Source organism: Chenopodium album, chromosome 19, assembly GCF_948465745.1.
Source record: "Chenopodium album chromosome 19, dcCheAlbu1.1, whole genome shotgun sequence".
In the NCBI taxonomy this organism is placed as follows: Eukaryota; Viridiplantae; Streptophyta; class Magnoliopsida; order Caryophyllales; family Amaranthaceae; genus Chenopodium; species Chenopodium album.
This window is the reverse complement of record NC_137852.1, coordinates 40,768,301-40,895,836: the sequence shown is the minus strand read 5'-3', so window position 1 is coordinate 40,895,836 and position 127,536 is coordinate 40,768,301. Positions and strand designations below refer to the sequence as shown.

General features: G+C 34.5%; 9 protein-coding genes across 13 annotated transcripts; 3 read left to right on the top strand and 6 right to left on the bottom strand.

Annotated features, from left to right (window-relative positions):
* The first annotated feature begins 13,516 nt into the window (after window positions 1–13,516).
* Window positions 13,517–19,289, top strand: LOC145593693 (uncharacterized). Its single transcript, XM_081650012.1, has 9 exons — window positions 13,517–13,801; window positions 14,188–14,272; window positions 15,137–15,322; window positions 15,425–15,536; window positions 15,635–15,666; window positions 15,773–15,925; window positions 16,025–18,573; window positions 18,748–18,819; window positions 18,902–19,289. The coding sequence occupies exons 2-9, from the start codon at window positions 14,235–14,237 to the stop codon at window positions 18,946–18,948; spliced, it is 3,189 nt and encodes a 1,062-aa protein (XP_081506138.1). The 5' UTR covers window positions 13,517–13,801; window positions 14,188–14,234; the 3' UTR covers window positions 18,949–19,289.
* A 792-nt stretch (window positions 19,290–20,081) lies between these two features.
* Window positions 20,082–31,940, bottom strand: LOC145595611 (histone-lysine N-methyltransferase ASHR1-like). 2 transcript variants are annotated; one of them, XM_081652025.1, is made up of 15 exons: window positions 31,785–31,940; window positions 31,521–31,655; window positions 30,185–30,271; window positions 28,987–29,058; window positions 27,062–27,266; window positions 25,909–26,027; window positions 25,171–25,542; window positions 24,935–25,069; window positions 24,287–24,424; window positions 23,401–23,556; window positions 22,953–23,192; window positions 22,130–22,296; window positions 21,917–22,031; window positions 21,495–21,575; window positions 20,082–20,859 (listed from the first exon to the last, which is right to left on the bottom strand). In XM_081652025.1, the coding sequence occupies exons 1-15, from the start codon at window positions 31,911–31,913 to the stop codon at window positions 20,653–20,655; spliced, it is 2,358 nt and encodes a 785-aa protein (XP_081508151.1). In that variant the 5' UTR covers window positions 31,914–31,940; the 3' UTR covers window positions 20,082–20,652. The 2 variants fall into 2 exon arrangements, with proteins under 2 accessions (XP_081508151.1, XP_081508152.1); XM_081652026.1 differs by lacking the exons at window positions 31,521–31,655; window positions 31,785–31,940 and adding an exon at window positions 29,195–29,294.
* Window positions 31,941–34,176: 2,236 nt separating this feature from the next.
* LOC145595608 (uncharacterized) lies at window positions 34,177–39,408 on the bottom strand. 3 transcript variants are annotated; one of them, XM_081652022.1, is made up of 10 exons: window positions 39,202–39,408; window positions 37,762–37,816; window positions 37,146–37,181; window positions 37,016–37,060; window positions 36,568–36,651; window positions 36,258–36,323; window positions 36,130–36,168; window positions 35,893–35,992; window positions 35,464–35,624; window positions 34,179–35,132 (listed from the first exon to the last, which is right to left on the bottom strand). In XM_081652022.1, exons 1-10 carry the CDS (start codon window positions 39,378–39,380, stop codon window positions 35,121–35,123), a joined length of 777 nt encoding a protein of 258 aa, XP_081508148.1. In that variant the 5' UTR covers window positions 39,381–39,408; the 3' UTR covers window positions 34,179–35,120. The 3 variants fall into 3 exon arrangements, with proteins under 3 accessions (XP_081508149.1, XP_081508148.1, XP_081508150.1); XM_081652024.1 differs by lacking the exon at window positions 39,202–39,408 and adding an exon at window positions 37,909–37,986; XM_081652023.1 differs by lacking the exon at window positions 37,146–37,181 and having other exon boundaries at window positions 34,177–35,132.
* A 738-nt stretch (window positions 39,409–40,146) lies between these two features.
* Window positions 40,147–55,518, bottom strand: LOC145593691 (mediator of RNA polymerase II transcription subunit 15a-like). Of its 2 annotated transcripts, none has more exons than XM_081650010.1 (11): window positions 55,096–55,518; window positions 50,481–50,592; window positions 50,255–50,375; window positions 46,721–48,109; window positions 45,867–45,937; window positions 44,744–44,818; window positions 43,011–44,348; window positions 42,334–42,678; window positions 41,393–41,593; window positions 41,193–41,281; window positions 40,147–40,807 (listed from the first exon to the last, which is right to left on the bottom strand). In XM_081650010.1, exons 1-11 carry the CDS (start codon window positions 55,206–55,208, stop codon window positions 40,600–40,602), a joined length of 4,062 nt encoding a protein of 1,353 aa, XP_081506136.1. In that variant the 5' UTR covers window positions 55,209–55,518; the 3' UTR covers window positions 40,147–40,599. The 2 variants fall into 2 exon arrangements, with proteins under 2 accessions (XP_081506136.1, XP_081506137.1); XM_081650011.1 differs by having other exon boundaries at window positions 50,282–50,375.
* Window positions 55,519–62,295: 6,777 nt separating this feature from the next.
* On the bottom strand, window positions 62,296–65,121 carry LOC145595607 (mediator of RNA polymerase II transcription subunit 15a-like). Its single transcript, XM_081652021.1, has 5 exons — window positions 64,820–65,121; window positions 64,246–64,336; window positions 63,206–63,226; window positions 62,946–63,063; window positions 62,296–62,602 (listed from the first exon to the last, which is right to left on the bottom strand). The coding sequence occupies exons 1-5, from the start codon at window positions 64,930–64,932 to the stop codon at window positions 62,523–62,525; spliced, it is 423 nt and encodes a 140-aa protein (XP_081508147.1). The 5' UTR covers window positions 64,933–65,121; the 3' UTR covers window positions 62,296–62,522.
* Window positions 65,122–68,200: 3,079 nt separating this feature from the next.
* Window positions 68,201–85,177, top strand: LOC145593690 (uncharacterized). The gene is made up of 25 exons (XM_081650009.1): window positions 68,201–68,426; window positions 68,505–68,655; window positions 68,799–68,908; window positions 70,855–71,020; window positions 72,059–72,159; window positions 72,254–72,326; window positions 72,422–72,557; window positions 73,080–73,240; window positions 74,511–74,635; window positions 74,727–74,823; window positions 75,770–75,866; window positions 77,980–78,031; window positions 78,619–78,720; window positions 78,812–78,958; window positions 79,072–79,234; window positions 79,308–79,556; window positions 79,637–79,797; window positions 79,918–80,046; window positions 80,139–80,256; window positions 80,602–80,797; window positions 80,936–81,047; window positions 81,139–81,293; window positions 81,863–83,294; window positions 83,674–83,868; window positions 84,271–85,177. Exons 2-25 carry the CDS (start codon window positions 68,523–68,525, stop codon window positions 84,739–84,741), a joined length of 4,881 nt encoding a protein of 1,626 aa, XP_081506135.1. The 5' UTR covers window positions 68,201–68,426; window positions 68,505–68,522; the 3' UTR covers window positions 84,742–85,177.
* Window positions 85,178–102,354: 17,177 nt separating this feature from the next.
* On the top strand, window positions 102,355–108,640 carry LOC145595606 (uncharacterized). Its single transcript, XM_081652020.1, has 6 exons — window positions 102,355–102,653; window positions 104,361–104,433; window positions 104,510–104,603; window positions 106,550–106,666; window positions 106,780–106,837; window positions 107,886–108,640. Exons 1-6 carry the CDS (start codon window positions 102,621–102,623, stop codon window positions 108,363–108,365), a joined length of 855 nt encoding a protein of 284 aa, XP_081508146.1. The 5' UTR covers window positions 102,355–102,620; the 3' UTR covers window positions 108,366–108,640.
* A 958-nt stretch (window positions 108,641–109,598) lies between these two features.
* Window positions 109,599–113,141, bottom strand: LOC145595605 (cysteine proteinase inhibitor 6-like). The gene is made up of 5 exons (XM_081652019.1): window positions 112,821–113,141; window positions 111,763–111,985; window positions 110,454–110,599; window positions 109,863–110,031; window positions 109,599–109,782 (listed from the first exon to the last, which is right to left on the bottom strand). Exons 1-4 carry the CDS (start codon window positions 113,049–113,051, stop codon window positions 109,876–109,878), a joined length of 756 nt encoding a protein of 251 aa, XP_081508145.1. The 5' UTR covers window positions 113,052–113,141; the 3' UTR covers window positions 109,599–109,782; window positions 109,863–109,875.
* A 7,204-nt stretch (window positions 113,142–120,345) lies between these two features.
* Window positions 120,346–125,718, bottom strand: LOC145595604 (putative protein arginine N-methyltransferase 3). Its single transcript, XM_081652018.1, has 7 exons — window positions 125,359–125,718; window positions 124,325–124,885; window positions 124,079–124,176; window positions 122,470–122,548; window positions 122,093–122,353; window positions 121,393–121,560; window positions 120,346–120,945 (listed from the first exon to the last, which is right to left on the bottom strand). Exons 1-7 carry the CDS (start codon window positions 125,656–125,658, stop codon window positions 120,490–120,492), a joined length of 1,923 nt encoding a protein of 640 aa, XP_081508144.1. The 5' UTR covers window positions 125,659–125,718; the 3' UTR covers window positions 120,346–120,489.
* Window positions 125,719–127,536: the final 1,818 nt, after the last annotated feature.

Here is a 127,536-nt window from a genome sequence, read left to right as displayed (position 1 = left end):
AGAGCTCAACAAAATACCTTGTCCGGGAGTCCCTTTCAAGTATCGTACCACCCTCATTGCAGCATCCCAATGTTCACTACGAGGTTGCTGCATAAATTGAGACAAAATATGAACCGAATACGCCAAGTCAGGTCGTGTGACAGTAAGATAAATCAAACGACCCACAAGCCTTCTATAAGACTCCGGATCAGAAAGAAAATCGCCAGTAGCCAATCCCAACTTGTGATTTTGCTCCATGGGAAAACCACTAGGCTTTGCGCCTAGTAAACCTGTCTCAGAAATAATATCCAGAGTATATTTTCGTTGGCATAAGAATAAACCTGCAGAGCTACGAGCCACCTCAATCCCCAAAAAATATTTCAAAGGACCTAGATCCTTCATCTTAAAACAGTCACTCAAATATGCCTTAAAAACATTCAATGCAGCGGAATCGTTCCCAGAAATAATTAAATCATCAACATACACCAAAACTGTAATCTGAGTATCACGAGTAGTGAGAGTGAATAAAGAATAATCAGAGTAAGATTGTTTGAAACCATACTGTTTTAAGGCAGTGGTGAGTTTAGCAAACCAACATCGAGGTGCTTGCTTCAAACCATAGAGTGACTTCTTCAATCTGCAAACCAAAGAGGGATCCGAACACTGAAAACCAGGTGGCAATTTCATGTAGACTTCTTCATCCAGGTCACCATGAAGAAAGGCATTGTGAACATCCATTTGATGAATTTCCCAATTTTTGGCGGCCGCAATAGCAAGAACCGTGCGAACCGTTGTCATCTTAACAACCGGAGCAAATGTCTCATCATAATCGACGCCTTCTTTCTGATGATTCCCATATACCACCAAACGAGATTTCAGGCGCTCAATTTCACCATTAGCAAGAAACTTGGTCTTATAGACCCATTGACTTCCTAGAGCCTTTTTACCTGGGGGAAGAGGCTCCAAAGTCCAAGTACCGTTGTTCTCTAAAGCTCGTATTTCTTCATTCATGGATTTACGCCAACCTTCATATTGCATAGCTTCTTTGAAAGATGTCGGATCTTTAGTTTGAACAACAGCTGAAATAAACTTCCGATAATTTACAGAAAATTTGTCACATTGTATATAGTGTGCTAAAGGATAAGGTGTACCTGAAGACTGATTGGAAGACGGAGATGGACTATTGGCAAAGACCGAGTGAGTAACAAAATCACGAAGCAAAACGGACCGGTATTTTTCTCGAAATCCACGTCCCAAATCAGATTGTTGGGCTCCGTGAGGTGTAGCATCTGTGTGTGTCTGTGTAACTGTGCTGCTGCCACGCTGCTCTGCCTCGCCACACTCCTCGGCCAAGGCAACATCGAGACCAGCAGGGGCCAGCTGCTGCTGCTGTGGTGTGGCAGCATCATGGTCAGCAGTGGCTTGCTGCTGTTGTCGTGGTGTGGCAGCATCATGGGCAGCAGTGGCTTGCTGCTGCTGTCGTGGTGTGGCAGCATCATGGACAGCAGTGGCGTGCTGCTGCTGCTGCTGTGATGCAGCGTGGGCAGGGGACTCCACACCCTCCCTGCGGCCAGCAGCATCATGCCGCAAGGGGGTTGTGGGGTGGGCTGCCTCCGCTTCGTCATACCCTTGATCATCCACAATAAAATCCGCAAAATCACTATGAACATTATCCGACATATCATGCATACTCACATCAATATTTGTGTCATCCGAACACCCAAAAGGGAACACATCTTCCATAAATTTCACATCACGAGACACAAAAAATTCTCTAGTTTCAAGATCATACAACCTCCAACCCTTCTTCCCAAACGGATACCCCAAAAAAACACATTTGCGACTTCTACTAGCAAATTTATCCCCCTTAGTCTTTTGATTATGAGCAAAACACAAGCACCCAAAAGTTCGAATAGCATCAAAAGAGGGAGGTTTATTGAAAAGAATTTCGAATGGGGTTTTGTTTTGAAGAAGAGGAGTAGGGGTTCGATTTATTAAATGAGCGGCAGCTAACACACATTCACCCCAAAAGGCAATAGGCAATTTGGCTTGAAATCTCAAAGCTCTCCCGACATTAAGAATATGTTTGTGTTTCCGTTCAACTCTACCATTTTGTTGAGGGGTTCCTACACATGAAGTTTGGAAAAGAATGCCAGTAGCAATAAAGAAATCAATCAAGCAATTAAATTCGGTTCCATTATCACTTTGAACAATTTTAATTGTTTGATTAAATTGCCTCTCAACCATAGCAACAAAAGCCATAAACATCTGAAAAACCTCCGTTTTATCAATTAACAAATAAATCCACACAGCTCTTGAATAATCATCAACAATGGTTAAAAAATAACGAGCTCCACGAGCTCCACACGACGAGACATGTCGATATGGACCCCACAAATCACAATGTACTTTCTCAAAAATTCTAGAAGTTTTATTTTCACTCAAGAGAAACATGTCTCTAGGTTGTTTAGCACGGAAACACACTTCACAACCTTTATTCAAACTACTCTTATTATTGCTAATATGCGGAAGTAACTTAACTACTTTCTCAGAAGGATGCCCCATTCTTCTATGCCAAAGCTCCAAATCTGACGATGCTTCAACCACAGACACACGTTGCACCACATCCGGTTTGCCAAAGAAATAATATAGTCCATCTCGCCTAATTCCCGTTCCAATCAGCTGCTTCAGACGGTCCTGTATAGCACACATATATGAGTTAAATTGGACAACAACATTTAATTGATCACTGAGTTGTGTAACAGAAAGTAAATTGCAATTAATATGTGGTACAAAGAGAACTCCAGTGATAGTAATTGTATCGGACAATTTGACAGATCCTTCCAAAGTAGCAAGCACACTTTCACCATTCGGCAATCCAACGGGACATTCAATATAACGAGTGTCAAATAACCATGATTTATTACCGGTAACGTGATGAGTCGCTCCGGTGTCAATAATCCAACAAGAATCATCAAACTTACCATGTAAGCGATTTTCGGGAATAGTTGTATTACCAATAAAACCCGAAAGAGCCTTCCATTGTTCGGCCGTAAACACTTGATTTGAGGAAGGTGCGGCATTGGTGGAGGAGTCACCTGCTGCTGCTATATTTGCGCGGGCCCCCCTTTCCCCGAACCTTCTCTTGGCCCCGGTGTCCACCCTGCGGGATATCCAACCACCTCGAAGCAACGAGTTGGATCATGCCCCTTTTTCTTGCAGTGAGGGCACGGGGCTTTAAACCAACAAGAATTAAAATCGTGTCCTGGCTTCTTGCAATGAGAACAAACAGAGCCTCTGCCACCACCTGAATTAGCCCGGAGAGCAAATCCTACGGCCTCTGTCGGCTTTACCTCAGCCTCCTTCCTAGCGTTGCGGACACGTTCATCCTGAACCACAAGCTGATATGCCCTGTCGAGGCTTGGTAAGGGATCCTGAGATAAGATATTCGATCGGAGAGATGCATAAAAATCCGAATAGAGACCCATCAAAAAATCATGGAGCCTTGATTGATCTCTACGGTGTTCGTGGAGTTTCCCTGCCGTACAAGAAGAACAACATGTGCAAGAGATTAAAGGTTCGTGGTGATCCAATTCAAGCCATAAAGCATGTAATTTTCCATAATAAACAGAGACGGGCATGGTTTTGCTCTGTTCACACCGTGCAATGGAGGCACGAAGCTGCTGTATACGGGGGCCGTTGGTTTGAGCAAAACGCTTTTGGAGATGGTCCCAAAACGGCTTTACGTCTCTGAATTTAGATAGGGAAGATTTAATCTCTGGAGAAATCGTATTGGAGAGCCAAGAAATCAACATTGCGTTGATGGCAGTCCAATCCGACTTGGTACACGGAGATTCTGGCTTTGTAATCGTGCCATCAAGGAATTCAAACTTGCGACGTGCCTCAAGAGCAGTCTGGATATCAGCAGCCCACTCATCGTAGTTGTCGCCGGTAAGTCGAGTAGGAGTAATGTAGTCTCCAGGTCTGTCTTGCGGACCTAGAAAATATGGAGAATTGGGTTCAATTTTAACTGGTGGCGGCGGCGGTGGTGGAGTACCAACGTCAGCCATGATTATATTTTAGAGAGAAAAAATTATCCTGCTCTGATACCATGAAGAATTAGAGAGATAATTGCCTTGCTTCTCATTAAACGAATTGGGAATATATAACCAATACAACTCCTAGTCCTCGTATCACAAGATAACGTAGGATCTTAGTTAATTAACTAAAATAGAATATAGATAAACATATGGAAATAAATCTAAATATTCTAAATATATGATATTATCTCAATAATAATACATCTCACCATGCATACCAAATTGTTGCATAAATTCCACATTTCGACCTACATATCAACGGCTGTTGCATACTTGCAATACACCTCACCTTCTTGGTCCCCAAAGCCCAAATAACGTCTTTGTTACCAATTAAATGCAGAAAGCAAATTCAGCTTAAGTAATCATACCTCATAAGTAATTCATACATACCACTACGGCATTACTGTTTTTTTTTTTTTTTTTGTTAGAGAGCCACAAGGACAGGTGATAAAAATCGATCCCAGGATCACCTAGGATTGGGAGGGGAGCTTTAACCACTTGAGCTATCCCTCATCCTTACGGCATCACATATATTCTAATTCCATTTTTTAATAATCGCAACATGTTAACATTTACATTAATTATCCATTGTCTTTGACCTTTTTTTTTTTTTAACAAATATTTTTACTATTCCTTTTATATTTTTTCTTAGGCTATGTTTGATTTATCTTATATTGTCTTAAATCACATGATATAAATTTTTTTTTTTCTAATTATCTTAACTTGTATCTAAAAATTTTTGTATAAAACTTATTTTATCCGATTTTATTTTTACAAGACTTTTTTCGTCTGAAATTATCTAGTTTTATCTTATTTATGAAATTACTTTATCTGAAATTTAAACAAAATAAGTTTAAATAAAATGAAACGGATATATGCCCTCTTAATTATCCCACATTTAAGATTGTTTATTGATTTATTTGACAAATGTAAATTCAAAATATTGTGATTAATCTGAAATGGATGAAGTAAGGTCTGTTCTGATTTATCGAACTGAACTAATTGGAGCTGAACTGAATATAGTTGAAATGAATTGTTTATGAGAGAAGAAAATTAAAAACTGAACTGAACTGATTGGAGCTGAAGTGAAGTGAACTAAACTGAAATTAAGCTGAAGAGAACGGACCCGTATACACAAGATAGATGAAATAATTTCTAATTCAATGGACCACTTTGAATAATTATGTGAAGACTTTAGTTTGATTTGGATAGGTTATGTTAGCCAGTAACATGTGGGTGGTCTGCCAAAACCAGAAGAAAAGTGAGTGAAAAAAAAGGAGGGTTGCTAAAAAGGATGATAGATATGCTTACTTACTTGGGTGTGTAACTTGCATTATTATTACTTTTGAGAATGTTTGTGTGTAACTTAAGCTTGGAATTCACCAAAAGCTCTAAATTCACATGGTTGGCGGTGGTGAAAATAAAGTGGAAAACAACCATCTTTCCACCTTATATTATTCTTCCTCTTTCAAATATTTTTGAGAATAATAATAATATGGAGTTACCAAAATAATGTATGGTTTATGATTTGCCAATTTGCTTTCTTATTTGAGGGTTTTACTTCAAATATAATCATCCAAAGTGGTCCGACTACAAAAAGATACCACGTTATTAGGGGTGGGTCCTCTATAACTATAAGCCATAAGGGTTGGTTTCTCTTGGTTTTGGGATTGTTACATCTTACATGGTTTATTTTGACAAGGAATTTTGATGATGTGTTGAAGGATTATTCCTTACATGTGGATGCGAATATGTTATATTGCGTAATTAGATTTTAGAACTTGTTCTCTTCACATAAATTAGTGTGTTTGGGTTGATTTCATTAAAGAATTGTAGAACATGTTGGTATAAATAAATTTCTTTTGTATTATGCATATTAACGTATAAGAAAAATATAATTAAATGAGACTTTGTTAGATATGGGCCATATAACTCCGTGTGTTTCTTTCAACTACATAATTATTCTATGTTTGTAATGAATCTAATGATGCAATTAAAAATATTTCGTACTCTATAATAAGCAAATGGGAATTTATAATTTTAGTATGTATGATCTAAATTGAATTATCTTTTGTATAGATTTGATTGATATGATTTTGATGACAAAGTAAGTATGACTGCGTACGTGATATTCTTCTTACCTTCTAGGATAAATTGTTCTTTGTTGATAAAGTTATTACTGAAGATTATAATGAAGTTTTAAGATCAAAATTTCACTATATCAGGAAAAAAAAAATACAAGCCATTTTAGTTTTTTTTTTTTTTTTTTTTTTTTTGTCTAAATTTACAGTGCTTATTTATTTATTTTATTATTATTATTATTATTATTATTATTATTATTATTATTATTATTGTGAAAAGTCTATACAAATATCAACATTAATTAGGTGCATTTCAATTCATAATCTAGGTTAAATAGCTTTTAAACAGGTGCTCCAACTTATATATTGATTTTTATTTTTATTTTTATTTTTATTTTATTTATTTATTATTTATTTATTTATTTAATTTTTTTTTTTTTTTTTTGAGGAACCAACTTATATATTGAATCAAGAAAGCATAGTACGATTTGGATAAGTTATTTAAGAGATAGGAAAAAAAAAATGATTTAATTAAAAATTGAAAAGCCACTATAAAATATAAATCCACCTAAGAAAATTATGACATGCTTTATAGAGCTTTTATCTATTTTCTGTTGTTGTGGGAATCAAAAAACCAAACACTAAACTTAGAAAATGATGAAAATTTAATGGTTCTTATGATGGTCGCTTGACTTGTGCGCAAATCTAAGCAAATAATACATCCATGCCTATTGGTACAAGTAAATTATACTGCAATTTTTGAACTTGTCTCATGAACAATGGTCAACCTTGTCTTCTTAATTTTTTTAAGGAGAAATTTTCATTTTTATATTTGTTATGCTAGCTAGTTCTTAGCTTGAAGGATTGATTTGTTGAATGCCTAAGTTTACTTCTTAGTTTGCATGATTGCATCCACTTTCTTGTAGTAGTATGTACCTCCCATTCATTACTTATTTTTCTACTTACTAAGTTCATGCCAATAAAAATCGAGAAAATAATCAAGTAGATGTGGCAATTATGTTCATCGGTTTACCTTTTGGATTAAAAGGTCGATAAAGCTGTTTAGAGATAATGTAATAACATTATTATATACTCCGATAATCAAAAAGTAATTATTATTCATAAATATTGATATGGTGAGAGTAAGGAATAGTAAAAAAAAATTAAAAAAAAAAAAAAAAAAACAAAAGGCATAGGAAGAGAGAGAGAGAGAGACCGCATTGCATTATTGCACTTACATAGATAGCACAACGTTTGTTGATTATCTAACTATCAATATTTTAATATTTCTCCGGAAATAATAACTAGAAATCCATTGCCACAAAAGACATGTTGAGCTTTTTGTTCATTATTTGATGGTATATGAGAAAAAATAACTAAAGATGTTGAATTAAAAGTCGATTAGGGATGTTAATTATTAGCTCGAGTACATTGTACTCTACTGAATGTACACGTGCACGTATAGTTCAATTTAGTGCACGTGTCTTGTGTGCAAGTGTCAAGATGTGTATGTTGTGCTAAGCTGCTAACCTTGAGAAATGAAAGTTAAAAACACGCTTTATTTAGAAAAATTTTGAGCTCAATATGTTTTTTCAAATGCTAAAATAAAGCGTATTTTTATAGTGTTTTTGCGTGATTTTTGGTGAATTAAAAATAAAGTTATGTATAAAAAATCCAACTTCTTTTATTTAGAATTAAGAAATTATAAAATTAGGGACAGTTTTGCAATGGCTACAAAATTGTAGCCATTGTAACTTATATATATATATATATATATATATATATACATATATATATATATACATATATATATATATACATATATATATATATATATATATATATATATATATATATATATATATTTGTAGTTTTCTAGCTTTGTTATTTCCTTTTGGGGTTTTTACCCCTCTCGTGCACCAAAAAAAAAAAAAAGGATTCAAACTTGTTTATATAGAATCTTAGTTTTAAAGGGGAACTAGCATAATGCCCGTGCAATAATGCACGGTTTATAAATTAAATATTTATTAATCCCGTAGGGAAAAAAAAAACTAAGATAATTCAATTAGTAATGAAAGGCTCATTTACTAATGGTTGATACAAAAATAAAGGAATGTAATTTGAATATTACTTTAAGTTGTTAGTATTTCTTTTATAATTTTATTTTATTAATTGAAAAATAAATTAATATTGGTCCACATAATTATATAAGAAAAGTAGATTCATTCATTTTCTATCTCCTGTAGATAAAAAAATGTAAAATTTTCGTCTCATACATTCTGCTTCAGTAGCTACAATCTAATACGAAATATATATTTTATCCGTCGTATTCACCAAAATCATTAACTATTATTATTATTATTATATTATTATTATTATTATTATTATTATTATTATTATTATTATTATTATTATTATTACTGAACTGAAATTATTTTTGCTGAACTAAAATTATTTTTACTAAACTGAAATTATTTTTGCTGAACTGAATTTACCTATCCTCTATTATATTTCTTCTTTAGAGTTATTGATTTTTACTGAACTAAAATTATTTTTATTGAACTAATTAATTTTACTAAACTGAAATTATTTTTGCTGAACTGAACTTTTTTTTACTAAACTGAAATTATTTTTACTGAATATTAGTTTTTTAAGGTGAACTAAATAGGGCATTAAAAAAAAGTATGATGAAAAAAACTTATATAAATATAAACTTATAAAGATATAGTTGTGAAAATTTTGACATTCTCTCTTTCATTTATAGCTTAATGTGAAACATTATACGAGATATCAAACATAAACTTCATTCGATTAAAATTAGTTTTTCCATTATCAAGCTTTTAAAGGAGGTAAACAATGAAAACACCTGCTAGAATAATGTTCAATTTTAAATTTCTTTAATTTTTCACAAAGTTAGAGGAAGAATTCCACATAATATATCTTCAATTTAGCATATCCATCAATTATCTCTTGAATAAATAAACAAATTAAATAAATATATAGTAAAAAAAATACATATTATTCTTGTAATTTGTGGCATGTTTATTAGGTGAACTGTTTCAATCATGTAACAATCGTGTGGGTTGTCTAATAAGTAAAATTTCAATTCTATAGTGCCATGCATTTGTGGCACAATTTCGATTTGATTTTTGAAATCTTAATAGATGAAAGTGGGCAAAAAGAAAAGGCAAAAGTGGGGAAAGAAAAACAAAAGGAACTAATATGGACAAATAAAAAATCCACATTAATTATTAATCATAATTGACTTATGTTGATGTGAATGCAAATTGCGTTAAAAAAATATTGTGAATGCAAATTTGTATGAATTACAACTTCAAGCTTATTATTAATCATAATTGACTCACTTATACTTGTGTCTTGCTTAGAGGCTATAAAATGGGCAAGGGCGAAAGGTAAGCAAGGGATTCTCATCCTCTCGAACTCCATTGTGCTTATTAACAACCTTCAAGACGGATTAGGTAAGGATGTTTTGATCACTTGGATGCATGGTAAAGGAAATTAGGGAAGTGGATGCCTCTTGTCAGAGGGGCACAATTCTAAAAGTGCAAAGGGACCAAGTGCGAAGGGCAGACGATATTGCTAGGAATTGTCGTACTACCCTTTCGAATTATACTAATCATAAAAAGTGTGAATAAGATTTATATATTTTTTAAAACAAGGTGTAGATAATATGAAGTATACACATAGAATTAGTAATTTTTATGGACGTTTTAACATGTTTTATTTATTTATTTATTTTATATTTTTATACAAGGTTTTGATATGAAAATAACAAACACTTTACACTTATAATTTAGAATTCCAAAACGCAAAAAAATAAAATTGTTTCTTTCATTCAATGGAAAAAAGCGAGCTTTTCTATTTGTATTTTTTGAAAAAAAGTGATTAATATTAATCAATTTGTAGATAATTATGTTCATAATAGTTACTCGTAGATGCTTGTCATGACTTTCTAGCATCTATAATGATTTTGACAAATGAAAACCTTTGTTCAACAAACAAATAACAACGATCATGACCACGACCATGCATGATGCATATGCATGCATGAAATTATTAAACAAAATTTCAATAACTAAAGGCTCGTTTGACATTGCTGTGGATTTCTGTTTTTTGGTTTTTTGTTTATTATAAGTATATGATATATGTCATATAATGAATAATAAAAACTTATTAAAATCATAATAATTTTGAAAACTGACAACAAAAAAGTGGAAACACCTTTTTCTTGTTTCTAGTTTTTGGTTTTTAGTTTTCTAAAAAACAGAAAACTGAAAACCCAAAACAATGCCAAACAAGCCCTAAATTAATTAACAAATAAGGTAAAAACAACGAGAGGGACGTCTTACTCAATCACTCATTTGCGACGTCAGTGGGACCCAAATAGAGGTAGGGTTTTGTCAATAGTTGTATTAATTAATTAATTTAATTTAATTAAATTAAATAAGACTACAATTTTAAGAATTATTCATGCGATCTAGTGATCTAAAGCTAGTTGTAGGATGATCGTATGCATTTTTAAGCCCGACTATAATTAATTGTCGGTTCAATTATTCATTCTTTAATTAATAATTAATTGGACCACAAATATTTTTGTTTCTTTTGGGAGTGACTAATGTCATTTTCTAACTTATATTATGTATTTATGGGGGCTTTTTAAAGAGCAAGCTTGAAAAGATTATAAATAATTAGGGGAAAGTAAATTAACAAGGGTTGTTAATGGATTGAAGATTTTATAAGTATTTTTATTTGATATGCATTTATACTTTTTCGATTTAGGAGTGTCAGACTTTCGTTTTCCAATTTTTTGGGTCGATCTCCTTAATGTTATTCTATGATGTTGTATAAGGGTAAAACGAAATTTTAAATAAGAAACGGGCGAAATTGATTTGTGCATCTCCATGACTACATATAGAATACAATCATCCCTTCATATAGTGTTGTTGTATCATGTGTTATTCATAGGTTTTGTTTTACGCTTAAACTTTCCTCTTCAATAAATGAACGAGTTTTTCCGAATAAAATGAATAAAAGATAAAAGGAATCCCTGCGACCCTGCCTCATTTGATCGTTTTTGAGTTGTCGAAAGGTGAACACTCTATGCTTGGCCTATTAGCTTGGATGATTAAACAACCCAATCTAATAGTTGTTGTCAACTTGTTGAGTGAATACTCTCTTGGGCTTGTACTGTTCTCATTTACTAAACTGAACTGATTGGAGCTGAACTGAACTGAACTAAATATTTTATGAGAGAATGAAATTAGAAACTGAATTGAACTGAACTGAACTGAACTGAAAATAAGCTAAAGAGAATAGGCCCTTAATTATACTATATGATGATTTTACTACTTCGTAGTTGAATATTAATTATGATTATTATTTAAACTTTAAATAAATTTCATATTCACCATTTAGTGTACTCCATATCATTACTCCCTCTGTCCTTTTATTAGAGACCCGTTTCTCCTTTATTATTTTAGTAATAAATGTTATAAATAGACAACTAATTTATGGACGGAGGGAGTATAAATTATAACTAGCCTTCTGGCTCGTGCAATGCACGAGATGTTTTTAGGTGTACAATATAAATTTTTATTTTATACGTATTAGTTGAAAAATGAATAGTTTATAAAGGAGAAGAAGGGGTGAAAAATTGAAAATTTAATGTAATTGTAGAAGATATTAAGCTGGGGCCGGGAAAAGTGAATCAAACAACATTCATAAATGTATTGAATTAAAACTAGTGTTTTAAATAAATATGAGAAAGAGGATTAATTAATAAAAAGGTGAGGTGACATTGGTGAAAAACAAATTTTACATATAGCATAATGGGGATGCATGATGGTTTGTGTTTTTAAATACTAAGCTCTAATCAGTTCAGCTCTAATCAAAACAAATCAGTCAGTTCAGTTCAATTCAGATCCTAATTTCCTTCTCTCATAAAATATTCATTTCAGCTCAGTTCAGTTCAGTTCAGTTCAGTTCAATTCAGTTTCAATTAGTTCAGTTCAGCTCAGTAAATGTGAACATGCTCTAAATATAGATGTATTTATTATAATGGATGTACGACTGAGTAAAGAAATCAACAAGCAAGAATTCAAATTAATCTTGAGGTAAATACATACTGGTATTACATTGTACTCCATCAATCAATTACATAATACTAAAGACAAAACTTAAAAAGACACGTACTTGTCAGCATATTATTACAAGTTTTCCCTCCAAAATTACTTGCTTAATATAATAAAAATTAAGTGTTACATAAAAAGAAGGTTTCTACAGTTGTACCTAAATAATGACATTTACTTTGTACAAAATCTAAAATAAATTTCCTTAAACATCAAATAACTCATTATAAATAATTACATACAAGTGTTTAATTATATTCTTTTGCATATTTCAATTTTAAAAAAAATTATATTTCATACTTTTTAATATCAGGTGAATCTATTCATAATTTTGGTACATTACCATTATTTTTGGTTAAATTTATTGTGGTTATAAATATTTAGCAACTGTGCACTGCACGGGTTTTTAATCTAATATTTATTAATGTATCTATCAAAGTACTCCATACTTTACGTAGCTTAGTAACGATGAGTTAGCTACATAGCCTACATTCACGGACATATATGCAAGAGGATAGTTTTATTAATCTTGAGGTAAAAAGCATACTCGTATTACATAATATTGGCTACAATAAATTTTATGACACCCAAAGAGGATTATACTACCTCCGTTACATATTATTTGCAACGATTGGACATTTTCCCTCTCTACTTTATGTCAAATCGTTGCAAATAATATGTAACGAAGGTAGTAGTACTAGTATTACAAGTGTATAGACATTACATCATGCGACAAACTGAGGGTCTGTTCTCATTGACTGAACTCAGCTGAACTGAACTGAACTGAACTCAGCTGAAGTGAACTGAAATGAATATTTTATAAGAGAAGGAAATTAGGAGCTGAACTGAACTGAACTGAACTCAGCTGAACTGAACTGAACTGAACTGAATTTCAATGTAAGAGAACAGGCCCTGAGTACAAAATATTAGAGTGCATTAAGAAAACACAAAATACCCGCACCGAGTTGATCCGTGAAGAGTTCGGTCTGGTAAGACCTTCATCTTACTTTAAAAAAGAAAATTAGAAAACACAAAATAAAAATAACTCGTGTTTTAAATACATACGCACTACAATTTTATTTATTTTTTATTTTTAAAGTAATACCTCAACCTTCACGGTTTTTTTATTTGTGTTTTAAATGCCTCCGCTAGACTAGTCACTAGTAATATAATAATAAGAAATGATAATCGTACTAACTTCCACGTAAACCAAACAATTCTCACACTCCAGTCTCTCCAGTCGGTACATTGTTTGCTGGTCTTCGTCATTTTGCACATTCTATACCCAAACCACATTTTCTCTCTCCTCCACTTTCTCTTTAAAAATTTAACTACACTATTCAACTCTTCTTCTTCTCAGTTAAATTCAAAAAACTCCCAAAAAAAAACCCAGAAAACCACATGTACTTTACCTCTCTCACAAGATCTGTCCCTCCTCATATTCTCTCTTCAACTTTTTGTTTTTCTGTCTAATTTCACCGGATTTTCCCAGGTACCCTTTTTTTTCAATTTTATTTCCCATTTTTAGACACTTAATGTACCCTTAAATTGCTGCAAAACAATCCCAACTTTTATGGGTATCTTCCCAATTTGCTTAAGCATTTCAAATTAAATTACCCTTTTTGATTTTGTTTTTTTTGAAGCATTTGGGTCTCTTTACAATGAATTTAGCAAAAATACCCATTTGATGAATTTGAGTGATTTTGAATTTTTAGTAGCATTTCCTTTTTTGGGAGTTGAGTGTTTATTAGATCTGGGATTTTATCTTTAGTTGTTACTTATTTTAGAATTTGATTTTATATTAAATTACCCAAAACAATGAAGAAATTTATTTGAATTTGTTGCACTAACAATGCAATTATTTAATACCCATTTCAGTTTTTTTTGGTGGTGTTGATATCTGAACTTCTTCGAATCGTTGAGAAATGGATTATGTCACATTTCGAATTTTGCCAGAAAACAGGTTAGATTTGTTCATCAATTTTTTGCTTCAAATTTTGATTGTTGTATATTGTAAATTAGTTGAATTAGTAGAAAAGTTAATGCATATGTTTTATCGGGTTTTTTTAATTAGTGTTTTTTTAATTAATGTTTTTTTCATCATTATATTGATAAGATTATAGATTTTGAGTAGTGGGGTCGCTGAATTTATTTGAATAATTAGCTTTATGATCTGGAAAAACTTTGGTTACAATCAAATGTTTGTCTTTGGTTCGAGTTAGTGGGTGTCGAAAAAGCGAATGTTGCATTCAAAATTCAAAAGAAATGAGGAGATTAAAGTGTATGGTTTATGATTAATTGATTATGTGTCGGCAGTTAAAACTACTGTTTTTATGTATGTGACAATCGTGGATTAAGCCGATTGTTTTAATTCGAGTATTTAAGAACTGATCTTCGATTCGAGAAGTGTTGGATGTTGTGAGTTGATGGTATAGAATGTGCATAAAATTGTGAAGTTCATTCATAAAATTAGATCTGTAGTTCTTACTTAATGATGAATAGAAGAGTAGATGGTTGGCGTTTGATTGTTTGGGCCATATGTTAAGTGTGAAACTTTGAAGTAATAGCTGGAGATTATTGACTTTGGTTTATTTTGGGTTATAATTATTGGCGATTTTGATCCGTGATTGATTGATAGATGCATTCAAATTCCAGTGAGATGTTTGACTTAGTCATTTGTTTTTTTGTTATGAATTTTTACTATAGTATTTATTCGACTGTTTTGTAGCATCGAATATTAGTTGCCTGTGCTTAAGGGTGTTTCATGTTGTAGTCCTAAACTCTGAACTTTAGTGCCTGAAAGTCGAAGATATATCTTTCATTTCAGGTATGGTGCATGTATATGTAGTGAAGAGGAAGAGGAAATGGTTGCAGATGGTCCTCTTGATCAACTCTTGGAACATCTACCCAGCATAAAGGATCAAATTGTGAAAGGATCTTGTGATAACTTCATACTAGAGTTACCAACTTCCGTTGTTGACAGGGGGTGGTTCACAAAAGCCACTTTAGCCAGGTCTTGATCTATGAAGCTGCTCGTTTTCCCTTTTTTGCGCTCTTTGCTCTTGCGCTGAGTCCAGTCCAGGGGCTTTGTTTTAAAGATTTTATTTTTGTGCAGGTTTCTTCAAATAATCAATTCACCTGATGCCCTTAAGAAATCAATCACTATCTGTAATGAGTTGTCCCAGTTGGAGGAAACGAGGAAGTTTCATCTTTCATTATATACCCAGGTAATGTATACAACTTACAATTTATTTATTTATTTTAATCTTGTGGCTGCCACTTGATTCTGATATTAACGTGTGTTGCAATGGTTGTTTGCCTACAGGCTGATCGGGTTACATCATCAGATAATTCAAAGTAATTAATCTTGACCTCTAGTTTCTATTCATTGTTTAATTTTTGCAAATTTGAGTATGGATTCGGAATATGATCACTGAAGCATGTATGTGAATGCTACTGCTAGGAATGAATTACTTCGGGCAATGGACTCCAGAATTGCAGCTTTGACAGAAGAATTGGTTTCTACTTTTAACGTAGCAGCTGGAGCTGCATTATCCTATCAAGAGATGAATTGTCTTAACGAATTTTGTCAACACTTTGGTGATGTAGATGTCAGGTATGTCATATCCCTCTTGTAATCATTGCCTCAATTGTAGAACTGCATAAATATATTTAATTCTCATTTTACTTTGTTTCTGAATATATATTTTTTCAGAACTCTGTTGTTAAAATTGTCAGAGAGAAGCCAAAAAGGTCAGACTAATGTCCCTGTGAACAATAAGAAGTCTCCCGTCCCAACGATATCAAAGAGTGACTATGAAAACAAGATTAATGCATTTATCCAAACAGCGGGACAAACAAATTCGTTGAAACCTGTACAGTACAATGCATCACCAGCAAAAGCTGCTGAACTTGAGAGGCAAAGTTCAACAGGGACCGATGACTCGTCTTTCTCAAGTGAGGATGATCGGCCTTCTGCTACTGAAAGAAGTCGAACTCTTGTAAGATCTGCATCCCCGCGAAGATCAGCATCTCCGATGCGAAAGGTCCAAATAGGTAGATCAGGATCTCGTCGGACTCCTGCCCTAACTATTAAGAGCCTTACACACTTTCCTGCCAGAGATAAAACCTCATCTTACAGAGACACATGTGAAGAGTCTGATGAACCAACTAAAAAGACTGAGATCAACGTGACTAGGATGAGTGTTCAAGATGCTATTAGTTTATTTGAAAGAAAACAGAGAGATCAAACAGATGAGAGTCAGAAAAAAACAGCAACTGATAACTCTACAAACCCAAACAAGGCGGTGTTGAGGAGATGGAGTTCTGGGATGAGTGAGTCTCAAAAGTCCATGACTCAGGACACAATGGAGCATACAGCTTCAGAGAATAATGCTGAAGATGAGGAAGTTCAAAGGAGTGCAGACGTGAAGTTGGATGCAGTTCCTGATACTGAGGATCAGGATTTCGAGGAGAATATGGGATTAGAGGGGGGCAAAACTATTGCTCTGAATCCAAGTGAAGATGAAGGCCTAGTGTGTCAGACAGAGGAGACTTTTGAAAAAGTAGATTCAGCTGAATGGAATAGGCAAAAAGAGGAGGAATTGAACAAGATGCTGATGAAATTTGCAGAGTATAACATGAGCAACCATAAAATAACAGAGCCAGATAATAAAAAGAATCGTGTATCTCGCTTGGGGCAAAGCGGTGGAGCTAAAGATGAAAAAATGACTAGGGAGAAGTCTGGAAAGAGAGTAGAGAAGCAGACTGGCATTAGAGCTAAGCAAAGAGTTCCAGAGAAGCCTAAGCCTGAAAAATCCACTGCTAAGGCTAGTGATATAGGAAAGAAACTCCCTGCAAGCAGAACTCTGAATGCTAACAAAAATTCGCCTGTTTCTTCAAATTCCAAAAAGGAGTCTTTAAAACCAGCTGTGCCGAAGAAGGTTGCGTCTAGATCATCTTCCTTGCCTGCCACCAGGAAATCATGGCCATCAACGCCTTCACCAAGAATGACTGAAACATTACCAACTAAAAGTCCGACAATAACACCTTCAGTTACTTCAGTACCTCGTCAAAAATCCCAATCTCTAGCACCTCGTCAGAAACCCCAATCTCCTGGTCCAGTATCACGTCCTAGCCCAAAGTTGGAAAAACCTCAATTGCAACAGAAAGATGTCAAGAAACAACAGATTGATACTAAAAAAAACTTGAAGAAAGTGGATGACAGTAAAAGCCGTATGGTGCCAAAAAGTGGGAGATCAATGATAAAAACGATGGCTCCTGAAGAGGATGCTGCTGCTGTCAATCCAGCTAAAGCAGTCGTGCGTAAGAAGGTGACCAAGAAGAGTAGTGTGGTCCCACTTGAGGTGAAGCCATCTGTTCGCAAAGTTTCGGAAAAAAGCCCTGCAAAAAAATTGGAAAAAAGCCCTGCAAAAAAATTGGAACAAAGCCCTGCAAAAAATTTGGAAAAAAGCCCTGCAAAATTTTTGGAAAAAAGTCCTACAAAAATTTTGGAAAAAAGCCCTGCAAAAAATTCAGCTAGTCAAAAGAGAGAGATTCTCCCTCAAGCAGAAGAAACTTTGAGCAAATCTGAAGATCCTCTTAATATTGCGGATAATGTTGGGACTGTTACTTCAGATACAGTTCATGTGGAGTCTGAAGATTTGCAGACTCAATTTGATCATCTTGAACTTGAAATAGAAACAGAGGCAGAAAAACCTGAAGATGGTGAAAAAGAGATTTCTGTTGAAGCCCCTGCTCAAGAAGATGAAGTTGTTGACAGAATGTTGGAGTCACCAGCTAAGATTCAGATTCCGCCTGCACAAGAATCACTAATATCACCAGCTGCCTGGGAGGAAAGCAACCCGCCAGATGCGGCTGGTCCAAGTACTGATAGCACAGCTTCATCTCTTCCCAATCCTGATACTGTGGATTCGGGAACCAGAGTTCGTCATTCACTCTCACAGATGCTTCTTGAAGAAACCAGTGAACCTGACATAATTGAGTGGGGAAATGCTGAACATCCACCTTCCATGGTTTACCAAAAAGATGCTCCTAAAGGCTTTAAGAGACTTTTGAAGTTTGCTCGAAAGAATAAAGAAGCTAATGGAGGTACTTGGGCAAGTCCATATACATCTGAAGGAGAGGATGATGGAGATGAATATAGGAACCTTGGTAAGAGAAACTCAGACAATTTGCTGAAGGTTGCACTCCACTCAAAGAACTACGCAGAAGGATTTCTGTCTGATTCTGAACCACATTCTGGTAAGTCTGCAGTCAATTATAATTGCCATCAATTAATTTCTCAATTAAACCTCACAAGTTATAGCAATCTCAATATCTCATACTTTTAATGGTTTATGCCGACAACATAGCCTGGTACACTACTGTTTCTGAAACATTACTGTTAGTAATTACAAATTTTTTTCTTGTATGTAGCTCGATCAAACACAAGCAACAGCTCTGCTAGAAGTTCAAATAAGTTTCAAGACGGTCATGCCTCTTCGAGAGGTAAGTCATAATCACACTAAAATATTACTGCTCCTAAGCTGCTTGAACTTTTTGCTAATTATCTTTGCTGTTATTTTAATAGGTTCAAGATCTTTCTTCTCTCTGTCTGCATTCCGTGGAAAAAATTGAGACATTGCCTTGTGGACTTCAGGGAGACGCCTAATTTTGGGACAATCATTCGTTGTGTGGTTTACTCTCCTTTGTATGCTAAATAGTTACCTTGTGCAGTTTATTAATTTGTATCAAGCAATACAGTGTAATGTTTTGATTCAGTGGCATTCTTTGGGGATCTGGATAGGTCCAGGATGTATATGTAAAATGTAGAGCAATTCTCTAGGACATAGAACAGTCTGTGTAGAAATTACATGTTTTCAGTTCAAAGTTACTACCTAAATAGTTTACCCCTTATTCTCATGCAAGGTAATATGTTGCATGTTACAGGCATAATGTTCGTTTCTTTATTTTGACAACTGATGTTTCTTAAACCGAAAAATGTCCTGGCAACGCGTTGCTTAATCTTGAAAATGACAATTCTCAAGAGGTATTATCCTGACACAGTAAGCGCGAATCGTTAGGTGCTTGTCCCAGGAGTCATTTTGAAATTGTTGTGGCCTTGGTGGAGCATGTCTTGAGAACCCATTAACAGGCTCAATCCTCATCCTCTTTAGTCTTTACCCTTCTCTTCATTAGACAACTTTCATACCATGATATTTTTGTACATAAAACGGAATAGCAAAAAAGGAAAAACCGTAACTTTTATGGCCATTCAAAATTTATAGAAACATTTCTACTTGATTCATGGTAGGATTCAAATCTTAGATCTTACAGTACGAGGTAAACTTACCAACTGAACAACACGTTGTTGGTAATGATAACAACAAAATTACTTCTTCCTTTGGTCAATACCCTTTGCAATTTTTATTTTTATTTTTATTTTTTATTTTTATTATTTATTTTTATTTTTTTATGAAGAATACTCCTTACACTATTTTTGTAAGAATGACCCTACTAATATACTTTCTCTATGTTTTTAATAGCATTTTTTTTTAAAGTATTATTTTTTTTAATGGCTACCAATGAGATATTCCTTATTTAATGGCCACCATCATAATTTTTGGTTCTATTGAAGCCCACCCAAAATGGACATTGGCGCCTTGCTCTTATGCGCATCTTTCTCTGCTTGCCACTCTTTCCCTGTACTAGCAAGTAGCAACCCCCTCACCAACATATGTTTATTCTCATTATACTACCTCCCCCTCCAACGTGTTTTTATTCTCATTATATAAAAGTTTCGAAATTTACAATATGCCGTGTTAGTGGGAATATATTCCACTATCAAGTATGTACCTAGATAAACCAAGCCTTGGTGTAGCTCAAGTGAAAACACTTCGTAAACTCAAATTTTGGGAGGTTTGGTTGTCAGATTGTGACAATCTATCACCATCCCATATTCGATATTCCCAAACCATTTCCTCCTCCATCACCATAGCTGCGCGTTGTGTACTATAGAGTTAACAATCATCCTACAGCAATTTCAGTTAGTTTGGCTGGTGCTCTACGGGCCTACGCAATTCATAGTGTGCTTCTATTCACAAATTTACACAAAACTTTAAGAATGCAGACTGCACAGCAATTGGAGAGAAACAATTTGGATTACTCAACCAATATCGCCATATGAACTTGTGTCATATGCACAAATCTTATCCATGTCTCTCCCCATCTCCGCCCCCAGCATGAAAAAAAAAAAAGATAGCAGCAGCATAATACTGAGTTATCCAGGTACTGTCCTATGAGCATGCATTTGATGTATCATGACTTTCTTCCATCGGCAAGCTAGTGAACCACCTCCCCTTTAAGGTGTTGCAGATATGGACACATCAACTCTGCATGCTTCCCATAGTAGTTTGAGAATATTGTATTCATCTGATGTACCGTATCTACAGCAGCAGCAACATCACCCAAAGCTAGCTGAAGTGATGATAGCTTTACAAGCTCATTTCCGACAGCAATGTGGCCAGGACTATATAGCTTCTTAAGAATCTGTTGGTAGACAAGTAGAGAGGTCAGTTTATTAGAGGTTAGGTGATATTCTGAAGTCGGGAGCAATTTTATTTTTATGAACACATAATTTTCCCATCATTCAAAAACCAAAAACTGAAAGATACCAAAGAGGCCCTAAATCTGTTCCCTCTTGGTCCAATAACTGCGATTTACTTAGCTTGATATAACAAAAGAAAAACTTTACACAGTATAACATATAGAGTGTCAAAGGCATTTCCAAACTTTTCAGTTGCTTTCTTATTGAATTGAAAGACTTAATTGGATGTCAATGAAAATGGCTTTAATAATGCATAATAACTGAAAAAAAATTGATTTCTGAATGCAGGCTTTGGATGAAAGGTCAAAATGGCATGTGAAACCTACTTTTTGCGAGAAATCTAAGTGGGATAAAAGGTTAAACAAAGTGGCAAGGGAACGCTACATTTTTCTCTACGTCGGAAGGAGAGTGAGGAGTTATGCAAATGACATTCCTGGTATCATATGTTGCAACACTAAGTTATATATTCAAACTCAAAATCACAAGCATATGTATAGGCATACAGCTATTCAGCCGAAACAAATACTATAAACACAGATGAGTGCACATAGAAAAATCCTGATAAAAGTAAATTCACCTGAATGGATATTGTACAGTGATCAACTGCTTGTTGCAACTCCCCAACTGAACAAAAAGCCTCAGCAAGAATATCTTCAGCCTACAAAAAGTGAGTCATATAAATTATGTATGACTTCGATGTTAATATGCTGTTGTATTCACAACGAACTGTCTACAAGCAAATTGCCTAAATATTTGCAAAAATTCTTAGTGCACAAACTAAGCATTTGTAACGGGCAAGAGGTGAAGTAAATGATTTTCCAATGAATTTTACTCCTACAGTAGTGGATAAATGGATAATGCTAACCTTTTAATCAGGATTTCAATAATATAAGGTTCAGGTGAGGCCAGAACAGTTTCTAAATCGAACCGTGCAATTTAGTAGCAGAGAGAAACAGCCAAGTACAAGGGAGAATCTGTTAGGGATAAAGTGAATCTTACCTCCGCAAGTTTCTTGTTATATGAATGAAGCGTAGATTTCAGATCATTAAGGGAGCTCAAAGCATTTGACAAGAAACCAGCAGAAAGCTCATTTGAATTAACAGCTTCCTGCAAACTAGAAACCCATACCCCAAAGATTACCAGTCAGAAAAAAGTGGGTAATTTTAACATTTGTGCTACAAGGCATCGCTTCCCTGTCACTTAAGGTTATACCTTTGAATATATGTACCAGCTTCATCAGCTGTCGCATGCAGATACTTCAGATCATTAGTGGAACCACATTTCAGGCAACATCCAGACTGAATCTCAGGGCAGTGATTACTATGTTCAGATATAAGGCAAGCAACGTTCTTAATCTCATCATGCATCAACTTGTCAACCTTCATATAGAGGTCAAACAAAAGAATTGGAAATTCTGCAAGAAATTATAAATAGTAGCATGGTCTAATTACGAAGTATAGCATATCAGATTATCAGTGAAAGCGATGACAATATTCCCTAAGTGAAGCACACTATACGACATTAGTATTTTGATCCATAAAATACCATTAAGTTACAATTTTACTAAAACTTGAAAAAAATTACACAAAATGTGAAGAGGTTGATACTACAGGCTTTCCTACTTAAGAACTACTGGGCCCATTGGTGATGATGCACATATACTTGGTGAATATGTGCATCATCAACAGCGGGCCCAGTAGTTCTTAAGTAGGAATGCCTGCAGTTTTAACTTCTTCACAGTTTTGTGTAATTTTAATTTGTTGAATGAGGACAGTTTTTTGTTCTCAATTTCAAGAAATCTCCATGTTAAAGTAAGGGCAATTTGATTCTTTTACGAAGTCAATATGATTCCAAGCCTTTGAGTTTAAATTCCAGACTAGTCCATTCTGTTACTTTGAACCACAAGTTCGGCAGTACATCAAGCTGTCAACACCTTCTGGACATTTGTGTGTTCTATTCTCATTGACATTTAATCTCATAGATTATTTTCATCATTCAAGAAGACAACATTTAGTGTTTTATACTTTTATTATACCTCTCGTTCATGCTCCATACTCTGATCATCAGGTGTCTCTTGTAAATGACAAATTTTAGGTTTTTCATACTCCACCATAGAGTCATCAAGAACCACACCAGAGCAATTAACTTTAGCACACCGGAAAGCATTTAAGACAAGATCTGGAAGATTAGCTCTAGTACAACCATTGCATTGACACTTAAATGTATATCTGTCCAGTAGAAATTGCTGTCGGTTTCTGTAATCCCACTGCCCAACCTGCAAACACGTTTTGCAATCAGTTATTACAAACAAGGTAAATAATATTGAAAGAATATATAACTCTATAAGCAGAGAAACCACAATCTTTTGCAACACCGCATGAAAGAGAATCAAGAACCTAGAGTTGCTAAGAGGACATATAAAACAAAACATAATGTCAACAAGCAGTCTGAAAGTATCCAAAAAAGGATGAGAAAAATAGTACCTGTGGTCCATAAGACATCTCCAATAGACATCCACTGGGCACATATTCTGTGGCTCTTATCAAAAGTGTACGAGAAATGAAGTATGCATGGATATTAGGCATGCAGGAATGGTTAAACATACTGCCAGATAAGTATACTGCTTGCCCAACTCTCGCCTAAGATAAAAGAACAAATGGTACAGCCAGATTAGTATCAAATTCATTTCCCTCCAAAAAAAAAAAAAAAAAAAAAAAAAAAAATCAACTTCATTAGTTTTCATATAAATAAAGTATGAATTTGGATTTGCGTGAATAGTGTACTCCAAAATGTACAGATAACCAATAAAAACGTATAGAAAATGGTATTAATAATAGTTGCTCTATCCTCATACCACCCCCTTCCCCCTCAAATCTTTACCATTGTATGGGAAGGTTATAGTTGATATATCCAGCCATAAACTAGATTAGGGTTTAATTCCCACCTGTAATAAATGGGATTAGGGGCTTTCCATCCTGTTTACTATTGACACGCACATGAACACAAACCTCACTCAGCAACTCACACAAGTTATTTGCCAGCTCTATCTTTCTTCTTAGCACCAAATACTTTAACTCTACACGACTACAAGCCTACAGTTACCAAGTTGGCAATATAGCTACAGTTAAAAGAAAAATGCATGGCACATGGAAATTGAAGCAGGCGAGACTAGATGTAAAATAATATATAAGCCCCAAAAATTACATGATTGATCCGTGCAACATTCAAAATATGGGCTACAACCCATAAAACTAAGTGTTGACACTTGACACCCGTTTTTTAATATCAAAATCTTCAATGTTCAAATCAAATGACGGAACAACATGTCAGGCATATTGTTAAAATATACTTGTAAAAATGAAACAACACCTGCTCAAGATTGCTTGTCATGCTATCTCTAGGTAAGGACATATTTCCTGATTGCTTCGATGGATTATACATATCGGCAGATTTCATACGAACAACTGCCATGGAATTGACCTTTATTTGAGAAATAAGAATGATGGCCTGCAAAGCATTGGGGCTGTTAAAGTCTTTGACTATGCATACAACAAAGAAAATAGAAAAAAATTCAAATCCGTTCAGACAAGCATTTGACTTGCACTGATATTGCTATTTTTCCATTATTACATTTCAAATATTACAAGCGATCAAGGATATGACTTCAGTTCAAAGAGAAATTAAAATAAACTCCACTTATATGTCCATTCAACTATTCAAGCCAAAGAAAAATTAATGTTGCCAAATCTCAGAATTCTCATTCCTGGTATTCCAAGGATCGATGAAGGTTCAGAAACAAGGATAGAAATGGTGTTAATCCTAATTTCAAGTAGACATGATCTTGTTCAGTAACTTGTAATTCTTGCTACATTCACAAAATAAGTAATCAAGCGATACATATATAGCTTGTGTGATAAGGCAATACTCACTTATATGGCTTTAAGCTCATGCATATGAATAGTTTCTTAGCAGTTGGGGAGGGAAGAGGTGGGGGTGCTTTAAGAAATAGAGACGAACCTTTGCAAAAATAGCTCCTTGCAGCTTGAATTTAGAACTACAATAAGAGTGAAGGCAGTAAAGCAGCACGATTGAGTATACATGCAACTCCACTTTGCTTTCTGGAGGGAGATGTACATAACTATGAACAAGGTCCTGTTTAAAAGGTGAGCTGACATCACGTACCAAACCTTTGATCATGCTGACAAGAATAAATTAAAGAAAAAAAGCGTTTACAAGACAAGGTGAGTGGATACCAAATCTTTTGAATCCTCTTTTAGTTCTACCAACTTCATTAAAATCCGACCAGCTAATACCACTTGGGTTGGCAACACAACAGGCCAATTCACACCACGACATTCATGTCCATGTTCAGTAAAGCACTCTATGCCTGGATCCAAATGACTATCTGAAGTCACCTTTAAGAAGTACTTGAAAGATTCACCAGAAAGAATATCATCACTTTCGCAGTTTGTTACATGTTTCCTTAAAACCCGTCCTCCTGACTGAAGTTGGCAATGATCAGAGCAGTACAGTGGTATTGAGCATGATGTACAGGGAACATTGTCTGCTGGTAGTTCACTGAAACAAAAATGACAATGTGTGTCTCTGAAGTTCTTCAATATGATCTGTGAAACGTGCATATCAGACAATTTATTACAGAATAAAACAGAAACCTCTTCCCATTGTATACATTAACAATCAAGTATAAGCGGTAACAGAAATCAACAATGAAAAAAATCTTATTGGTTATGTATTAGCATGGACACTCACATACCTATGATTCATTAAAAATTACATAAAAATTCATTATCATTCCTTTAATTGATGATTGTATCAAATGAGACCTAGAGCCCTGAGGAGTTTGATAAGTAAAAAAATTTATCAAAAAAAAGAGCTTTGCATTTACGCATATGTCACAATAAAAAAAGCTTGAGACATCCCAAAAAAGGAAGCTAAAAGGATTTTCTAATTCAAAATAGAAAATGCTATACCGCAGCATAAGGCTCTTCTTTATGGACTAAAGTAGCCGGAGATATGTCAAACAGTGAAGCCATGCCTCTCCCTTTGGTTGGAGTAGATACACACTGCAACTTCACTGGCGGCATCTCATCTATAGGAAAAAAAAGAGAAAAAAAAATTAGGTCTCACAACTCAAGAGATGACAGTTTCTAAATTGACAAATCAATAAATTGAAACATGCTAGCTTGAAACAGTAAAGTCAGAACAAAATATATGAGAAGCTTAATTTGAAATTCCGAGCTCAAGAAGATCAAACCTAATAATCCCAAGAAAGTATGTTCTGGGGTGTTAGGCTACTTTTATATTTTTAATAAGTACTGTAACAATTAGAAACTAATATTACTCCATAACATTTAACAAATAGAGAGTGGAAAGGAGGAGGACAAGAATACAAGATGTCCTACAAGCAATAGCAAAATATGCTGGATAAACCTATTTCCTTAATATTTCATATAAAAATTAGTCCCTAAAAAGAGAAAAATGGATGCAAGGAAGTCTCCTGATAAAGTACACAAATTCTGCTCTAACCAAGTACACTAGAAATCTACCAAGCTAATCTTGGTCTAGTGGGAAAGATTGCACCTTCCAACCTTGAGGGAGAATCAATCCCTACAAGGGGAATTTGAGGGCGGAGATGCCTTACCCTTCCCCCTCACTCTCAAAGTGTCTAACACGCAAATACAGGACACCAAAAAAACTATGAGGGTTGAGGCCTCGTCAGGGTCCTTTTCATTACCTTATAAAAATACATTGGAAATGTAATGTGAGAGCTACCCGTCACAATCCCTTATCTTTGGACACCCTAAACCCTATGACATGGAAAAGAGGTATACCAAGACTCCTTACACAACCAGTGTTTGAAAAGGCTCAAGGCACACTAAATCACTAAGGCAAAAGAGTGAAATTGTTTACTGGCTATACTTTGAAATCACTTACATATAATTCCAGACAATAGACTACGGTTATTTTGTCACTTCCAAAATTATACATTACTTCCCTGATAAGCTTTTATGTGCGAGTCATGCACAATACTGCTTTCTGAAAGATAAATGCCAATTAAGAGCTTAAAATTCAGCCAACAGTAGTAAAACATATGGAAATGTGAATGGCATTAAAAACCCTCACCAATAATAAGCTGCTCTTGCCAGCTGAGCTCTTGAAAGGGATTTCCAGCCTTCTTTTGGTTTTCCTTTTCCATTAACTTCAGATCATCTTGTATTTGTCTCTTTCCACTCGAAGTTCCTTCAAAGTCCAAGGCTACCATCAAGTCACAGATTGCATCTTCATAATTTGACAAAGAACTGTTGACCTTGCCTCTCCTGTACCAAGCCTACAATATTCAGATATATAATCAATGGAGTGAATCTGATTCCAAGTCCATCCTTAATTAAGGCCTTCAAGCCTCATGCTTATGCAAAAGAAAGACCAAAAGAAGAGTGCAAACATAGAAGCTAAAAATAGAAATACTAGACATATTTAGATAAACACTAATCCAAATGTGATTTTGTCATATATTTCCAGCTTATCACCATTTTGATAAGTATATTAATTAAATGCTATCCATAAGCCTTAGGGCTATGATTAGTAAAATCCAATAAACAAAAAAACCAAACTACAACTTCAGCAAACTTAAAGAAGGTGTTGGGTAGGAGGGATAAGCAGTCTAGAATAACATCAGATCTTTATACCACAGAAAGAAAGGAATGCTGATTATAAATTATTTCTTCTCATTTACATAATCTAACATAGAGACACTGAAAATTTAGTGTATAAAATATTTTTGACGAAATTATTCTAAAACTCTAAAATTGTAATATCTCTTGTCTAACAAAATTCAAACAAATACTTTGTAATTTTAACATTAGGGAGAAAGAACAGGCAGCAAAAGAAAAAGGTTGAAAACTCCAGTAGCTATATGACAGCAATTTATGCTCCACCCAAATAGGACTTTATATTTGCAAGAGAACACTTTCGAAGTTGCACACCAAGGCAGGATACTAATTAGCGAAATGTAAAACAGAATATTAGGGGCATACTTCTCATAGAAATTTAAACTTTATGACAATGCACTTGCAAATAATAACATAGGGTAAGTGCAGACTCCATCTTCCTATCCTCACTTCTCATGAACAAACGATTTCTCCCACCCTTTCTCACCTCCAAGTCCCCAACTACGCATCATACAGGAAAGAGTCACAAGAATAACCAAAAAAACACTCACTTCCATTTAAAAGTAATTTTTGCAGACATGCCAATGCTAAATTGAAAGTTTCCTCTTTCCATTTTGTTTTCTTATATGTTTTGATTACTTACATAACGAGGAAGCAGAGCAGGATCGTAGTCTAACTCGTCGCGGATGGTAATGACAAGGATTGTAAGATCATATTATATGTTCTGTTCAGATAATGACAAGAATGTATCTCGATCATTGCATAATTTCTCATTTCACATTACAGCGAACTGCCAGCCACATTGTGAAGCACTACCTAGTTTGTGTGTAATACCTAAAAGTGACACTAAGCCAATACTTAATTCCAAATGAAGCAATTTCTCTCTTTAAACAATCCATTAATTAACTTACTCTGTTATGTATAACAGATTATGCAACTTGAATAAATGGATTGCTTAAAGAGAGAAATTGCTAACTGAAGAAAGTATAGCAATTCCAAATGGTTTCCAAATGGTACAGAATGAAATTTAAGAATTTATAGCAATATCTAGCTTCACTGTACATAACCATATAAAAGTAAAAGTTAACTCTAAGTTAACATCCTGGAAAACATTCTATGGAAGTGTCTATATAAAATATATACACAGAAAGAGAAGCTGCACCTATTGAGATTATTTATAAAACAGACAACTTGTGAAATTATTACTGGATGGCAGAATTGAATCACTCTTGTGCTACAAAATTGACAATAAAGACTGAAATATATTCAAAGTGAATAAGCAGCACATCATGCTGAACTCTTCAAAAAAAAAGAGAAATAAACAAGGCTTCAAGTGAGAGATCTAGTGACAGCAAGCATAATGAAGATAAGAGTTTTCACCTTGGCGTATCGTGGACTAATTGAAAGAGCTCGATTGCAATCTCGTAGGGACTCCTCCAAAAGACTCATTTTCTAGGGATAAGAGGCAAATTCAAAAAAATTTATTGTTTGCATGATTGACAGTATTTTCAGAAATATGAAAATGTACATTGTAGAAGGAAAAGGAAAGGCAAAAAAAGAGCAAGCTATGACGTTATGTTAAATTAACCTTTCTCTATCCGGCTATCGAGACATCCTTGTCCCAATTCCTTTAATTGTATAACCACCTCCCTCGACCTCCCACTAAAGAAAATCATAGGAGTTTCTTACTGCAAAATAGATAAGTGTCGACTTAGTACCATGTTGCACACTCCTTCAATTAAAAACATTTCTAAACTATTTCCCCTTGGAAATAGGAAACAGGGAAGCGCAAGCTATGTAGTTTTTGCCTTTCAGCAATCGATGAATCCAAAGAAGACAGCTTAAAATCATCAAAACTACTTCGTTCTTCAATGCTGACGTGGAATTCTAGCAATGATGGGCATATTGGTGTACTATTGCTTTGAAATGAGGAAACAATATATATTTTACTCCATTTCAAATGAACCAGGCATGGCCTCCCATTAAAGTTGACTTAGTTCCATTGGAAACTAACACGTCTGCCTCTCCTTTATCATTGCAACAATTACATTATTATGCATTCCTTGCCAGTGCACAACTTTACCCATTAATAATCTTTATTTACCTATAAGTTTTTTTTTTTTAAAAAAAAAAGAACGTATACATCAAAACGAATATAACAGAGCTCGCACGAATGTTTTTCTCCTTACGTAAAATTTACATGATCAAAGAGTAGTGAGTGGATAATGTAAAAGCTCAATTGTTCTGATAACGTAAGAACGTAGGAAGTAGTTGCCTTAATATATTAGTTCAAAGCAATAAACCATTTAACATAGAATACCCATCTTAAAAATATGATTAAGAGCACACTAGCACCATCAATAAATAAAAAAAATATAAAAATGTTATCTTTTGTAGGTAGCAAGTAACATCTTATTCTTAAATTTCTCAGCACATGGTATAGATTATAGAATTCTTAATACAAATGCTATGATTGAATCCAACGTAAGCCATAAGGAATTGCAATGCTCTCAGTTTCTCATGAAAATGATAATTTATCAAGAATTGAAGCATGACATGTATGTTCAATTAAACTCACATGAAAAGAAGAAGCCCGATTCACAAACAATGCTGCAACCAACTTGTTGTCTTTGTCAATAACATTGACTGGAGCAACACGTAAAGCCTATTCACATTAACAAAAATCAAATGAGTAAACAATATACAAATATAGAAGCTATTTGGGGAAAAAAAAAAAAAAAAAAACAGCTTGCCATTCAGTCAAATAATTTCTTCCTTAAAAAGTTATACGAAAATAATACTTCGTTTAAGTTCTGAAATACAATGTCACTTTTAGCTATAGTAAATTCATACTACTATTGAAAAATAAGTTTAAGTTTCGATAATCACATCAATTTTTGACTGCTAATTAAGTGAGAAAGTAACTACATGAATAATATAAGAATATCAACTAGAAGTTTCTATTTTTTAAGTACACAATGTGCATAAAAATAACTCATGAACAACGATTGATTTGACATTGTCATACAATTAAAAGGAGGGCTAGTACAGTAGTAGCCACACAGACCATGAAAACATCATTGTCCATAATCACATTACAAATTTACAATCCAACATCTCACATAGACGCATATATGTAATCGATTTCATCATCAAGATCCAATCAAACTTAGGAGGGTCTATGTTAGAGTGGGTTCAGGCCTTCGGGGTGTCCATTAGTAGGGTCTTGAAACATTGGACCTGGACCAATTCCTCAGTAACTTAGTTCAACACTACTTCAAATTTTAGTCTCTCGATTCTACATATTTATATGCACCTTTGATTATTTATAATCTTATTAAATGACACATTAACAAATAAAATTATCTTATAAAAGCGAAAAAAGTTAATACGAAAAATAAAAAATCATTGATGCCCTTCTATAGCATTTTGCATGTAAAATGCTACATACAAGTACTAATTAGAAACCCTCAATTTACAGCTTCTAATTCAATTAAACTTTGCGAATTCAATACCTTCACTGCAATTTACACTCAGAATCAAAGCTAGCTTCGATACTCATCTAAATCAAGCAACACCCCCCAATTGAAATGTTTGAAAATTCTTATGCACACCCAAGTGTATCTAGAATTAGCTGCACCCAAGAGTATTTTTTATGTTTTACTCGTCTTATATTTTTGCTCATACTACAAATTTCAAATGAGCACAACAAATTAAAAAAATGAGCAAAGTTAGCCATGGTGTATCTACTAGCTAGTGGCTACCTCTATGTGCACCCAAGTCCATAATAGCGGTTCTCCCTCTCAATAACTAAACCGAATTGCACACAACATAAGACAAATACTATAATCATTATTCACAAAAGGGTATGATAAATTTCCTAAAAAAAAAATCAAAAGGGAAAAAATTGTTACTTGAGAATAGAATTGAGCAGCTTGGGAGTAATCCGAGGAAGAAAAGCAAGCATTTCCCTTATTCTTCAACTCCAAAGCAGTCTCCTTGTTCTTGGAGCAAAACCCCAGTTCAGGATTTGTCAAATCCTCAACCATCTACAACAACATTTCAAACCCAATACAAATTTCAGTCATAAATGGCAGAAATAGTAATGAATTTATATATTGAAATCAATCAACATTTCATAAGAACATTTAATAAAAATTGAAATGAAAAATTCTTACTGAGTGAAAGAGGGAAGATTTAGCGAAGAAATCATGGAGGGATGAAGTTGTTGAAGGAAGATCTTTGGTATTGCTCTGTTCTATCTTCTTCTTGATATTCAATGGTATTATTGACTTCAATTTTTCCATGGATTGTGCTCTCTTTCTCTCTGAAAGTTGCTCTGTTTTTTTTTCCTTGGTTTTGGTTATCAATGGAGAGGAGAAAGTGGAGCAGAAGTGAAAAGGTTGCAACCTGCTAGTAAAAGCGTATTGAGAAAATAGGAGAGTATTTGAGGAGAAAATCCAATTTACCAAATTATCACCTTTTTTTTTTTTTTTTTTTTCCGTAAGAAGAAAAAAACATTAGGAAGCCCTTCTCACAAGGAGAATTCCTAATGTATCAAAAGAAAGAATGGCCAACATACTAGAGTAAAAAAAATAAAAATAAATAAATACAAACATTAATATCCATACTACTACACACTAAATGGCCAACATTAGCTATCTAATCCGCCGCGTGATTTGCCTCTCGGTAGAAGTGATGGATACTCCAATTGCGAAACTGAGAAAGAAGAGAACGAGTGTCTTCGATAATATGTTCAATTTGTCAAGGTACTGCCCAAATTCCTTTTATTGAGTTGATGACTAATAAATTATCACCTTCAATTTCAATGTCTTGAATGCCACATTGAAGAGCTAGTTGGACTCCATTATAAAGAGTTGTAGCTTCCATTATAAATACTTTGGTGTTGTCGAGGTTGAACGTAGATGCCTTGATGAGTGCTCCTCTGCTATCTTATGATAACACCTGCTGTTGTTGAGTTGTTACGAACTGAATCGTCGAAGTTGAGCTTGAAGAAGTTGTTGGGAGGTGTCTTCCATGATATAAGAATGGAAGATGGGGATTGAGAATGAGATGAATGATTATGGGATCTCGAAATGGGAGATACCATGGAGGAAAAGGTATCTATGAGACTTCTTTGGTGCCACTCATTGAACACAAATTGTGCTCGGTGGTAAATCTTAAAAATATCAAAGGTCTCATTACGGAAGATAATAGCATTCCGCTCTTTCCAAATACTCCAAATGAGGAAAATGAATTTCCTTAAAGAATTTGGGTGTTTTCTTAAGTACATTAATGTTTCTGTAAGTTATAGAAAGGAGGTTGAGCAATTTAACCACTTTTTCAATAATGGGAGATTCCAAACTTTTTTGGTTCTAGTGCAGTTGAAAAAAAGATGATCAACTATTGCACAAAGGGCATATGTTAAAAGGTTTTTTTTTTTTTTTTTTTTTTTTTTTTTTTTTTTTTTTTTTTTTTGAGTAGGTAAGAAGAAAAAAACATTAGGAAGCCCTCCTCACAAGGGGAATTCCTAATGTATTAGAAGAAAGAATATTTACCAAATTATCACTTGATAAATGTTTTTTGTTTATCAAGATAAATCGGGGCTTCCTCGAGTAGTCGGGTATTGAGTGTTTGTTTGGCTAGGAACAAAAAAAAAATGAGGGGATTTGATACAATAGGTAGTTGTTTGATTAACTCAAAATAAAGCTGGTCATGGGTTGGACCATGGCCAAAAAAGTTAGCCCATGTCAGGCCAAAGTTTCTTGTCGAGCCCAACTTTGAGCAAAAACCGTGCCATACTCGCTACCTCGGGTTATGCTAAAATTTTAATTAATAATGAAATATTTTGGTGGCCAAAATACAAATAAAAATTAAAATTGGGCCTAAGAGCAACTTATTGTCATTTTAGCTAATTTGAGCTCCAATGGCTAGCTATTAACTAACTGTTTAACCGAACCTTACTTCTTTAATTAACTTTTTCATATTTCATTTTTATTTATTTGTTTTGACAAGTTTTTATACTTTTTTCCCAAGTTTCATCATAGAGTCCGAAAGTAGAACAAATTCATTTTTATACTTAATTTGAAGTTAGAAGGAAATTTATTCATCACATTTAGGAATATATACTTTTTTTGTTGTGCTATATACTCTTTGCAATTGCTTTCTTTTTTTGAATTTGGTACTCTTAACATGCTATAAAGAAATGGTTTTAAGAGATTGACTATCTTAATTTGTAATATGTTACAGGATTCCTCTAGGGAGGTGAATCAAAATTTTACATGAAATCATGAACACGATTACTCTTGTCAATAACTTAAATGGATGCGTTAGTTTGTAGTTAACCTAATTTTTATTTTATAGGGTTTTGGTGAGAATTTATAATGCTTTGATTGGACCAATTATATTGAGATTTAATCGAGTAAAGTGAAAATAATAACTCATCAGATATACATTACACCATTTTGTACACATTAAAATGTTTTTCCAAGTTCATTACTTCGATATGCTTGGTTATTATACATCTGATTGAGCGTTTTTAATAAAGTGTTAAGTCTGATTGGTTTCTTGAAATGATATTGGATTAATGACTTGGCAAAAATTATCTACTCCCTCACATGCACAACCATCATTAATGCTATTCCTTTTCCAAAAAAAAAAAAAAAAAAAAAAAAACACAATTTGTACTTTAATGTTAAATTCCTAAGATACTTCATTTTCTTATTATAAGTGATTGATTCTATATGGGACTAACAAAGTTAAACGGAAGGAGTACTTTGAATTGATTTTCTCACACAAAATACACTACATTACCTTGAATTGATTTGATCCATATTTAGTAACTTCAGTTGTCCAAGCAGGCAAGCATACAAACCAAGCAATTGACAGATAAAGTTCCTAATCAGTACCACACCAGTAGTCTAAGACTTTGATGTAACATTCATATATATGAAAAAAAAAAAAAAAAAAATACAGCAATTTACATATGTCACATAAGATCTTCTACAGAATTACAAAGTACGTAGTATTAAATGACAGGATAGAAGAAATCACTCCAATATGCCATTCCTAGATCTGATGATGGTCATTCTTCTCAGAAACAAATCACCACAGAGTATGTGGTATTACACCCACTGACCGCAGGAGATAGGGTTCCAGCGGGCTAAAAAAGGGTATAAATGACCAAAAGAGTTTGACATCTTTGTGATCTTAAGGGAAAAACTTTACCCTTTTACCTGTATTAAAGGACAAGAAAGAAAAGGTAACTGCATTGCAATATTTTCGGATTTTGTCAGCTAACTACCTGTTAGATATCTAGCCTGAATCAAAGATTTAGCCAAGTCCTGATATGTCTAACTGCCAAATGAACTCTGAACTGAACCCTACATCTGATAGTGTCTGAGCTACTAGTCGGTTTGGCAGTGGTTTACTACAACCTGGCCATACATCAGTGCAAGCAAGTGTAGAGAACAGTGTGCCCAACAAGTTCCACCGGCTTTGCTTAGAAAAAACTGTTACGGATTAACCTGCATTAGTATTACACACTAATTATAAACTTACAATTGGCTTAAGTAAATGTGCAAATCATTATAAGATTATTTCACTAGAAGCCCAAAAAAGGTTGATGCTATATTTCTGAGATGGTTAATTGAGCTCGCACAAAAGAAAATATAAAAAGACTTTGGTTCCTATCAGCAAATATCTTTGACAAAATGGAGGAATACATTGTCATAAATATTTTTGACAGGCATGTTTGGAATTGTGGACATTTATTTTGTACCAAAATTTTATTTGAAATGGTTACATTTCTAACTCTATAATAAGCAGGAAAATGAATATTAAGAGCTTATCTCATACTAGTTTAAACTGTCTTTTAGCTTCAGTGCCAATTGAAACTGCTAACTGTGCTCGTTCAGATATAATGTCAAAGTCTCCTCGAGCAACTGCTTCTTTTTGAAAAATGGCATCTGACAGCACTACTGCTGATGCTCCTCGAGTGATGAAGTCTGCTACTAGACCTTCAGCATATGAACATTAACATTTATTACTTAGATAAAACAAGATTTATACTATCATCTTTGAATAATGTTGTAGCTTCAAAACCATAAAGAAACAATAAAATACTACAAAACAGAACTACTTCTGATCTTTGCAGGCCAACAATACTACTGTAGTACTGTGTATATGACAATCTTAGAGCCATTTATCAATAGCAGTTTCCAAAAACCACAACCACAAATTAGTATAGCAATTATAAGATAAACAAATTTGATATTGGACGGTTACCCATTGTAATTCCTTGAGAAGCAACCATCGGGATGTAATGAAAAGGCTTCTTAACTGCTGATATATACTCAACACCACCTAGTGCAGAAACAGGATAGACCTGATCAAGCCAAGAGCATAGCATCAGCTATGTAATAATTCTCCTACCCCATATCATAATTTTGTACAAATGAATGCAAAGAGAATGACAGAGACGCCAAATAGACATATTCAGACAAGAAACATGGTAAAACCCACCTTGACAATCCTCGCACCGGCATTATAAGCAGACAATATCTGCAAATGGACAAAACGTAACCTTAGGTTTTATGTGTAAATGATCAGAATCAGGAACAATTATTAACCGCGACAGGATATAATCATACTTCTGTTGGAGTCATGACACCGGGTACGTATAAAACTTCATGATCTTGGATGTCAGCAAGTATATCCTGTAGATAGGAGGGGCAGCTGATAAAACCTTGAGATAAGTACTACATGAATTATCCTTTTAAACATAATCATACTTCTATAATCATGATTGGATGAATATTGTATTGTGTCCTATGAGTCTACCCTTGACAGAAAACAAAATAATATTCAGAAAGTTATAAATCTATTAACTATGTGTGACTTAATGATATTTATCTCCTACAGAAGAAAGTGGTTATGGAGACTACTAAAGCTTTAAAATACCTTGATCATTGCAGGACTCATAAGGAACTTAGCACCAACCTTCTTTGCAACTTTAGCATCTTCGACGTTTAGAACAGTTCCTACCTAAGATAATAGATTAAGTTCAATAATACACAATATAACTGTCAGAAATCTATGCATCAGACAAACACAATTGAATTTTATTAAGACATCTCTAAGAGCCAAGCGAGTCGGGAACACAATCCAAAGAGAGTGCAGAAAATATTGACAATTTAATGGAATTGTAAACAAACCTAGCACAAGTACTATTCCTCAATTGAACCAACCTCTTTATCTCTAATGCTTACATAAAGGAATCAAATTCAGTCAATTTCTAAAAATTTATTTACTGCAACATACATAAACACCCTAACATAATGAGATAAGGAGATTGAAAACGAAAAAAAAAAAAAAAAGGAGAAATAAGTTATCGAGGGCATGATCTTACTCCTAAAGTCATTGTTGGATACTCCAGCACAAGCTGTTGCAAAACCTACAACAAAAAGGCATGAGCAATGAAAATGAAAACAATTGGAAAGCAAAATTAGAGAAAGCAAAAATAAATTTAACCGAACAACCTCAAACACACCTGGAGTGGACATCACAACCTCCAACTACACATTAGGAAGTAAATTAAACGTGTCAGAAAAATCAAGAAATTACTTATAAAAAGTACAGGGTGCAGTTCAACCAAGGGGAGATAACCAAGGGGAGATTTGAATTAGAAGCATTTAGAAACGCCTAGATATCAGGCTAAATTCACTCACTTCCAGTAAGCATTAGCAGGAAAAAAATACAGTATGTATTTGTCAAACTGTGCAGTGACATCTAGATTAATATATGAAAATCGGAAATCAACTTTTGTTTCTCCATGAGGGCACATTTGTAGGCAGGTAACTCTTTGAAATATTAAGGACACAATTGATGCAAGTGACAGACGGAAATGCTGAAAGCATTATCTTAGAGATCAGAATAAATTTCATATTATGTGTTTCCTCCAGGATGTAAGAGGATTCGATGGAAGCTCAGACATATGAACACTAAGGATAGCAATCAAGGATTCAAAATATTCAATATGAAGGTCATGAGTCCAATAGCTAGAATTGGTTGCAGTTTATAGGATGATATACTGTGTGTAATAGAAAAAGAAATCCACTTGGTACAGTATTTAAGCTTGAAATCAAAAACACTTACTACTTTGATGCCACCACTTAGTGCAGCTCGTGCAGCTCCGAGCGCTAGCTCTGCACTGATATATTCAAATATTCATAATTGAAGACTGAATCTTATATAATTTAACTTCTTAAACTCTTGTACAGCTACAGAAAGACAATGAAATACCAGACACTTCTTATCCGATCTCTTGACTCATCAATTCTCATTGCAGAATCTCAAATTTTGATTGTTTTGGTGAACATGTATGAAGGGAAAAAAAAAGAAAAATTCTGCACACATCAGAAATCTTTGAAACTTAAACTACCAAAGCAACTATTCCAAGATATGCACACATCCGAAAGCTTTGAGACTTAAACTCCCGAAGCTATTAACTATGCCAAGATATGCACACATGAGAAAGCTTTGAGACTTAAAACTCCCAAAGCTATTAACTATGCCAAGATTCTTGATCATATTGTTTACCAATTGGTAGACAAGAATATAGTTTTATTTAACTATGTACATAAAAATTGACTATACATAATAACATTAACACAATTTGAGGATTTACCCTATACATAATAACATTAACACAATTCGAGGATTTACCATTATCCATGCAAGATTGCAAGTTAATTACTACGTATAACATTTCAATGACGCGATATTCCATCCAAGTAGCTATGACTTCATTTTATTAAGTACTACTTGTACAAAATTTCTTCTTGGTTAGGGACTTACACTAGGTGGTATTTAAGGAATTTTTAGGTGGTATAAGGAATCCTAAAGGGAAAAAAAATGATTCAGGAAATATAAATCATATAAGTTGATTGGTTCAGTAATAATGCTGCATGAGAGTACTAAACAGAAACTGGAAACACAAAAATTAAAGCAACAATTCAACAATTTTGCTTAGGTTGTTGTTCTTTATAAACAAAAATGGAAATAAAGAGGGTATTTAAGTTAGTTTTGTTTATTTTAACAGATATTAGAAAGAAAAGGTCAATTTGTATCATTAAAATTCCTTAAGGGGGCATTGAAATGTTTATCAAGTGGCAAGTTCATTATAAAATTGAAAAAACATACCCTCGAAATGATTTAAAGAGAAAATGATAAAACCTCGAATTGTGTTTTGACTATAAATTTGCATCACTTTAACTTTAATGCATAACTTTGACCATTAATATCTTTAATTATACGAATATTTGTTTTCATATATTAATGCTTCAAAGTGGGCTACATAGATAGCGCAAAAAGTCAAAATGATGCGAGTAATCTAAGATGAGTAACTAAGTAACTAACTACATAAAAACCACCAAATTCACTTTCATGATAAGAATTTCAAGAGTTTCCAAAGCAAATAACAAAATTCCAAGAACTAACTAAATCTTCAGAATCAAGCGATAACAACACAATATCATTAAGAAATTCCCAGGAAAAACAAAAACTTGTGAAGATTAAAGAAAGAGAAAGAATTACCTAGGAGCACGAAGGCAAGCAATGATACCAGAAGTATGAATGTCAGAAATTGTTTTGATAAGTGTAGGAGAGAGAGAATTGCATGAAGATGATGATGATGAAGCTTTGAATTGATGTAAACATGGTGAATTCCTAAACATAGGACAAGATAATAAACCAATACTTCCAACAGCTGCCATATCCACTCTATTCTTGAAACTGATTTTTTTAAAAACTTGTATTAACAATCAGTCAAGCATTGTGTCAAAACCATGCCCAATCCGAGCCAATTCGAAACCGACCCAAAAAATATCCGATTTAAATTTGGACTCGCGTGGATATAATAATTTAACATGACTTAATTTTAAAAATTGACCCAACACAATCCAACCTCATTCGACCTGATACGATCATTCGAATTAACACCTCTAATTGTTGCATTTTTTGTCGCAACATTTAGAGTCATGTTTATCATTTTTTTTTTTTTTTGTGGGTAAGAACTAAGAAGATAAAGTTCTCTACTAAACTAAAACACCTTATGGGTCAAATCGGCACGAATTAAAAGGGTAGACTAATTTGAGAGAATGAGAGGAAGGCGGAGAACTCGACCCCCCAAATTATCACTAGTTCCTTTCCCAAATAAGGTTCGACCTCCTCGTAGATCAAGCCGAGCTTAAATTATTGATTTCTAGGTCTAGCCGAGAAGAAATATTTAGTACGTCATTCATCAAGGGTAAGTAATTGTGGCTGAGTTGACTTAGCATCAACAATTCAAATATTACAGCACCGAATAGACCTTTTCCAAAAATCAAGTTTGTGATTTTAGGGATGAGAATCCGGTAGAGCTGCAGGTTGGCTAAGATCTCCCTTGGGCTAGTTGGCTTGTACTGAGGTTTTTGTGGGGGGTGGAAGACGAGCATCGGTAAACTCCTTGATTCCTTCACGAGTGCCAAGTTATTCATTACGTTCAGACTAAACCAGCATTGTAATTATAAATGGTGATCTCAACCCCTCAAACATGTATAGTTAAAAGCCACCAGGATACCATGGAGCGAATGCTACAATTATTCACTACCATTATTCGATTCAAGTAGCCCCAGGAAAACTTTTCTTTTTATACAAATTTACTGAGTTTGGAGGCCGCTATCAAAGGAGGATGGGAGAGAAATCCGACCCTGGAGTAAGGAGACTCAAACTCAGATCTTCCAGCAGCCGGATCTTGGACTTTGGGTAGTGTAACAATAGACAGATAAATACAATATATGAACAGTTATAGACTACCCTCAAAGGATTTGCTTGGCTTGCACATTCTATTCACAAACTTCAAGCTTTGGCCTAAGTCTCCTGTAACAAAATGATTTCCATGTCTAGGGCTCCGGAAAATTTTAACCCAGGCTTGAACTCTGAAGGTATAGATGATCAAGCAGCGCTTAAACAATTTTCCCAAGTTCCATACTTTGAGCTGAAGGTCCCTCCACCATTTTGTTGTGCATACTCACAAATGACAGCCCGAGCACAATCATCCCATGTCCTTGCTATCGCCTTGAGAGACATTGGCTGAGAAAGACTTCGAAGAGAGATGCTAAATCTTGACTTTGCCTTCACTGAAAGATCTTCATACTCATTACTACAAAACGGCAATGGAACATTTTAATCTCAATTTACTGGATAACATTATAATTTATGACTGATTTCTTACCATATTGACTATTGAAAAGAGGTAAACATAACATAATTAGACCACAACTAAGTAGCTTTTGCACCATAACTATTATTGTCATTTACAGGAGTTATTGGTTACCGTCTTTATGTGCTTTATGCAATTGTTAATGGTGAATTATTGTTAAAAATCAAATACAACACCAACCAGACAAGATGAATGCATTTGGTGAACCTATTGTATAATTGCCACCTTAATTAGTCCAAAAGAAATGAGATACTCATCAGCCTATAAGGGTAAAGTGGTGAAAAGACACCAGAATACAAGAAAGTTAAGATCTGTTAAAGCTCACCTAACATCAACTGGTAACTTGTCCAACAAAATGGGGGAACAATTTGGATAATTTACAGGAACCAGCAATCTCAACGGTTGAATTGGGGACTGCATAAAACATATAAAATAAATAAATAAATAAATAAAAAGTCATGAAGAGATATGTTAAAATACATAATGGAATATTATTGATAAAAATGAGTTAAGAAAAGAACTTACCATCTGGGCTGAAGTGTAGTGCGACTTCAAGTTTGGACTTAGAGATACAGCACTAAAAGAGCACCTGACAATGGTTCCTTCACTACCTTCAGAAGCTGAAGCTGCTATAGAAGGGTCCATATCTTCATCACTGACGTCAACAACTGTATCTATAAGACGGTCATTTATTTCTCTGATTTCTTCCAAAAGGGCATGATTAACCTGCAAAACAAATCATAACTCTTTACTATAACAAATAGAAATAGCACTAGAGCTCTTAAATGAAGAAGACAAAACAATATCCATATCAAGAATCTTCCAGTAGTCTCAATTTGCAGGTTAAACTGTTAAAATAATCCTAATAACTCATATCACAAGTCACAACTAACACAAGAATAATTTACCAATCATTTCCATCCAAAGAGACAGGAGAATAGGGAGCATAACCACATATGTGCATCACACATGATCAGTTCATTAAGGCAAAGAATGCACAGTTGGGAGGACTTGGGACTTCAGTATATGATATATCATTACCCAAAGTTTACTATCTTGAAACATTGTAGTCTCAATACAAACACATTTATTAACTAGGAATCTACTCCACTCCAGACCCTGAAACTCTAAAAACCTACATCATCTTTCCAACGGAAAATGTCCCACTGTTTAATACTTCCCTCATCTTTGGAAGAACGTCATAATTTCTTTTAGGGAATGCCAAGATACTGGTCAATTATTTATACTTATATAATTGAGAATATTATTTCTGGTGGGAAACTGTTGAAAGGCAAAAGAATATGGGAGAGCAAACCAACAAATGATGTTTACTTAAAAATTTGGCTTTCACAGCGAATGGCAAGTAAATAAAGAGGGCGGAAGAAAATATTCCCATCCAATAACCATTTCTGCATATCTAGAACAAACAAAAGGCACACTATAATCAGCAATGCAAAACAAATTACCTCAAGTCTGGCCTTCTTGACATTAGATGTTGCAGTTGACTCTAGCTCAGATGTCTCAGGTCCAGTGAATTGCTTGAAGTTATCATTTATGCTGCCAATAGTTGCTGCTACATTTAAGGGCATTGCACTAGTGTACCGGCGCATTCTTTTTGTTCCTGTACTTCCATCTTGGGTTTGAAAATTTCTAGCTTGCAAGCGACACTTTGTCATGGCAACTAAGTCCTCACCAACAGTAGCTCTAGAACCATTACCAGGAGCTGATCCAGCAATACGATCAATCATGCTAACAACTGAACCAATGTCACAGACTGATGCATTTAATGCTTTAGGGGATATTGTCTTTACCTGTTAAAAAATCATTTCAATATTATACATAATCCATGAAAATCTTTTTTTCACCATAAACCAGGACATACTTCCTCCATTTTTTTTACTTGCAACATACTGCTTTGGCACGCACTTTAACGGTAACATTTAGACTAGGTAAATGGACAAAGAAATAATTTTACCACCAATAAGAAGAAACTGTTAAGTTGTCACGGTTTAAATTTTATAGCCATTTGCCCATTTACCTTTTCTAATCACTTTCTCAAATACTGCACCAAGAAGGTCTGTTGCAAGTAAAACAGAAGATGTATGTCCTTATTTGTAAGAAACAAATAACCCAATGTACTTACAGCTTTCAACAAGCGATCAAGCGGTTGCTCTGTTAAATAGGATTTCCCAGAAACAACTGCAGAATTATTACCATGAGCACCATCTGGCCCAGCACACTCGAACAAAGGAGACGGCGATATCCCAGGAGTTCCAATTGAAAGAGATTGAGTTGCAGCAGGTGCACCACTTTGTTGATTTCCAAAATTTGCAGCATTTGAAAGTGAGGAAACAGCAGGTTTTTCAGCATCACCAGGCATAGGAGATGGCGCCAAGGGGGTTGACGGAGAAGGAACATAGGGCGAGTTAGCTGATTGCAAAGGGGTTCCACCTTTGGAGACAGATTGCAGATTTTGCTGATCAATTTGTGGGGAATTCTGGTTGATTTGTGGCGACACTGCCTGAAACAATTGAGGTGAAGTAACAGAGAAAGAAGCTCCAGGCTTTAATTGCTGGTGTGCAAACCTCTGGGCCGATGAGAGATGCTGCGGGAAAACACCTGATCTTAACCCCTGTCTCATCTTGTCATTTACATCATTTTGATGCAGTTGAGGCATCTGATGAGCTGAAATTTGTGAAGCTTGTTGTTGCTTTGCTTGTTGCAACTGCTGTTGCTGTTGGTACAGCTGCTGCTTTTGTATCAGCTGCTGTTGCATATGCCTATTCTGGAGCTGCTGTTTTAACTGTTGGTTTTGCAGAATCTGCTGCTCCTGATGCTGTTTCAGTTGCTGGTTTTGGAGCATATTTGAATTTGATTGATGAGAATTAATGTTCGACTGTAACATACTGACTCCATTCTGTGATTGCAACGAATTGACATTTGCCTGCTGAGGAGCACTAACCGGATTCTGCTGTAAAGACGCTATTGCAACTTGCTGCATAGAACTAGGTGCACTTCCCTGTCCAGAATCTATATTGGGATTGGTCTGTAATGAACTTGCCATGCTCTGCTGCGAGGATGTGATAGCAGACAAAGATGGGACAGAACCATGCTGCAAGCTTGGCACATTGTTCTGTTGCATTGTGGCAGCAGAACCTTGTAGATTCATAGACTGCAACTGTGGGTTGACACCGACCCCATGTGATTGTGCTTGAGAAATTTGAGAATGAGGCTGCTGTGCTTGTTGCAAATTCTGCATTGGAGGAGGGAGAATTTGCCCTGGTTGCATAGGCCTCCTTGGCCTGTTTGTATTGAGTAACCCAACAATCTGCTTCTCAAATGATGGCAATTTCTCTTTATGAGTTGGTAGAATACTGTTCTTTGCTATTTGTAAAACTTGCATTAACCTCTCTAACATATTTTTAAATATTCTAAGCTTCTCAAACTGGTCCATCTTCGGTTGTTGAGGGAGAGATTCATGCTGTTACACGTAAAATGATTATAATCAAATTAGCAAAAAGTAACAACAGCCGATAGACAATTCTTCCTCTAAGAAATAAGCAACATTAACTAGCTCAGGGAATTCTTCTGCCAAAAAAGGTGAATATCCCTTAGAGTGCACCACAACATAATCTTGAAAAAATAATAATACGCTAAGCAGAAACAAGCCAAGAGTATATTGATCCTTAGCAAGATGGGAAATGGACTAGTTAAATCTAGTGCACATATCTTGCTCGGGTTTTAATGAGACAAACAAGGCAATAAGATTAGCAAAGATTATATATATATATATATATATATATATATATATATATATATATATAATTAAAAAAAATTAAAAGCTCAATTAGATGTCATAATTAGAAGGTCAGATACCTGCTGCAGTTTCATAGAAATTTTTTGGTGCATCTCATTAAGATCTGCAAAGTACATGTCCTTCATAGTTTTAATCTGTCAATCATCGCCCAAAAAGATAAGAATCAGCATCTTATTTTAGTCACTATCCAAAAGCATCGGCCACAAAACAAAGCGAGAAAGTAAAAGCATATACCAACAAAAAACACATTCATCGCTATCATGGCATAAGTTATGTTTTCGCACCTTCAAAAAATATAAAAGCATAAAAAACTTTTTGAGAGACAAGCTTTTTTTTTATAAAAGAGGTATTGCCAACTAGAAAAATATTACCAAACCACTGAGTAAAAATATCTTGGTAGCTCCAATCCTACATTTTATGGACTTCCAAGTTATAAGAATCACCTCCATCCCAAAATGAAGTTCCAATTTATTGGTTGGATGTCTTCTATTTTAATTCAGGGCTTGCGATTGGGATATTTGGAATGCAAAGGCTGTCATTCTCTTATTCTGTTTGGATACTGTAGGGCATCAAATACTAACACCCCATTACTTCATTCTACCTAATTCCTAGCAGTCCTACTTCTAACCCCAAAATTCTCAAGGTTCAAACCCCAAAATGCTGCCAAAGGTAGAAGAGGAGAGAGGCAGAAAAGCAAAACATCAACGCATCACTCTTATCTGATTCTCTGACACAAACTTAGGCGATGTACATATTTTCTTAGCTCAATATGGTTTTCTAGCAACAATATAGTGTACAAGTCCCAATGTTTTTGACTCCCTTCAAATTTACTATAATTGGTTCCTGAATTTTCAAACATGGCATTCAACTTGATTTTAGCTTTGAGTTTTGTTTTTGTTCAATGTGCTTAATGAATTTCTCCTTGGTTATATAGAACTTTTACAAGTGTCCTTGATGTTATGGGTCTAACATATACACCATTCATTAATTGGACACTGGAGTAATACATGACTTTTGCAAAGCCTATGTGAAGGGAAAAGTGTTCTACTCACATGACATTCTTAAAATCCGTGTAAATGTGAAGATTAACTTATTTCAGAACATAAGGAGTAAAGCACGCACAATATAGTTTTGAAAACAAATTTATAGCAGAAGATCACCGGGGGTAGGAAAAATAGTCACCTTTTGATAGACCTCTTCTTGCCAGTCACCAACACCTGTACCATCAGTCTGAGCAGTGGAATCCAAAGAGCCTATTCAAAAGGCATTAGTGTTAGCTAATACACAAAGACTACAGAATCTAGACAAGTTGGATAAGATGATAGAAAAGTAAAATTACTTCAACCACAAAAACAGAGATATAGCATCAGATGACAAGAACTATAAAAGATATGAAGCATTAATGTTTTCTCCTAAAGCAAACATCCAAGGCATGGAAAAATCAGCAAGTAAGGGCCATTGAGATACCTACTAACCAACCTAATGACAATGAGAAGATTCAAAGACAGCAACCAATACAACATGAAATTAAAACTGACTAAGGCCCTGTTTTCTTCACATTATTTTTGATGACTGAAATTAATTTTGCTGTACTGAATTTTTTCTTTTTTTTTATTGATTCTCTATTATATTTCTTCTTTAAAGTTACTGATTTTTACAGAACTAAGACTATTTTTACTGAAAAATTATTTTTACTGAATTTTTTTTTTAAAGGTGAATAGAACAGGGCCTAAATGTGTAATAAACCCTATAGGCTCTAGGCACCATGTTAAACAAGAGGAAACACCAAAATTATTTGGTGAGAAACAAGTATTGTACTAGATGATATCCTTAATCCTTCAACATACTCAATGTTGAGCATAAATTAAATGCAGAAGAATAATGCACAAGCTTGTAGTAGAGAACAGAGGGCATAAATTTCTCAATGCATAGTAGTTCATGCGTAGAAGCATGAAGATAGCAAATAGGGAAAAATATTATGATCAAAATCTACACAAGCCATCAGCAGAAGAAAATTAAGGAAAGAAGACAAATACTTGATGGTGCCTCAGGAGGAGCTCTTTGTGATTGGAACTGCTTTTGCTGATCAATCATATTTTGCTGCTGAAGCAAAGAATTTGGATTTTGCATCCGAGGCTGCATATTATGTTGAACGGAATTCGCCTGCTGCTGCAAACCCAATTGCTGTTGTAGACCTGGCTGAGATTGGAGCTGTGACATCAATTGCTGCTGTGACTGTGATTGTGGCTGTGCTGGCTGCCCACCACTAGGCAACAGAGAAGCATTTTGGTTCTGTTGTTGAGCTGCAGCCTTGGGTTGTTGCATCATGTGTGCTGAGTGTTGATTTGTCTGCATGTTAGCATTTCCCGACTGTGTTCCCATCAGTTGCTGCTGTGGAAGTCCCCCAGCATGACTTTGATGCCCTAATTGTTGCTGATGCATGTTAGAGAGATTACTTTGTTGACTCATCATATGTTGCTGCTGCATGTTCTGATGTGATGGCACATTTTGAAGATTATTCTGCTGTCCTAACAGTCTCTGCTGCTGTTGCTGATGCTGTAGTTGCTGCTGCATATCAGAGACATTACTCTGTTGGCCAATCATTTGATTATGTTGCATATTGGCAGCATTTGGTTGCTGTCCCATTAACTGCTGTTGCTGTTGGCCCTGGGATGTCATCATTGATTGCTGGGATAATTGCGTTTGCTGTTGCTGAATAATAGGAGTCTGTTGTGGCTGTTGCTGCGACTGTTGTTGCTGCCTGGCCGCCGACTGTTGATGCTGCTGAAGCACAGACTGAGATGGCTGTTGAATAGAAGATTGTTGGCTTTGCTGTAACCCAGATATCATAGAAGGCTGCATAACAGATGAGGTTTGCATGATAGGTTGCTGATTAGCCTGTAGCAAGTTTTGCTGAGGCTGTGATGGTGGTTGTTGTTGCTGTGACGGTGGTTGTTGTTGTTGTAATGGTGTCTGCATAATTGGTTGTTGGATATTTCCCTGCGGTAACTTCTGCTTCATCATCTGTTGCTGGTACATGTATTGCTGATTACTTTGGGACTGCTGCTGCTGCTGGGAACCAACCTGTTGAGTATGCTGTCTTCCTTGCATCTGCCTTTGGGCATTCGTGAACATAGTGGATGACACTGCCTGATTCATCGTATTTCCCATTGGGTTTTGTGAGATGCCAGAAATACTCTGCATGTTGGTATTCTGAGGAACATTTGGCATGTTCTGTCCCAATCCATTAACAGATGGCAAAGAATTTGGCAAGCTGGCAGTAGTTTGCATGCCTGCAGAACCTATGTTGTTTTGCATGTTCTGAGCTAAAATCTGCTGCCGGGCTTGAGACTGATTAGACGCCATCTGGTGGGGAACAGATTGACTCTGATTCTGCACTTGGGACTGCATATTTTGAGAAGGTACTGAGGAAAAAAAAAAATCGAAGTGGACAAGTGAGTGAGGTAAGTTATACACACTCATTTGTAACTAATTTCAGAAGCTTAGTGAGTTGGAAAGACAAAATTCCAGAGAAGACAGCAACAGCCACCAAAGAGGATAACAGATTCCTACACTGATAGCAGCAAGGTCATGGTATATGCAGTCATTATACATTCTAAACTTTTTCAATATTTTTTGTGAATTGTAGAATTTTTTACAAACAAACATTAAAAAAAATGTTCAGATATGATTTTAGCAGCATAAAAACTACAAATATCCACTGAAAACATTGGAACAGTGTAAACACTGACATGACCTCACAAAAAGAACTTTTGTAGCATCAAGAATACATTGAAAATTAACAGCTGGTAGTCTTATTACAAAATTAAACAAAAGGTAATCAAAAGTTGCATATAAGATATGATAAATCAAGGTTAAAGCATCACTACCAAACCACTCTGCAGACCACAAAAACAACCAGACAATCCAAGATTATGAAAGAAAGAATTAGCTCAACATTAAATATAATTAAATTACAGAAAGTATGGAGCCCCTAGTCAGCCAAGGTAGAATATACTGAGTAACTGCATAGAATAATTCTCAAATTCATGAAGTGGCTCATGATCAGGCTCAAAACAAACAAGAGAAAGAGGAATTCTATACATGGGAATCGGAGAAAATCCTATTTGGAAATTTCTGAGTGACAGGAATGGGCAAAAAATGCATATATAACTGACAATCAGTTATAGATTAGAAAAGACCTGATTTCCATGAGTATATAATTATACCAAGAAAACACACTATATGCAACTCAATCCAAGTAGAAGAGAACAAAACATTATTAGTGAAACAAATGAGTAGACATGTACAATACAGATTAAATAAATAAATAAATAAAGTAAAACTATTTATAAATAATAAAAAAAAAAAAAAACTAGTTCCTTTGGTTTTTTATACTACCTCCGTTACATATTATTTGCAACGAGACATTTTCCCTCTCTACTTTATGTCAAATCGTTGCAAATAATATGTAACGGAGGTAGTAGTTGTTATACTGTAACTTGACAGTTGACACGCTTGTCAAAACACAACTTTGACCTCTCAAAGTAGTAATTATAAATAGTTGATGTTTTAATAACCCAAGAACATTTTACATTATGGCATTTATTTTAGGCAAAAGCTAACGAACGCATAAGCTAGCTAAAAGTATAAAGATTAAATTAAAATTAACATTAATTACACCGATCGACGCGTGATTTTGTCATGCTTAATACCACTTTAGGTGATGTTTTAAATGTTTATCCAACGCCCCGGGGGCGTTCGATAGCAAGATCCTTTATTTTAATATATTAGTAAAAATATTATGGTCAAAATATCAAAGTGAGGTATGTGATCAGTGCAGAACTGCCTATCAAAAATAAATAAAATAATTAAATAAAATAAAATGGTGGAGGTATAAAAGAACTCAAGAAATATATAATGTCTGTGGTATGACAGCCTCACGATCAAACACAAAATTTCATCAACCAGGAGTACTGAGCCAGATGAATGATGCTATTGATTCACAACAAAAGCACACGGCAAGAAAAGTGAATTTTCCAATTAATATGCATGAAAATTTTGGCCATAGATGCATAAGCCTTCAGATTTATTCTTTTGTTCAGAGGGGGTGGGGAAATATGCTAAAGTGTGGGAGGGCAATACACTAAATTGTTCAGTTATTGTTACTATTCAACGAGACATAAGAGGCCTTTGGCTCTGATTTGAAAAGCAGAAGACAAGCCAAAAACAAGTTGAGGGAATACAAGATTCACTTAATATGATCCACAGATACAACTAACGAGAGTAGTGACTGTCAATAATCATTTTCCATCAATCGAAAAACAAAGATCTTTTACATCCTAAGCCAAAAAAAATATAATAAAATTAAAGAAAATAAAATTAAAATTAAAAAAAAAAAAAAAAAAAAAACCTACCTTGGAGAAACTAAGCAAAAACCAGGAATAGAAAGAAAAAAAAAAAAAAGGGGGAAAAAATCAACAATAAGCTTGCATTTATAGGCATCGATTAACAATGTTTTAACTTAACACAATCTACACAAAAAGAATAATTATTCTATATATGAGTACCTGAATCCTGAGGATTTCTGCTCATACCAGAAGAGTTGGAAGGCAAAGCATTGGGGAGTGAATTCTGAGATTTGGACTCCATTGTGAGCATCTTCAATGATATCTTCCTCAGATAATCAGACTGAAATTGCAGTAGAATAAGATATAAGAAATGATACCCCAAGAATCAACAACAATGTCTAAAATGTGAAGAGCAATAAGCAACCACTTGAGATGCATATAATACCTGGCTCGTAGCAGCACTATATATCTTTTCTTCAAATCTTATGGCAATCTGCTTGAGTTCTTGCAGCCCTTCTTGGCCAGAAAATGGGAGATGTCTCTTCAAAGTTTCCATTCTACAATTGTAAAGGATATTAGTAAATAGTATCACAACCAATTCTTAGTTGATTATAATACATGAACTTACACGAAGCAGCCCTTCAACTCTAGAATTAAAGTACGCTACTAAACAACATGATTATAACATACACCAAATTTGACTGTTTCCCCTCACGCCTCACTGGCAATTTCATATTAGAAAATAAAGCTAAAACTTCAATAAAGATTACGCTGACAATAAGGTAATTTACAGAGGCAACTATAGCAGTAGAATAACTCAGAATCAGAGGCAGCTGCTACTACAGCGTCAAGAACTTAACATTCACCATGAACAAGTACCTACTCATCAAATACCATGTTTAAGCACAGTTCATATTCAGGGAATTACTCTACGAAAAGAATTACATTACCTTCAAAAATTACAGCATTTCTCAAAAAGACTTAAAATTTTAGAAAGCAAGTGTGATTTGATGGCCTACATTGATGGACCTAGTGGTTACAGCAAAGTGATTCCACATTATATCCACCTATAACAGTAAATGGGAATTGTGTTCCTACAATGGGCTTTTAGCTGTTATTCATCTATCTGCAACATTACGTTACAAGTGGAATTAAAACCAATAATCATGGTTCAGCCAGAGCATTAAAGGGAGGGGCCCTGTGCAAAAAGCGCAAGAATCTGGAGTTCAAGTTGTTTCCTTAAATGGGGAGTTTATATTTACATAACACGTTGCACTTTGTTAGTCTAACTCCATTGTTTCTATATTATCCACGTTGGAGACTCGACATCTGACATGGGACCCTTACTCGGCCCTTCATTTCCACCCTAGAGAGAGAGAGAGAGAGAGAGAGAGAGAGAGAGAGATATGCATATAATTGGCAAATATGTCAATGTATTATGTGCTTGTATGTATTTGTATTGTTAAAGGAGCGTGCAAAAGTCTAAAATCGTGTTTTATGAATGTCAATATAATGTGCAGCTTTGTCCGTATTATAGGACATCCTTGTGGGGTTGTGCCTATTAAAGCTATAATTATGAGCTGTGACATGTCATTATTGTCATATGAACCTAGCAGTGAAGCATAGCTCCACACATGGGAAGGATGCTTGTTGGGAAGCAAGTCTGATATCCCAAAATAGTGAAAAATCAAATTGAACAGTGGAAATAAACCAAAAAAATAAATCCACTAATTCATGAAAACCATGCCTACACAGAAGACCTATCAGATTTAAAATAAAGGAACATTCAGAGGATATTATCCAAGTATGTCAATAGACATCTTTTTCCAGAACATATTACACAAGTAGTACATGACTCAACTAGCACACCCTGCTTTAGCTACTTCTGCATACCTACTTGTATTACCATGATCCGTCAGCTTCAATTTCTTTCTTTTTATACTGGTCAAACATTGGCGTTAGCCTTGGTTATTTCAAAAACAACAGTTTAAACTTTAGTGATATAATTGTATTACTAATTTTATATAGAAGTTTCTGATACATGGTTTGATATAGAATGCTTCTTGTTAGTCGTTACACTTGAAATCAGTGGTTTTTAATTTCTCGCTATCTAAAGAAAACATATATAAAAATTCTCTAAACCTGGTAGCTGCTATTACGAAAACCATTTTCCAGAACGCGAGACACAACTGACAACTTTACTACAGACAAGAATTTCTTGGTTGAATCAATAAAGAAACCCATCTGTCTAATGTAACAGTACTAACCAAATTTTACCCGATAAACACTATATTTAACACCAAAATGGAAAAGTTTTATCCATCATCACTGGTAGCTTCAAGTTCCCATCCAAGCTCCGTTTGCACTTGTATACATACATATTGCCTATCCAGAACCAACTATACATCTAACCCAAAAGCCATTATGGAATGTATATAATCTACATACTACCTCCGTTTCATAAAATCTGCAACAATTTCCCAAAACGGAAACTACACATTATGTGCAACAAACCAAAAGTTACCTCTTTTAGTAAATTTTTTTGTGTCAAATTACCACCATACCCTTACTAAATTTTACTTAGGTTCAATAAACAACATATTAACTCTTTAACCCAAATTAATTTATCCTTAATTAAAACCCTAACCCACATTCTCTCTCCTCCCTCACAACCATATCCACCACCAACACCACCAATTTTTCTCTCTCCTCCCTCTCAACCACCACCAGCACCATCCCTATCCTCTTTTCTCTCTCTTCTCTCACCGCACCACCACCACTCAAATCCACCGCACCACCACCACCACTCACATCCACCGCATCGTGTTTTCTCTCTCTTCTCTCTTCTCTCGTGGTTGGGGGCGCATTTCAGATCATGGTGGCGATATGGGGTTGCGATTCTTGATGGTGGTGAGGTCGGGTTTCAATTTGATGATGGTGGTGAGGTAGGTCGGGTTTCAATTACCCTCGATTGCCGCGCGACCCTCGCACTCGTGACAGTCACCGATTTCTCCAACTCCAGTTCGCCGCTGCTTTCACCATTTTCAAAGTCGTCGTCGTACGATTTGGTTGGATTTGGGGGTCGTGCGATTTGGTTGGATTTGGGGGTTTGCGATTTGGTTGCATTTTGGTGGTCGTGCGATTTGGTTGGGTGGGTTCATTGGTGGTGGTAAGTGGGGGTTTTGGTTCTTTGGTGGTGAGTTTGGGTTTTGGTTCGTTGGTGGTTGGGTGGGTTTTTAGTGGTAGTGCGAGTTGGTTGGATGGTTTTGGTGGTGGTGGTGCGAGGTGATTGGTGGTGGTGCGAGGTGATTGGTGGTGGTGAGGTGTGGCTTCGTTCGTTGGTGGTCTAGTGGTGTTGGTGGTCTGGTTGTGGAGTTGGTGGTCTGGTGGTGTTGGCGGTGTTGGCGGTCTGGTGGTGGTGTGAGTTGGCTGGCTGGGTTTTGGGTGGTTGTGGTGGAGTTGTTTTTTCTCTCATCTAATTAATCACATGCCCTTTTGTCTTCTAATCTTTGCTTAAGAAATTTTGCCTTGGGAATTGTGCAAGCCCATTTGTTGCAGATTTTATGAAACGGAGGTAGTATTTAAAGTTACAGAGCAATCACACTTCACACTACTGAATCAGATTTATAATGAGAAGAGCATGTACTTAATATAGTGAGCTAAATGCAATCTAATTGCCTTGAAATGTTTAAGCGCTGTAGATGACTGTATTAACCATGAAGACTTTAAGAGCGGGTTATTGAGAAAATAAAGATGCTCTTATAGGTAGATGTTTTTATAAATAAGTATGCTTATAAATGAATCAACTTGGAAATCATGAACTTCACTTGATCATCTTCGACCAAATCAAAAAGAACACGCAACAAACCATAATTACTATGTCGCATGTTTGATGTTTCAATTACAAAAAATATTACTATTTTAAATTTCACCACAGATATATTGTAGATACTACATGATTAGTTGCCTTTTGATTTAGGAGGTGAACAAAACCATGATTCGAGCTACATCTAGAAAATCAAAAAAGATGGTAAGGTGGAGTAGTGGCTTGAACTGAGAAAAAGAAGGCAACTTGGGAAGTCACACGACTAAATGACTTTAAAATTTATATGCCAAAAAGTAATTTTCACTGTTTAAAAAAATAAAATTAAAAAAAAAGGGTACTTCCTCCCTCTAACACACACACGCGCGCACGCACACACACACACACACCTGCCCCCCCCCCCCAACCCCCTCTCTCCCTAGCTACATGAAATGCTAGCCGTTGAGCCGATAGTGAACACCCATTCATGCTGGCAAATATGATTGTGAATACACGTCACGCCAGTGAATAAAAGCCTATGCTTTAAGGCTCCAAAGTTGTCTCAAAGTACCTCGATTACAGAATTAGGGGTTTCTTTTCTTTTCTCCTCTTTCGAAACTTGATTTCCGATACACCCAACTTGACACTTACTCCCTGGTGTGTCGGGTGTCATAACATAGACCATAATCATTAATGAATATCTGAAAACACCCTTCAATACATTTCAACTCGCCTCAAAACACTTTCCACTCTCAATTCCCAAAAACCAAAACTATGCTTTCTTTTTTCCTAACAGCTCAGTTACACCAAAACTCACTTATACGGAAGTATTCTTTTGTGACACCAATAAATATAACATGGGCAGAGAAAGAGATCAAAATAAATACAGGTAACAATTTTTCAATCAATTACTGATTTTTTTTTTTTTTTTGAAACAACTCATTCAATTACTGATGTATAAACGTTCCTTAATTATTTTTTTTATTAAATAAAAAAAATTGAATTTGCCAAATTAATAACATTACTACCAATAGCATTGAAAGCCTCCATCACTCAGCAAAGAAACAATAAAAACACAGAATTTACTAGCTATAACATCAATCTCATTCAATAACCTTGCATCAACAATTCTGTATATAAACCCCAATTCACAAACACATCGAATTCGCTAAATAGCAAGAATTCATCAAAATTCATCAAAAAAAAACATTAATACGAAGTACAATATAATATAAAGTTTGGTAACAAAATAACTCACATCTTATTGACAATTCGTTGGCGGGACTCCGGCAGAAGTTGACTCCGCCAATCGCCACCATCCATTGGAGGTGGAGCTTCATTTTGAGTAGGTCGCCAATTATTCGAATCCATTGCAATTTGCAAATGATACAAATCAGCTATAAATTAATAATTAATTCAAATAATTGATTATTGATTAATTGCAGCTCTGGTTGAATTCAATCAGCTGAAACCCCCAAATTCTGGGAAGAAACACATGAAATTGATGATCGGAAATCGGAAATCGGAAATCGGAAAAGAAACCCTAGAACAAAAGGAAAGGTGGTGTTGAAGGTCTTGGAAGAAGAGGAGAGAGAAAATTGGTGATTTTAAATTATTATTATGGTCAAATAAAGGAAAAACAAGAAGAACATTTTCTCAAGTTTTGCTATTTAATACGATTGCTGGGTAAGACCTTGTCTGCCTACACTAGCTTTAGCATTTTACCGGGTTTTATAATTGAGAACCAAAATTGGAATCGGATCCGGTTGTGGCATTATCGAATCGACGGATCTAGGTCTGGACCTAGCGGGTTCAAACCTGCTTCGGGTCCAAAATTGGTTAACGTTTTTTTGTTTATTTTTGAAACAAACCCACAAGAGGCTACTCAATTAGATAGCGAATTCAAAAAAAAAAGTGGTTAACGATTATTTATGTTCTCCCATATAAATTCTTATGAAGTCCTCTTTTTTTTATTACAACACTTTGACCAACAAGGAATTAATTTAAACTAGTCTTCTGACCCGTGCAATGTACGGGATGTTTATAAGGTGTACAATAGTAACTTTTGTTTTTTTTTTTTTTTTTTTTTTGAAAGGAGTAACTTTTGTTTTATAATATGTTTTAATTGGAAAATGAATAATTATAAAAGAGAAGAAGGGGTGATAATTGAATGTAATTGTAGAGATATTAAGTTGGGGAAAATTAATCAAATAACATTCAGGGCCTGTTCTCATTGACTGAACTCAGCTGAACTGAACTGATCTGAACTGAACTCAACTGAGCTGAACTGAACATAACTGAATTGAAATGAATATTTTATAAGAGAAGGAAATTAGGAGCTTAAATGAACTGAATTGAACTGAATTTCAACGTAAGAGAACAGGCCCTCATACATGTGTTTTTTTTTTCTCTCTCTCTCTCTCTTTTTTTTTTTTTTTGAAGGAAACATTCATACATGTATTACAGGGATTAATTAATGATGGGAGGTGACATGTGGCATTAGTGAAAAATAAAGTTTACATGTGGCATGATGGGGATGATGGTTTGTGTTTTTAAATACTCCCTCCGTCCCCGAAAAAACGACTCATTTGAGTTGATTACACGGGCATTAAGAAAGTTAAATAAAAAGAAGTAAAAGTATATTGAAAAAATAAATTTACATGGGGCTTGTAAAAAAAATAATAGAGAGAGAAAATAATAAAATTACATGGAAAATCAAATTTTTATATGGGGAAGCTAATTTTGTACAAATGTTGTTGCAAATTGGTGGGTGTTTTTCTGCAAATGGGTTTGTTAATTTATACGAGTATTTGTAACTAGGGTTTGTTGGGAATAAAAAAGTATTACATAAAAATCTTTATTTCTCATTTTCAAGGCCCATCTTTATGTAGTCCAAAATTTTATACACATCTTTTTTCCGAATAGATCAGCTGTTAATCTTTCATAGTACCGTAAAGAAAAAAAATTACTGAGTATGTCTACAAAAATTACAAGTATGTAAAAAAGAATAGGTAAAATACAATCTATCTAAAAACAAAAATGAACTACATATTAATTAGCGTTTTACAAACAAAATATAACTACTAAATATATAAATTAGAACATCTCAAACAAAAGTTGTGCATCTAGAGCTAATTAACATCCCTTCAAAAAAAAAAAGCTAATTAACATTTGCATATATATTACAGTACCAATCAACCCAAACAAAAAAAATCAACCCCATTTTTTTTTTTTTTTTTTTTTTTTTTGGAAAGCAATCAACCCAAATTATTAAACCCAAAAAATATCATCCCAATATCATGTAAGGGCCTGTTCATATTTACTGAACTGAGCTGAACTGAACTGAACTGAACTGATTGGAGCTGAACTGAACTGATTGGAACTGAACTGAACTGAACTGAATTGAGCTGAAATGAATATTTTATGTGAGAGGGAAATTAAGAGCTGAACTGAACTGAACTGATTGGAACTGAACTGAACTGAACTGAACTGAACTGAACTGAACTGATTGGAGCTGAACTGAACTGAACTGAACTGAAATTAAGTAAATGTGAACAGGCCCTAAGATATCATGTATGTAATCATGTTGGTGTCTTTTAATTTTAGCAGAAGCTAATCAAAAACTCCACCTCGTCCCAATTTCGTCCCAATTTCAACTCCAAACATACCTCTTGTTATCCCAAATTCATATGGGTATCATTCATTGGGATTTATAATTGAAATTGCAATGCTAATTAAAAAAGAATCAATTATATATTTAATTTGGGTGAATTTATTTATCAGTTATTCTTTGTTTTCTAGAAAATATAAGAGAATTATAAGCTGTCATTAATGTTTAATAAATTAGATTCCATTGAAACAAGAAAAGAGTATTAATAACATGAAATTGTTGTATTTTATGCATAGCCCTAAGGGCTATGTATAACAAAACCCTTTTTTTATTTGTGTCATGATAATTTTTTTTTTCAAGAATTAGCACTTTTTTTTTTTTAATTTTGGTTATGAAAGCCCGAAATGTATATGGGTATCGCTAAATTGAAAAATGTCATCGATAATTGGAATTCAAAGCAATGTTTTCGCATGTTTAAAGTAAATTATGCATATTAAGCTTTAGTTATAATGTAAATTTTTTTTATTATTATTATAAATAAATAAATGTTTGTTTTTATTCACAAAGATTTACAAGCATAATCAACACATAACTATGGAAATCTCGCGTGTGGGAGCAATGCCGTGGTATTTTACGGCAATTTATGCAAGCCCTGATCCTAATAAGAGAAGAGAATTATGGGTTGAACTTGAGAACTTCACTCACACTCATGATAAACCATGGCTTATGGCTGGAGATTTTAATGACACTCGTTTCCCCTCGGAAAGAAACACTTCTTGCAGTGAAACGGATAGAAGATCGGCTAGATTTAATGATTGGATTGAAGGAATGGATTTATTGGAGGTGGAATTCTCGGGTGCAGCACATACGTGGGCTAGAGGATAATCCCCTGAAACAAGACAGAGTGGTCGTTTGGATAGAGCTCTTTGTAATGATCATTGGGCATTAAGATTTGAGAGGGCTTCGATGCGCCATCTTGCTGCTGCCTTTTCAGATCACTGCCCCATCTTTATTTCACCTAATGGCTTTGTTCCGCTCGAATCGATTCATAGGCCATTTCGATTTCAAGCTGCTTGGCTCCAGCATGAAAATTTTTCAGAATTTGTGGAGCAAAATTGGAATAAAAATAGCCCCCTTGTCCCAGCACTGTCGAAGCTATCAATGGATTTGCAAAATTGGAATAGAGATGTTTTTGGGAACATTTTTAAACAAAAAAGGACTTTGCTTGCTCGACTTGGTGGAATTCAGAAATCTTTGTCTAAGAGGGTTGATAGAGGGTTTCTCAAATTGGAAGCGAAGCTCCGAAAAGAATTGGAGGAAGTTCTTGATCGGGAAGAGACACTTTGGTACCAAAAATCTCGCATCACTTGGCTTCAAGATGGGGATAGAAATACCACCTTTTTCCATTTAAGTACGATTGTACGAAGATGGAAGAATAAAGTTACCGCCTTGAAGAATAATGAGGGAGTGTGGACTCAAGACAAGAATGAAATCCAAAATTTAATTGTGGATTTTTATTCGACTCTTTTTACTGAGGAGGGTGATCAGGGATCATGGGATATTCCCCAAGACATATTTCCAGAGTTATCGAATGCTGATTGGGGTATGCTTACAAAGTATTATTCTAAACTGGAGATAGATGAGGTTATTAAAGACATGGGAGCCCTTAAAGCGCCAGGACCCGATGGTTTCCAGGTGCTTTTCTACCAGAAAAATTGGGAGTTGGTATCATAAAATGTTTATGAAACAATTCTTCCAATTCTTGAGGGTAAAAGTTCTTCGGAGTGTTTGAACAACACGTATATTGCGTTGATTCCGAAGGTTGAAAAACCAGAGTTTGCGTCTCAATTTAGGCCGATTGGCCTTTGTAATGTGGTCTACAAGATCATTACAAAGGTAATCATTAACCGAATCAAACCGGTGCTTCCCCATCTTATATCCAATACTCAATCTAGTTTCGTTCCTGGGCGCCAAATTACAGACAACATTGTTATTATGCAAGAGGTGCTCCATACCATGAAGAAGAAACAAGGTGCAGTTGGGTATATGGCTATCAAGATTGACTTCGAGAAAGCCTACGATAGGCTTAGATGGACATTCATTCGAGACACCCTCGTTCAGATGAATTTGCCAATTACTATGGTAGAATTGATTATGGATTGCATCTCTACAGCCTCGCTCCAAGTGCTATGGAATGGTGAGCCCTCGAAGAGCTTTAAACCGAGTAGGGGTATCCGTCAAGGCGATCCCTTATCTCCCTATTTATTTGTGATGTGCATGGAGAGGTTTTACCAAGTGATTAAAGAGGCTATTATTCAAGGGAAATGGAGACCTATACGTGCAAGTAGAGATGGGCCATTGCTCTCAAACCTTTTCTTCGCGGATGATATCGTCCTCTTTGCTGAAACCAGTGTCGAACAAGCTAACCTAATCAGATCTTGCCTCGATAGATTCTGTCATGCTTCGGGTGAGAAGGTTAGCTTACCAAAGTCGAGGGTATTTTTCTCAAAAAATGTCACTCATGAGAAGCAACTGGAGATTGGGGCTGAACTAGGCATGGAAATTACTGATGACTTGGGGATGTACCTAGGTATGCCCACGCTGTCTAGTAGGGTGACAAAAGATACTTTTAGTCACTTGTGCGAAAAAATCGATCGTCGGCTAGCTGGTTGGAAATCGAAATACCTCTCATTAGCAGGGAGAATTACTTTGGCTAAATCCACTTTAGCAACGATGTCCTACTACTCAATGCAAACCGCTAAAATCCCGAAGACAACTTGTGATAATATTGATAAGAGGACCAGGCGCTTTGTGTGGGGTGGTAATGAAGATAAAAGGAAAATTCATTTACTGTTGTGGGAGTGTTTGCAAAGGCCCAAAGAATTTGGTGGTCTTGGAATCTATTCGGCTAAACAGGCTAATTCGGCTTTTCTCACAAAGCTTGGCTGGCGTATGCTCTCAGAACCCAATTCATTGTGGGCTAGGGTCTTACGTGCAAAGTATTGTAAAGGTAGATGTGATCTTGACATGTTTGAACCCAAGGCTGGGATGTCGAACGTTTGGAGTGGAATTACGGAGAATGCAAGGGTGCTTGGTGAAGGTACAAAGGTTGCAATTGGCAATGGTAACCGCACTCTCTTCTGGGACCATAAATGGGCGACTGACAAGCCCTTAAGTGACTTAGTGTCGCAGCCACTGCCCATGGAGTTGGCTGGAGCCACTGTCGAAGAAATGTGGGAAGAGGGGCAAGGCTGGAGGTGGAATATTTTTGCACCTTTCCTACCTCAAGAAGTGCTTAAATGCATCCAAAATCATGAAGTTAGAGCTGATCCGTCATTGGGAGATTTGGTTTATTGGAATGGCAACTCACAAGGGAAATTCACGATAAAGTCTGTGATGAGCATAATGCGACATGAAACTGAGATGCTAGATGATAAAGTCTGGGATATGATATGGAAGGCTCCAGTCCGGCAGCGCTTGAGAGCCTTTCTATGGCTGGTCTGTCATGACAGGCTACTTGGGAACCTGAATTTGTACAAACGCAAGCTTACAAATTCTCCTATATGTCATCTTTGTGGAAATGGTGATGAGAATGCGCTGCACATCTTGAGAGACTGCCCCAATGCTAGAATTGTGTGGAACAAAATCTTAAATCCCAGATTTCATGAGCAATTTTTCAGGTTACCTCTTAGAGACTGGCTAACTTATAATTTGGATGGTAAAAGCTCAATCAATGTTGATAGCTGGGATACAATGTTCTGTATTGCGACTTGGTGGGTTTGGAGGTGGAGAAACTGCCGAATTTTTAATAGAAGAGATGAGATCCCTATGGATGTTGGTGCGTTTCTTCGAGTCCGCTTCAAGGAAATGAAAGTTAGCCTGGATAAAGCTCATGGTGATGCAGCCTCAACAAGCAAACAGAAGGTTGAAATTAATGTCCCCTGGCATTCCCCTGCTCCTGGCTGGTTTGTACTAACTGTGATGGGGCAGCTAAAGGTTGCCCAGATCCTGCAGGTGGGGGGGCGATCATTAGAGACCATGAAGGTCAGTTCATCACTGCTTTCTCAGCAGCTTTTGGCTACTGCTCAGCTTTCAGAGCTGAGGTAATGGCGCTGGTAAGAGGGCTAGAATTAGCTCAGAATTTGCAAATTTCAAAGCTTGAAGTGCATCTTGATAACCAAGCATGTGCCAGATTAATGCAAAAGCAAAGAGAGGGACGAGGAGAGAATGTTCATGACATCAATTATTGTCTAAAGCTGCTTCAAGATGATAGATGGGAAGTCAAGGTTATTCATATCTATAGGGAAGGAAATCAAGCGGCGGATTGGTTGGCCAACCGCGGCGTCTCTCAAGACTCTCAATTAGAAATCATCAATGCAGTACCGGAAGAGCTTGGGAGGATCTTACAGGAGGATGCTAGAGGGGTTGCTTTGCCTCGTTTAGTTCCTTCTTAGAGATCAAGTAGTTGTAGTTTGTTGTTTGCTTTTGTTTCTTTTTTGTTCTGTTTTTTTAATTTTCCTTTGGAAGTTTTCTTCTTCATTCGAATAAAAAAAAAACAAAGATTTGTTCTCGGAAGTGCGAATGTCTTATTTGATTTTGTGTTAGTCCGCAACTTTTTGAGCAGTTGGGTGATTCAAAGTTTGTAAATGATAAGGTTTTTAGGCTCACAAGTCACTTTGGAATGATAGTAGTAGTACCGAACTATCAATACGAGTGATTGGTACTACTACTACCCATCATATTATTCACCTTTGTTGGAAATTGTTGAATACAGTACCAACACTAAAAAATTGCAATAGATTCAAACGAGTCACAGCTCACAAATGACTCAACAAGCAAGAACACTAATAAAGGGAAAGTTAAATTTTTTTATTCTTTGCATATACTGAAAGAAGCGTTTCACACAAGGGTAGTACATTTAGCCTACCAATCTCCACAAGCGCGTTACGCGATCAATCTCCTAGGGCATAAATTACAAAATAATTGAATGCCCTATTTCATTCCCTCCTTTCCGTTATATACAAAGTAACTACATAGTAATTTGCCATCTTCCTAATTGTTCGTTGTCAGTGGCCTCAGTGCTCCTCATTAATTGGTGTAGTGTGTTGCGGCTGCTGCCTTTGTGGTGGCTGTTCCGCATCATCAATTGGCAAGTCTTCAGAGTGGGCAAAAAATACACAGATAATTGACAGTCAGTAATAGAGTAGAAAAGATCTGAGTCCTTATCGTATACAAAAGAGTAGGATACATCAAGAAAACACACTATATGCAACTCAATCAAAGTAGAAGAGATTCAGAGAACACGTAGACATGAACAACACAAATAAAAAAAAAATAGTTCTTCTGTATTTTGTAGTTGTTTTTTTTTTTTAATCCTTACCTTTGAAAATCTAGGCAATATATCAATGACAGGCTTGCCTATATAGACACATCCATTACCAATGTTTTGATTTAAACAAAATCTACACAAAGAGAATAATCCTCCTAAATATGAATACCTTCCAGGGGATTTCTGCTCATACTAGAAGAGTTGGAAGGCGAAGCATTGGGGAGTGAATTCTGAGATCGTGACTCCATTGTGAGCATCTTCAACGATATCTTCCTCAGATAATCAGACTGAAATTGCAGTACAATAAGAAACAAGAAATGATTCCCAAGATTTTCAACAATGTCTATAGTGTGAAGACCAAACGCCGAAAATAAACTAATAGTATCAAGAATAAAATATATAAGCAACCACTTGAGATGAATACGATACCTGGCTTGTAGCAGCGATATACTTCCTCCGTTCTTTATTACTTGACCTATATTCCTTTTTGGGAAGTTTCTTTTTACTTGACCTGTTTCCTTTTATGGCAAATACAAAATTATACTTTTACTTATTTACCCTCATGACCATTTCAACCATAATAGAACACTTTACTTTTTAACCTTTTATATCTTCCTCTCTTACCTCAGTCAACACTCCCCCCTCATTCCTCCTCCACCACCATCACATCCTCCCTCTTTTCTCTACTGTATCCATGGCAGCCACCACAAACCACCAACTCACTTTTTTTTTTTGAAACACCACCACAAGTCCACAACATTTATAGCCTATGAAACAGAACCGAGTTCGGGCACAATTTCTCGGTCCGATTCGCTGCCGCCTTTTCGAAATCGATTCTTATCCTCCCAAAGCTTCTTTCTCAAATGAAATGCAGTAATTGCAGATTTATGCAACCCAAATTCTTCCGCAAAGTTTACCAAGAGCCCAAAACCGAGGCTAAGATGGTTGAATTTGGCCGCCAATTCTAGATCTAAAACAAAAACAACCAAATTCAACCTTCATAGCCTTAATTTTGGATCTCAATTTCTTAAATGTTGTTCGGATGACGGTGATCGGATTATGGGTATTTTCTTTCTCTTTCTCTTTTGTTGCCTTTATTTCGGTGGTGGTATGTACAAAGGGTACGATCTATAACCACCACAACCAAATCGAGTTTCAATCTTTCAATTTCTTTAAACTTACTCATGTATGTGATGGTGGGGTACTGGGGTATGGTGGTGGCGGCCTGAACGGGGGTGGTGAAGGGTAGTGTTTGTGGTAAAGTGGTGGTTGTGGTGTGGTGTAGGCGGTTTTGGTGGTGAAGGGAGCTTTGTGGTGACTGTTGAGATGTACTCCGTAGTACTGTATGTGTGGGTGGAGGGGAAGGGTGGGATTGGAGGGGTAATTTGGTCCTTTAACCTTTATTCTTACTCTGCCTTAAAACTTGTGCCTATTTACAATAGGTCAAGTAATAAAAAACAGAGGAAGTATATCTTTTCCTCAAATTTAATGGCGACCTGCTTGAGTGCTTGCAGCCCTTCTTGGCCCGAATATGGGAGATGTCTCTTCAAAGTTTCCAATCTACCATTGCAAAAGATTTTAAATTAACAGCATCACACCAATTCTTAGTTGATTATGGTACATAAACTTACAAGAAGCAGCCCTTTAACTCAAGAATCAAAGAACAATAGTATAAGTATACCGATATTGATATTTGGTTTAATGTGGAATGCCTTTTGTTTTGTCGCTACTCTTGAAATCAATGGTATAACATCACTTATTATCAAAGAAAAACATCCATAACGAAAACCATTTTCGAGAACGCGGGACACAAATTCGCCAAATCAATAACATTACTACCAATAGCATTGATTCACTCAGCAAAGAAACAATAAAAACACATAATTTACTAGCCATAACATCAATCTCATTCAATAAACCTAACACAGTATAATCAATAATTCTGTATATAATTCGCCGAATTGCAAGAATTCATCAAAACAAAATTATATACATATATACAAAGTATAATATAATATAAAGTTTGGTAACAAAATAACTCACATCTTATTGACAATTCGTTGGCGAGACTCCGGCAGAAGTTGACTCCGCCAATCGTGACCATTCATTAGAGGTGGAGCTCCATTTTGAGCAGGTGGCAAGTTATTCGAATCCATCGCAATTCGCAAATGAAATGAATTGGCTCTAAATTAATAGTTAATGCAATTAGTTGATTAATTTCAACTCTGGTTGAAAAATCAATCAGCTGAATTCCCAAATTCTGAGATGAAATTGATGATCGAAAATACGAAAGGAAGCCCTAGAAGAACAATAGAGTAGCGTTAAAGTTCTGGAAGGAAAGAGGAAATATCGAATGGTTTGGGAATTGATTCTCTTTTTCTTTCTATTTATTGTATTTGTTTGTGAAAGTTCACTTTTTTTTTTTTTTTTTTTTTTAAATCTTGTGAAAGTTCACTTTCTCCTTTTATTTTGTTATTTTATTTTATTTTTGTATGGCTCAAATTCTTGGGTAAGTACAAGTTTAGGTTCCGTTTGGATTAATGTGAAACTTTTTCAATTTGAAAAATCTAATATATACTTCCTCCATTTTCTTTTAGATGCAACACATCTTTTAGCACGGTAATTAAGAAAGGTGGGGTTTACATGATATAATAAACTTTAAAATAGGATGAGTGGTTGTTAAGAGTGTAATTTAGTGGGTCATGTGCTTTAAATAAGGGATATAGTATAGTTTTTCCTTAAAGTAACTTTCCTTTTATAGTGTGTTGCAAGTATTGTGACATTTCCTTTTTAGGAAAGTGTTGCAAGTAAAAGAAAACGGAGGAAGTATATATTTAAAAGGGAGTTTTTTTTCTTCTGAGTTTTTAGAGTAGGATTACAAATCTTAGTAGTAGCCAATTAAATAAGAGATTATTAATTTCTTTTAGAATTAAATAATTCAAATGCCACGTATGCAAAATTGACGAATGAGATTTTTGAGTTTAAATTAATTAAATATTAAATATTATCTTTTAATATTAGGAATTTTATCTAAATATATAACAAATCTTAGCTCATAAATACAAAAAAAAAAAAAAAAAAAAAAATTCAAAAAACCGTGCATCGCACGAGCTTCATCTAGTTTCATGGAAAATAGAGTTTTGAGAAATTGCAAATTAGTTTTTCTTTGTTTGGTTGGAGAAAATACTATTCCGTAGTTTATATCCTAACAACATCTGTTGTTAATATAAGGGTTTGTTCGTCATTTCTACTCAATTCACAACGAGAAGGTGGAGTAGTAGCTAACAAGATCGTTGCGCAAGGTTAATAGTGAAATTTTTATCGTGGATGCGGATGCACCATGCTCCGTGCATCCAGTTTTCGTTAAAAAAAAGGCGGAATGAACATATAGTTATTCAGTAAAGAACATATAGTTGTTTTGTAAAGAACATATAGTTATTTATAAAAAACATCACATATGGTTGTTTTGTAATGAACATATGTTTGTTTTGTAAAGAACATTTAACTATTTTGTGAAAAAAAAAATATCCAGCTTTATGTTCTTCGTATATATCTAAAGAACAACCGTAATATTAATGAAGAGCATGATAATATTATGTAATGAATATAATTTTTATTTTATGTAATGAATATTATTTTTATTTTCAAAAAAAAAAAAAAAAAAAAAAACAGAAAGAACATAATACAAAGTAGTATTTTTTAAAGAACATCTAGCTTTTCAATCTTTAAATGAATTATTTGTTCCATAGTTGCAGAGTTTTGGTAATTATTTCCCAATCTTAATAGAAATTTATATATTGCTTCATATTTAATTTCACTTGTTTGAACTTTTTAGAGAGAGGAAAAAAAATCTTAAAGAGAGAAATAGAAAATTTATAGAGAAAAAGAAATTCTTCTGATAGAAGACGATGGTTGTGCATTTAGATCGAGTTTCGTGGTGCTTTTGATAATTGTTTTGTTAATGATGTGATTTTTTAATGGAGGCGAATATGTGGATCTGTTAATCAAAGATTGAAGGTAATTTTGAATGAAATTTTGTATTAATTTTTCTTTAATTGTGTTACTTTAGATTTGAATTAGAATATTTTGTAATCATGAAATTCATTGTTTATTTTCCTTTTTGAAATTTGATGAATTTGGATGGATGTTGAATTTAAGAATAATGTGACAAAGGTTGAAGATGATGTTCTTTATAAGATAATGTTATGTTCATTTCTTTAATCTTTACAATTCTATAACATGTTCTTTTCACTTTAACTAAATGTTCTTTTCATTTTAGTTAAATGTTCTTTACCTCTCTATACAATGTTCTTTCCGCTTTTATTTTGGAACGGATGCACCATGCGCATGGTACATCCGCCTCCACGAACCACTAATTGGGTTAATAGTAGTTGAGATCATCATCGACCGCAAGTTTCATCCTTTTTTTCTCTCTCCCTAGTTCTGAAATGCACTTGATGATGAATGAATGAAAAGTATAAGGTTGCTAACTCCACGAGCGTTACTAACGGGGTTAAAATAAAAAATTAAGTCCACGTGGGCAAGAACATAAAGTTGTAATATAACTAATATAATGCGATTTTAGAGGCAAATATTTTCAGAATTGCCACTGTATTAATGGGGGCTTTGCTTGTTTAGTTGCATTCAAGAAAAGTTCAAGAAAAATAAAAAATAGGAGTGTAAACATGAGGATATATGAGAAGGAAGTAAAAAAGGAGGTATGTAGGAGGGAAGAAAATGTGGCTTCTCTAGTTTTGTAAAGGAAAATGTTTTCTATTTTAAATGATGTAATAGGCAAAATTATTTTCCGACCCTTCACAAACCTAACAAAGGAAAATGGAAAAAAAGAGGGAAAATCATTTTCGATGATCATTTTACATCATACTAAACGAGGCCACATAGTAAGTGATTAACAGGTCATTTAAAACTGTTAATCTTATTTACCATTGTACCATTTTGAGAAACAATTTTGTTAATCAATAGCAGAAACTGGGGCAGCCTCGAAACTTTCAATTCTTTTTTATATCCTCTTTGTCTATTTGGCCTCTTTTTTGCTGGAGGAGCATGCTCAATGTTTAGAAAATGGCCAGAGTGGAATTACTACATTTGTGGTTACTTTATGCCATTTTTTTTTGTCAATTTTGAGCTCAATTTGGATTCTTATAAGCTAAAATGACCCACTAAATCTTACCCAAACAATTTTCGCGTAAAAAAGAATAATTGCACTCAAATCGATATTTTTTGATATGCAAATAAGGCATTTACGTTAACTTTTTGCTGATTCCGAGCTCAAGTTGGGTATTTAAGAAATACAATAATCCCTAAAATCTTTTTTAAAGCATTATTCAGCATGCAACTCGAGGAAAAACACTTAATGACGGACCATTAACAGAACCGCAACTAAAACCATTATAAGCAGTAATAAAAGTCAAATTTCCTAGAGCAAGTAACTTTTGATTTTAAGACCATACAAATCGGTTCAATATTTCCATCTGATTTAATCGTACTCACCATACAAATGATACAGTTAACAATTACCTTCCTCAAATGACCGGTTACCCAACTTGAAGAACATACCTCAAAATTAAATCCCGACTTTTTCCGACGAGATCAATCGGAATCTCGTCGGATCTCGCGATCACTCCATTAGGTATACCTTTCTCTCTCCTCTAATGGCGTCCAAATTCGATCATCAATTCCAAATTCAAAAATTCAGATGTTTTTGCAGGTAATTTGAGCTACAAAAATGGAGTGGACTACAATACAACATCTAGATCTTCGACATGTCGGTCGAGAAGCAAAGCCATTGCAGCCTCATGCCGCCGCATTTCATCCCAGTCAAGCCCTAATTGCTACTGCTGTCGGAAAATACATTATTGGTATAATTGCTAAACCTTAATTTTCAATTTGTTGAAATTATGATTATCTTTTTGTGTGATTTTGATTATATGAAGTATGTGATTGTTGCTGTGTGATTGAATTGGTGTATGGTGTTGTTGAATCTTGCTTTGGTGTGTTGTAGAATTTGATGCACTTACTGGGAGTAAGATCTCTACCATTGACATTGGTTCGCCTGTTGTTCGGATGTCGTATAGTCCTACCAGTGGTCATGTTGTGATTGCTATACTCGAGGTAATTTTACGGAATTATCGAATTATACTGCCTTGTTGTAAATTGTACTCATAATTTGCCATTCTCGCAAGATATGAGAGGTGTTGATTTATGGATTATGTTTCACTCTTTAGCTTGATTGATAGTTGATACATATATACGTATTAGAATAGAATTCAAGTTAGGTCTACAACTCATTCACATGTGCTAGCCAGTAATGTGTGTTTTCGTGATTCTTAGAAAAGCAAGGTTTGCCAACTACGGAGTACTAACTATAGATATCTCTTGCTTGAACATGTCTCCTAGCTCGATTTATGCTTGTTTCAACCTGATATTCCCTCCGAATCACCCTTTTTGACAATATGATGTTCCAAAAGTCTCGGTCTACTTCTCAATCATAAGGCAGTCTAAAACCATAATTACCTTAAATTACGAGGGCTTAAATCCATGGGTTGAATCATCATTTTCTCGTAAGACTAGTTGAGGCTTAATATCCGAGCTAAGTCCTCAGAAAAGGCTGCTACAGGATGATTAAACTTCAAGATTCATGGCGAAAGTTCTTTATAAGACTATTACTCTATATTTAATATCAGATCTCAAGTCCCATATCATTCAATACCAGTTCTTTTTTTCGTGTATATATAAGAGATATTGGTTTGGCTTGTTGTTCATTGGATGGACTAAATTCAACTCCATATTGTTCAGGTTATTAACACAATCATCGGGATCCTTATCATCGGGATCCATGTTGTCTATAAATGGCTTTGAGTTATCTATAATCTATGGGAGTGTTAGGTATGAAAGGAGGGTTATGATAAGATATATTATCTAATCGCTTTTTCCTTTATGAATCAATTACCTTTAAGAAATCGAATATAGTCTCATTGACATTTTGTAAGTTCCTCATTTACATGATTTTTATGGTCCCTCTTGCCTCTCACCTCTTTCTTACTGTTTCCCTCCCCCATGTTATGATAAACTTCCTCTGTTTTTATTACTTGCAATATTTTAATAGTATACACTATTCACATACTTTATTTCAATTCCATTTTGTGATTTATATGGGGTTTTGTTAGATTTGTCTCAATGTATACCTTGTTAAAATCTAATTTTTATAATTGTTACAAATGTATAATTAAAGATAAAAACGATTGAAGTTATATATATTGGCAAACGTAAAAACAAGAATTGTTGCAAGTAAAAAAAAAAAAAAAAGCGGAGGAAGTATATGCTGATGATGGTTCCATTGACATACTCCTGTCTACACCAGCTTCTTTATATATTTTCAAGGCTCTGTTTTTGGGGAAGGATGTTGGTATGTATGCGTTTTGGTAGTCACAATGTTGTGATGAGTTAAATTTCTTAGCTGTATGAGAATTGTGAGTGATTACCTCTGGGTAGTTTTCCTCCTTTCTTTGCGTTGTAAAAATGGTTTCTAAGCACTTTTGAACTGACAATTGCTGATAATTCAGTAGCTTGTGAATGAAATGGTGGAAAGGATACGATGTCTCTTTAGATTATTTTTTCAATTTTTAAGATATCTTATAAACTCAAAGGGTGCTTTTGCATCTTAGGGAAAAATAATTAAGGAATATGGGCACTGATGATCATGTCTTTCTTCTTAAACTCTGTTAGTATTTTGGTATGCTCTTCACAGAACTTCGCTGTGGTGTTCTTGTCATAAAAGTTCACTGTGGTGCTCTTGTCTCAAAAATTCACTCTGGTTTTATGCTTAACTTTGAATGAATATGATCTCTCTCTTCATCTCTTGCACTCATGTTGTTGACACTTCAATGTTTAGATCAATTAGTATTAAGTGGATGCTGCCTTCTGGTACCACTTACCGCCGTGATCAGCCCCAAACTAGCATTTGGGGAAAGTATAGTAAAGCTGAGATCCTTAATTTGTCAACAGCTTAAAATCTTTTAATGACATTTCAAATGTTGATGGAGTGTTTTGCTGTTTAGGACTGTACCATTCGCTCCTGTGATTTTGATGCGGAGCAAACTTGTGTTCTTCACTCACCGGAGAGGAAAATGGAACCAATTTCTTCTGATGCTGAAGTTCATATGGCCTTGACTCCTCTCCAACCTGTTGTTTTTTTTGGTTTTCACAAGAAGATGAGTGTAACAGGTTTGTTTGGCACTATTATTATGTGGATAATGAATTTCTATTAGAGGTGCCTGCAGTTCAACTTGTTTGTCTGCATCAAATATACTGTGTAGTGTTTGTTAGGAAGAAAATGGTCTTATATTGGGCAATGTAACATTTATGAGGGGAAGTTGGTTGAAGCTCTTATTCAGGGCTTCAATGTAGTTGTTGCTATTCCAGTTGGAAAAACTAAAACATATCTAGATATAAAACTTACAACATTAATATCAAGTTGATGAAGCATTTCGAAGGTGGGTGATCCTCATATTTCTATGGGCAGGAATATCAATAGCTTTTACTTAATCTGGAATTTATCCAAGGGTTTCTTTCTTCTATTATGAACATTACTGCCTTTAATTAAGATTAGAATCATTGTTTATGTCAGTATTAAGAATTAAGATCATGAACAATTGTGTATTGTTCCTATATTGTTTTTGCTGCTTGTAGAACAACTATTAAATTATTAATACTACCCTATTGTTTTCATGACACCCTCCGTCCTAGATTGTCTTTACACCTTCCTTTTTCACCTGTCCTTGAATACTCGTTACACTTTTATTTTAGGAATGACCCCATCTATGTAACAATACCTCTCTCTTCCTAAGACTAAAAAGTTACCCCCCCCCCCCCCCTCCTTATGCTTTCTCATTCAATAAAATAATAAATAAAATTAATACCTCACTATTTCTTACCACATCTGCTTTTCAATGATAGTACAATGAATGACCCAACAGCCACTTGTTGCCTTAAAATTATTGCCAAAATGTTGAAGGATATTTATTATTGTTGTTGTGGTTGTGGCAGTATCTAGCTTTGGATAACTGGAGTTTGAGAAAAAGATTGGTTTATATAGCTAGGAGGGGAGATGAGGCATCCGTGTTTGATTTAATTATTGTGTGCATGATGTGAACTTTCTGCCTTAATGGCTCTACTTTTTTCTTTTTTTTTTTCTTTTTTTTTTTTTTTTTTTTTTTTTTTTTTTTTTTTAAGCAATTCCACTTATTTATACTCTTTAAGCAGTTGTCGGAACTGTTGAGGGCGGCAGGTCTCCCACAAAAATAAAGACAGATTTGAAGAAACCTATTGTGAATCTTGCTTGTCATCCCCGACTTCCAGTTCTGGTATTTCCATTGCTTGATGTCCTGCTCACTTTTTCTTTGCTGCTCATAATCTGTTTGACCATCGATTCTGAGCTTTATGAGGCTGTGATTTCAGTACGTAGCTTATGCAGAAGGGCTGATTAGAGCTTACAACATTCATACGTATGCGGTTCTCTACACATTACAACGTAAGACTGGAGTATCATTCTTGCCTTCCTATTTAGATTGCTTTGCAGCAGCATGGATACATATGTATATGCCTCACTTTAACCTGATGTTGCAGTTGATAATACTATAAAGCTACTTGGTGCTGGTGCCTTTGCTTTTCATCCAACACTAGAGTGGATGTTTGTTGGTGACAGGCGGGGTACACTTTTGGCATGGGATGTGTCTACAGAGAGACCAAGTATGATTGGAATGTAAGATCCTTTTTAATTACCTTTAATAAGTGTCTCAATATGACTTGTTTCTTGATTAAGCTGTTTGTTAATTACTCCCTCCGTCCCCTTTTGATAGTCCCTTATGGGTAAATTTTAGTCCCAAAATGTTCACCCCATTTGTTTTTTCCAACAACCATTAATATTAATTTTTTACCAAAATTTCCTCCAATTTGCAACAATACTTGTGCAAATTTAAATTTCCCATGTAAATTTTATTTTCCCATGTACTTTTATTACTTTCTCTCTCTACTTTTTTGCATACCCAATGTCAATTTACTTTTTCAATGTAATTTTACTATCCTTATTTATGTTTATTAATTCCCGTGAAAAATGCCCATAAGGGACTATCAAAAGGGGACGGAGGTAGTATGAATTATTATCTGTCCTTTTAACTTGGGTCCTTCCTCCTTACTATTTTGTTTTATTACAATTATCTGCATATAAAATTGTGACATAAGTCATGCGCAATGTATCACTCTTTAAAATTAAAATCTATTTCAGAACACAAGTGGGTTCCCAACCTATCACATCAGTTGCTTGGCTGCCAGCATTGCGGTTGATAGCTACTTTGTCAAAAGATGGTTCACTTCAAGTCTGGAAAACACGGGTGGTACTAAATCCCAATAGAGCGCCTATGCAAGCAAATTTCTTTGAGCCTGCTGGTTAGAAAATTCTTTTACTCTTTTCATTGCTGACAAATTTGTGTAATTAATCTTATTTTTAGTAAGATTATTAGTTTATCAAGCTGAACTCTAGAGGATTCAGGGTCGTGTTCTCTGCTTCAAGAATTCTAGATATGTTTTAACTGAATCCTGGGTATGAAACTTATCTCACATTACCCTGTTATTTCTGTACGAGAAAGAATTAGTTGCTGTAATCTGTTTAATGTTCACCTTTTGTAAAAAAATATTAAATAATCATATATCGTTAAATGCTCTGTAAATAATTATCAAGTGTTTTTACGCAGATTAACAGAACCCGTAAAAGATCCCTCTTGGTTTATTGTTAGAAACAACAGTTATTATTTATAAATTTTAATATAAAGGACTTAATAATTTTGAAAAGTGCGCAAGGTGCATTCAGGCTCGAGAGCTGGTGCCTTAGCTTTGCTAGGCACAAGGACCTAAAAAAGGCGCATGTCTATGTGCTTTTTTCTAGGTTGCAGGCGCAGAGCTTTTTGCACTTTATATTGTGGCCTTTGTAGGGTGTCGATAGCTTTTGTGTATTATAAGTTTTTTAAAAACACCACGTGGCTTTGCAACAGTCAGTTTACTTAAATACTAAAGGAGAGAGACGAGACAAACTCTATTCAGTTTTCCTATCCAATCATAGAGACATTTTTGGCTGAATTAAGTTGAGCTATTGTAACAGACTAGACAAACTCTAGTAACAGAGTGATAAGCTTGAGGGAAGTGTTATTAGCTTCTTTGCCTATAGGCTGTGGCAGTTATTGTTGGTCTACTGCCCTTCTTTTCAGCATATTCTTTGTAGAAATCTTCCTGTAGCTGCTTCTTACACCAATAAAGTAGCCTCAGAAGAAGCGAATAAAATCTGAAAAATCCTCAGTCAAAAATCTTAATCAGTCAAAGTCTAATTTTTTTAGATAATTTTTTATTAACTATGTAAACAAATCTATTACACTTGTTGAACAATCTATCATAGAGAGTATTATGAATGCTTGGCATGTGTGTTTTAGCTCCCTTTCTCTCTATGTGTGTATATGTTTGAGCGTTTGTGTCATCGATGAGACAGTATTTGGAGGTGCATGTACTTTAGTCCACAGAAATCCAGGAGAAGTTATACTTTTTAGCCAAGTATAAACGATTCATTTTGTAAGAGCTTGTTGTGGTTGCAGCTTGATGTAAGCTGTTCTTTGAAGCTGCTATCATTTTCTTTTCTCTCATGTGTACAAATTATCTCTCTCTTGTGTAGCTATTGAATCTCTCGACATTCCAAAGATTCTGTCTCAGCAGGGTGGAGAAGTTGCTTATCCATTGCCACGTGTCAGAGCTCTAGAAGTTCACACTAAACTAAATATGGCCTCATTACTATTTGCAGTTGAGTATATTTATCTGAATGAATTTTCTTGGCTTATCACTTAATTTTTGCAGGTCTGATATATATATATATATATTTTTTATCTTTTAGAAAATGGCAAATGTAGACAATGTTAAAAACAAGGCATTCACTAGAGAAGGAAGGAAACAACTCTTTGCTGTTCTCCAAAGTGCAAGGGGATCTTCAGGTGATAAGAAATTGTTTTTAGCTTCTTTATTCTAAATGCATTGCCATAATGTTTCTTTGAGATGCTTCAATGCCTGTTTCCTTTGAAGATGTGCTAGAAGCTGGACGTACAAGTGCACTAAGATTTTCTTTTATTTAAACTTCAAGTCTTTTTGACGATGTGATTTAACTATTGTTTAGTGACAAAGAAATAGGCTTTGGCATCTTATACTGCTAGTCAAATATAGATTTGTAGCTTCCATGCTGTTTCTTTATCACCTCACTTGTATTTTTAGAGATTTGAAGTTTTTGATTGAAGTCACTTGTTGCTGCCTCCTTGCTTAACTTTGAGTTGCAATGAAATCTTGGACTAGGACTGTATTTGACGCTCTTTCTAAGACTTGAGCAATGCCAATTGTACACTATTTTCAAAGGAGACAATTAAGTAGGGATAAAACCTAGCAAACATATGTTTATGCTAGGGTGATAGACTGAGCACAACTTCTAGAAATGTTTGTGATAGGGTGATATACTGAGCACAACTTCTAGAAATGTTGGTTTGACTTAACTTATTATTTGCTCTGCCAGCTTATCGTCAATTCTTGTTCTGTGGTACTTATTTACGAAGTATTTTCTTATGAAGCATAAAATGTTTATATATATATATATATATATATATATATATATATATATATATATATATATATATATATATATTTTCATGTGATAGTACATGTTGTTATCTATCCATCAATTAGCCCCTTTCTCATTCTAGAAAATATCTTATTTTGTGAGTATTGAATGCTGTTCCAAGTTTCTCCAATGTTCACGTTCCACATATTTTGGTAATTATAAAAGCAATGAAACAATTTCTCATGTTAGATATCGCTTTATCTTGCCGTTCAGTACTGATAACTTTTCTTTCTAGGGCAATTGTTCATTTTTATTGATGTAACCTTTGATTGCAGCATCTGTTTTGAAGGAAAAACTTGCTGCTTTGGGCTCTTCTGGAGTACTGGCTGACCACCAGTTGCAAGCACAATTGCAAGAGCATCATTTGAAAGGGTGGGTTAAGATGCTGTTTTAATTTTAACTTTTTCCCCTATTGCTTTCATATGAAAGGAGATTTTTTAAAGTGATATTTACAGTTGCTTTTCCTATTTAATAATCAATGCCAACACAATGAATATTCATTCGGCTTCCCGTTTTAGTGTGAGTCTACTAGATGGATTTTGAGCAAAGAGCACCTTTTGATGAGAGACTAGAATATAAGGCTTCAAGGAAACTATTCTTTACTGATCTGTATGAAGCCAGTAGGTGAACAATGGTATTTGTGGGTATCTGAACCTGAGGTTCTAGGTAAGGGGTCAATATATATTGAGCGGAATAAGAGACCCTTCGAGCATTGGTAAATTAGAAATCCTGGCAAATTCAAAACTTAAAATTAGTTAATGTTTTACTTCACATTCTGCATTTGTTACACAACAATCTATCAAGCCAAGCAAGGATAGTGGGGGGGGGGGGGGGGGGGGGGGAATATTATTGGACTATTGGTTTGAGTTCTGAAAGAATTTGATGTTACAAGAAATGCTTATATATGAATTGGATCTCGGTGTTGATTAATTGGTTTTATTTTTCACTAGTTGATTTGTACACCATAGGGATGAGGGCCATGTGGCTGCATGTTGGATTAGGGTTTAAATACCCGCTATACATATTTTTTTTTCTCTAAAAATCTTGTTTTGCCTTATATTCTATAAAGTAAGAGGATTTCAAAATCTTTCATATTGCTTCCTTCCCTTTCTAAACTCTACACTTACATAACTATCCTTCTTAAAAAAATCATTTTGCTTTTTTTTTTTTTTTTTTTTTTTTTTTTTTTTTTTGTGGAGTAGTTGTACCATGTGTTCACAGCTTCACACTATGTTCTTAACAAGCAAGCCATATGAAAGAGTTTATCCTTAAAAGCGAACAGGGATTGTCTTTTAAGGTATTCTGTTTATCTGTTTAAACTTGAAAGAACTACAGATAAACAGAAGGCCTTAAAGCTTCTTACCCATGATTGTCTTTCTTTAATCCTTATGTCATTTTGTGTGTTGTTAGACCTTTTTAAATGTTCCGCTGCTCACTTGGTTTGTAGCACTGCTAGAGACACTAAACATCGGTGTTGGCCAGTTGGCCCCGCTTGTGCCTGCTATGCGCACACAAGTGCAGCGACTAACGCCTCCCTGTTGTAGCCAATTGGCAAAAGTGCTCCTTATGAATCAAACGCTTACTTTTGCTTCATAAGTATTCGTCCCTTTCCACACAAGATCTGCACCCTTGCTGCTTAGTAGGCAAGGGCGTGTTGCGTGATTCGTTTTCAAAACACTCAAACCTTCTAAAAGGATTGATAAATTGATATAGTGTCTGTTACACCATGATTTGATATGCTACTGTAGAAATCTTTCTCAAGTTCAGGCATCTTACATTTACTCAATTTACAATATCATTGCATCGGCATTTTTTCACTATGCATATCAATACATAATCGACAATATTGTTATCATAGGATCAATCAATTAACAAAGGGTGATAGTCTTTTATTTTATTTATTTATATGTATATTTTTTGTGTCAATATCATGGTATTTAATTGTTGATCGAAGTTGATAGCTCTAGTTAAACCTTTTACTAAGGCTATGTTCAGTTCAGCTTATATAAGTTGATATCATATTTTGATCTGACCACATCAGATCTTTTCAAATCTTTCTATTTGCGTTTATTTTATTGTTGAATATCTTCATTTTCATAATTTAAATTTTTTTTTTTTTTGAAAATTTCATTTATGGAAAGCACAAATTAATACGAATTTAATGACGTCTCATTTGATACTATTTATCTTACGAATTAGTGTACAAATTAGGTCAATGTTTGGTCAAATTTAGAAATCAGATCAGATGAAATAAGAAAAATTCATACCAAATTAGATCATGTGAACTGAACATAGCCCGATAAGAAAATGTGAAATTAGTCATTGTTCTGGCTAAATGACAATTGTTGAACACTTGCACTTTAAACTAGGAAAAGTAGGAAAAGCTCGGTACCTCTCTGTTGAAAAACAGCTTTTTCATTTGTTTTTTCAATATAAATTGATTTAGTTTCTTCATATCTGATTAAGTTTTTCTCTATTATGCCAGACAAAATCAGCTTACAATTGCTGACATTGCGCGGAAGGCTTTCCTGTACAGTGTATGTTGCTGCATTTTCTTATACTTGAAAAATTATTGTGGACCTTTATGCTGTAGGGGAAGTTCCATCTTATGACTATAATGCACTACTGCACATTTGATTCTGTTGTTATGAATGTTGAGCCATTTCTGTTTATGGCCTTTTTTTTTTCTTTCCTAAGGCATATCTGATTGGTAACTGTGGAACCTTTGTTGTCACTTTGGCCCTGGAAACATATTTTCTTTTCTTTTGTATGGAACTATGGATGTGCCACAGTTAGATGCTATTACAGTATATTATAAGTTGGTGACATTCTATGATCAGTAACTGCTTGGAATTATGTTTGCTATTGCTGTAGATAATATAATTCATGGAATTGGTTATTATCAAGAAATTGCTTACATCAATAGATAGTATTTTCATCAGTGTTTACATATTTCTATCAGTCTCATTAATAACATTGAGTCAAAGGGTTTCCAGTTCTTTGTTCAACACACTTGTTTCTGTGATATATAATTCCAGTTGGGAAACTACTATTCCTTTTGAAGTAAGTTGCTCTTGATACTTATTCCTTCATGTATTCTTCTATTTTCTATTTTGTTTCACAGCATTTCTTGGAGGGGCATGCCAAAAGTGCTCCAGTTGCTCGTTTGCCTCTCATCACCTTACTAGATAATAGTAACCATCTTAGACATCTTCCTGTTTGTCAGGTACATCTTTCACTGGTCCCAGTAAACTGTAATTTGATATCTTTTTCATTTCAATAAACTTATCTGCCTTGAAATTTGTATTTCATTTCAGCCATTTCATTTGGAGCTTAATTTTTTCAATAAAGCAAATCGGGTTCTGCATTATCCTGTCAGAGCTTTCTACATGGAAGGTGTAAATCTCATGGCCTATAATCTATGTTCTGGAGCAGACAGTATTTACAAAAAGCTTTACAGCTCGGTACTAAGGCTAACTTCTGTATAGTAGTTTTTTTGTAAGTGTTGTGTTGTTTTTGTGTATCTGCTTCCATGATCATGTCTTTAACTCTTTCCTTTTTTTGTTGTTGTTTTCAGATTCCTGGAAATGTTGAATATCAACCAAAGAGTGTTGTTTATAGTAGGAAGCAGAATTTATTTCTTGTTATTTTTGAGTTAAGTGGTGCAGCAAATGAAGTTGTTCTCTACAAAGAAAATACTGATACCCGATTGGCGAATAGTAAAGACAGTACAGTCAAAGGTTGGTACATATAGAAACCAATTTCAGGTCTTCATGTGGAAAAATATTCACACTGGATTTTGTATTGGTGTAGGTCAAGATGCAGCGTTCATTGGTCTTGATGATAGCCAGTTTGCTATTCTTGACAGTGATAAGATTGGACTTGCTTTGTATATACTTCCTGGAATGTCATCTAAAGAACTTGATGACAAGAACAAAGCAGCACTTGAAGAAAATCCTACAGCAGATCTGGCTGCTGATCCTGCTCCAACAAGTTCTGTCAAGGGTCCAGTGCATTTTATGTTCGAATCTGAAGTTGACCGTATCTTCTCTACTCCATTAGGTAATTACGAAAGAAAATTTATATCTTTGATTTTCACTTTTATTTTTGAATATATTGCTGATCCATTTTTTTAATTGCAGAATCCACCTTGATGTTTGCTTCTCATGGAAATCAGATTGCTTTGGCAAAGATTGTGCAAGGATATCGTCTATCAAGCAGTGATGGCCATGGCCATTATATACCAACAACAGCTGAAGGGCGGAAGTCAATCAAGCTGAAAGCGAATGAGATAGTACTCCAGGTGATATTTGATACAGTGATGAGAGATATTTTTCGTTACAATCACATTTATGCACTGATTACTTACCTCTTAAGAGGCATTTGGTTAATGTTGATGTCTGTTGGTTGACTACCTTTGTAGGTTCATTGGCAGGAGACTCTTAGAGGTCAAGTAGCTGGGATAATGACTACTCATAGAGTTATTATTGCTTCAGCAGATTTGGAGATTTTGGCTAGTAGCTTAGCAAAATTTGATAGAGGACTTCCCTCAATATCCTTTGTCAATTGGGCACCATTTTTCAGTTTTTGGATCTCGTAATTAAGAATATATATAGAACTTGTTGAACTTGACTTTTTTAATACTTTAGATCTCTTCTGTGGATTGGTCCTGCTCTCCTTTTTTCTACTACTACAGCAATCAGTGTGCTTGGATGGGATGGAAAAGTGAGGACTATCTTGTCAACTAGCTTGCCAAATGCAGGTATAGTGATGCCTTCTATCACTCTTTTGTCTACAATATGTTATAGTCTATCCATCTCTAATGCCTAACAATTCCGTCTTGGAATTTGCCAAAATTGATATTCTACTGTTTTGTATAGTATGCATCAACTTGTGCCCATTATTGCACTAGCGTCTAGTATAAGTATATTATGTGTTTTAAAATAATTTAATGAAAACTCTTTCCAAAACTTTCTATTATGTCAAAGTGGACTTTAGGACAGAGGTTATCTGAGCAATAAGCTATCTGTTGAAATTTCTTACTTTTCAAGTGGCAACTTTTTAGATGTATATGTGAATGGGTGTAAATTTACTTTCTTTACTGCAGTTCTTGTGGGAGCATTAAATGATCGCTTGTTGCTAGCAAACCCAACAGACATAAGCCCCAGGCAAAAGAAGAAAATTGAGATAAAAAGCTGTCTTGTTGGACTTCTTGAGCCTCTTCTTATCGGATTTGGAACAATGCAGCAATACTTTGAGCAGAAGCTTGATCTTCCTGAAACATTATATCAGATCACATCAAGGTATTCTTAGAAGTAATATGACTGGAATGCTTATTTTTGGGACTTGTGTCCTTTTGTGATTTGTATAGGGTGCCCTGTGTCTAATTTCCTTGTCATTGTGACCTTCCATCTGACTTGTTCATAATAATCCCGGTGAAGGTTTGACAGCCTTCGCATTACTCCTAGATCACTTGATATATTAGCTAGGGGCACTCCAGTTTGTGGAGATCTTGCCGTGTCATTATCCCAAGCAGGTCCACAGTTTACTCAGGTGACTATTGAGTTATATTTCAAAGATTATGATACAGTTATAGTTTTACAATAATTATTTTCCTCACTTGCAATTTTGGAAATGTACCTAGGTGCTGCGAGGAAGTTATGCCATCAAGGCCCTTCGTTTCTCTACTGCTTTGTCCGTGTTGAAAGATGAATATCTGCGTTCAAGAGATTACCCTCGATGTCCCCCGACATCTCATTTGTTTCATCAGTTCCGAGAGTTGGGATATGCCTGTATCAAGTATGTTGATAGTCCAAATACTTCTGAAGTTTTCTTTCTCATATGGCCTTGATGATATTTTTTGACTTGTTTCTAGAGAGGTGAATTATTAGTAATTATCTTCATTTACACACATGCTTCCAAAATATGTAACATTATTCATAGTGACTTAATTTTTGTGTTGGTGCCTCCCGTGCTGCTGATCTGTGAATGTTTCTTTCTTTCAGAAGTCACTAATGGATGTTTTTGTAGGAAATATTTCTCTTTTTGGTTCCCCCCTTCCCCAAGAAAAAAAACACACTCTAAGTTTTGTCCATCCAAATTCCAATCCAACACACTTGCCAAATGCCCCACTCACTAGTTTGGCTTGTTTGCCAATTCCATTCAGGAAGAATTACCTGAAAAAAAATATTCAGAGGGAGTTATATATATGGAATGAGAAATTATGCATTGCCCTTTTTTTTTTCTTTTGGTTATAAATTTCATTTGTGAAGATGGTTTTGAATAGAAGCAGTCGTAGCATTTTTTTCGTGCAAATGATTTTGCCCTTCTTTTCCTAGATAACAGATAAGTTGCAAATGCAATTGCAGGTATGGACAGTTTGACAGTGCTAAGGAAACATTTGAAGTTATTTCAGATTATGAAAGCATGCTTGATCTATTTATATGCCACCTCAATCCTAGTGCAATGCGACGTCTTGCACAGAAACTGGAAGAAGATGGTGCTGATCCAGAGTTGAGGAGATGTTGTGAAAGAATTTTACGAATTCGTTCCACTGGGTGGACACAAGGCATTTTTGCTAACTTTGCTGCTGAAAGTGTGGTTCCGAAAGGACCTGAATGGGGAGGTGGAAACTGGGAAATTAAAACACCAACAAATATGAAGGATATACCTCAATGGGAACTAGCTGCTGAGGTAATGCCATACATGAAAACTGATGATGGGCCTATCCCTGCGATTGTGACAGATCATGTTGGTGTTTATCTTGGCTGTATAAAAGGAAGAGGAAATGTTGTTGAAGTGAGAGAAGATAGTTTGGTGAAAGCTATTACATCTGCGGCTTCTGACGGTAAGCCAAACGGGATCTCTACTTTGGCTGATTCGATATCAAGCAAGGGAGCTACTGCAGCTGATTCGAAGGGTGCTTCATTGATGGGTCTAGAAACACTTACCAAACAGTCTTCAGGATCTGCTGCTGCAGATGAACAAGCAAAAGCTGAGGAAGAATTTAAGAGGTCACTGTATGGTACTTCTGGTGGTGATAGTAGTGATGATGAAGAGGGTGAGTCAAAAACTAAGAAATTTCAAATCAGAATTCGAGATAAACCGCTTTCATCTGCTACTGTGGATGTCAATAAAATCAAAGAAGCCACGAGGCAGTTTAGTTTGGTCCCGCCAATGGGTAGGACCAAGTCATCAGCTGGTGGATCTCAGGACCTTGGCCACACATTCCAACCCCCCGTTACAGCAACCAGCATGGGCTCAGCTCCCCCTATTTATGCTGCTCCCGGGGATTTCTTTGGTTCTGATGCACTAGCTCAACCACCTGCTGGTTCACAGCCACCACCAGTGGTGAAGGGAGGTGGGGCAGCTGTTGGGCCTATTCCCGAAGACTTTTTCCAAAACACTATCTCTTCTCTTCAAGTTGCAGCTTCACTTGCTCCTCCAGGGACTGTGATTTCTAAACTGGATCAAAACTTTCAAGGGGTTGGAGGCCATCAGGTTGCAACTAGTCAACCTAGTTCGTCTGCAAATAATGTTGGTTTTGCAGATGGTGGTGTACCCCCTGAAGTGACTCAACAAACTGCATTTTCAACTGAATCAATTGGGCTTCCAGATGGAGGGATTCCACCACAATTTGTGGGTCAGAATGTTGTCCCGCCACAGCCTCAGATTCAAGCCACTCAGCTGTCTAGTTCCTCTCAACCTCTGGACCTTAGTGTATTAGGAGTGCCTCCTGGTGCAGCAGACTCTGAAAAGCCTCCTGCACAACCCATTCCAACTTCTGTACGTCCGGGACAGGTGAATTTCCCCGTCTTTCTATGTTTGCATTTTGTATATCTTTGCCAGCTATCTTGAATTTCCTTTTGCTCTATTGGTTAAGATTTCATTTTATGCTTTGTTATGTTACTCTCTTATGAATCTTCATATCTCAGGCCCGATTTTTTTTCTTAATCTTTTTTCTATCTAGTCACTTTGCTCCATTGTTTTTGTAGTTTTCTGTAGGAAGTCCAAATATATTAACAAAAATATTTTCGACGGGCAAATTTCTCATCAAGTTAACTTCTTCACATGTTGTTTATGTAGTTTTCTGTAGGAAGTCCAAATATATAACAAAAATATTTTCAATCGGCAAATTCTTGAGTCTTCTCTAATTGTGTCTACACTCACTTTGAAGCAGGTTCCTCGTGGGGCAGCTGCTCCAGTATGCTTTAAGACTGGACTGGCGCACCTTGAGCAGAATCAGCTACCAGATGCATTATCCTGTTTTGATGAATCTTTCCTTGCTCTAGCCAAAGATCACTCACGCGGTTCTGATATTAAGGCCCAAGCCACTATCTGTGCTCAGTATAAGATTGCAGTTACTCTGCTTCAGGTATTTTTTCTATAAACAACCTTTGGAAGATCAGGATCTTCCCTTTATCACCAATGTTTCCTTCTGTTGTCTTCTTATTAGAGGTTATTATGACCCAAGTTGTTTTCCTGCATTCTTGGTGTGCTGCTATGCTGAATTGCAGCTACTGGTATTTTGCTTTGTGGTTTGGGCATTCCATGACCTTGGGCCCTTAGCCAAATATATCTGGCTGAAATGCTGAGTAGCAGTTGCAGTCTGTGTGAAGTAGACAGTAAAACCTAATGGCTTTATTAATTTGTATACAGTTTTGCTGTAGATGTGTTTTTTTGCATAAACCTATATGTTTGAATGTATATCTATCCGTTTTTTAAAAAATTCTACCTATAACTTTAAACCATTTACCTAACCCACATTAATTTTCAGGAAATTGGACGGCTTCAAAGAGTTCAAGGCCCTCGTGCTATTAGTGCAAAAGATGAGATGGCCCGATTGTCCAGGCATCTTGGTTCATTGCCTCTTCTTGCAAAACATCGCATAAGCTGCATAAGAACTGCTATAAAACGGAACATGGAGGTCCAAAACTATGCTTATTCGAAACAGATGCTCGATCTCTTATTCTCTAAAGCACCTCCTGGCAAACAAGAGGAGTTGAGGAGCCTGATTGACTTATGTGTCCAAAGGGGCTTAACCAACAAATCAATCGATCCCATGGAAGACCCATCACAATTCTGTGCTGCCACCCTCAGCCGTTTATCCACAATTGGTTATGATGCTTGTGATCTCTGTGGTGCTAAATTTGCTGCATTATCAGCACCTGGTTGCATTATATGTGGTATGGGAAGCATCAAAAGGTCAGACTCTTTAGCAGGTCCTGTTCCCTCACCATTTGGCTAGGGTTAATGAATTGATTGGATTTCAAAATGAGATGAAACCATTGTTTCTGTCTCACAATTTTCGGGCAAGTTGTGATGTTTTTGACTGGCTGACTGCTGTGCAAGACGTAGTTGATATCCTTTAATTTCTATTACACCCACATTATTTACCCCCTTTCCTTTTTTTTTTTTTTTTTCGTTTGTCTTTAGAGGTTGTGAAAAGAGGAAGGGGTTGTTTCACCAGGTTTTGTCCCGAGCATATGTGTGTATTTGTGTATGTATAACGAGATTTTTTTTTTTCTTGGGAAGGAAAATGCATATAGTATGTAGCTGTTATTACCCCTGTATAATACTGAGTAGTTCAAACTATCCATTAATTATACCATCTTGGATATTTAGAGAAACTGTAGTTGAAAATGGTTGCTTCTGTAAATGCCATCCAGTTTTGACATTGTGTATTCGCCTTTTCTGTTTTAGAGGAGAAAAATGTGTGTAGAACTTGGGGAGGGTTACAGAAAATTTTCGTTTGTGTGCTTGATGTTTAACCTAATTTGGGTATTTTTTAAGTTTGTAGATCTAAACTAGAGTACGTTATGTGAAAATTTGCCAAAACTCAGGCAATTAAAATGGATATTTTCTTGAAAAAACGAAAGGTTCTTTTTTTTTTTTGAAAGAAAAACAAGAGGTTCTTTTAATAGTTGTAATCAGTGAATTAATTCTTGTGGAAGTAAGATGGATGTAGGACGAGTTGAGGCATGTCAAGAAATGAGGAGTATTTGATTTTTGGGTTTTTCTACACAATAACCCTGTTTTTTTCACTTTTCTACGTTGTGCCCCAACATATATGACTTTCTACACGGTAACCCCAATATACCTTTTGTTTCCATACGGTAACCTTGCCGTTATCCTGCCGTTAAAAAATTCCGTTAGTGGGGCCCTCTCTCCATTTATTAATATTATTTTTATCGAATTGGTATTCCGTCAAAGGTTTCGGGGGCTATTTTAGCCCTTAGGGGTCCAAATTGAGTTCAGATCTGGCAAAAAATACCAATTCGATAAAAATAATATTAATAAATGGAGAGAGGGCCCCACTAACGGAATTTTTTAACGGCAAGGTTACCGTATAGAAACAAAAAGTATATTGAGGTTACCGTGTAGAAAGTCATATATGTTGGGGCACAACGTAGAAAAGTGAAAAAAACAGGGTTACTGTGTAGAAAAACCCTTGATTTTTTTTAAGTTATGTGCAAAAAACAAAAATTAAATAAAATAAAATAAAATTTGAAAGGTAGTACTCGTAGTGGTTATACAAATTAAAAGACTATGCTGATTTTGTTGGTCAATCATTACTTTATTTTACCATTTAAATATTTACAAGATTTGCAATTTTACATTCTTCTATATGACCAATTTTTGTGAGTTATATGCAAGGAAATAAATCATTATTTTTTTATTTTTTTTTAAGATTCAATTCGTCACGATGTATATAGATATTATCAAAATATGAAATCTATTTAGTTTGAAAAAAATTGTTAAGAGTAGTACGAATTTTGGTTGGTCTTCCAAAAATAAAACGACTTTTTGTTTATTCTAAAAATGATGCAACCTTTTAGAGGCATTTGTTCAAAATAGAATGTGTTGATAACCTATTTGATAGGTTAAGCGATAGACATCAGTAGTTGAAGAGAACGAAGCCTTCCTTATAAGGGGGTTGAAATCTCAACCTAGCAGAGACCTTTTGGTAGAACTTCTACACCATAGCTATTTATGTATTTATGTATTATGGCACAAGCTATACGTGTTAGGAATGTTCACCTGTTTCTTAATAGTTGGATTACTCTAGAAGTTTAAGGTCGTGCAATAACCTAGCATTACCGCGCTTTATATATCTTCAATGATACAAAGACAATTAAGAATTTACCCTAAATTTGTCATGATATCTTTGAATTTATTTAATGAGTCTAAGTATCTAGTCAAAGCACTTCTTTCACTTTCCTAACTATTACTATTTCATTATTATTGTTAAACTCAGATAAAATTAACAAAGCTAGATATGCAATATATTTACGTTACTTTATTTCCTTTCACAATATCAAGAAACAATTTATTACCTTCAATTAAAAATATAAGTACAGTTCGTGTTTGAATCTAATTGGTCTTGACTATTTCAACACTGACAATAATGTGCAAAAGAATGAAGAATAAGTACAAAGTGAGTCTAGAAGGACTTGAAAAGAATTCTAAATCATCGTTGCCTTATTTATTTACTCTAAACCTACCGTACGTGTGCCTATTTGGAGCTTTTCATCATAGTCAAAGTAAAACATTTGTCGATGTTCTTTCTTAATTATTAGAATGAAATTTAAACTTAAAAAGGGTGCTAAGACTTACTTGGTTGTAAGATAAGGGAAATGATCGTTCTCATTGAAAGAGAATTGAAAGGTGTCTAATATCCAGAATTTGGTTGTTGGTGGTGCTCCAAAACTCTGTGGTGCATCTTTTTGCGGACCACTTTTAATTTATCAATAATGACAATAAGTACACCATTGTAACAAACATTCAATAGCTAGCCCTGACCCTTTGAGGCAAGGTTTGAGGAAGTTGACCCGTTTAGGTTATTCAACGAATTCACCTTTAATTCATTTGAACACATTTTGAATGTTAGTTCCTTCGACAACATTAATTATTATATTGATCACAAACACTTGATCCCTTTTTATGCTTAACTTTACATTATACGTAGATCATTACATGATCTGCTTTTAATAATTCAATATTTACAGTATATTAACAGGGAATCCAATTTTCTTTACGAATAAAATTACTCGCAGATGGCAAATGGCAGATGGGTGAAAGGTGAACTGTAAGAAATTTACATCTCATGTTACTTTGCTCCAGGCTAAACAATAGAACGAAAGCGAGATGAGAATTGATAACACCCACGAGAATGACTAGAATTGAATCATGCTCGACTTAGTTCTTGTTTTGAGTATAAAGATGTGTCGTCAATTAACACTGATGAATACAAAGTTACCCATGGAAGATTCTGAAGATTATATGCATTTACTGGTGGTTTCATAAATCTTGCCGTTTCTCAGCCGAAAACTACATTCCGGTATAATATTTACAAACTCATTGACTATGGTTTAGATGCTCAGAGATAGATGACTTGATTACAGATATCAAACTAAAATGGACGATGGATCATATTCGTCATATATATCAGCATGTCCTTCACATAGTGCATTATCGATCCACAAGGTTCGGAGGGTTTACAAGGCTCGCGCACATCCTTGCTACTACAACAAAGCATAGTTTAATGTCATCTTTCAATAATGTTTTCTAGTTTTGTGCTCCTTAAGCACATCCTTGACTATCTTAGTTATTTAGTTGTTTTTATAAAAGTGTTTGATAAAAATTTTGTTTACTCAAAACTAGATTTACTGTTTAAATTGATCAATAAATACATTAGGAAAAATAATTAGTTGTTTATAATTTATCATTTACATATCTCTTTTTTCAAAAGGCTCATACAACATGCCTCTTTTGGACTTAATTGCAAACCTCTGATTTAAACCATTTTTGGACTAGTTAAACTTCTCTCTTTGCTCCAAATATTTCTCAACTTAACATCTTGTGATTACCATACAATGTAATTAATAGTAGCGTCTTAGTGATTTTGATCGAATATTAAAGGCATAAAGTTGGAATTATATATATATGAAGTATAATACTACATACATTATTGTACTCATAATTTTTGTAAGTCGTCAATCACTTGGCTTAGCTAGTACATTACATATTAGCATGTAATTTTGTGCTACAAGAAACATAAACTGATAACCAAATTTTAAAGGAAGTAATTGTTTTTTGTCATCTAACATTGTAAGAAAATATTGATTAAATTAAATAAAAAAAGATTCAAATATTAATTACATTTTTTAATTTTTATATACTACGTACTAGTCTACTAGTATACTTTTTTTTTTTTTTTTTTTTTTTTTTGGTTGAGGGGTACGGTACAACGGTATTGTGCGTATTATTGAAACTTGTTTAAACTAGTGGTTCTCTTCCCGTCAAAAAAAAAAAAAACTAGTGGTTCTCTAATTTTATATATAAAATTTAGTGAAATGTTTAAAGTAGACGAGTCCATTATTACAGAAAGACTTGTGTGAACCTGGTCCACAATAATATTATTATGGACCCGAAATTTATAAACACGCAACTGAGATTATATTGAACATAGTGACCCTTATTTTTAACATAATAACCTTATTTTTAACATAGTAACCTTTATTAAAACTTGTATAACGTTTAATATTATTGTGATTTGTGAACTTGAATACGAAGTTATAACCCTAATATTAACATAGTGACCTTTATAATTCATATTCACCAGTATATAAAATATTTCATTAAAAAATTAACATGTTATAGCTATATATTACAAAAATGACTTTTATTTCAACATAGTGACCTTATTTTTATTATAGTGACCTTTTTTTTAATAATAAAACAACTATAATTTCTCTAATATTAGTGGTCCACAATAAATTAGTGTGAACCAGGTTCAATTAAGAATTTGTACCATTATTATTAAGCCTGTTTAGTAAAAATAAAGTTGTAGATTAACATTAATGTTGTTGATTTATTAGTATAATAATGTGATTACATATAAGAGAAAGATCAGGATTCTAGGGAAAATAATATCATCATAATTATATTTTACCATTCAAAGCAAATCACATAATAAACGATCTTAATCTCCACTCTAATAATTCATCACCAATTGATGACAAGATTACATAAGAAAGATAATAATGCTTAAAGAAAAAAAAAAAAAATCCAAATAAATAAAAGCCTTACATTCTGAATTGTAAAAATTAAACATATTATGACGAAATATTAAATATATAAGTTGCAATTACCACCTCCATAAAATCACCTTCATACTAATAAATGAAGGATCAAAGCTTAAGGGACAAATCAAGCTTTGAACCCTTAGTCTTGTCATAATGATTTGTACCACCTTCATTAAGAAGAAGCAAACTTTCATTAGCCGGATGAGCATTGCCATTAGTAACATTTTTGTTGGATAATGTTGTTTCTTTGCTAGCACTTGGATTAACCGTTGGATTAGACTTGAATGGTCCTAAATTTGGGACTGCATGGTTTTCATTCCGAGCCTTAAACCAGGATATTGGAGTGCGATTAATAGATTCAAAAGGTTTTTCAGAATTATTTTCCATCCTTGGCCTATCATATGATGCCATTGGCAGATCATATATAGATGCCTTTGGCCGATCATGTGATGCCATTGGCCTATCATATGATGCCATTGGTCGATCATGTGGTGCCATTGGCCTATCATATGATGCCATCAATTCCCTTAGAGATTGTTTTGGCCACCCTCCATGCCCAATTTGAGGACTAGGCATCGACCCTGTGGACTTATGAGTCATAGACGACCCTGGATTTTGAGGACTAGGAATTTGAGGACTAGGCATCGACCCTGTGGGCTTATGAGTCATAGACGACCCTGGATTAAACCCTAAAGGTGATCGATTATTGTATGATCCATAATAAGGCATGTTATGCATACCTGAATAAGGATAGTATGGAGAAGGATAATGACTATAACCCGCCCCTTGACTTAAGCCTCCATTTTTTCTCCTCTTCGCAAGTGCCCTCTCTTGCCTGTGGGCATTTTGGTGGCCTCCTAAAGCTTGAGAGGTGGGGAAGTCCTTCTTGCAATAGTTGCAAGTGAAAACCCTAGATCTTGAAGACCTTTCTCTATTCTTGGGTTTACTATGTGAACTACTTGGCCTTAATTGATTTTGGTTGATATTAGGGCTAAGGTTTGGTTCTACTCTAGATCCCATGCTAGAGCCTTCATTTGATAGCCTTAGATCAAGCCTGACAGCTTGAGGATTAAAGCTTGAAGGCTTGGGCTCAGATTCATTCATAGTGACAATACCTTTCATTTTGTCTAAATTTTGATGTGAATCTTTTTTGAAATGAGATGTATTTGATGCAACAAAGAAGCTTAAAGCATCTTTAGGAGATGGATTGGGTTTTTCACCAAAATTCATGGTTTATTGAAGTTTATTTCTTTGATATGAAACATTAGTAATAATATACAAGGGTATTTATTGAGTTGAAATTGAAAAGGATATCTTGCATATATAGAAATGGTGATTCTAGAGTAATTATGATATATGATGCTATCAAAGTGAATCTCTTAAAAAGACTAACAAAACCTAAGATTAAGTGGTCAACTTGTCATTACTTACTAATGCTTAGATGTACAATAATTTATTTCAATAAGTATCTTGATAATGAATTTATTGAGAGCAATAATTATGACAAGTTTATGAACTAGGTGCGATTTACATATTTAAGTCTTATGTCTTTTTTTCGTACCAGGTCGGTCGACATTTTTTCTAGTACATTAGAGACATAAGTATATGTGTGATTAATTAACTTTCTTCAATTATCCTACATATAGTATCGGAAAGAAGTAATAAATGTCTTACTAGTTACCACTATAACTGATGACTTTTAATTGAGAACAGAACATATCGTGAACTCGAGTATATATAAGATCTTCTAGTAGTATAATTGAAGTTTGATTTACATTCTATCTTAATTAATATTATGTTATTGTTGCTCTCAATATATGATTTTAGTATTTTTATTTCAAGAAATATTTAAAAATGACGATATCCGGTCAACAAAGAAAGATGATTAATTATTGATGATTAAGAATGTCAAAGATAATAAAAGGACATATTGCTGATTACATACCAAAATACCCTTATTGCATATTCAATGTGCATTAGGCAAGATTCATTATTGATGATTTTGAATCCACAATTACCTTAAATCCATGATTTATGCTGAAGATTGAGTTCATATTATATCTTCTAATGTCATGATTTACTTGAAGGAAGTTTTAATAATTTAGGTTATTAATTACATTTGGATTGGATAGTACACACATTTAATTATGAGCTGTTATGTTTTGTGCTGTCCACACTTTTTTTTGAAATTAAAATTAATCAATAAATTAAAAAGCATACGACATATACAAATAATTAGATCAAATAAGGCCCTGTTCTCTTCACCTTAATTTTGCTGAACTGAAATTACTTTTACTGAACTGAAATTATTTTTGCTGAACTTAAATTACTTTTACTGAACTTAAATTAATTTTATTGAACTGAAATTATTTTTGTTGAACTGAAATTATTTTTACTGATTTTCTACTATAATTCTTCTTTAAGAAAACTGAATTTTACTGAGCTGAACTTATTTTTACTTAACTGAAATTATTTTTACTGAATTGAAATTAATTTAACTGAACTTTACTGAACTGAAATTATTTTTACTTAATATTATTTTTTTAAGGTGAAGAGAACAGGGCCTAATACTCATAGAACTTACCTATCTTAAGACTAGATTGTTGTATTTTTCTTAAAAAAAAAAAAAGAAAAGAAAAAAAAGAAAGACTAGAACGTTGTATTTTTCTTTGTGTGTGTATATATATATATATATATATATATATATATATATATATATATATATATATATATATATATATATATATATATATATATATATAAGATAATTGTATATCAGATTTTACAATTTTTCATACTTGATCTCTTTCCTAAGCTACATTATTGTTTCATTACTTTCATGTATACATACAACCTTTCACTAGAGGATCAACTGCTTTGTTGAAATTTTAAAGTCGAAGATTAGACATCAATTTTGAAGTTACATCTTATATTAATCAAAGAATCATTTTGTACTATAATGAAGACTGCCTGGAGGAAAGATCCCAACGAAAAGAGAATAAAATATTAGAATTTGACTAATAACAACAGTTCCACAAGGGATATTGATCAAAGAACACAACAGAAACAAATTCACATTACACTTGCAAGTTGCAACATTAACTTTTTACTTAAATTAATTGAAACACACATATAAACATAAGTAAACACTAAAAAAGTTTTGACCGCCCTAGTGATTATTAACTATAAAGATAAGAAGTTTGTGTACAATAGGTTATTACATGTTCAAATCTCCCGACCCCATTTATGATTTGTATTGCCCTTGTGTGACCATTCGCACCGAAAATTTAAACATAATAATCAAACAAAAAAAAGGTGTTGAAGTCAACCAAACCCATCAAAAGTGTTTAACAATTTGTTGCCTAAGATGACCTTAATAGTTCTATGAAACTCTTGAAAAGATGGGGGTATTCAATTATTTTTTTTCACCCCGTCAAAAAAAAAAATTATTATTATTTTTTTCACACATAACACAGTTATATAAGGCCTTGCAATGTTCTCTTTTAACTTATTCAAACAATATTCAGTAAGATAATTAAAGTTCACTAAAAATAATTTCTATTTAGTTAATATAATTACGTTCAGTTCAGTAAGCTCACGAAACAAATATTATAGAAAATCAGTAAAAATAATTTAAGTTGTATAATAAAAGTAATTTATGTTTTGCAAAAATAATTTAATTTTAGTAATAATAATTTCAACTCAACAAAAATGAGTTGAAGGAACAATACCAAAATTATGATAAAAAAATACATTGATTTAATCTTTAAATTAAGATAATAGGAGAAAAAACTTTATTTGTGCCTTAGTTATAGATTTTCTACATAAAATTATTAATTGTTATAAAAAAAACCTTGTTGGTTGAAAATTTTCATTGACTAGTCTTTTGTGATCATAAAAGATTAATTTGATTAATGTATGTGTGGAGTTTGTGTTTTGGCTAGAAAGTAATAATAATATTTAGGCAACATAATTTCACAATTAATGTAATAGTTAGTTTTAATCATTATAATGTAGTTATTAATACTAAAATTAATTATGTTCAATAAATATAAATTTTACCACGCAATTTATAAAAATTAGTATCTCCACGTAACAAAAATGACAAAATCAGTAAAACTAATTAATAAGTATTGAAATTCTTAACAATTGCAATTTCACCTAAACAGAAAAGGGAATAAGACATTTACTCTCTTTGTGAATATATGGATGAAAGTGTTTTATATATCATAGGAATCAATATCCATAAGTACATACGGGGAAATCTCTCAAGAAGCATGATTTAGAACGGAACTAACCTATCAAGATGCGTGATAATTTAAGTGACTAATTAAGTTACATCGTCTATTAGCATGGGACCATTTAACGAAATCAAACGAAGAGCTTGAGAACAAGACATTCTCGAAAATGTGATAAGTAAGAACTTCTCCAACCAATGAGAGACAATATCCTTTTAAAATAGTTAGATTGGATTGAACTTAGGTCTTATTCACTTCATCTTATATTTGCTGAGCTGAAATTGTTTTTATTAAATTAAAATCATTTTTGCTGAACTTTAATTATTTTTACTAAATTGTAATTATTTTTTGCTGAATTGAAATTATTTTTACTAAACTGAAATTATTTTTGTTGAACTTCAATTATTTACACTATATCCATCAAAACATATCCACTCACTATAGAAAACCAACCAAGAACAAACCCTAATCTCTGTGAAAATTGCCTACGACCTATTTTGTGAATAAAACTCACCTACTTAAAAAACAACTCAGACCACTCGAAAACCACATCAAACACCTCCCCGGAAAAGTTACATCTACCATAATCATCAAGAAATCGAACTAAGCGAGACCATTTAAGGAGATGAAGATAAATGGGAAATTTAGAAAGAAAGCAATAGGGGAGGAGAGGGAGAATGAGAAGGTATTAATGGGGAAGAACGGGGAGGAAGAGTAGTGACAAAGGGCCAGTACCTTCTAATTTTGAGGTTGGAGGTTCAAAATAAAGGTGTTAATTGGGCGGGGCGGCCGAGTCGAGGTCTAAAAAATTTGTCCACTCCTCGAGCCGGGCCAAGGTTTAGGAAGATGTGCCCAAACCCGCCTAAACAAGCCGGGTCATGCAGGCAATAAGTCTACTATGGACCCTGGTGCAGCTATAATAGATGGACCACTCATTTTACGCGGCCCACTCACTACAAACCTTATGTTATGCGGCCCAAACACACGAATTTTTATTCTTTTGAAATTTCACTCCAACAACTTCTCACTCCTCTGCACATTCATTTTGAATATTTCCTTTTTCAATTGCTGAACAACTCCTCACTCCTCTTCAAATTCATGAATCACAATGGAAGAAAAACAAGAAAAAGATGAAGAAAGGTAATTTTTTTTTTTTTGACAAGAAGAGAAAGGATTTCATTAATGAAAGATAGCCAAACGGCACTTACAAACAATTCCGAGGAAATCTAAAATTCTAATACAAATACAATTCACCTTAGAACTAGTTACATCGCAGATTTGATCAACGATCGCCTTTATAAAAATCTTCATCTGAAGCAATACAATCTGTGAGTTAGCACTAATTCGACTTGAGATCCACATATGAATAGTTGTTTGGGTGAAAAAACTCATATGGCCTTCTAGACACTTTTGGAGATTGTGAAACCCAAAATCTTCAAACTTTGACAGACGAACAAACAAATAAATTAAACCTAATAGTAGATCAAACTCCATCATAAAGATGTGATCTTTTATTGAAAGCAATTAAAAAGTTTTTTTGGGGCTTACCACCAGTAAAAATACCGATGGAAGCCCCCTACAAAAATTTACAATTGAGACCAGAAGAAAAGAGATGGAAGAGAAAGAGAGAGAAGGAGAAGATTGAAGGAAAACCTTCAAAAAAAGAAGAAAAATCTAGCAATGGAGGCTAGAAAAACCCTCCCAAGGGAGAAACCCTAGAGGGAACAAAAAACCCTCCCAAGGAGAAAACCTAGAGGGAACTTGTAGGTGTATACTTCTATGAAGAAAGGTAAATTAAATTCACTACAATATTTAAATTCATTTAAATTTCGTATAATGTACATAAATTTATGCAAAATTCTTAAGTTTTTAAAAATACAATTAAATTTAAGAAGTATTTGAGTTAAGAGTAGTAATTTGTTTATTTTCACTGAAATTTTAAGAGACTCAACAAATTATTCTACATGTAGTGATGAAGATGAATGGTTGAATCTAATCCGATCGATTTCAAGGCATGCAGTTTTACATTGCGATTGTTCAGTTATTTTTACTAAATGTTCAATATTTGTGATGCTCGGATTTTTTTACTAAATGTTCAAAATTTGCAATTGTTCAGATTTTTATACTAAATATTCAAAAGTAAAGGCGTGGTACATTCCGATTGTTCATATATTTTTACTCAATGTTCAAAATTTGCGATGTTCGTTTTCAAAAAAAAAAAAAAGAAAAAAAAATTTCGATGTTCAGATTTTTTTTACTAAATGTTCAAAGTTTGCAATCGTTCAAATTTTTTTACTAAATGTTCAAAAGTATAGGCGTGGTATATTGCGATTGTTCAGATATTTTTACTAAATGTTCAAAAAATTTCAATGTTCAGTTTGGATTTTTTTTACTAAATGTTCAAAATTTGCAACTCTTCAGAATTTTTTACTAAATGTTCAAAATATGCAATGTTCGAATTTTTTTACTAAATTAATTGATCAAATTAATAAGAACATTAAAAAATATCAATTAATCAATCATAATGAATTACGAATTGAAATCGATCAGATTAGTTTAAACAAATTCAATAGATATTAAAACAATAATTTCATCCACAAATTCATATCAAGATCAAAAATAAATTAATATTGATCACAATGAATTCATAATAATTAACTAACCTGGATTAATCTCTTTAGGAATTTCGACAATTTTCATCACGTTAAATGCAGAAAATCAATGGAAAAAATTAACCGAAAAAAAAATCAAAGAACAGAGGAGGGAGAAAATAAAAATTTGAAAAAAAAAGGAATGAATTAAAATTGAGAAAGAAATAAAAAGAGATTAGATTAAAAAAAAAAGAGAGAGATTATGTAAAGAAGGAAACAAAATATTAACAAAAAAAAAAAAGAAGAAGAAGAAGTAAATATGGCAGGAAGTAGAAGAAGGAAGAAGAAGAAGTGAAGAGAGATTCTGCATTTTATTTGTACTAGTGGGTACGGTCCTACACGCGCGATGCGCGCGAAATTGCTAGCTTTAACAGAAGTATAGAAGTTGGCGCTAATATTTAGGGTCATGCACATAAAATGGCTTGCTCTTTAGGGAGAGTTATAGCAGTTTGCGCTAATGTCTTAGGGTTGTGTCCATTATATTGTATTTTGGTACAACAATTTGCGTATCCATGCAATGTTTGGAATTTCGTTAAAAGAATATTATATCGTGAGGGAATTGTATTATATTTACCTTGATATAGAGAATCCTATATAGGTAGGCAGTGAATAAACATTTTCATTACAATAAAATCATGAACAACATGGTACCCTAATATAGATATAATACGGAGTAATTTACAAAAATTCTTGACATATTTATATATTGCAATTTATAACTATAACCTCGGCATATAATTAGCTTTAAGTTATAATTATCTATTTTCTTCATAAGGTACTGAAATATACACAAAAGAGGAGCTACATACAACTCGCCCTTCTTCGTCCCAGTAGAAGTAATAGCCTGCAAGAAACAATTAAATTAAACATTAACATTGAAAAATAAAAACAAGTTATGGATTCTGATGAACTTTTTCTCTGCAGTATAAACAAAATTTCAGCAATAACTTTCTTTAACAAAAAAAATCAGCAATAACCTACACTTTAAATATACATTTTAATCTTAATAAAGTCTAAATTTTAGGGTAGAAAATGACCAAAGTGAAGGAGAGGATAATACAGAAGATATGTGCCAGGATATTAGAGAAGAGAGGATGAAAAACGAATAAACTTTATTGAGTCTTGAATGGAGAAGATGAACCAGACAAAGCCAAAGGAGGAAGAATGTATATATTAAAGAGGGGCAAACATGTAACAAATATTTTGTAGGGGTATAATTGTATTCGCACTGTTCATAAGAGTATCTTTCCACTTTTTATAAGGTAGGGATATGAATGCATTTTAATAGGTGATCCAATAGTTGGACAAGGATACACATAAGAATTTGTACTGTGCAGGCTTTTCGGGCCACCATCGAGTTAGGCAAAAAAATCAACTAAAATTACTTTACCGAGCTCGCCCAAACTTTTTAAAAAATTGGGTCAGGCTTAGTGTGATCAGGTCTAGTTCATACCCCACTAGAGACATGTTTAGGTTGGAATCCCTTACCCCTCTCTCACTTTTCAAATTGTTTGAACTCGTATTTTTAACAAAAAAAAAAAGTAAAAGAAAAGGAAATTTTGTCAAAATCACCTATTAATATCTCTCTCTCTCTCTCTCTCTCTCTCTCTCTCTCTCTCTCTCTCTCTCTCTCTCTCTCTTCCATTCAAAAAAAGAAAAAAAAAGTTTTTTTTGTTGTAATTCACCACCTTCTATTGGAAAATGAGCTTGAATTCTAATGATTTGATCGTTATTTGTTTTGTTGTTGGTGGCAAATTACATCAAATTTTTTTTAAATAGGTGGTTTTTTAAAATTTATTTTAAAAGGTTGTTTTCCATAAAAATAAGAATTTAAAAGGTGATTTCTCATAAAATTCTTTAAAAAAAAATGTGAATTGCTAAACCACGTCCAGTATTTACGGGGTAATGGCCTATATAAAATGTACCATATTCCACTTTCACTTTCTTTAACCAGTCTCTAACTTGTTACCCCACCACCCACCAAACAACCATCACCTACGAACAGCCACCACGTCAAATATTTTTTTTTTTTAAAAAAAAAATTGCTTTACTCTTCACCAATTAGCGCAAACGGTGAATGGACGAGTTTAAGGATGCAACGACGCTACCGAAGGGGTCGTCGGAGCATACAGAGTCGGTGAGTGCTCTGAATTTTTGTCTTTTTTTCGTAATCATAGAAGGAACATCCTAAAATTTCAGGCTTTCGTCTGGAACGATTGAAATAAAAAACTAAAAATAAATAAAGGTTAAAACAAGTACATAATTGTAACACCCCAATAATTCTCTCTTAAAAACCTGTGAGAAACCTGTAAATAACCTGAACAAATCCAAGAGAATTACTGGTGTGCTACCGCCACGTGTTCAAACGTTAAGGCTATCTCAGAAGTTAGCAGCGGAAAACCAAAACAGTTTTAAATAAACCTCAAAGCAAAGTATTTAAATCAAAAATAAGTATTACAAGTTGGAACCTTTAAGGCCCTTAATCAAAACCCAAAAGTAAAAGTAAGTAATTAAAATTCAGAGTTAAAACAAACTTAAACCAAGGGAAATAGTGTCAAATAAAATCGAGTTAAATAAAATTAAACTTGCAAGAAACGCGAAAATAAGCAACCAACTCTCTACTCAAGATCCCACAACCCTGATGAATGCTGCATGTGAGAGAACCTGTGGTTATTCTGCTCCCCAATATTACAAGTGTAAAAATTGGATCGTCACAGGGTCATTTGAAGGCGAAGGCCATGACCAAAGAAGGACACACACAAAAGCACGCAATCAGCAAAGCTGAGTACATACAAGCTGCAAAGTAAAATAAGGAAGTACTTAACATGCTACTAATAATCAATCATACGCATAATTAGATCACAAACTCAACACACGACTCGATTATTTAATTTATTAAGACTCCACTAGCTAATAGTAGTTAACTCATTTCAATTTATTCTTTGGATTTAGCAATAGACAAGGTTGTCCAACCCATGTCCCATTTGGAACATCAATAAAGAAAAACCCCATGCCTCCTTTCGGAAACATCAATAAACATCCAACGACCACGGGCGCGACTCCGTGACCGTAGTTAGTATGAGATCTCACCTAACTCCTAGTTTTATAAAAAAAAGTATTTGAAATAAGAGACTCGTAGATCAGACGGCCTCGAGAAAAGTACACGGCTAATACCCCATGTACCCCAACCCCTGATTGTCATTACTCCAGAAGTGCACCAATCCAGAGTTTTATTGCTCATCCATCTTGCACTTTACGTGATTTACAGGTTTAGACTTGGTGATGACTCACATGCATAATAATTCAATCAATCCAATATCAATTCAATCAAGTAAAACAACTTTTCAATTTCAATTCTTGATTTATTAGTGGCAAGCAACATTTATTATTTATTCCTTTACTACCTCGGTGTATAAACACCTTGAGTGCATAAGGCACCCCAAACTCTTAACCTTGTCTTATAAGACATGAACCATTCCTTTACTCATCCTATTTCATTAAATCATGAATGAGTAGTAATTGAATCATTTCACCAATCACATACCTTTGCCTCTAAGCAAACCTTGCATAATTAGTACATAACCAATAATTGCAATAATAAATGATGCACATCAAATGAATTTCACAATGTATAACCAAACAATTTAACCCAGTCATCCCTAGACATGGTACTAGGTTCTCGATCCGTCCTTAAACATGCACCTAAAAGCAAGGTTTTGTAACTTGTACGTACCTTGAGTAAACAATTCGATTGGCCACTTTAAAGACTAGAAATCGCCTTCTACAAAGTCCTCTCCTAAACCAAATAATAAGGAATAAATCAATACCAAAGCAATTAAAATTACAGCAATACTAAAGTATTTAAAAACCTCTCAAACCATTAAAATAAAGTCCTTAAATTAATCCAATTAGCCAAAACTAATAGTACAACATCCCAACTACAAGTTTAGGTGTTAAAATCATGAAAATATAGTGTTTAATAATAAATTACAGCAACTTTAACTTACTAATACATGCTGAAAATTTGTTTTATTAATAGTTTTTGCAATTCAAATAGTCTATACCTATCACATTGCATAAATAGTTGTTTAAAAGATATTAAAGCATTCTAAACCTTTATTATTAGCTCAAACCAATAAAAAAAAAATCAGATTATATAAAATCCGAAAAAAATAAATTAAATTGCAAACTTCAAACTTTTAAAGATCTAAATACATAATTCAATAGCTATAATAGTATATTTCACTTTAAAACCTTAAAATCCTTCAAATAAACAACCTAAAAGTCCAATTTCACAAGATATATAATCTGAAAATTAATTTTAATTGTAAAATTGTGGGTTTTACAATTATGAAATCATAGTATTTCTAATTAACTTGCTTAACACGTTTTCAAGCCCTAAAACATGAAAAATCAATGTTTTAAGCCCTAAAATATACAAAATACATAATCTGAAATTTTATTTAATAATCTAGATATACAAAATCCATAAATTTATAATCTTTTATAATCTAAACATACTATCAAACCATAATAATATAATTTAGAACAAGAATTTTAATTAAAGCTTAAAACTTTTAAACAATTAAATAAGATAATAAAACAATAAAAAGAAATAAAGGAAGAAGAGGGCAAACGGCAGCAAGGTGGCTGGGCGGCGGTGTTGCGGCGGTCAGCAGGGTGGCCGGAGGTGCAGGCGGCGGTGAGCAGGGTGGCCGGAGGTGCAGCAGTAAGCAGCTTCAAGTTTTGTTTTTTTTTTTTTTTTTTTTTTTTTTCTCTTGTGAAGACGTGAAGAGGAGGAAAGAAAGTGAGGGGAAATAAGGGTTTTGGGTTTTATATATTTTGTGGGCTTGATCTTCAAAATCAAGTAGGAGTGGGAATTGTATTTGGGCTTGAATAAAAGTTTAGGCTCTCTTTATTCAAATTTGGGCTACAACACCACTTATAATAAGGATTTCAATTATATTGGTGCTTAATAATCTAATATAGTTAAAATAAATTTTGCATATAATAATTTTATTTAATGAAAACAAAGTAAAATATTTATTTAAATATAAAGAAATATAATAATTTTATTCTAAAAAAATATGGGGGATTACACTAATCACCAACCCCCTTACCTTTCTGATTTCTTGACATCGTCCCTTGTAGCCGGTCGCAACCCTTGGTGGTAACGGAATTGTGGTGGGTTTGTTTGGTGGTGACGGAATTGTGGTGGTTTGCTTGGTGGTGGTTATGGATGAAATTCTTAAGGTGAAGAGAGAGAAAATTAAAAGTGAAAGTAATTCACTTTATTTTTACTTATTTCAGAAAAAATAAGTTCAGTTCAGATTAGTAAAAATAAATTTAGATCAAATTATCTTTTTATGTGCAGTTCTTTTTTATCACTAAACATCTTCAATTTTGTAATTAAAAAAATTGTGGAAAATACATATTTATTAAATACACATTATTACGAATCTAACAAGATCCCACTTGCATACTTGATGCTTTTTTTCCTTATAGATTATCGAACATTTAAGGTCAAAGTTTAGTCAAATCAGACAATCAGATCAGATAAGTTCAAATAAGTAAAAATAAGGTGAATCAAACAATAGTAGATTGAGGAGTTATTTAAGAGTGGGTTACTTAAGAGAGTTCATATAAAAATACGGGCGTTACTTGGTAATTACCAGGGTGGTTTAGTACCCACAAAAAAAAAAGTTAAATTATCTCACTAGTGAACAATAAAACTTATTCAATACTCCGTTGCAAAATATTCCGTAATTGACAACAAAAACCGTATACTCTTTTTTGTCCGTGTCTTTTAAAATTACATTTTGGTTTTTTTTTTTTTTTTTTTTTTTGAAAAAAAAAGTTAAATAAAAAAAAATTTAATTCATTGGATGTACATCTTCCTGAATTTCTTCCCGTCTTTCTATTTCTCGTACCAAAACCAAATTCTAACTTCCTTAAAATTACCTTGTATTTTTCGCTAATTTGCCCCTTTTTTAAGCTCTGTAAATACTTTTAATTGATCCCAAAATTGCTTAATTCGATTCTACTGTTTATCTTCTGATCTATTTCTGCAAATCCCTTTTTTTAATTTTTTTCTCTTAATAAATTTAAATATATATTTGTCCTTTTTCACGAGAAAATTCTGAAGAAACCATGAGGAAGAAGCTCGATACTCGTTTCCCTGCTGTGTGTTTTTTTCTTTCTCTCTTCTCTTCCCTTTATTTTTTTTCTTATTAATTTATTATTGAACCGGATCTGAATTTTTATGGGTATTTTTTTAATCTATGTATTAATCTTTGGTTTTAGTGGGTTATGAATTTGATTGTTATATACTAAATTAAGTGGATTTTGTGCAAGTTTTTGGTGTTTTGATTATTAAATTTGTGGATAAAAGGATTTGGGTGTTACATATTCTGTCGAATTTTAGGCTTAAAGATTGATGCTTTTTATGATAATATGATCTGGGTCATGTTTAATTTGCCTTACTTTAGTGTTTGATTGGTTCAGTATGGTTGAATTTGCTTTTTGTTGGAAAAATTCTGTGGTGCTAATTTTTAGGGGTCAAAATCAAATTAGTTTTCTGATAATTTTGACTTTTGATGATGATATTTTTGTATTCTGCTGTTGTTCATCTTCATGGAATGGAGGACGGGGAGAGTTTGTGAATTCTGAAGGCTTGATTGGGTTTGAAAGTTGAATCATTTTATGTTAAAAGGTTGCACTTAGAGGAAGGATATGCTGAATTTTTTGACTGAGCTGTGTGATTCAGGATTCTGATATGTTTATGTCTGTCTATTTGTCCCGATATGGCTTAAAGCGATTGTTATAATCGTGCAATTAGTTTGATGACGCTTTTGATCGTTGAAGCTAATGTGATTTGGGGTTTTTTGTTTTTTTTTTTTTTTTTTTTTTGGTACGAGTTCAATAAATATGCTGAGTATTATTTGCTGACTTCATAGCAAGATATGGCATTTGGGATGTTACAGAAGTTGGTCTGTGTATTAGCCAGATTTGGCGTTTGGGATGATTTACTGGGTTTATCTTTTTATCTTAGTTATCACTGGCTAGTTTCTTGGAGAGATTTATCTGTGAACCCCTGGATCTTTGGTTTTAATTTTCAGTATTTAATAGTTGGCCCTTCATACGCCCACATTTGAGTTGTTACTGTAGTTATTTTGGAGTAGTTTTTTGTAATTGCGTTCGCTGTGAAATACTTTGACGAATGAATTTGGGGCAATTTATTTGTTGGACAAAGTGCCCAATAACGTAACAAAAAGCAAAGGTAAACTCTGGGTTGCTTGTAAGATGAAAGGGTCAGCCCCACCCCCCACCCCCCACCCTTCCCCATTTTCTTTTGTTTAGGGATTACCATCCACTTTACTGTGTTTTTGGATAACTGTTATGGAGGGAACAGAAAGGGAGAAGAGGGGAAGGGAAGGGAAGGATATGTAATTAGTTTCCTTCCAAATCTTTCCAACATTGGAAAGTCATAGTACATTGAAAGAGGATAAGGTTAATTCCCCCCCACCTCCTCCCTCCCTTTCCCCTCTTTCTCCAACATAACATCCAAAGAAGGCACAATTGATCTCTTGCACTCTATATCTTCTTCCCCCCAAAATTTTTGGATCTCATATTCTTCTTATCCGAAGAAACCATTTCTCTTTTCTACCCCTCCCCCCCCCCCCTCTCTTCTTCCTATATGCACAATATTTTTGTTTGCTACTGAGATCATCATTGCACATTACAGCCCATTGCAATTTTGGTTTCTTAATGCTTCACAGTATTGTATTTACATTTTGAGTGTTCATATGCAATTATTGGGATGTGATAGTTATCAAAGGTGCACTTTTGATGGTTCAATCTTTAATGATATCTTCTTGATTGAATTCGCAGGCTCGGATAAAAAAGATTATGCAAGCTGATGAAGATGTTGGGAAGATAGCAATGGCAGTTCCTGTTTTAGTTTGTAAGTAGCATCAAGTTTTAGATTTTGAAACTTGAAATTATGATGTTGTGCTCAATCTGAATTTTATATTGTGCAGCAAAGGCATTGGAACTGTTTTTGCAAGACCTTTGTGATCGGACTTATGACATAACCCTTCAAAGAGGAGCCAAAACTATGAGTTCTCTTCATCTGTAAGTTAATATATGGATTTTTTTTGGCCTTATATTTTACTAAGTGTTGACTGTCTTGAAATTTTAAGCTATTGTGCAGTGTGTGTGGAATTTTTAATCTTTGGGTTGTTTGGCACTACCTATTGGAGGTCCTCTAATTGTATATTTTATATAGCTATCAAGCTAACAATTCAGATGGTTTTGATGTGATTAAAAAATAAGTAAAGGTAGTCTAGTTGCTTAAGTGAATGGACGTCTACCAAATAAATACATACTCCTTATGTCCCATATTACTTGTTACACATTGATTGCACACGCTTGCCTATGCACAACTTTGCCCATCAGCATCTTTAATTGATATTGGTAAAAGCTATATAAAAATTAATTTTTTGACAATATACTCCAATATTCCTGAAGTTCGACTCACTTATTTTAGATTGTTGTTTCTAAGAAATTTTGGATAAAGTGAGTGGGTGTAAGAAAATAGTGTATAAAAATAAGTGAGAGGGTTGAAAGGTGTAAATAGTGTAGGATTAAGAGCACAAAAGGAGTTACGTCGTAAAACGAATTTGTTAAGTACAATGAAGTAAAAGTGAATCATCGAACTTTCTGAAACACCTAGATTCGGAAAGTGAGTCGAAGTTTATTATGATTAAACTAACATCATCTTACATACTAATTACTTCCTCCGTTCCTCTTATATTGCAACAATTATCATTTTAGGAAGTTTCACAGATATTGCAACATTACCATATATTCACAAACTTTCTCTCTATCTCTCTCCTCATCACATGGGTCCCTATATTTATTTCTCTCTAAATCTCACCTCGTCTTAAATTTCGTGTCTTCCCCCATTGTTGCAATATTAGGGGAACGGAGGAAGTATAATATTAAAATGTGGTCAAAGTGGGTTATATGAGAAGTATATTTTTGCTGAATCTTATAATAGGAAATACTTGGTAACTATTTTGGCTTTTTGACATTGTCATATTAGTGTAGTGGATTTTCTTTTGCTGCTCATTTTATGATTTGTATTAATAACTGGATTTATACGCTTATTTCCCTTTTGATTATAGGTGGAAAATGGTTATATCATTTACTCCATTATTGCCTAGCTTCTAAAAAAATCCCTAAATATTGGAAAGTGATTCAAAGTAATGGTTTGACAATAAGAATCCAATGTGATGAGGATGAGAATAAAGAAAATCCAAACGTTGATTTTGTATTTATTTTCCTTTTCATTTTCAATAAGGTTGAGGATGAGAATGGAGTGAGGCAAATAGAATTGTAAGGTGATCAACTGGGTCATATGTTGCATAATAGTAGTCTAGCTGCTTGACCTTTTTGTGATAAGTTATCCTGGCATATGATGTTAGGTAGTGAGATGATTATTTGTGCTTTAAAAATCTTGTAAGGTACCGAGACCAAAAAAAGTTATTTGTGACACATGTTCTCTGGTGTTTGCTGGGAACAAGGAATTTGCCAATCGTCTTCTTGGAAGAAACTGCTTAAAATAGAAGATTCAGTCAGGGGCTTCTGGGCCATGTAAACTTCTCTATTGCGCTTTTCTTGTGGCTTGTGTATTAGTTTCTGACATATATGTGCTTCTGCGTACTGTACTGCCATTAATTAGTTAATCCTTTTGTGAATTAGGCTTTGGGGATCAGTGATTCTTTGTGAAAGCTTGAGATTATTTAGAAACAAAAATAGATTGGTTCCTTGGTGCCCATTAACAATAGGGAGCCCCATATTCCTTATACAATACTGTTTTGCAGTTGCATAGTCTAATACTCTTGTTTATGTTTTGCCTTTTTTCTGTGGGGTGGGTTTTATGTGTGGCTTGAGAACACTGTCGGACAACCATAATGTTCTCTCAGGTGGTTTAACTTGCCATCTGATGTAACCCTTTATTTTTCCCTGTCTTCAAGTTGTTCAGCTCTTGATTTTTTCTTAATGGGTGGATGCAGAAAACATTGTATACATAGCTTCAGCATGTTTGATTTTCTGAAGGACGTGGTGAGCAAGGTTCCTGATTATGGTAATTCTGAAGCGAATGCAGATGACCGAACTGCTATAAAGAGAAGGTGAGTGCAGTTGCTCTCTGAACTCTGATGGGTTTTGTGCTCTCTTCTTTCCTGTGGATTTACTTTTAGAATACTCTATAAGAAATGACAGTTCAACCTTTTTTTTTTGCCAGGAAATCTGCTGTTGAAGAGTATCATGACAGTGATGAAGAGTTGAAGAAAAGCAGGATGGTGAGATACTTGCATACTCTTAGTTTTCCTTATCCTTATTTAATATACAGCATATATTCAGTTTATATTCAGTTTTCTACATGCAATCATTCTGCTTCATTATTTGCAAAATGACATTGATAATTTTTTTTTTTTTTTTCATTGTTTTAATGAATAAAATAACTTAGAATAAATTACTTATATGGTTGAGGCAAAACTGTACTTGTATGGTTGAGGCAAAACTGAAGGTTTTCTTGAAGTTCTCAGTTGTATAAAAGTATGCAGGCATCTTAACTGTTAAACTGGTACTCTAGAACCTTTTAGTACTTCATTTTGGTGATATGCTCTCCAATTCTCCATGTTCTTGTTTGGTAGATTAACAGAACACTAGACAAATAGTAAAGATCACATAAGTAAATATTACTTCCTCCGTTTCTTTATAGTTGCAACACACTCTTTATCACATTATTTAAGAAATGTGGACCTCGCATGATATAATACACTTAAAACCGGGTTAAGAGGTTCTTAGGAGTATAATCAAGTGGGTCATGAGCTTCAAATAAAGGTAATAGTACAATTTTCACCGTAAAAACCTTCCTTTTATAGTGTGTTGCAACTAATGTGACATTTCCATTTTAGGAAAATGTTGCAACTATAAAAAAAACGGATGAAGTACGTATTAGTCTAGATAAGTTTATTTTAGATAATAACTTGAACCAAATAGTGCCTTAATCTGGTAATAGCATTACAGCAAGTTTTCCGTGCTCAGGTTGTGAGGGGGTTGGTTTGAACTTTCACCAGTAAATTATACTCCTTACATTACATAGTATTACAGCAATGAGTGCACAAATTAATGTGAAGAATCTATATTTTTTTTCCCTTATTTTTTTGTCTGTTTGTTTTCTTAGTCTTCTTTGATTTTGTAAAGAAGGCATTTTTCTTTTCCTGACTGCCCTATGGTAAAAGAAAAATGTGTTTGTTTTTGCTTCCATATGATTGTTTACTAGTAACAGTGTTTTAATTATTTAGCAATCTATGGTTTATAATAGCCTTTGTTGACTAAATGCAGCAAGAAATGAGTCATGCCAGCGGCAGTGGTAGAGGTAGAGGGCGGGGCCGAGGGAGAGGTCGTGGGCGGGGAAGGCCCCCATTAGAAAGAGAGACACCCACTCACCATGAAATGGAATCCGAACCCTCGACAGTTTTTGAGCCCATCAACAAGCCCTGCCCTATCCAAGTACCCAACACGGACGATGATCCCAATAAAGCAGATCCAATGAAGGAGAGTCCAGTTGTAGGTGATGCAGACACGGCAGTCCGGAATTTTGATTTAAATGCTGACGTAATAGCTGCTGAAAACCAGGAAGTAGGACCCACTGTAGCAGCAGCAGCAGCAGCAGCAGAAAATGCTGCTGCATCAGTTGAACCGCCTCCTGAAAGCAAGAATGAAGAGTTGCTCTCTGAAGTTGATGGGATGGCCATTGACCCACATCAGATTGCTCAATTTAACTCGAGAATAGACGAAGATGAGGACTATGATGAAGAGTAGCTGGCAAAAGTGTCAATGTAGGAGAAGATAGGAGAAAATGTAGATGAAAGTGGAGACCTATTCCTTGGGGGGGTAAGGAAAGACGCTAAAATCCTTTAATTATGGTCTCTGCTGGATCTGTATAATTGATGATTAGTAGGTTTTCTAATTAGGTTGTAAGGCTTGCATTGTTATCATCTTTAGTTGCAGAAATTTTTAACGTAGTTGGATGTCACAATGCACTGTGTACTCTGAATGTTTTTTCTTTATTTTCTTCTCATGAATTTTTTAGGAAATCCGACATTTTAAAAAGAAAAATGATACATGCTACTTGCTACTTGCATATAAAAAAGTTAATTAAGTGGATATAGTAAGCATTAAATGTGTCGTTCGCCGCGGGTTATTGTTATAATCTCCAATAACTGCAACAAGAACATAAAAAGTATTCTCAATGGACCAAAATTGCAAAAAATGGCAAGAGCAAGGAAAGAAAGCAATTGAACCATCCCAAAAAAACCATCCCCTCATGTTAGGGTATATTCTTATAAGTCCAAATAGAGTGGAAATTTCAAGTAAAACAAATACCCAGATAAGCAATTGCAATTAAAGGCAATAAAGTAGTCAACTTTACTAAGTTAAGGTAAGAACCAAACCTCCAAGTGGTACATCTAGTTTTCCAGAGAACCTTTTAAAATAGCTTTAAAGAGAAAAAAATTCCCAAAAATGTTTTGAACCGAAAACCATTTTAAACTGGCTAAACTCATTTTCAAACCTACTCAGTTCAACCCAAATTGATTTTAACCTTAACCAATTACAATCTGACCCGATGAGAACCCAACCCGAATAGAAACCACAATAAAAAATAAATAAATAAATAAATAAAATAAAAAATTAAAAAACCCAAAGTGAACTGACCCAATAGTTTTCAAAACCAAACCAAACTGACCCACTACTCATTTCAACCCAATTTAAACCAAAACTGATAATTTCAACCCAAAATCAAAACATTTACCCAAATTGACACCCCTAAGAACTACTAATTCTGTTTTTTTTTTTTTTTTTTTTTGAAGATTAATGTTAATATTTATTTTCAAAATGTTACTTCATTTTTTCCTAATTATAATCAGCAATGTAAAAGTAACATAAATTGTTTATGGGTCAATTTTAACCCCCAAACCCCATCTGTAAATTGTATTTGCCTTGTTACTCCTTAAGTCCTTTGTATCCAACAGATAAAAGATGATTTGAGTCCAATTATACATCACATAATGCCATAACCTACAGATTTGTAAGTAGCGACCCTTCTTTAAGATAGAAAGAACAGAGAATAAGAAAACAATCTTCATTACACATAATTAAAGTAATCATACATTGAAATACGACGGAACCACCACCACCACAAAAGTCAAGGTTATTACACTCAAACCAAGTCAGCTGTACTCACTACTTACTACTCCGTACTTACTAGTTATTACGAGTATTACTTAACCATCAGAAACCTTATAGACAAGGATCTCTGGATCTCCAACACTCAATCCTTCTTCTCGAACTCAGGCTCAATGTTGCCCATCTGATTAAGGTTATAGTTGCCTTCGCTGTTTTTGTGCACCTCCACATTGAAAGACTCCTGCTTCTCTCCTCTCTTCACTTTGAGGTGCAGGTTAAACTTAGCAGTGTCTTCCACAACCTGTCATTTAAAACAGTTTGCATCAGAGTTTAAGCATATATTGTCCATATTATGCAGCTTGACTGCCTGAGAAACTACGAATATCACTGAAAGTTAATTAATCGCTACCACTGCTACAGATCAATAACAAGATGGGAGGCTACTCATGATAATTGACCCCAAACCTCACATCTATTAGCCAAATCTTAGGTTCACTCAGCTATTTATAATTGTATTTCCAAATTTGCAAAGGTGTGGGATGAACCGAAGAAGTTGGTATTTTTTGCTTAATTTCTTTAAAATGAGATCGAATCAAACTTGCCACATAAACACCTTTTGGTAGTATAGTTTCGTCCAACCTTCTCAAGTTACGAGGAAAAAAAAAGTGATTCTTATGATTCAAAGAGCAACTTAAAGTGCCAACAACTAATTGGAGGACGAACCTCAGCCGTTGCATGAGAAACTTCTTGCAGTTCGTATGGGAATAAAGAGTTGGATCTTTGCTGAATGGTCTTGAGAGCATGATTAGCAGCATTTTGCACTTCAGGGTCGTGGACAGGCACATCTTTCCATCCTGGGGCATGCCCTTCTGTACATATAAGCAAATATTAGTACCAACACACTGAAGATCACATAGAAGCAAGGCAAGGTATCAATCATGCAAAAAAAGGTGTACAATGAAAATTTCCAAAATAAGCAAAATACAAAAATCATTCTGCAGCACAAGTTGTTAAGTCTCCATTCATCATAGGTAATAATTCCCAAAAACATATCAGGGTTACCTAACAATCGAGTATTAGATTCAGTCTGATAAGCATTTCGCTACCTAACTATTAAAATTAGGCCAGAAAAATTACCGTATTCGATTATTCGTGTTAGAGACTGCCTTCGTAAATACACGGTACATGGGAAATCAGAGTATATTCCACTGGTTGCATCTTTTTCACAGAGCCAGAACTAAACACCTAATGAAAAAGCTGACTTAAGGATGAACAATCAACACCTAATAAAATGCCAACTTAAAGACGATACTTGTTGGTGCTCCAGTGCAATCTTTAGTGGGTTATAGTTGACAGGTAATTCCCATTAAAACGACAATAGCAGAAAAAGGTGTGGAGCCATTAAGAAAAGGTACCCTAAGCTTGATCAAAATTCTATCCAACCCACAACAATTATCATGATTTAAACAGTGATGTCAATTCCTCTTGAGCCACTTCAAGGGACTCTAGATAATAAAAGAAGTGAAAGTAAAAATCCATAATTTAAAGCAGAAGTTTGAAGCAACAACTCAACTACTCAAATAGTTAGTTTCTGGGAGAAAATAGTAAAATCAGGATAGCAAAACATAGAGAGTATAATAGTCATCATTGAATGGATTACAAACCACACACAGCAACAAATTTTCAATGCCCTGCAATTAAAGTGACGCTCCGAGCCTATCTATACTATAGTAAGGAAACATATCAATAAGGTTCACGTTTTATCCTATGGAAAATTTCATGGTCCTTTCATTCAATTAATTTCATTACATTCTCATCTTGTTTAAACCTAAATTCAAAGCATAGTTATAGCAACTAGTAATTCTCCGAACCCGGTTATAAATGAAACCAGTTTATGATCAAGTGGCAAGCTCAAACAAATTACTAAACATCCAAGATCAAACTACCTTGTGTAAATATATTGAAATGATTTTAATCAAAACCACTAATCGTTTCCTCAACAACAAATCTTAACATGAACCTTAATCATTACCTCGATTAGCACCAAGGTCAGAAGAACTGAATGCAGCAGGGGACTCCTCAGTATGCTTGAATTCCTGCAGCTCCTTAAAGTTCAACCATGGCTTCACCCATACCTTTGCTTCATACAGTTTCTTCTTACCGGCATCAATGGCTTCGATAGTGAAGTGATGCAACGTACCCGCAACCACCTGTTCCTTAGCCTTTATAACCCTTGCAAACTCCAGCATTCCATTCTTCATTCAGATAAATTGAGAAAATATGAGAATAATGTTTTGACCACAATTCACAATACTAGTAATTTCTAAGCTTATTACTCCAAATGATTCAATGCAAAACTATGAAACAGGCAACTTCAAAAATTCATGCAAAACTATGAAACGGTTATCAAAATATGGTACTTGAATTTGAGTAATTTCTAAGCTTATTACTCCCAATGGTTCAATAAATGCCAATTATAAACAGGCAAACAGCAAACAAATTTACTTTAGTTTTTGATGAAAAAAAAATGGAAGAAGATCACAAAGTTAATAAAATTCCTTAATTTCTCATACTCCATAAAACAAACAGCAAACAAAAAATTAAACATCCCAGCAAAAATTATGATCAACACAGAAATCATGATCAAACCCTATCTACCAAAACAAAGGAATCAGAAAAACACACAAAATCCCAGTAAAAATTATGCAGAACAATGAAATGGGTAAGTTCAATATTTGCAGATACCTAAAAAAAACATTTAAACAGGAAAAAAAAAATCCCATCAAAAAAATAATTTAAATCTATTAATTGGGTAACTAAAAAAATTTGCAGATAATCGAAAGAATAAGAATAAACCCAGAAAAATTCATGCAAAACTATGAAACGGGCAACTACAAAAATTGCAAAAAAAAAAAAAAAAAAAAAAAAAAACAATCAAAACTATGAATTGGGAATCTACAAAAAATTGCAGATAATTGAAAGAATAAGAAAAACCCAGAAAAATTCATGCAAAACTATGAAACGGGCAACTTCAAAAATTGCAAAAAAAATCATAAAAAAAATAAATAAATAAATAGATAAAAAGCTAACCTCTTTCTTGTTGTGTTCATCAACAGCAAAACGAGCAAGGTTTTCAATCTCAGCATCATTGGAAACACCTTGAGATTCGCGCAAACCACCGAGAGTAGCCATTGAAGGTTGAGGTTCAAAATCAGAGCAATACCCTTTTGATCGCTGGAATATTAGGAGAGAGAAAAAGAGAAGAAAAAGGAGAGAAGAAGAAGAAGAAGAGTGGTGGAAGAAGAATGAGATGCTCAACATAGATTTATACAAAACCACCGTTTTGTTTTTTGCTTAATGAGTAAGTATTATTGAAGAGAAAATGGGAAGATTGATTTTTGCTTTGTTTGATTTTGTTTGCGGTTTATTGATGACACTGGTATTGTTTTGGGCTCTTCTTCTTCTGCCAAGTTACGTTGCGCTCTCATCGAAGTGCCGACTCTTTTCTTTTTAAAAGTTCGACACGTATTAAGGGGCTCGCTTGGTTTGAGCGCGTTGTCGGATTTTCGAATCGGATATTTGATATTCCAAATTGAAAAATTTTCTAGTACAACCTTTTAAAAGACAGTTTTTATCTAGGACAACCTTTTAAATTTTTTTTGACAAAGGCAGATCCTATTATAATTTTTTTTGTTAACGATGACCAACCCCCACTTTCAGGCGTTGACCCACCGGAATCCGGCGTTAACACCCCTTCACCACTGTTTGTACTCCACTCGAACCACCACCCCTACCAGGCCGCCACCACCACCACAACTACAAACCCCACCACCACCTTAAACCCACCATCAGCGAAATCCGCAACCCCACCACCATCGAAACCACACCACCAGCGAAATCCGAATCCAAAACCCCACCACCAAGCACCAGCAAATCCTGAAACCCCACCCTACAATCACCCTCCTCGCAGCAAATAAAAGCCACCCCATGGCAGGAATTCAACCGACCGGCCTCACTCACCCTCCCCCGTAGACCGCAGCAAATCGAAATCCACCACAAAAATACCAACCCTACCTTTAGATCTGATCGATTTCCGTTGTTTTTCTAAGATTGCACACCCAATTCTCTCTCTTTCGTGTCGATCGGAGATCCTTAATTGAGACAAAGAATAATGCGGTTGGTGGTGGTGGTGGCGGTAAAGAAGATGAAGAAGATTGGTGGTTGTAATGGTGCAATGTCGAAGGTGTTTATGGTGGCCTTGGTGTTGGTGGTCTGGTGTTGAAGGTTTTCATGGTGTTGGTGGTCTGGTGCGGTGGTTCTTATGGTGGTCGGTGATGATGGTGGTGGCTAATGATGATGGTGGTATGATGGTGGGGTGCAATTAGGAGAAATAAGGGTCACGTACAAGTCACGTGAGGGTCAACGCCGGATTCCGGTGGGTCAACGCCTGAAAATGGGGGTTGGTTGTCGTTAACAAAAAAAAATTATAATAGGGTCTACTTTTGCCAAAAAAAAATTAAAAGGTTGTCATAGACAAAAGTTGTCTTTTAAAAGGTTGTCCTAAACAAATTTTCCTTCCAAATTTGATAGAGCTGATACTTTCTTTATTTTTAAAGTTCAACTCGCTTTTTTTTTTTTTTTTTTGAAAGAAGTTCAACTCGCTTTTAGTTTGAAGTCATTTCATCATTTTTGTACTTACTAATTTATTTTGAAAAATTCATAGAGAAATTATATGCCTCTAATAGCTTGAGTCATTGATAATTCAATCTTTGATATAAAGTTGTATTTTAATGGTATTCTTAATACCAACAAACCATAAATTCTTATTTTGCATTTGCTATTAGGATGATACCATGATTACCATCTTGATACCAATGGATAAAGACATACATCAATACTATCCTACTTGCCCTATCTCACAATATCCATCATTTTTCATCCACCTTTACCCCATTTCTTCTACTTAATCCATTTTTGTCATGTATATACTACTCACATTTTTACTTTTTTAGTCCATTCCTAGAAAGAAGAGCATATAATAAATGAGTTGATGTTTGAACTTTTGAGGACAGAGATACTACTTCAAATGATCCATAGTAGAAAAATTCGGATCATAGTAAAATTTAGTTGAAAAAAAAAACCAATTGGTTATTATATGAGTTTAGGTTTAAGTAAGATAAAGGAATTTAAAAATGGATAGATTGGTTATTGGGTCTCTACAAAAATATTTAATACAGACGTGCCAAATCTAGCATGAACAAGTCCTTCACAAAAACTTAATGGCGCATGTGTTCTCGAATAACTAACATCAAACAACATGAACCTTTAGGTATTTGCACGGATACATTCTATACAGGCGTGTTGTTGCAATTCCAGCACCTTGTCACTTATTCGCCGCCCCTTCCATATTTTGTTTTACCGTCATGCTCGAGTCGTAACACTTCAAGACTACTTCTAAGTTCTAACACTCCTAAACTTATCTAAAAACTTGACATAAATTACATTCATATCAGCATATTTGTCAATAATATATGTTAAGTTCGTTCAACTAATTAGCTTGGTTAAAGTTTTTATGGGAGGTCGGTAGCTCATTACCCAAGATCTAGGATCAAATCTCAACTATATCATTGCCTTTTAAAGGCTTTCTCCGCACAAAGAAGGTAAAGGAACATTTAATATGAATGGGGATAGAGTTGAAGGTAGAAATTCAAATGAAGAATTATTTGAGGAATCCAATATTTTACTTGTATTTGTATATCCTTGATTTGGTATATATTAAGAGAAAGACAGGGATATTTAGCAAATTAATTAACACCCTTACTCTCTTATTAAATTCCATCATCCTTCCTTTTCATTAAAGGTTCAATTATTGTCTTTTCATCCTTACTTTTTTATTCCTCCCATTAAATCACGTACATTACACCACCTCTTCCAAAAGATATGGGTGAGTTTTATCTCCACCCTGATATCTTCTATATTGAACAACTCGTTAATTTTCTAAATTGAGATAACTTAACTTAATTTAGAATTCCAATACGAAAAAACACCTTTTCTTTACCATAATTTTAAAAAATAAATAAACATGATGCATCCATTGATGATGATGAAATGTAACATAAATTAAAAACTTTATTATACAAGTAATTGACAAGGTATAATTGAATTTAATTTTTATAAATAAGAAAAGAGTACAGTTGGTGCAGCTGTCCCCACTACCAAAAATTGAAAAATATGAAGGTAGTCGTGCTCACTCCTCCTCATCTTCATAGTTTGACACATTCAGAAGTCAAACTCACCACCTTATCTCTCTTCATCTTTTTTTTCAATCTTCATGTCTTTTCATCATGCATTCTTGACCCTCTTTTGCTCCATATTTTTTCCTTTCTTCTAATACATTTCACTTCTATTATTCATTATATTCATCATATTATACATCATCATACATACCTTATTAGCTAGATAGCTAGCTAGGTTTACGTACGTATTTACTTTGTTTTGGATTAAATCGTCTGTTGTCGTTGTTGTTGTCTTGGCTGGTGGTTGTCGATCCATCATGTCAATATTCCGGCGATCATTCTCTAGGAGGCTTCCTGATCGTCTTCTAGAAATTTCTGAACGTATATATGGTACGGTATATATTTCTTTACACTTATATTATTATGATATTGCTTATGCATGTCCTTTTAGCTAGCTTCTTATAAATTTTCTTATATGATCATACATAACTCTTATTATAACAAATAACTCTTCGTTGTAAAAGAGGAAATTCTTATGACATATTAAAGGTTTTGTGATAATCTTATTATTAGGGTAAAACAAAATGGTATTTAATGTAACCTTTTATAAGAAATAATTTTTCATTGTAACTAGGGAATGAGTCTAATTAGAATCCATATGTACATATAAGTATTATATTAATGTTTATGGTATATAGGTGGAGCAAAATAAGTATTTTCGAACAAATAAGGGAATTATCAGGATGATTAAATGCATCTTCAAAAGACGGGGAACTAGCTAAGAAGGGTTCATTTTTTTCCTTGTGCTACCTACCCAACATATTTGTCGCGCTAATTAACTTTCAATGTGTCATATTATTATGGTTTTCATATACCAATCAATGCACATTTGATCTCTTCAAAACTTTGGAAACTTTAATATACAATAAACTCGGGTTATATAGGAATGTTCATGTCACCGGTTTTGGTCCTCACAGCTTAGAGTCACAATATGTTTATGCACCAGCACAAGATGAGAGTATATACTACGCATACACTTGCCCTTTTCATGTGTGCATCAGTGCATACGCTGATGAGGAGCATTGTTCTTCATGCTCCTAGGCCTATCCAATAATTTATGCATTCTAAATCATGAAAAACAAATTGAGAAATTAAGTGAAGTGGGTAGTTTTAATTTTTGAATCTACCCCAAGAAAAATATAACAGATGTCATTTTTTGGACTTAATTTACGAATACACATAATCTATACAGTGTTGAGGCACAGAGTATATGTTGTGATGTGCTAGGGAGATTTCAGTGGATACTAGCTCTATACATTTGCGAAATTCGTGTGATGCCTTTTACATCATACTGTGGCACAAGATGCCCCTAACTTTAAGATTAAGAGCAATAATGTGTTTATGCAGTCAATGCAGACAAGTGTGTTTTTAATTTCAGTCTAATAATGTTGATAAAACTGCCCTTTTCTTACTTCCATCATGTAGTGTTCGAAAGCTGCTTCTCAACTTCCGTTAAGAGTGAAAAAGAATGCAAGTCATACCTAGGTGGTATTGTAAAAAGTTTGCATAACTGCCATCCTGGTGCTTCTGTCATGGTGTTCAACTTCCGAGAAGGGGAGCAAATGAGCTTACTGTCAGACATACTGATTGATTATGATATGACAGTGGTGGATTACCCTTGCCACTATGAGGGCTATCCTCTGCTTCCGTTGGAGATGATTCATTACTTCTTACGATCTAGTGAGAGCTGGTTATCTTTAGAGGGTCAGAAGAACGTGATCCTGATGCACTGTGAGAGTGGTGGTTGGCCTGTGCTTGCGTTCATGCTAGCAGGTCTCCTGCTTTACAGGAAGCAATACAGTGGGGAGCAAAAGACTCTTGAAATGGTATATAAGCAAGCGCCAAAGGAACTCTCTTCTGTTATATCCCCAATAAATCCTCGATCTTCTCAGTTAAGATACCTTCAGTACATTACACGAAGAGATTCAGCTTCAGAATGGCCTCCATCAGATGCAGCTGTAATAATAGACTATCTCCTACTGAGGAATCTTCCTTTATCTAATGGTGGGAAAGGTTGCAGGCCTGTGGTTCGAGTGTATGGCCAGGACCCTTCGGCAAAGACAAATAGTGCTCGGCTTGTATTTTCATCATTCACAGCAGATGAACCTGTTTTAAATTATTCAAAGGTAAAATTTCAGTCATACTTGGATTTTATGTGCTCTATAAATGTTCATTAAGGAAAGGAGGAAAAGCTATTCTTAACCCGGGGTCTCCATGCTATTCTTTGCTTCATTTGTCACATTGAGATAATCTGAATCTCAAAAGTAAACTTTAATTTTCAGATGTTGTTTGATGCTTGACTGCAGGAAGAATGTGTGTTCGTGAAATTAGAACTTCGTTGTCAGATCCAGGGTGATGTTTTCCTCGAGTGTATCCATTTGCATGACGATCAAGTCTCAGAAGAAATGATATTCAAAGTCATGTTCCACACAGGATTTGTCCGATCAAACGTATTGGATCTCAGCTGTGATGATATGGATGTTCCCTGGAACACAAAGTTGGCTAAAAATTTCAAAGCAGAGGTAATGATATGCTCCAGAAAAGTATGTTTTAATTTGAAAAATAACTTCCTAGAGAAGTATGTTTTAATAAAGGCTATTTAAGTTCAATTTAGAAGCTTCAGTAAGTCCTAGTAAGTTCAAATAAAGAACAAAGGCTATAATTGATTAGCTTGTATCTGTACTGCTGTACAATTGTACATGACTTGAATTATTTTTAATTCTTCTCTTCATGTTAGGTTCTCTTTCGAGACATGAATGAAGTACCAGTAAATATTACCTTGGAATTAGGAGCTGGGGAAGAATACAATGACTCCGACAATGAATTTTTTGAGGTTGAAGAGATTTTTACGCCTATGCCTGAGAGCGAAGACAGGAAGGTTATGGACAGTACAATAGTTCTAGAGACAGATTTGATGGATAATATTAACAGAGACTGCACATTGCACAATGGCACTCCCAGATGGGATTTGGATGTTGAAGAAATAGATGATATTTCTTCAGAAAAGGAAGCTCTCGATGATATTTCTTCAGAACAGAAAGCTCTTGATGATATTTCTTCAGAGCAAAAAACATTGGAGGATATTCCTTCAGAACAGAAAGCTCTTGATGACATTTCTTCAGAACAGAAAGCTCTCGAAGATATTTCTTCAGAACAGAAAACACTCAATGATGTTCCTTCAGAACAGAAAGTTCTTGATGACATATCTTCAGAACAGAAAGCTCTCGATGATATTTTTTCAGAACATAAAACACTCTATGATATTCCTTCAGAACAGAAAGCTCTTGATGATATTTCTTCAGAACAGAAAGCTCTCGATGATATTTCTTCAGAACAGAAAGCTCTCGATGATACTTCTTCAGAACAGAAAACACTCAAGGATATTCCTTCAGAACAGAAAGCCCTTGATGATATTTCTTCAGAGCAGAAAGCTCTCGATGCAGGGAATCACAAACAAACTTCAGAAGCAGAATCTGATATAACGAGTACATCAAAAAATATTGTAGTGATTGATTTATGTGGAAGCGAAATACAAGATGTGAAAGTGGATATTGAACCAAAGCCCGTCATTACAAGTCCTGCTAGACCAAAACAGAACAAGAAAAACAAATGGCAAGAAATCACAGCAAAGACAATTAAGCAAAACAGGGTAATCTCACAGTGGGTGCCACGCGCAAAAACACCACAAGCGCCTGAGCCAAACAAATCGAAAGCACCGGTATATAAGTGGATTCCCAAAGGACCGGCTACACCTACAGAGGCTGCAGGTGGTGAATAAAGCAATAGATTTTACTGTTGCTGGTCATTTCTGAGAGTTTTATTGCCCATTCCAGCTAAGCTGATAGAGGCAAGTTCACAATTACAGTGAGAGCTATAATGAGATAATGTATGAATTCAGGGTGCTTTAAATGGTACCTAATACTGTACGCATATTATAAGGTTGTATTATTTTACAGATATAATAACAGGTATTTCTGGTTCTTTTTGGATTTTTACAACAACCAATTTTTTTTTTTTTTTTTTTTTTGGGGGGGGGGGGGGGGGAGGGGGGTTATTGTTCTCCCAAATTTTATTGCTGCTAGTATGATATATCTGTGGCCAAGATACAAAGGGTCTGAAAGCACAAATGTAAAGTTTTTGTAATTTTCTCAACGGGCATTAAGTTTGTTCTAATATGATGAGTTATACAAACTTTTATCAAAAAGCTCTTTGTCCAGTTATGCGTCAGAATCGAAAACAAGACAACCAAGATAATGCTGTCAAGTCAACACTTGACAATCCAAAAGAACGAAATCATCTCCAATACGAGTGAAGATTCATAAAGGAAACAAAATTGGTGGATGTTTATATAAGGAGGCCATAACTGGCTATAAATGTTAACTAATACATGAAAATAAAAGGGAAAATAAGACCACTATCAATCAGCTGATACAATGACAACAGAACAACAAAGATATAAGGTTCTAAGAGAGGTTAAAAATCTGTACAGGCCAAGCTTGTCTTTGGCAATCATGGCTGACTGCTGAAGTCTCCAGTGATATATCAATGGCTCGGTGCTGTTGTGCACGAACAATACTAATGCGTACCTCAATCTTCGAGGCTGGGCAGGAGTCAGTTCCAACGACAACTGAACTCTTTGCATCAAGTCTTCCTGATGAGAGTGCTATGGGTTCCCTAAAGGTGAAAATTGACTGGGACCAATGAGTCTTCAGTGTGTATGGGGAAGTGGATAAGTTAGCTGGCATCTCTTTGCAAAATCTGCTTGTAAAACCAGTATCAAACCACAAAACAACTCCATGACACCATGTAACTCCATTTTTCACATCACTTAATTCGGTGACACTGCCCAACTTAGGTTGTAACTCGATGCTAGAAGTAAAATCCATGTCTTCAATTTTCATGGTTGCTAAATCAAAGTTCTGAAATGAAGAAATTAGGCATATCAGGATATAAATCTTCAGAGTCCACTATTCTAACAATAGGCTGAAGTTAACAAAGAAACGAATCAAAATATGCATGAAATTGAGCTCAGAGCAGGAAATCCAGCCCAAGATACCTATCTATTGCCCATGTTAGGCGTCAACAACTCTCTATAATATTTTTTGGGTACATGACTCGAAATATATTGGGACTTTGCTCTTCAGAAGATGATTTAATTACTGTAATAATAGAGAACCCTTCTTCCACCCCTCATACCCTACCTTGGTGCAAGATCAGCCACCTAACATCCAGGACTTATTCATTATAGTAAACAGAAGCTCCCACTCTAACTCAACACTTGAAATGTAAATCATCTCCCACACTTACCAAGTGTCAGGAAACAGGACAAAATAAAATCTGCAGTACAAAAGATAAGGAGAACAAACCTTCAAAGTTGCAGTCTCAGTCACAATATCATGGCTATTGACAACATCAACAATGGGAAACTCAGCAGCATCTTTAACAAGTTCCTTGCCGACAGAAGACATGTCAATGCCATACACATTTTCCCAAAAGGGAAGACTGGTACAACCCTTTCCAAAGCCTGCAGCAAACTGAAGAAAATTGACAAAAGATATAAGTTCCTTGCAGCATCAATACATTCAAGAGGCAAAAGGAATAAATTTCAATAAAATTACAGCAAAGAGGTGCCATGATATTTAAGTGAGTAAATATCATGTGCCTGGTCATTAGAAGGCAAAAAGAATAAAGTTCAATAAAATTACAGCAAAGCGGTGCCATAATATTTAAACAAATATATATCAAGTGTCTAGTCATTTTGAACATGTAACAATTAAAGTTACTCCTAAATGAAATGACAGTATGTTACTTTGCCTCGACTCATGAGAGCAGAAGTGACAAAAGAGAAAGAATGGGTCAACCATGTATAATACATGAAATAAAGATATTTTTAAGCATTCAGTTAGTTATAGGAAACTTAAAACATTTAATTTTTCTGATGACTGGAAACATTTATTCATGTTTATTTCAATTATCGGAAGCATTGGCTATAGAGGCGTCTCACAGTGATGTACAGGTGTACTGAACCTCAACAAATGACCATAAAAAGAAATATATATAGCTCACCATTGTTGCTGTATCAGGCAGAATAGCACCTCCAGGCTTCAGCCATCGATCCCGTGCAAAGAGGACAGAGCTTAGCATTGATTCATAGAGCAAACAGTACCCCATCCATTCACTCAATAAGACATCTATACTGTGGGGTTCAATTGATACCGACTTTTCAATGTCCTCAACCATACCATGGACAACTTCAACTACACCAGAACTCTGGTTATTACCTTTGCAAATACTTTCATTCCTTAAAAAGCCGTTGTCTTTTGCAATCTATAAACAATACAATACCCTTCATTAATTACAAAGGTTTATTTGATGGAGTTGATACTGATGTTGGTATTGTGAGATCAAGAAGTTAAGCTGAAAAGCTAGAAAGCCTAGAATACCTGAGTGGCCACAGAAGCCATCTTCTCACTTGCATCCACTGCAATAACTCTTGAAGCCCCTGCCTGGGCTGCAAAAAGACTGAGAAATAGTAACTAAGAGTAAGCTAAAATAATAACAGGAAATACAGTATGATAGATGGTGCACCCGAGCTATTAGAACTTATACCACAACATTAGAGTCCATAATTTTCACCTGAAGACCTGAATTGTTTTCTACTATTTCCCTTACCTAAGCATATATTTAGTGGTAAATGAACTAACTTGCCCTAATTTGAACTCATTGGCCCTAAACTGAAGTAAATAGCTCTTAACTGATTTTCTTTGAACCTATTAGACCTGGCACTCATATTGTCATATTTCAACAAGAAAAAACATTCCACTAGAACACAATCTGGAGGTCATATGCTTACGAAGTGTGATTCAAAGTATTATTCCCTCTAGAATACATATAATTTTAAAGAAAATTAATCATGCCCTAGATCTGTACTCTACATTCCACCTCTTGTGCTTTTGATTCCTTCACTATGGTAAGGATAAAAGAAATACTTTGACAGGGATAAAATTTTTGTTTCTCATAAAGGGTCAAATGTATCCATTCAAAGTTCAAACAACAGAAAGAACAAGGTATAATAGAATATCATCAATCAAAGTTGTCCCTTCATTCAGCGATAAGCACTGATTAACAATTTCTAGCAGTAAAACCTACAGTATTTTTCAAAAGGTGTTGCCCTTTCATGAAACATCGTCACTTGGAAGTTGGATACTCCACCTTGGCAATGATAAGTCACTTACATGGTGCCATATAATGCAAGTTCTTTGACATGTTTACTTAACCTTTACAAAATAATATACATCACTCCATCCTCAAACCCATGACCTATCCACTCCACCCTCAAACTCATGACCTCTAATTAATTGGTTTAACCATTATTGATGAGGTGATAATGTTTAATGCAATCACTTTTGAACAATTTATGAGATAAGCACGCTACATTCAACAATGGAACAAGAAGAGTTTTGCAACAGTCCAGACTTAGTTGCTCCCGCGACTAATTTGACCCTCCAACCTCTCTTTTTAACCTCTTCACTTTCCACCGCTACTACAGCCTTTGTAGTATTGCCAACTTCCAATATTTCATTTCCTAGTAAAAATTCATTCTGAAATCAAAGTTTTAGTTTTTCATCTCTATTATTTCTCTCTTGACATGACTGTCATCTTGTGCAAGTGGTGCCTCACACGAGATCAAAAGCCAGACAATATCAAGTACAGTGCCAAAGCATTAGAGTATATGAGTAATAGTCGCCAAAAATTGAACAAATTCATTATATTGAATGGTATCCAATAGACCCCAGAACAAAAATTACAATCAAGAACTTCGGAGTAAGATCCATGTCTACAAGTATGTTTGCAAAAAGCGTCAAACATTATACTTCCCAATACCAATCCTCTTAAATCATGCATCAGAAGTTGCAACAGTGCAAAATGTAAAAAAAGAAACAAAAGAAGCACATAATTATCGGTACAATCACCTAAAATACATAATGTGCAGGCAACAGCAAATACAGACATGATTGTACAATTCACTATACATCTATAAAGAGGTCTCACCTAAGTATACCAGTCCCACAACCAACGTCCATCACGGCAGCACCGCCAAAAAGAGATGGATTTTTCAAAATAGCTTGACTATATGAATCCATTCTGGCCTGCAACGCCATAAGGAGGTTGTCAATCACAGTAATAAGGCCAACATAACAAACAGTTAAAATGTTACCATGTCATATAATCCAAGAATTCTAAGAAATGGGAATTTAGTTGTTATGCAGAGTATAATTGTTTGTATAAGTTCAGGACCTTGTCACTTAACATCTCCCGATGGATGCCAAAGGAGCTATAGGATCCAAAATAACTCTCATTTACTTTCTTAATCTCTGATGCTGCAACTCTTCCAAAAGAAGCCCTAAGGGACAGATTCTTTTGCATTTTATCAGATAAATCACACTCAACACCATTCACCATTGCTTCCCTGGAAGAGCTAGCAATAGAATTAGAAGGCGCCACTTTCATTACTTTCTTATTTGAATCAATGGGGCTAGAGGAATCAGCATCTACCATCATTTCATCATCAGAGCATACTTTTTCCACGTCTCCCAATAATCGTGATAATTCCTTTGCTTCTCCCACTATTCGTGATAGTTCCTCCTCATCAACGGGTGGCATGCACTCATCTTCAAAATCTTCATCTTGATCAAAGCTAAAGAGTAAAGAATCCCCTTCCATGAACGGTTGCAAGTATTTATCATCATCCCACAAAAGCTTCAACCCCTCCGAAAATTTTGTCTCGTGAAGATGATTTAGTAGCTCTTGATTGGACTTGCAATGATGGCCACAGCTCCAACAAGTGTTTTGTGCTACCTACAAACAAAACCACCACATTGATTTACAGGACAAACAAAAAAAAAACCAATGCCATAGAAAATTCATACAATAATTCAGCAATTTTTAAGCCCATTGATCTCTTGTTGATAAAAAGGAAAATTTGGCTCAAAAAAAAAGTTCTTAATTGGAATGCCAAAAGCCTAGCTACTCCAATTCTTCATTATTTCTTAAAGTACTCGTGTCAGATCCTCGACATTTTTCCCGGACGGGTACACCTTGACACTTCATTTAGAGCCAAAATAATGAACTTTTTTCGCAAAATAATTTAACACTTGAACACGTACCCATGTCCAACAAAAGTACCAAGTCCAAATAACATAGTAAAAGAACTTATTCTAACACATTGTTAAAGCAATTAATAACCAAATATCACATAATAAAAACCAAATAACAATAATAAAATTGAATAGACTAAAAAAGCAAATGAATTGAAGATTAGACAAACATACCATAGCTCTAATGTAGTTAACAAGCTTGAAGCAGCCATAAAAGTCTAACCCTAAGCTCTTTTTCAGGTGAAGAAAATCAAAATGGTGAATTGAACAACAATGTTGAAGCAATGAATCGCAAGAATTAAAGCTGAATTCACAAAACAAACACTTGAATTCAGAATCTTCGTCGGCATTATCGTCATTTTCATCTGCGTTCCAATCGTTCCAACCTTGATCAATTTCGAGCTCGTCACCATCTTCATCAATGTCGAAATCTGAATCTTCGAGCTTGTGGAATTTTTCGCTGTTTGACGCCATTGGAGGTAAGTGTGTAGAAGCTTCAATGGCTGGAAATGCAAGTATGGGGGACGAGTCCTAAACCCTTACAAAACCCTAAAAATACTCTTTTGGCCTATTTAAGTCATTTAAAAGCATAACTAGTTTTTGGCCCGAACGATGCCCCGGGTCATTGTTTATATATTAAAAATTATAACAAAATAAAGTGAAATACATTGGTGGTTTTATAAAAATAATATCATTTGTTAAATTTTGTAAATATAATTGAACATCAAAATGCATTATTTAATATGCAGTAGTCAAAATGTCACTTCCTCCGTTTCTTTATAGTTGCAAAACTTTCCTAAAATGGAATTGTCACAATAGTTGCAACAAACTATAATTGGAAAGTATTTTATGTCAAAATTTGTACTATAACTCTTATTATAAACTCATGGTACACTAAATAATACTCTTAACCATCTTTCTCCTTCATTTTAAGTGTTTTAAATCACATGAGACCCAATTTTCTTAAATACCGTGAAAAAGGGTATGTTGCAAAACGAAGGAATTATATTGTATCAGTTTGTTTTAATTGTTAAAGGGATTTTATTTTTTTTTTATTAATCAACTGTCATAATAAATTCTTTTGAGTAAATATATTTTGTGGTAAAAAGAAAAAACCTGTAAAATTGTTTTGCATTTTTGGGTTACATATTTTTATTAACACCTATATGAATTATGGTTGAGTAACTAAAAGAAACAAAAATAAATTTGTAATCATATTATTGTTAAAATTTCCACATATAAGTTCACAATTATAATTCTAGAATTTATGAACATAAATAACTCTTTTTAATACAACTTTATTATCATATAAGATGTATCATTGGAGTGATGATCAAAGTTCAATTTTAATGAATATAAAGGTTATGGCTTATGGGTTCAAATATTAATGCTAATAAATAGTAAATATTTGTGAGAAAATATTAGTAATTAATATAGGTGACATGGTGACACGTGGCAAGATTGACGACACATGCCAAGATTACAATCCTTGCCATGAGTTTTAATATATATATTGATGCTTTTATTTTGCTAATGCTCCGTAAGGAGTAGGGGTGTTAATCGAGTGAGTTGAAGACAAGCTTGGGTGGCTCGAGCTCGACTTGTTAGTTGTTATACTTTTTATGTGAACTTAAGTCAAGTCTTGAGTTTTGTCAAGTATAATAATTCAAACTACTATAAATCTCAAGTTGAATTGAAAATTTTAGCTTCTATCTTATAATCATTTTTGTGCTAATTTTTTTTTTTTTTGGGGTGGGGGGGTTATTTTTGTGCTAATATTCTTTAAATGGTACTACTATTTTAGTACTAACGACAAAGTATGTGGTAGCAACAAAGCTTAAATTCTAAATTCCAAATGAAATTATGCGGTTGTTGGTAAAGTATTTTGGTACCAAGATATCAAGTCGTATTAAGTAAGCACAAATAGTACTAAAGGGTATGTATAGACTATAGAGTCATAAAGTGGCAAATGTAGAGATTTTAGTTTGGAGAGACACTTAGTTTAAAAATAAATAAAAATACAGAATTAATAAGATAAATGCTTATTCTAAGGATTGAACCTAAGACCAAGGATGAGGTAAGTGTATTGCCAGTGAAACTAACTTACACCTTACATAAAAGAATAAAAAATCTGATTTTGGTGGGGCTTGTACCACCCAAGCCCACTATAGATCCGTCATTGGAGTCATTATTGATTCAAGGTATTATAGGGCTTTATAGCCTTATAGGTAGAAAAAACTTATTTTTCATTCACATTATTATGACTTTTTCATTCCTCTTTGTCATAATCTAGCCACATCACATCACATCAAATGTTAATTGTTCACTACACCTGCTCGATATGACAAGTAA

Coding starts and splice junctions, on each gene's coding strand:
- LOC145593693 (XM_081650012.1), top strand. CDS start 14,235: ATGGATTATGTCACATTTCGAATTTTGCCAGAAAACAG. Junction 15,926..16,024: donor TTTGGTGATGTAGATGTCAG/GTATGTCATATC, acceptor ATATTTTTTCAG/AACTCTGTTGTTAAAATTGT. Junction 18,820..18,901: donor CGGTCATGCCTCTTCGAGAG/GTAAGTCATAAT, acceptor TTATTTTAATAG/GTTCAAGATCTTTCTTCTCT.
- LOC145595611 (XM_081652025.1), bottom strand. CDS start 31,913: ATGGAAAAATTGAAGTCAATAATACCATTGAATATCAAGAAGAAGATA. Junction 31,656..31,784: donor AATCTTCCCTCTTTCACTCA/GTAAGAATTTTT, acceptor ATGTTGTTGTAG/ATGGTTGAGGATTTGACAAA. Junction 20,860..21,494: donor ACTGTACAATATCCATTCAG/GTGAATTTACTT, acceptor GTCTACCAACAG/ATTCTTAAGAAGCTATATAG.
- LOC145595608 (XM_081652022.1), bottom strand. CDS start 39,380: ATGGCAGCTGTTGGAAGTATTGGTTTATTATCTTGTCCTATGTTTAGG. Junction 37,817..39,201: donor GCTTGCCTTCGTGCTCCTAG/GTAATTCTTTCT, acceptor TGAATATATCAG/TGCAGAGCTAGCGCTCGGAG. Junction 37,061..37,145: donor CCACTCCAGGTGTGTTTGAG/GTTGTTCGGTTA, acceptor TTTTTGTTGTAG/GTTTTGCAACAGCTTGTGCT.
- LOC145593691 (XM_081650010.1), bottom strand. CDS start 55,208: ATGGATTCGAATAATTGGCGACCTACTCAAAATGAAGCTCCACCTCCA. Junction 45,938..46,720: donor TCCTCCTGAGGCACCATCAA/GTATTTGTCTTC, acceptor CCTTTTGAATAG/GCTCTTTGGATTCCACTGCT. Junction 40,808..41,192: donor AAGTTACCAGTTGATGTTAG/GTGAGCTTTAAC, acceptor GCCGTTTTGTAG/TAATGAGTATGAAGATCTTT.
- LOC145595607 (XM_081652021.1), bottom strand. CDS start 64,932: ATGGATTCGAATAACTTGCCACCTGCTCAAAATGGAGCTCCACCTCTA. Junction 64,337..64,819: donor CAACGAATTGTCAATAAGAT/GTGAGTTATTTT, acceptor TTGCAATGGTAG/ATTGGAAACTTTGAAGAGAC. Junction 62,603..62,945: donor GAGCAGAAATCCCCTGGAAG/GTATTCATATTT, acceptor CCCACTCTGAAG/ACTTGCCAATTGATGATGCG.
- LOC145593690 (XM_081650009.1), top strand. CDS start 68,523: ATGGAGTGGACTACAATACAACATCTAGATCTTCGACATGTCGGTCGA. Junction 74,636..74,726: donor TGGCCTCATTACTATTTGCA/GTTGAGTATATT, acceptor TTTATCTTTTAG/AAAATGGCAAATGTAGACAA. Junction 79,798..79,917: donor CGAATGAGATAGTACTCCAG/GTGATATTTGAT, acceptor CTACCTTTGTAG/GTTCATTGGCAGGAGACTCT.
- LOC145595606 (XM_081652020.1), top strand. CDS start 102,621: ATGAGGAAGAAGCTCGATACTCGTTTCCCTGCT. Junction 102,654..104,360: donor TCGATACTCGTTTCCCTGCT/GTGTGTTTTTTT, acceptor TTGAATTCGCAG/GCTCGGATAAAAAAGATTAT. Junction 104,434..104,509: donor GGCAGTTCCTGTTTTAGTTT/GTAAGTAGCATC, acceptor TATATTGTGCAG/CAAAGGCATTGGAACTGTTT.
- LOC145595605 (XM_081652019.1), bottom strand. CDS start 113,051: ATGTTGAGCATCTCATTCTTCTTCCACCACTCTTCTTCTTCTTCTTCT. Junction 111,986..112,820: donor ATGAACACAACAAGAAAGAG/GTTAGCTTTTTA, acceptor ATCTGAATGAAG/AATGGAATGCTGGAGTTTGC. Junction 110,600..111,762: donor TGACCTTGGTGCTAATCGAG/GTAATGATTAAG, acceptor TTATATGTACAG/AAGGGCATGCCCCAGGATGG.
- LOC145595604 (XM_081652018.1), bottom strand. CDS start 125,658: ATGGCGTCAAACAGCGAAAAATTCCACAAGCTCGAAGATTCAGATTTC. Junction 121,561..122,092: donor TGCCTGATACAGCAACAATG/GTGAGCTATATA, acceptor AATTTTCTTCAG/TTTGCTGCAGGCTTTGGAAA. Junction 120,946..121,392: donor CTGAGACTGCAACTTTGAAG/GTTTGTTCTCCT, acceptor TCTTCATTTCAG/AACTTTGATTTAGCAACCAT.